The following is a 144,179-nucleotide window of genomic DNA, read 5'->3' as shown; positions in this document are numbered from 1 at the left end:
ATCAATATCAATATTTTTACTATTATTGGGCAGTCATTGCCTATTGTCGCGAATTAGTTTTGCTCTTGTATATTTATATACGTATACTCGTATGCATATATGTACATACAACAAAGCTCTACAATTCTTGTCCATGGAGTACTTAATCTTCTTTAAACAAAGCACTATTACATTCCACTTCGCTTTGCCTTGGCGCACTGGAAGCTTGTGGCCAATTTACTCCGACAATGCGTCAGCAATGCCATTTGATTTATGCGATGACTTCATTGCGGTGATTTTCTCCAAATAATCGGCGAATAAGGGTAATAGCAGCAAGTAAGGAAAGGATAAGTTCGGGTGTAACCGAACATTTTATACTCTTGCAGCTTGCAAGGACCAAAGCCGAGGAAATACATACCTTCAGGTATTGGCAAAACTTCATATGGAAAAATGTTACGAAAGAATTCAACATTCATTATTCGACGAAATCGTGAATGTATTACAATCAAATTTGGTATTTTATTAAGTTATATTATATTATAGCTCATATACTCAATTAGTTGCATAACTATATTTTTCTTCCCGTCAGCAAAAATTATATTAAAATCATCCTCAAACCATTAACTTAATAAAGTTTGTTAAAATAATGGAAATGGTTATATGTAGTATAATATAATTTCACCTTTTTTCGGTTTATTGATGTTTGAAAATCCCGATATTAGTTAACATATATGGGGGGTTTGGGCAAGTTTTCACCCGATTTTATCCATTTTAGGCACAGAAAGGCCCTGTTAGGAGAAAAATATACGCTCACTCAATTTAATTAAGATAACTCACATATGGTTCTATATATAGGGTATAAGGTCAGCCGAAAATCTTTATATTAGGTATATTAGAGCTAGGGGAAATATTGATTCAACCCATTTTTGACATACAGACATACGATTATGAGGAAACGATTCCCTCCTAATTTCCATTATGTATATCACACATTTCCCGATATTTTCTGTAAAAGTCAGCCATAGGCTCTGGGGTCCACATTTCCGGTATCTGAGAGCTTGAACAATACTACAATATTTACACCAGTGATGGCATACCTAAAAGGTACTATTCGTGCAAAGTTTTATCCTGATATATTAATTAATGCATGATTTTTACACTGGAAAGTGAAAAAATCAGATGGAGTATAAAGTTGTGCTATATGGGAAGTAGGCGTGGTTGCTTTTCGATTTTCTTTATTCGCACTGTACATGGAATAGCGAAACAATTCCATGTACCAAATTTGGATGAAATTGGTTAAGTCGGTCCGAAAATATGTGATTTCACCTAAAGGTGGGTGATGCCACGCCCATCGTCCAATTTTGAAACCTGCTCCAATAAAGCTCTCTTGTGCTATGCTGTGTGTAAAATATATTGTCTTCTACGTATTTAGTTCTTGATGTATCGCACTTTTAGTAGTTTTTAGCATAACCGTTATATAGGGAGTGTAGCAAGAAGTGTTGCAACTAACTGTGCAAATTTAGGTGATATGGCGAACTCGTCCTCCCGATTTGACCAAGGAACACGTGTGCCAAGTTTAATGAAGATATCTCAATTTTTACTCAAATTATAGCTTACACAGACAGACATACGGACGGAAAGACAGCCATTCGGATTTCAACTCGTCTCGTCATCCTGATCATTAATATATATATTAATAACCCAATATTAATCTCGATTAGTTTAACCAACGATAAATGTCCAAATATACAAAAAAAATTTATACTTATTATATAGTATTCGCACTACATAAACACATGGTTGGGTATTTATACTTATTATATTGTATAGTCGTAAGAATATGGTTATATACATACATATGTATACATATGTGATTCAGTTTTCCGTTAATTTTCAGCTTATTTATGTTATAATTAAAAAAAAAACAGCATTTAATTATAGGAAACGTACATACATATATACAAACTGAAATATAAAAATAGAAAAGTCTGGTCATGACAGACCCCTAAATTTTATTAAATTTTTACGAAAAACAAGCTGTGTGTGTCCTCCGTTGCAGGCGTATTCGTCGTGAGTTACCATTAAGATGAAAAGTGGATATTAAGCTGTGAAGCAACGCTTCAGCTTCTTCTTGATGCTTACTTTATGAGCACTTTGATCCCCCGGAGAGGTGACTCTTGGAGTGCTTCAGGAATATTGCACAGCCTTTGCCGACCTTCAGGATACATCACACAAGACTTGGGCGATCGACTTGTGCAAACCCTTCAAGTACCTAGAGCCGAATGACATCATGCCAGCCCAGCTGCAACATGCTGTGAAGGTGTTGCAACTGGCTGACACTTATCTATGCGAACTGCATCAGACTAGGGGTATGATTCGCAGCGCAGCACTTTCATAATATCGTGGTATGGCCAGAAAAAGCCATAAAGCGGTAGGGAATTTTACAACAACATAATTTTCGGAATGATAAAAATAATTTGAAATTATTGAATTACCAATAAAGAAATAACAAAAAGGGCAAACCAAATGTGTTTGATACGACTAAATCAGGGCGAACCAATTGTCAGGCAGCAGTGAATGTATGATGACAGCTTTTTGTCCCATTAGTTTCGAGGGATGCACCTCGAGGCAGACAGTAGAAGTCAGGTTACTTGCTACGATCATTTTTCGAATTGTTCTTAAAAATGCAGTATTTGTTGTATATGGTGTTTAAGCCAAATGGAGCCAAGTGAACTGCGGCGTGATCCCTAATTTGAAGAATTTGTAGACCTTCTTAGATATTTCTGTTTTTCCTGAAACCCATAACAGCCTTGGATAATGTTTTGGTTGAATCCAACGTCATAATCAATATCAAACATCATAATCAGTATTTTTTGCGACTGAATTATCATGACTTAGTAGAGTAGCGCACGAACGAAATAGCGTGAATTGGTGCACTCTAAAAGTTGGAGCTCTTTCTCCCTTCTATGGATCATGGTCCTCAACTGCTGGAAGTATGAGCTAACGCAAGGGTACCTCGGCGTCTTAACAATTGGGTGGCTAGAAGGGACCTCGGAGTTAACCCAAGTAAAACAGAGCTGGTTTTATTCACTAAGCCATACAAAATCTCGGAGGCAATATGAAATATTTAGCGCTTATCCTAGATAGGAAACTTTTATGTAGCCTTATATGGAGGAGAAACAGGGCAATATCATCTTGTACTGCTGCAGAAGAGCCCTTGGTAAAAGTTGGAATCTCTCACTACATCTACTCCTTTGGCTCTACGACACCATATTTAAACACATTATTTTCAACTTCCTGACATGGAAGGCGCTCTAGCGACGCCTATCAGTATGTGGGGTTCACTAAGTACACACTAACCATAGCACTTAACTCAATTCTTTATAGAGCACCCAAAGACATTATTAGCTGCAAGAGTTGTTATCACACTCAAAGAAGCTGGGTTTCTAATTTGTCATATGTCTGAACACTCAGGCATTCTTACACGCTTTGACCTTATACCACATCTTCTGGATCATACATTCGCCAAACCAAGCGCTGGCGGTGTTGTCTCTGATTATATTATACTTGCGATAAATATAAAGGTGGAAAGAAGCCGCCGGAGCAAAGGTTGGTTGCGGTGACTAATATCGGAACTCTCCATCAACATTAGTTTCAGTCTTCATGACTACTATACTACTATCCTACTATCTATTTTGACACAAACGATCCCACGCTTTTCTCTTAATAATACAAGTATTTTTCGATCAATATTTAAACGGACATGGCTCAAAAGCAAGTTTTTTAGTTTTTTTTTTAACTAGCCACACGTGGTGTTTTCACTTTCTTTAAGGATGCGTTTGAACAAATTTATTTTTCAAATGAGAGCATAGATGGTTGATACTTTTAGCTGAAAACTTTTGGGGACCTTTTTTTTTTGCAGGAGCTGCATAGTTTAATAGTCGTTGTACGATTTCACCCAGTATCACAGTGTGTGATAAAAATGACTGGGTAACCCCACATACCAAATTTGGTTGAAATTAGTTCGATAGTTCCTGAGGTATAGGATTTCACCTAAAGGTTGGTGGTGCCACGCCCATTTTCCAATTTTTATGCCTCTTCCTATAAAGCTCTTCCCTACCATCTTGTTTATGGCGCATTAATTTAGTGAGTTATCACACTTTTAGTAGTTTTCAACAGCTTTAAAAAACATTAAAAAGGGTGTGGCTCTGCCTCCTAATGTACATAATTTGCAAACTATTCAAGCTATATCACCCAAATTTGCACAAGACTATCATTCCACACCTCTTGTGACAGCTTGAAAATAGGTGAAATCGGAAGATAACAACGTCCACTCCACTTATTACAGATGTAGGATTTGATGTAATCCATTCACCATTATAACAATTTGGTTAAAACTATTAAAACTGCGGTAAATCAATAACGAAATACGTCAGAGACATTAAATTTTACATCCGAGATGTGATGTCTTTATGGGAGCTGGTTTCAAAATTGGACGATAGGCGTGACACCGCCCACATTACATTTCAACCAAATTTGGTACATAATGTTATTTTGACATTCACTGGTACATTACGAAAATGGACGAAAGCGGACGGTAACCACGCCTACTTCCCATAAAACCAACTTTAAATGCCATCTGGTTTTTTCACATTCCCGTATACAAATCATGCACTAATTAATATATCGTGATACAAATTTGCACGACTATTTCCTTTTAAGTATGCCATTTCAGGTCTAAAAATTTTCTAAATCGGACCATAACTATTCAAACCCCCAGATACCGGAAGTGTGGACCACAGAGCCTACGGCTGACTTTTTACCGAAAATATCGGACAGTCTGTCAGATATTGAATTGAAATTCGGGAAAAATGTTTTTTTGATAATAATCTTTTGTCAAGAATGGGTTGAATCGGATCAATACTTTCAATATAAAAATTTTCGAACATCCAGTTGATTTTATGCCATATATATTTGCTAATATGGGAGTTATTTTAATGAACTTGAAAGAGCGTGTTTTTCTAATTATAGAGTATATATGTGCCTAAAATGGATAAAATCGATAGGAAACTTTTCTTAGCCCCCATGTAACTGAAATTTGATACCAAATTTAATGTAATCCATTCACCATTTCGTCAAACAATGAACTAAAAATTTTTCGGTACATTTCCTAATATAAAGTTTTACCATCACCTGAAGGTATTTCCCCGGCTTTAATCCTTGTAAGTTGCAAATGTATTTCCCCACTTTTATTATTGCAAATTGTGAGAGTATAAAATCTTCGGTTACACCCAAACTTAACCCTTATGGCTCATTCATATATAACTTTTCTCGTTTTGCGTGACTATTCACACTAAACCAATAAATCGAAGAAAACAAAGGGTATGCCACAATAAACGCTTTGCTTTCAGTGTTACTCTCTAATAAAAATGGCGACTGTTGCTTGGCGAGAGCAGTGTTGTCACTTGAGAAAATCTTTGGCTACCAAAATTCCTACCAAATTGTGAAACTACCAAATTTTCTTATCATCAAACCATTGGGTTTTATTACACTTCGCATTTGAAAAAATATGTACATTCAAATAAACCTTAGAGGTAAATTAAATTTAAAAACATGCACACCCTTCCATTCCCGTGGATATTGCCAGCAGGTGTCTTGTTGCGAAGTGCGCTCTTAGGCTACGCAAAGTATATATGAAGTAGTTCGAACAAGGACCTGCTCACATACCGGCTAGGTATATGTGGATGGGGAGGAGTTACTGGAGACGTGGCGCAGTGTACTTTTTCACAGATGGGTCGAAGCTAGGAGGGAAGGTTGTAAAGGGAGTTCTCTGTAAGGAGCTCTCCGCCCATCTTAGCTTTAGGCTACCGGACTACTGTGGTGTTTTTCAGGCAGAAACGGCTTTGTAGCCGACTTAGTTTATAGTGGCGATAGACCTGCTGTTACGAAGTGCAGCCTCTTTCAGGGAGGTGAGCAATCACTTCGACAGCAGAGCAGCAATACTAGCGCTGAGCTCGCTAACTATGCGCTCAAGCTTGTCATCACCAGACTCGTTTGGGTGCCTGGCTATAACAGAATCGCTGTCAACTACAAAACAGATAAGCTAGCCAGAGGGGCACCCTCGACCCGCTCACATCGGAATAAGATCGAGTTGAATCTTGTTCTAGCACTTGACCAGTGGACGACTGCGAGATCCTTTTGACCTAGAGTATAACACAGGAGATCTACTGAACTATTTGACCTTAGCAAAGTTCATTATAGCGTAATCATAGGGTTCTTACTGGACACTGTCCAGTAGGAATTCATACGGTAAAACTAAAAATCTTGTTGGACCGTAGTTTTCAAAGTTGTATGAACGAGGGATCTAGGTAGGCCAGGCTGAAGTATCTCGACAGTCTTACCTTCGGGGAACCTGAAGACATAGCCGAAACTGACATTAGGCGTCTCAACAAATTTATGATAGGCTCAAAGGCTTTCCCTGTTAGGTTACCCTTCCTTTTCTTTAAGCCAATCGACTGTTTTTAACCAGTTCCTACGAAAATTTCGCTTTGAAGGTCAGGCGAGCATATATCTCAACAAAGTCAAGTTATTTATTCACATTCATTTTGTTCGCTTATTGAAGAGGTTTTAGGTGATTTATTGTTATACATAAAAAACCAGTTGAAAAGTATAGGCACATGTGGGAGTAGCCCCTTTTTCTTTAACTTTATGCATGAATGAATATTTCACTTGATACTTTCCATATTTATTTTACAGTTTCAAAGTATAGAACTAATGAAATTATAGTATTTTGTACACATTGAGTAGATGGTTCCCATTCATACCTATTTTTTAATTAGTGTGAATACCAAACAAGATAGTACGCAATTTTGAGCCAACAAATCTAAAGACTAACTTTCATTCTAAATACATCTGACAAAAAATACCATAGGAAAGTGAAACTACCAATTTTAGTCCATTCGGACCAAAACGACAAAGCTGGTTGAGAGCTGCATGAAAACATTTTATGGAAACGTACTCATACAAAAGGGTACATCGAACTTTTCTGCTAAAACAAATGTCAATACGGACAGCTAGAGCTGCAAAACAATCTATTCGACTATCGATAGTATCGATAGTTTTATTTTCGTCTTACAATCGATAGTTAGTTTTGACTTTTTAACTTTTTTCTGTACGACCCTTAGTCTTACCGTTAATCGATATAAACCATTATTAACCCTTCCACGCCCCTCCCCTTCGTTTCCTCGAACTCAGATCTGCAGTAAATTTTTTTTCCCTTAATGTTTGTTATTTTATCTTTTGTTTCCGATGGGTCTCAACCTAGTATGATTCTTTTTTGTTTTTAAAGTTATCTACCCTGGTCTAATTAGTAAAATATATGTATGTATATTATTGGTGGTGTTAACTTACACACCGTGCAACTCATAAGACTAATGCGTAAGAAAGGTATGAACGATTACACGTGCACAAGAGTTTCAGTAAGAATTGTCAATTGGGCAATAAGAAACGCATAGAAACTTTATCAGGGATCTCTGATAGCGCTGCTGGGTAATTAACTATTATTGGCTTGGTTGCGCGCATGTGGTTTCAAATTCGTAAGTACAGACAATTTTTAAAATAATACACAAATTATTAAGTTTAACTATTTTACACTTAAACTAGGTATTGGATGCGTAAGAAGGAATGTTGCGGAAATATTTACAATTTGTAAGTATTTCTAAAGTTCTGAAATGCCGGCTGGACGTAACCTCACTTATTCATACATGCAGCCGCAATTCAGAATTTTTGAGGCCACAGTTTTCCAGTATTTTAATGAAAATTAAGAACTGTGGATATATAACAATTGTAAAGGAAATTAGATTTTATTTAGTACCCCTGATTTTAGAAAATAAAATTATGAAATTGAAATATATTATGTGAACATACTGTTATACTATGTATATATAATACATACATACTCTTACATGCACCCAGAAACATTAGTCTCCCTTCAGTGCATATAAACGAATATCACATTAATTAATCATAATTTTACAGAGTCGGAGAGAATGTTTAGCCATGCTGGATTGCTAATATCTGATAGGAGAACAGCACTAAAAGCTAAAAACGTCAACAAATTATTGTACTATTTTTAAACAAAAGAAAGTGGATTAAAGTTGAATAAAGTAGTATACTGTAACATATTTTAAGTATAAAATTCTAAATCTCATATTACATTCGTAAATGTATAAAAAATTTACCTTTTTTAACTATAGTAACATGAAAAATTTTATATTTATTCATGTTTTGTTTTATTAATAAATCCAAAGATGTGGGAGTTAAGCAGTGGATGAGTAGTTAATTAATTTAATTAGAAATGTAATTTGGGTATACGACAACAGTTAATTGTACGTGTGATATACATTGGTTACTTGTGAACGACTACTATTGATTTCATATTTTGTCTTTTCCCTGTTTGCTGTTTCGGTAGATTGACGCCGTCGGGTTTGCAGCAGCGCTGCTCGCGATAGTGTACGTGAATACGTTGCGTATATGCATGTGTGCGTATCACTATATTCCACACTCTCCCTTGTTACGTACACGTACAAATTCGTATTCTCTGATGTGGATCATTATTGCGGAATCTTACTCATGCCCAGCGCTCGAGTGAGTTCTTCATGCCTGTCTCGTGGCAAAGTTTTGGTAAATATGTCTGCTATCATTTCTTTAGTTTGCAGATGCACGACATGGACTTGTTTACCTTCTACTGATTCTCTGACGAAATGAAAGTACATTCGAGCGTGTTTGGTGCGCTCGTGGTGTCCCATCGATGTTGTAAATTGCACCGCGCCTAAATTATCACAGTAAATTAGACCGTTTGACAGATGAGATAATCTCGCCGAGTAGTTCTCTCAGGTACATGGACTCTTTTGTTGCTTCAGTCAGTGCTCTGAATTCAGATTCTTTTGTTGACAGTCCAACTGATGGTTGCTTTTTTGCTTTCCAACTGATCGCTTCTCCATCCTGCGTCTGAGTAGCCAATTAATTTGTCGATTTTTTCATTGAATACCAGTCCCTTGTCAGGTAATCCATCCAGGTATCTGAACACTCTCTTTGCTGCGCCCCAGTGTTCCTCAGTGAGTTTTTCATTGAATTGGCTCAGCAAGCTCACTGTGTGTGCAATGTCAGGTCTTGTTGCCACAGCCAAGTACAATAAGGAGCCTACGAGTTCTCTGTACTGTGAGTTCTTTGTGGGCTTGTTTGGATCTGTTGACGCTCTTAATTTCGATGTCGGGCTTGCCGTTGCCCTTCATACCGAATTTTTCTACTATTTCTCTAACATATTGCCGTTGATTTAGACTTATCCGTCCAACTTGTTGCTTGAACTTAATTCCCAAGCAATATCGAGCTTCTCCCATGTCTTTTATTTTTAACTCTCGGTTAAATGCTATCTTGAAGTCTTCGATTATTTTTGGGTCGTTCGCTGTTGCCAGTGCATCGTCCACGTGAATACCGACAATTAATATCTTGCTACCTTCTTGTCGTGTAAATAAGCATGGATCTGATATTGTTGGCTTTAAACCAAGTTTAGCGAATATTGCACATAGTTTCTTGTACCATTTCCTTTCTGATTGTTTCATCCCGTATAGTGAATTTTGAAGTTTACATACTTGATCTCCTTTTGTCAAGTCCTTCAGCATTTCATTTGACGGAGTTTCCATGTATAATTCTTCGTCAAGTTCAGCGTTCAAGTATGCTGTAACTACGTCCCATTGGTATATTTTTGATTTCATACCTGCTGCTAATGATGCTAGTAGTCGAATTGAATCCTGATCGCTACGTGAACCCTCTAGCCACTATTCTTGCCTTCCTGCGCTCTATATTTCCATCAGCAGTCAGCTTGTTTTTCAATATTACCTTGGAATCTATGACATGTTTGTCTCCTGGTCTCTTCACTTGTTTCCAGATGCCATGTTCCAGGTAGGAACGAATTTCATCGGTTAATGCACGCTTCCATTCGCGTGATTCGGCTCCATGGATTGCATCTTCTAGTTCAATGTCTGCTGTCATAGCCATTTCTACGGCATATTCGGTTTCCATGAACTCCTGTTCATGCTTTCCATCGGCCTCTTGATACTCTGGTGACTCTTCGCGGTCGCTGTGTGTATCTTGTCTTGCTCTTTTATCTTCTGGGAACAAAGATGTATCCAATGGTCTCTTTTTACCGTGATTTTCGTCGTCAGTTGCTCGCTCAAATACATCATCTCTCTTGATCTCAGGTACCTCGTTCTCAGATAAGTTCTCCTGACTCGATTCTTGGCTGATTGCTACGCTTGATAAACTGACATATCGGAAGATTTTTGCTGGTCTTCCTCGCATTCCGGTCTTTCCTTTTGCAGGTCTTCCTAGTTTGCGTCGTAAACCAATTGTTGGAGGTCTCATTAGATGCTCGTCGCATTTTTCTTTATTTTGAGTTACTCTCCCTGGCTCTCGAGTTTCTTCGTGTGGTTGATTGTATTTGAACGTCTCTGGTCTCAATAATTTTTCCTGTGTCGTTTCTTCTTATTCTATAGGCTTTTGCCGTGCGTGAATATCCGACTAGTGTGCCTTCAATACCTTTTTCATCTAGTTTTCGTCGTCCTGATCCTTCATCAAGTACAAATGCCTTTGATCCGAATACTCTAAGATGACGTAGGAGTGGTCTGGTACCAATCCACAGCTCATACGGTGTCATCCCTTGGTGACTTCTGCTTGGGCTTCTGTTCCTCAAGTAGTTCGCGGTCAGGATAGCTTCACCCCAATACATCGTGGGCAATTTTGATTGGATTAACAAGCATCTGGCCATTTCGACGATCGTTCTGTTCATACGTTCAGCTACTCCATTTTGCTGAGGTGTGTATGGCGTTGTCAGGCGTCTTTGTATGCCTTCCTGCTTCAAGTAGTCGTCGAATGGTTTGTTGCAGTATTCTCGACCATTGTCTGATTGCAATTTCTTGATCTTCTTTCCTGTTTGACGTTCTGCGAAGTTTTTGTATTCTTTGAATGCTTGGAATACTAGATCTTTGCTTTTTAGTAAGTACAGCTCGCACCAGCCGCTGTAGTCGTCAATGAATTTACGAAGTATCTGTTTCCACCTTCTGATTTAGTATTAGATGGTTGGCACAAGTCTGAGTGAACTATCTCGACTAATTTTGTGCTCCTCTTAGTTCTTGGTTCGAAAGGTTTTCTTGTCATCTTTCCTCGATGACATATGTCGCACGGTATCCTTCCAGAAGTTAATCTCTTGATTCCTGTTGCCTGTCCTCTTGGCAGTTCAACAACTGCGTCCATGTGTAGATGCCCCAGTCGCGCATGCCACAGTTGAGCATCTGTAGTACTCGTTTCTTGTGGTGTCACAGCTCCAGCTCGTTCATCAGGCTCTCGTAGGTAATACAGGTCTCCAACTCGATCTGCTATCATTACTGTTTCTCCTTCTAGGTCCATAATAATAGCATCATCTTCCCTGAATAGTACCTCTCGATTATTTCGAGTGAGTTTTGGCACAGAAATTAAATTAGTACGGAGATCTGTTGTTGATGCTGAATTTGCCATATTTAATGTCGCTGTACATTCTTGCAAATCGGTCATCAACTGTTCACTGGAACACATGTGCGATGTGCAGCCGCTGTCTAAGCACCATCTGGTCGTCGTTGTCACGTTCCTTACCTCTTCAGGTTTTAATATCTCCATGTAGTTGCTTTCTACCTACTCAACCTTCTTAACTGAGTTTTTACCTCGTTCTGGACATTTTGCTGCCCAATGTCTGTTTGGATTTTGCTTTATTTTTACCTGGGTGACGGTATTAATGTCGTCGATCACCTGCATACAAAGCATTATCTTCGTTGTCAGCTTCCGATGTGTTTCTGCTTCTTTTTTCATCCAGCTTTCTACCTACTCAACCTTCTTAACTGAGTTTTTACCTCGTTCTGGACATTTTGCTGCCCAATGTCCTGTTTTACCGCATATGTAACATGGCTGTTTGGATTTTGCTTTATTTTTACCTGGGTGACGGTATTAATGTCGTCGAACACCTGCATACAAAGCATTATCTTCGTTGTCAGCTTCCGATGTGTTTCTGCTTCTTTTTTCATCCAGCTTTCTACCTACTCAACCTTCTTAACTGAGTTTTTATCTCGTCCTGGACATTTTGCTGTCCAATGTCCTGTTTTACCGCATATGTAACATGACTGTTTGGATTTTGCTTTATTTTTACCTGGGTGTCGGTATTAATGTCGTCGATCACCTGCATATAAAGCATTATCTTCGTTGTCAGCTTCCGTTGTGTTTCTGCTTCTTTTTTCATCCAGAATTTTACCAATTAATGTTTCTGTATTGAATAATTCATCTTTGGATCTTATTGCGCATCGAAAGTTCTCAAAGCTTGGAGGTAGTCCTTTGAGAATTAGTACAACTAACATATCATTTGGTATTTCTACTTTCATATCTTCTAAGTGTTCGACGGCACTCATGAAGCTGTCCAGGCGTTCCTTGAAGTCGTCGTCCTCGTCGATTTTGAATGATGTGACGTCGGTCAGCAGATCTATCTTCCTAACTGGACCTTTTGACGCATGTACTGACTGTAATTTGTCCCAGACTTCTTTAGATGTTTCACATTTGGACACTGTCTTAATTTCAGTGTTTCCTATCGATAGTAGGATGTCTGCCTTTGCTTTTTCATCTTCTTTTCTCCACGATGAAATATCACGCTCTGTCGCAGCACTTCCTACAGGTCTTGTAATTTCACCGTTTACATATCCCCATCGATCATGCTTTCCTAGAATCGATCTAATACGTATTTGCCAAAAGTCGTAATTTTGCTTGTCTAGCATTTAAATTCTCGATGATCCGTTGTGTGCCATTTTTAGGTTATGTTTTTCCACGCGGTCAATTACACGCCGACTTTTTTCTTTTTCTTATTATTTAAATTCGCACTTTACTCGCTGCGTTAATCTACGATCACTGGGCCCATAACCTGTGGGAGTTAAGCAGTGGATGAGTAGTTAATTAATTTAATTAGAAATGTAATTTGGGTATACGACAACAGTTTGTTGTTCGTGTGATATACATTGGTTACTTGTGAACGACTACTATTGATTTCATATTTTGTCTTTTCCCTGTTTGTCTTTTCCCACAAAAGACAAAAATTAAGTGTATAAAGCCAAGGGCTATTAATTTGAACCAGCGAAAAGTAATTAATTTTCAAGGAGAAAACCTTTCGATAGTATTAATAGTAGTTTTTAAACTATTGAAACTATCGAGTGGTCCGGACACTCGGACACGGACACTATTTTGGTAATATTCTGTTCAAACTATCTCTGATAACCGGATAAAATTTCATAAAATTTATAAAGAAATTTGTGTACAATTTGTAATTCTCTTTTTTTTATACACTTGCAACATGTTGTTACAGAGTATAATAGTTTTGTTCACATAACGGTTTTTTGTATCACCCAAAAATAATCGAATAAGATATAGGGTATCTATTGTAACGGACTTCTCGAAAAATTGTCTACCTTGATCACTGGATTGTTGAATAAAAGTCCCAATTTAATGGCTATACACTTATCTTTATTTCTAATTCCAACAACTTAGCACTTATTGCTCGTTATTCGAGCTTATAACTTCTTGCTATGTCTCAATTGCTCTTAACACGACAAAACTCTATCTAGAACTGTGTTTGCTGCACAATTCGTCAGCCCTTATATAGTAAATCTTTAACAAAAGTTCGCTACTAGAACATTCTGGCAACTAAGAATTCGCTGTCTAGTTGCTTCTGGCAATTTATCGTCGGTTCGATTTTGTTCTATCATCCGTGTTCGTCTCAAATATAAATGATCAGGATGATGAGACGAGTTGAATTCCCAGTGACTGCCTGTCAGTACCATTGTATAAGCCTACAAGTAACCAAGGAATCAGCTGTTTGCCTAGATTTATACAATCGTCTGTACGTGCGTTCGTCTGTGCAAGCGATAATTAGAGTAAAAAGTAAAACGAGTTCGTAGATGGGCGTAAACGCACTACAGGCACGCCCACAAAACATCACTAATCGAAAACGTATAAAATGACATAACTAAAAACTAAATTAATATATAAACCTGTTATTTGGTACAGGTGATTGCAGTATTGACTTGTATTGACAACGGAACGGAACGCCCACTCCCTATATCTCACAGTTTTAAATTACATATAATTCTTCCACTTTCCAGTACACAAATCAAGCAATAATAAATATATTCGGATGAAACTTGAGTTTAACAGGTTCGATTACACCCGATCTTAGCCTTTATCACTTTTTTTAAATTCTCTTTGTTTTAAGAACAACAAAACTGTCAAAATGACTTTTAATTGGAATTTATCGTACATATATTTCCGTTCAGGAATAAAATAATGCTTCTCTGTTTTCAATTTTTAATAAATTGAAGTACTGTTTTTATTTTGCTGTATAAATGTTGAAAATAAATTTATAAGAACATTTAGCAGCATTCATTAAACATGTTGACGGTTTTGCTCCCCAGTTTATACATTAGGGTGGGCCGAAAATCCGTTGTTTTAGAATTTTCATTATTAATACCGAAAATATTTTTCTTTGTTAAAAAAAAAATATTAAAAAAAGAAAATTTCGGTCGACATCTTAGGCTTGCCAAATCCAGTTAAAGTTAAAAGTTTTTGGAAATTTTTTTTCTTACCTTATATCGATCGGAAATTTAATTCTCTACAAAAAAGGTTCTGTAGTAAAGTTACGTAAGGTTTTTCTAGAGTTGATTGTTACTGAAATAACGAGCATTAAATTTCCGACCGAAAAATTTTTTTTTCTTGAAAATATTTTTTTTTTAACAAAGAAAAATATTTTCGGTATTAATAATGAAAATTCTAAAAAAAAACGGATTTTCGGCCCTCCCTATTACACATAGGTCGTTCCTAAATACAAATATTAGGTGCACAACTAAGTTTCCGCTGTTTTGCAATATAATTCCAGCAGTTAGAGCTAATCGATTTGAAAAAGAAACTGTGTTTCCACATTAGTGACTTTGTTTATGTGTCATATAGATTTGGTTGTGCGAATGAGTGCGAAGTTTTGCCAAATAATCGCCATTTGCGGGAAGTGTTGAATTTCTTCTTTCAGTCAAAGAAATTGGTAGCTGTATTCGAACTTCGCCAGAAAGATGGGAAGAAGTTGTGACTAGCGATGGGCAATGTAAATGAGACATTTCTAACAATAAAATGCAAAATATGTACGAAATTATCACAATTTTCTTGTTTTTCGTAGTGAACTTTTTACAGCTAATAGAAAAGTAGAACTGAAAGTAATTATCGCTCAACAAAGCAATATTTCAATGAACAAAGTATATTCAGCAGTTTTGTTTTAGAGTTTCTAAGCCGCAGTTCTTTTTCTTAGCTGATTTAATAATTATTATTATACCATAATTTAAATAAAATTTTTAAAAAGTAATCTCCGACTTTACCCCAAATGGGACTCGAACCCACAATCTTCGGCTTAGGAGGCCGACGCCTTATCCATTAGGCCACTGGGGCGAACAAACCAAATTGTCGATATTCTTAATTTTAAACACGTAAGCGTTAATTATTTTTCTGTTTATGATTCTTAACAGATTAATTACGATGTAAACTTACGTTCTTTGTTACCTACTACCAGAGAATGTTGAAGAATAGAGAAGGAGCAAATGTTAACTGAAAACTTTTTGAGTACTAATTTGTAATTCCACATGAAGGAACATCGAAAAATATAACTTCGAAAAAGAAATATACACCACACAATGTGCGAAATGCTATAAATAGACACAACGAATATTCCTATATGAAAAATCGTTGCGCATACCTATTTAGATTTATGTTTTCAATTTCTATGATATGACAAATTTATAATTATGAAAAGCCTTTTGAATTAAAAAGGAGGATTACTGGCAAAAACCCCAGAATTCATAATAAAATAACCTTTGATATGCAATTTTTCCAACTTTTGTATATGCGTTGCGTAAGCAATATACTTATCAAACAAAAGATAACAATAAAACAGTGGCTAAGCGGCCGCGTTTCCATTTATATAGTGGCTTAGGTCGTAGGCGTGAAGGAGTTAAGCTCAATCCGAATACGAGCATATACGTTCGAATCGTAAAATACATAAAACTCAAAATTTTATTTAATTTTTTTATTTTATTAATAGGAGTCTAAGCATATCATAATTCAATTACTTTAATAGCATATTTTACTTCCTAATATAATTAAAATATATCAGGAAAATATGTTCATATGATTAGGTTTATTGAATATTTTCTTATTATGCGTATTTACACAAATGTGATAATCACACATACATTCTTAAATACACGTACGCAGATGCTTGCCTCCTCTTGCCCCGCACAAGCAATGACTTTTGTCTACGCTTTTTGCTTTTTGCGGGTTGAACGATCGCAGGCAAGGAGGGATTGGGGCGCACTGCCACATAATTATTTCAGATATATATTTTATTTATCGAATTCGTTTAAAAACGATTATAGGTATGAGTTTATGTGTATTTATATATATATATATAATATATATTATAGTACGAAAATAATTCATAAATGCATCAGTATTTTTCAATACAAATTAAGCAACATAATAATATACTAAGAGTCCTCAGTTAGAACGCCTCTGTGTATAGTGGCAAGCCAACGAAATAACGGCGAGTTCGCGCAGACATTGTGTTGTTGAAAGTAACCAAATGACAATTTTGTCGACAAACATACATGTATACATATGAGCTCGGATACAATAGCTCGGCGGAGTTGACAAAATTTGTTTCAATCGACAATTTTACGACAATGTCGATCGGCTATGTTGTCTCGTTTGTCCTTTTTGCAGGGCTTTGCTGTTGAAAATTGACTTATGCTCTTTTGGAATATTGCGATTATTAGCAAAATCTCACTCTATAAGCAAAATGTATATACATACATATGCACAGATGTTCTTTGATATGCGCATAAACAAAACTTAAAATAATAAAAAGGAAAATAATTGGCTTATGAAAAGAAAATATAAGTAATGAGGGAAATAATATGAAAATAAAATTCAAAATATCATTTAATAAAAAAGGGTTTATAAAAATAAATTTAAATAATTTATATCTGTGATAGGATTTGAACTTAGGCAAAATATTTGATGTTGCAATAAAGAATTGTGCTATACAAGCAACTCCACAGATAATTTCTTATTCAAATAGTCGAATGTGTGAATTCAAACATCAATAATTTTTTTACTTGTTTCAAATTACTAATTTGTATGTATGTGAATATTCTATTGATATGAATAATCAATCGTATGATAGAATCTGACGAAAGAGAGTATGCACCTGATTGGTCATATTTTAACGGCCAAAATAGAAATACAGCTAATATTTGGTGTGAAATTGCGCCAAAATAAAGGAAGAGAAAATCCAATAAATGCAAATCAGAAAATAGTTGTGAATTGGTTTAATTGCCATTTATATGAAATTGCATCCAAATAGAAAAGGAGAAAAAATGAAATTTCAATGTTGGAATCAAATATACATATGTACATATGTAGGATATATGTTTTAATAAATAAATATAAATTGTAGTAAAGTAATTAAAATATAGTTTAAATAGATTTTATTATTATTTTAATTAAATAATAAATTAATTAATAAAATATAAATAAATATAAATTAATTTATTTCCATTTAATTCGTTAAATATTTGAGGTTTCGATAATACATAGGTAAGTATACAATTTTTTGATTTGACCACCAGTTAGTGTTCACTTCGTTTGCACAAAGCAGCTAAAAATAGAAATTCATACATAAATACGTGAATTGCCACGGTCTGTTTGTATGCACTATGACTTGTATACATACAAACAATTCAATATGCCATATACTTGTATTCATAATTACAAGAAGAAAAAATTCATTCATGCATATGCAAATCTACATACATGAAAACGTGAATTTGTCACGGTCTGTTTGTATGTACACACGTCATATGCTCTTCAATATGCCATATATTCATACAAAAAGAACAAATTCATTCATACATATATCTACACATTCAAATAACACCAACAACAAATTCATTCATATACATATGTATATATCTACGCATTCAAATAACACCTACAACAAATTCATTCATAAGAACGCGCATATTCTACAAGTTGCCCAAAAGCTGCTTCTTCATGGTGATACTAAAAATCTGAAGTTGAAGAATTTTCTGATGTTCACTCCAGAAGAGAAAAATGGCAACTTGGGTCATTGCCAATTTATTATTTTTGTTTTTTAATTTTCATATATTATACTACATATGGTTTTAAATTATAAAATTTATGTAAAATTGCCATTTATATTAAATCCTTCATTACTTCTATATATTCTAGGCAAACTACATATAGTGCTTGTATATGTTTACTTATTATCATTCTTTTATATTAGTTTGTCGATTTAGTCCATTTTATCTAAAAACGACGCTATGAATATGCAGACCAATCGTTAATCGTAGCATTTCAAAAGAGCATAAGTCAATTTTCAATAGCAAAGCCCTGAAAAAGGACAAACGAGACGACATAGCCGATCGACATTGTCGCAAAATTGTCGATTGAAACAAATTTTGCCAACTCCGCGACAATTCACACAATTCGGTGTCAATACGTATGCGAGCTCGTATGTATGTATGTAAATATGTATGTTTGTCGACAATTTTATTTAAATAAAATTAAATTTTATTTCATTTTTTTATTTTATTAATTGGAGTCTAAGCATATCATAATTCAATTTCTTTAATAGCATATTTTACTTCCTGATTACGCGTATTTACACAAATGTGATAATCACATTCTTAAAAACACGCTTGCTTCTTCTTGCCCCGCACAAGCAATGACTTTTGTCCACACTTTTTGCTTTTTGCGAGAAGCAAGTTGAACGATCGCAAGCAAGAAGGGGCTAGGGGCGCACTGCCACATAATTATTTCAGATAGTTTTTATTAATCGAATTTATTTTAAAAACGATTATAAGTATGAATTTATGTGTATTTATATTTGTACGTATATTATTAATATATTACGAAAATAAGTCATTAATGAATTAGTATTTTTCAATACAAATTAAGCAACATATTAATATATTATGAGTCCTCACTTGACACGCCTCTGTGCATGGTGGCAAGCCAAGGAAATAACGGCGAGTTCGCGCGGACATTATGTTGTTGAAAAAAACCAAATGACGACTTTGTCCACAAACATACATATATACATATGAGCTCGCATACATATTGACGCCGAATTTTGCGCATCTGGCGGAGTTGACAAAATTTGTTTCAGTCGACAATTTTACGACAATGTCGGTCGGCTATGTTGTCTCGTTTGTCCTTTTTGCAGTGGTTTATTAATTTAATTTGCATGAGTTTCAGGATTCAAACCAGGGATAATGGGATGCCCAACTCTTTCCAGTGTGAGAGCGCCTCAAAATTAGCGTTTTTTATAACATTTTCCATTGTAGCCAGATGGTACAAAATAATAATTTTTGGGAATTTAAATTAAAATACCCATCATTTATTAAGATTAAATATTATTATACATGTATCCGTTAAACATATGCAGAAACTTTTTATACTCTTTTTTTGTGATTTTGTGATTTATTAAACAATTGATTTTTGAACTTTCAATACGTAATCAAAAGAATAAATGTATTAGCTCTCAATTAATAAATGTTTTTAAAAATGTTCAATTGAAAATCAATACCACTTAGCATGACATCACATACATTTCAATTTCGCGTTTTCTTTCATTTTCATTGTTTTCCAATTTTTGTTAGTGATCTTCAACAGCAGCACAAATCTCTCTGTTTACATATTTTTCTGTAGGATTTTAATCTGGCCGTCCCTCTTTTTCCAATTGCTAAACGTCAGACCTACTGAACTTTGACAGTTGCTTGAGTTCAGTAGGTTTTGACGTTTATCAATTGCGCTCTCATTTCCAGTGAGAGACGAGTTGGGCATCCCATTATCCCTGATTCAAACGTATAGGCTTGTATTCGGATTGTGCGTAACCCCTTCCCGCTTACGACCTCAGCCACCTCAAAAGTGGAAACGCGGCCACCGTTTTATTGTTATCCTTTGCTCAATAAGCAATTGCTCAAGCAACGCACATACATATGTAAGTTGGAAAAATTGCCTATTAAATGTTTATTTTATTATGAATTCTGGGGTTTTTATCGGTAATACAGATTTTTAATTCAGAGGGCTTTTCATAATTATAAATTTGTCATATCATAGATATTGAAAACATAAATCTAAATAGGTATGCGCAACGATTTTTCATTTAGGAATATTCGTTGCGTCTATTATTATAGCATTTCGCACATTGCGTGGTGTATTTTTCTTTTTCGAAGTTATATTTTTCGATGTTCCCTCATCTGGAACTACAAATTAGTACTGTAGTGCAATTTTATATAAATTTTATAATTTAATGCCATAAAAAGTGCATAATATGAAAAAAATTTAAAATATTATTTTAACTCGCTAATAGGTCATGTTGCCAATTCACCTCTCTGAAGGGAACATCAGACAAATTCTTCTATTTCTGATTTTTAGCAAATGTTGCGAGGAAGCTGCTTGTGGGCAACATACAAATGCGAGGGAGATGGTAGGATCAGTTGTAAAATTGAAACTTCTTACTGAAGACATTCAAAATTCAATTTCATTCATTTTTATTTTTGCGCATTTGCGGTAGGAATTCTATATGAAAACCAAATGTGGTTTACTAGGCGCACAGAAAAAATAGCGCGGCGCAGAGTTATGAACGAACGCACTTTGCTTTGAAGCAGACGCACGTTCCTTATGAATGAATTTGCTGTCGTTGTAATATGAAATACTTAGAAAATAAGCCGCGAGTTCGATTGAATATTATTGGCCGATGATGGTGCGTCTACGTTTTTTTTGTCACTTGCGCCAATGTTTGATTTTTTGCGAAAGCATATTGAGGGACATATATATGCACATATGTACATATATGCAAATATATTTGGACATGCGAATGAAGGAAGGAAATTTCAAGAATATTCACATATAGACATATGCACTTTTGAAGCAAGTAAACAACAATAGCTGTTTGAGTTCACAGATTAGATAAAGTGAATTGAATATTTTCTGTGGTGCTGCTTGTATAGCATACTTAATTATTGCAACGTGAAATATTTTGCCTAAGTTCAAATCCTATCAAATATTTTTTATACTCTTTTTATATTTTTATAACCCTTTTTTATTAAATGATATTTTAATTTTATTTGCATATTATTTCCCTCATTATTTATATTTTCTTGTCAGAAGTCAATTTCTTTCGTTTTTATTATTTAAATTTTTGTTTATGCGCATACCAAAGAACATATGTGCATATGTATGTATATACATTTTGCTTATAGAGTGGTGTTGTTCGTTGCGTACCCTGATAGGTGTGGTGACATTTTATTTTCGAACTTGCTCGTTTTCGATGTTCCCTCATCGTAATTAACATTTTAGAACAGTTAACATTTGCTCCTTCTCTATTCATTTACGTTCCCTGCTGTTACCAGAGAATGTAAATGAATAGAGAAGGAGCAAATGTTAACTGTTCTAAAATGTTAATTACGATGAGGGAACATCGAAAACGAGCAAGTTCGAAAATAAAATGTCACCACACCTATCAGGGTACGCAACGAACAACACCACTCTATAAGCAAAATGTATATACATACATATGCACATATGTTCTTTGGTATGCGCATAAACAAAAATTTAAATAATAAAAACGAAAGAAATTGACTTCTGACAAGAAAATATAAATAATGAGGGAAATAATATGCAAATAAAATTAAAATATCATTTAATAAAAAAGGGTTATAAAAATATAAAAAGAGTATAAAAAATATTTGATAGGATTTGAACTTAGGCAAAATATTTCACGTTGCAATAATTAAGTATGCTATACAAGCAGCACCACAGAAAATATTCAATTCACTTTATCTAATCTGTGAACTCAAACAGCTATTGTTGTTTACTTGCTTCAAAAGTGCATATGTCTATATGTGAATATTCTTGAAATTTCCTTCCTTCATTCGCATGTCCAAATATATTTGCATATATGTACACATATGTGCATATATATGTCCCTCAATATGCTTTCGCAAAAAATCAAACATTGGCGCAAGTGACAAAAAAAACGTAGACGCACCATCATCGGCCAATAATATTCAATCGAACTCGCGGCTTATATTCTAAGTATTTCATATTACAACGACAGCAAATTCATTCATAAGGAACGTGCGTCTGCTTCAAAACAAAGTGCGTTCGTTCATAACTCTGCGCCGCGCTATTTTTTCTGTGCGCCTAGTAAACCACATTTGGTTTTCATATAGAATTCCTACCGCAAATGCGCAAAAATAAAAATGAATGAAATTGAATTTTGAATGTCTTCAGTAAGAAGTTTCAATTTTACAACTGATCCTACCATCTCCCTCGCATTTGTATGTTGCCCACAAGCAGCTTCCTCGCAACATTTGCTAAAAATCAGAAATAGAAGAATTTGTCTGATGTTCCCTTCAGAGAGGTGAATTGGCAACATGACCTATTAGCGAGTTAAAATAATATTTTAAATTTTTTTCATATTATGCACTTTTTATGGCATTAAATTATAAAATTTATATAAAATTGCACTACAGTACTAATTTGTAGTTCCAGATGAGGGAACATCGAAAAATATAACTTCGAAAAAGAAAAATACACCACGCAATGTGCGAAATGCTATAATAATAGACGCAACGAATATTCCTAAATGAAAAATCGTTGCGCATACCTATTTAGATTTATGTTTTCAATATCTATGATATGACAAATTTATAATTATGAAAAGCCCTCTGAATTAAAAATCTGTATTACCGATAAAAACCCCAGAATTCATAATAAAATAAACATTTAATAGGCAATTTTTCCAACTTACATATGTATGTGCGTTGCTTGAGCAATTGCTTATTGAGCAAAGGATAACAATAAAACGGTGGCCGCGTTTCCACTTTTGAGGTGGCTGAGGTCGTAAGCGGGAAGGGGTTACGCACAATCCGAATACAAGCCTATACGTTTGAATCAGGGATAATGGGATGCCCAACTCGTCTCTCACTGGAAATGAGAGCGCAATTGATAAACGTCAAAACCTACTGAACTCAAGCAACTGTCAAAGTTCAGTAGGTCTGACGTTTAGCAATTGGAAAAAGAGGGACGGCCAGATTAAAATCCTACAGAAAAATATGTAAACAGAGAGATTTGTGCTGCTGTTGAAGATCACTAACAAAAATTGGAAAACAATGAAAATGAAAGAAAACGCGAAATTGAAATGTATGTGATGTCATGCTAAGTGGTATTGATTTTCAATTGAACATTTTTAAAAACATTTATTAATTGAGAGCTAATACATTTATTCTTTTGATTACGTATTGAAAGTTCAAAAATCAATTGTTTAATAAATCACAAAATCACAAAAAAAGAGTATAAAAAGTTTCTGCATATGTTTAACGGATACATGTATAATAATATTTAATCTTAATAAATGATGGGTATTTTAATTTAAATTCCCAAAAATTATTATTTTGTACCATCTGGCTACAATGGAAAATGTTATAAAAAACGCTAATTTTGAGGCGCTCTCACACTGGAAAGAGTTGGGCATCCCATTATCCCTGGTTTGAATCCTGAAACTCATGCAAATTAAATTAATAAACCACTGCAAAAAGGACAAACGAGACAACATAGCCGACCGACATTGTCGTAAAATTGTCGACTGAAACAAATTTTGTCAACTCCGCCAGATGCGCAAAATTCGGCGTCAATATGTATGCGAGCTCATATGTATATATGTATGTTTGTGGACAAAGTCGTCATTTGGTTTTTTTCAACAACATAATGTCCGCGCGAACTCGCCGTTATTTCCTTGGCTTGCCACCATGCACAGAGGCGTGTCAAGTGAGGACTCATAATATATTAATATGTTGCTTAATTTGTATTGAAAAATACTAATTCATTAATGACTTATTTTCGTAATATATTAATAATATACGTACAAATATAAATACACATAAATTCATACTTATAATCGTTTTTAAAATAAATTCGATTAATAAAAACTATCTGAAATAATTATGTGGCAGTGCGCCCCTAGCCCCTTCTTGCTTGCGATCGTTCAACTTGCTTCTCGCAAAAAGCAAAAAGTGTGGACAAAAGTCATTGCTTGTGCGGGGCAAGAAGAAGCAAGCGTGTTTTTAAGAATGTGATTATCACATTTGTGTAAATACGCGTAATCAGGAAGTAAAATATGCTATTAAAGAAATTGAATTATGATATGCTTAGACTCCAATTAATAAAATAAAAAAATGAAATAAAATTTAATTTTATTTAAATAAAATTGTCGACAAACATACATATTTACATACATACATACGAGCTCGCATACGTATTGACACCGAATTGTGTGAATTGTCGCGGAGTTGGCAAAATTTGTTTCAATCGACAATTTTGCGACAATGTCGATCGGCTATGTCGTCTCGTTTGTCCTTTTTCAGGGCTTTGCTATTGAAAATTGACTTATGCTCTTTTGAAATGCTACGATTAACGATTGGTCTGCATTTTCATAGCGTCGTTTTTAGATAAAATGGACTAAATCGACAAACTAATATAAAAGAATGATAATAAGTAAACATATACAAGCACTATATGTAGTTTGCCTAGAATATATAGAAGTAATGAAGGATTTATTATAAATGGCAATTTTACATAAATTTTATAATTTAAAACCATATGTAGTATAATATATGAAAATTAAAAAACAAAAATAATAAATTGGCAATGACCCAAGTTGCCATTTTTCTCTTCTGGAGTGAACATCAGAAAATTCTTCAACTTCAGATTTTTAGTATCACCATGAAGAAGCAGCTTTTGGGCAACTTGTAGAATATGCGCGTTCTTATGAATGAATTTGTTGTAGGTGTTATTTGAATGCGTAGATATATACATATGTATATGAATGAATTTGTTGTTGGTGTTATTTGAATGTGTAGATATATGTATGAATGAATTTGTTCTTTTTGTATGAATATATGGCATATTGAAGAGCATATGACGTGTGTACATACAAACAGACCGTGACAAATTCACGTTTTCATGTATGTAGATATGCATATGCATGAATGAATTTTTTCTTCTTGTAATTATGAATACAAGTATATGGCATATTGAATTGTTTGTATGTATACAAGTCATAGTGCATACAAACAGACCGTGGCAATTCACGTATTTATGTATGAATTTCTATTTTTAGCTGCTTTGTGCAAACGAAGTGAACACTAACTGGTGGTCAAATCAAAAAATTGTATACTTACCTATGTATTATCGAAACCTCAAATATTTAACGAATTAAATGGAAATAAATTAATTTATATTTATTTATATTTTATTAATTAATTTATTATTTAATTAAAATAATAATAAAATCTATTTAAACTATATTTTAATTACTTTACTACAATTTATATTTATTTATTAAAACATATATCCTACATATGTACATATGTATATTTGATTCCAACATTGAAATTTCATTTTTTCTCCTTTTCTATTTGGATGCAATTTCATATAAATGGCAATTAAACCAATTCACAACTATTTTCTGATTTGCATTTATTGGATTTTCTCTTCCTTTATTTTGGCGCAATTTCACACCAAATATTAGCTGTATTTCTATTTTGGCCGTTAAAATATGACCAATCAGGTGCATACTCTCTTTCGTCAGATTCTATCATACGATTGATTATTCATATCAATAGAATATTCACATACATACAAATTAGTAATTTGAAACAAGTAAAAAAATTATTGATGTTTGAATTCACACATTCGACTATTTGAATAAGAAATTATCTGTGGAGTTGCTTGTATAGCACAATTCTTTATTGCAACATCAAATATTTTGCCTAAGTTCAAATCCTATCACAGATATAAATTATTTAAATTTATTTTTATAAACCCTTTTTTATTAAATGATATTTTGAATTTTATTTTCATATTATTTCCCTCATTACTTATATTTTCTTTTCATAAGCCAATTATTTTCCTTTTTATTATTTTAAGTTTTGTTTATGCGCATATCAAAGAACATCTGTGCATATGTATGTATATACATTTTGCTTATAGAGTGAGATTTTGCTAATAATCGCAATATTCCAAAAGAGCATAAGTCAATTTTCAACAGCAAAGCCCTGCAAAAAGGACAAACGAGACAACATAGCCGATCGACATTGTCGTAAAATTGTCGATTGAAACAAATTTTGTCAACTCCGCCGAGCTATTGTATCCGAGCTCATATGTATACATGTATGTTTGTCGACAAAATTGTCATTTGGTTACTTTCAACAACACAATGTCTGCGCGAACTCGCCGTTATTTCGTTGGCTTGCCACTATACACAGAGGCGTTCTAACTGAGGACTCTTAGTATATTATTATGTTGCTTAATTTGTATTGAAAAATACTGATGCATTTATGAATTATTTTCGTACTATAATATATATTATATATATATATATAAATACACATAAACTCATACCTATAATCGTTTTTAAACGAATTCGATAAATAAAATATATATCTGAAATAATTATGTGGCAGTGCGCCCCAATCCCTCCTTGCCTGCGATCGTTCAACCCGCAAAAAGCAAAAAGCGTAGACAAAAGTCATTGCTTGTGCGGGGCAAGAGGAGGCAAGCATCTGCGTACGTGTATTTAAGAATGTATGTGTGATTATCACATTTGTGTAAATACGCATAATAAGAAAATATTCAATAAACCTAATCATATGAACATATTTTCCTGATATATTTTAATTATATTAGGAAGTAAAATATGCTATTAAAGTAATTGAATTATGATATGCTTAGACTCCTATTAATAAAATAAAAAAATTAAATAAAATTTTGAGTTTTATGTATTTTACGATTCGAACGTATATGCTCGTATTCGGATTGAGCTTAACTCCTTCACGCCTACGACCTAAGCCACTATATAAATGGAAACGCGGCCGCTTAGCCACTGTTTTATTGTTATCTTTTGTTTGATAAGTATATTGCTTACGCAACGCATATACAAAAGTTGGAAAAATTGCATATCAAAGGTTATTTTATTATGAATTCTGGGGTTTTTGCCAGTAATCCTCCTTTTTAATTCAAAAGGCTTTTCATAATTATAAATTTGTCATATCATAGAAATTGAAAACATAAATCTAAATAGGTATACGCAACGATTTTTCATATAGGAATATTCGTTGTGTCTATTTATAGCATTTCGCACCTTGTGTGGTGTATATTTCTTTTTCGAAGTTATATTTTTCGATGTTCCTTCATGTGGAATTACAAATTAGTACTCAAAAAGTTTTCAGTTAACATTTGCTCCTTCTCTATTCTTCAACATTCTCTGCTGTTACCATAGCCAACCTTTCTAACTTTTGCGGTAGATGTCGCCAATTTAAGTACGTTGGGTGCGTGTCCGTATTATGATAAATTATTAAAACTAATTCAAATTGGATATCAAAACTTAAAATAAAACATATTATTAAAAATTTAGAAACAATAATTTAATAATACCAATAAATAAATTTTAATCTACAATGTACATAGGAGCCCTCGGGATTGGTAGTCATTTTAACCATACATTAGCTTAAAACAATACGGCAACTACCAATGGTATGTTTCATTTGACACATTTACCAAGTGTTGTCTCTTTTAAAAAAATTTAAACCAATCGAAGTTTATGAAGAGTTTTTTACTGTAAATTTATGTGTATTTTAGTTTAAGCACATTGTTATTGGTAGCTAGTTTTAAAATTACTTACTTTTCCCAAAACATCTTACTTTAGAATAACAGCGACTGTTAAAATACTAGAGGTGGCAAAATGTAATGGGTTAGAAAATATTGTATTTTTATAGCATTACTTATTGATGCGTCATAAAACACTAGACAATGTTGTGTGTAACGTGCGGTGCGACTACTAAGAAATACAAATGTCCAAAATGCTTGGAAGCATAGTAAGTTTAATTATTGTACTCATTGTTATGTACATATATCGACGTAATATATATATTTTTTTCCGTTTATATAAATAAAAGTTGCTCGCTTCGCTGTTACAAGAAACATCAAGAAGTACTATGTCTACCAAATCATAACGTAGACAAAATCGTAGAGCACGATCGCAAACTGGAACCCACTCTGCATGAACCTTTTAGTACTGAAGACACGGTATCACGTAACAATCTGGAACTTTTAAGTAATATAGTCCAAGTAATTCTTGTGATTGTTATATTAATACGAATTTATTTTATTATAATAGAAGACTGTAAAGCATTACATGATTTGCTTTATAATATACATCTACGAAATTTACTTTCTGAAATTGATGTGGCCCCTGATGCTTGGAAGGCTATGAAAGCAGCAATGCAAGAACCGCTTTTTTTAGAATTTGCTGATGAATGCTTAAAACTTGTCGAACCACAGAATGCCCTTGAATAATAGTATATTACCTATTACTTATATTAAAAATGGATTTAATTTGACTATTTTCCAGGTTTATTTGTTATAAGTCTTCATAATCCCGAATGAATTGTGGTCTTTCTTGCCAGTGTATAACGTAATCGAATACTTCGGGAGGCGCCTCGCATTGGTCTAATTCAATTGCCAAACCAAAGTATCGTTGATGACGTAAATATGCAGCCGATTTTGGCTGGCGTTGACGTGTAAATACTCCTTTCTTATTACCTCCAACGCGCGTGTATGCTGAAAATAGAAATCCATTTCGACAAAAAACTTATATAAATTGAATATTTTTGATATACTTTGTGCAGTTTTGAAATCAGCAAAATTCCATACGAATTCTCCAATAAACCACTTTTGCGATCTTAGGTTGTCGAACGCTTTGAAGTGCTTGCCGAGTAGTGACCACTGATAATCCTCCGACCAAATATATGCTGGAAGCTGATTGCATTTAAGTTTGAAAATTGTCAATTATATTTTTCTTACTAAACTTAATTTAATTTGAGTAATCTTATTTTTTACTTACAAAATGTAATCCTTCATAAGTATCTGCACCGTACTCTGTCATTATAATGGTTTTATTGTGCATTACATGCCACAATGTTGCTTCGTCCACTACATGTTTGGTAATCATATCCAATTGTCCGGCGTTTTGGTACCATGCGTTATATCTATTAAAACATATTATATCCAAATATTGTCCCTATTTTTTAATAATCTTGTATTATTGTACTGTGGAATCAAGTGCTTAATGCATATTTTACCAATTTATCTTTTTTCGCCTCAACGTTTAAAGCGGCCGTGATAGGTCTCGTGGGATCCAACGACTTGGTATAATTTGATAAAATTCTTCAAAAAAAAAATATGGGAAACAAATGATGTACAACAGTAATTCAAGAACGTAATTACTTAAAATATTTTTCCGCCTGGGCATTACCGGAACGAGGTTCATTTGCAATAGACCACATAATAACACTGGCATGATTACGGTCACGATGTATTAGTTGTTCAATCGAGGATTTATGATTCCGTAATAACAATGGTTCAAAAATACTACATTATTAAATACGTATGTATATTATATGATGGGGACAAAACATAATTATTAGTGTCTTAGAGTCAGATTAAAATAATTACTCTGCATTAACGCCTGCACATTCATCTATGACCATGATGCCAAACTCATCAGCGAATTGCATTGATTCCTCTGAATAAGGATAATGTGAGGTACGATAAGCATTTGCTCCAATCCATTTTATCAAATTAAAATCCCTTGTCAGCAAGGCATAGTCAAATCCTTTTCCTCGTATCTAAAATCATTTATATAAGAAAGTAAATATTTCGATTTTTAATCTTACGTCAGAGTCCTCGTGTCGCCCGAATCCTCGTAAATAAATCGGGGCATCATTTAAAAGAAAAGTTGAATTATTCCATTTTAATGTGCGAATGCCGACTTTCATACGATATACATCTAGGAGAGATTTATCAACAGCATGCAAATATAATTCCATAGTATATAAATAACCGGGTTCGGGGCTCATCAAATATGGCCACCAGGGCATAACGTCTTTTACTACAATAGTGCCATTCAACGTTGTTTTAGAAATACTATGAGCTACTATTTCACCTTCTTTGTTGCGTATTTGCACATGTACATAAAGAGGTTCTATTGGTGGATCAAAAACAACCACTTTACTTTTATTGCCCTTTACAATAACTTCATAATGAACAAGTCCTATACAGCATAATTGTATTTATTAATTAAAGGAGTAGATATGTTTGTTCATTATGTAACGCTTACCTATATGGTTCTCAGTCAAATCGGTTAAAACCTTAATATCTTCAATGTAAATAGCAGGGGTGGTATAAAGATGAACAGTACGGTGTATACCAGCATAATTGAAGAAATCAAAAGTATACCGTTGGATCATAACCATACCATTATCACTGAAATATTCAAAATGAAACGCTCTAAAAGCTTTAAGATAAATTCCCGCCTTATTTTACCCTTCCTCCTCAACTATCGTTCCTTGTGGAATTGTTGAATTTACAAGCGTGTTGTCGCAGATTAAAGTTAACCTGTTTTCACCTCCAAAGTTCACGTGGTTTGTTATTTCCGACTCGAACGGTAAGTGCCCAATAAAATGTGACATTACTTTTTCTCCATTAATCCACTAAATACAAATATACGAAAAAACATAATAACAAATACTGAAGCTTTCAGTCTTAGGCGGTTATTATTTAAAGTATCTGATAACATAAAATGCTCCGATAACAAATAAAGCTTAAGTACCCTCCTCTTTTATGGTAGGGATTATAAAGGGATTTACTCATAAAGAGTAAAAAAACTTTAACAGGGTATATTTAAAATAAATTTTATAACTTACAACAATAGCTGCATAGTGAACGCTTCCAAAACGTAGCCAAATGCGCTGATCCATGTTCCAGGAATGTGGTATAAAAAATTTTGTTTCGTACCACACTGTTCCAATATGATCACGCAATTTAACATCGGCACTAATATCATTATAACTTGAAGGCACTGGCATGGGACGTGTGGGTCTCACCTTGATTCATACATGTTAAATAATATGTTAAGCTTGTGAATTGAAGTTTACCTTGTCCAAATCAGCTTTAAACCAACCATCGCGCACACCCTTCATGGGATCATTAACGTCTGACTGCAAAAATCGCCAAATGCCATCCAGCGTTCGTACTTCACGTGACTCAGATTCCCGTGGATAAAGAAGACCACGAGTTGAAGACGTATCTTGCAACCCCATATAATCGAATGGTTTACCTGTGGTGTCTATTTTATTGCTTTTGTTTGCTGGTAAATCCTGTATTTTCAGTTCTATTATTCCTAAGGAACGATCGATACTCCCCAAAATTGCAAGTAAAAGGTTCAGAAACCTAATGTACGTTCTCACAACAATCATGCTTATAATAGCGTTTTACTACTAATTAATTTTCCACTACTTTTAACTTAGGAGACAATAAATTTGCTTGAATCTTCCTTTGTTCTTGCAGAATACTTCCCATGTAAACAAATATCAGCTGATAAGCACAACCTACATGCACACACCTGCGTTTAGTAAATAAAGGGTACATATACCCTACAAGAATAATGACAGTCATCGCTGAAAAATTTTTGTCAGCGCGCAGAACAAAGTTTCTATCATTTTCTTAAGAGCCTTGTGCAGAAACTGATGAAAAGAAACGCATGTGTGTTATTGCATTGTGTGCACCTATATTTAACATATGGATATTCGGAATTGATTTACTATACTTATATGTATATTGCTCACTTTCATGCCTTTTTCTGAGTCATTGCTGATCATAAAACCGTCAAAGCTGAAAACTGACTGTAAATCTATAGCGGCCTTTACACGGTCATTCATGTTTGCAAGGTGCCGTTTCAGACAGGGACGCAAAAGAGTCTCATACCAGTTTATTGTGGGCGAGGGGACGACGAGGAAAGACGAAGGGACCGTGCCACTCGTGTTCGGGTGGCACGCTTTGTGTTCTTGTTCGTAACAGCTCGCTGCTACCCTTTTCAGCATTCCTTTTCACTTTCAAATCCTTTGAATGGTTGCAAGAGCGCTCGGTTTCAAATGAATTCGATCGCAAATTTGAGTTCTGTTATCTATTTTTGTATGTAATATGCAAATACGTATGCATAGAATAATAGAAATATTATGACAAATTGTAAATAAGGAGAAAATTAAGATATAGATTATGGAGTAAAGAAATTATGAATTTTTAATATGGAGTAAAGAAATTATGAGTTTTTAATACTTAAAGATTAGGAAATTCCTATTATAAATTTGGCCTTGAAAATATTAATAGCGGATATTCAATACATTCTTGTGGATTAGGGAATTCCCGTTTTTAGTATTTTTTTGAAACTATTTAGCGGGTAGGTACTTGTATTATGCATATTGTTCTACCATATTCATGGTAATTCATTGCAAGCAAAATGTGTGACCATCATCTCAACATACAAATGAAATACGCAGCACGCAGTGTTGCGCAGTTGAACCGCACAAATATTTACGAACATTTTGTGAAAAGGAATGCAGAAAAACTAGACTCGAGTTGCTGGACTCTTTTTGGCCGTGTGAATGCCCAGAGCGACACCAAAAGAAAATTTGAAAAAAATGCGACTCTTTTGAGTCCCTGTCTGAAACGGCACAAGCATGTGCGGCGTGATGAGAAGAATGAGCGTGTAAACATAATAAATTCGTGTTCGTCATACATGTGCGATGGTTTTTAAAAATTTTTAAAAACATGATGTTGTTATGAACATGTTTTATGGTGTAAACGCTTGCATCATGCACGCAGTATATTTTTTCAGTCGTAAGCAAACATTGAAGTGTAATGACGTCACGGATAAACGAAGAACTGTGGAAGGACTTCTTTGAAATTTATCTAAGCGTTCTGGATGGCTGGATTATAAATTTAAAAAAAAATCATATAGCATAAAAAAAACATATAAATAAAAAAAAATTATAACAAAGAAACAATACAAGTCATAATAAAATATCATGGTTTTATGATGAACGTTTTAAATTAAATTAGCAAATAAAATTTAGTTGCACGTTGTTCAAAAATATTCGTGTCGTTCCCTGAAATTTCGTTTCGCACTGCTTTTGTTAGCTATTTTTAGCGGGTTTATTTCTGGCATCCCGCCTTTTTTGACATCAGCTGTTCGAAATTCCCTGATTTTAATAATCAGGGAAAGAGAATAACAGAAAAATCAGCGAAAATGAGATAGTCTCGCTTCATGTCATCCTTGTCATTTCATCCTTGATGTTGCTTCGTTCACAAATAACAGAGAAATAAAGTATGATTGCATGTTCGACCGTTTAAACGAAAACCAGTTTTTTTTGCATCACACCATGTTTGCATACAAAAATTACCGTGTAAAGGCCGCTTATCACAAAAGACAAATTCTTTTGCACAGTATATAAAATAATTTTTATTTTTCAATAAATTTTAAACTTTAAATCAAAATTAGTTATAATAATCAATATAAGGAGGAATGCAACAAAATATATAATGAAATAATAAATTATGAAAAGAAATTTTCACTTGATTCCATATCTTCCTCTCAATAGCTCTGCGTACGTCTTTCCCCAATCAGTGTATGTTATATTTGAAAACTCCCCTCTCTCATTAAAATGTACTTATGTTTAGGATTATTTACATTAGTTTAAGATTATTTTCTTATAATGTCAAGTCTGATCTGGCAATACTGTCTTATCTAAGCTTTATATTTGTCATATCTCTTTTATCATTCATTTCTCTTTATAATTATGTTTGTTTACGCATATTTAAAGTTACGGTATTTTAAAATTCTGTTGAACTTTTATAAATGTCGGAGGACATGTCAAGCAAACCGTTCACAATTGTACAAATCCTAATAAAGCATTGAGAACTCTATCCGCTGGTAACTTAATTATTTAACAATGTATATTTTTAACACAAAACCCAAAAGAGTTTTAAACAGAAGCGTGCTACACGCGGAGAACGTATATCATAGAGAAGGTTCACAGTGCGGCCAATATCAAAATATTTCACGTTTCGCAGGGGAACTGAAAACGATGAGCGTGTTTCACCACAGTGTACATTTAACCAGAGAACTTAAAACAATGAGAAGGTGCAGGTTCGACAGCGAAGAATTTGTAGGAATTTATCAAGGAGTTCACCACAGATGCTCGAGAAACAAATAATTAAAATTGTTTTAAGTTCTCTGATTTAACAGCAAGAGCGCATATAAAGCTGGATTGAGGGGTAAATGAGAAATAATATGTTAATATATAAATCGAAGAGTATCAATGTGCACAAAGCTAATATATATATACATAAGTACATGTGTATTTATATGCAGGTGTTTTTTGGATTTGAAAACTTCTTCTGTACTATATGCAAGTAGTTAGATTTTTTCTAAGTCTAATACACATATGTATGTTTTACTGGGGAAATTTAGATTTTTTCTAAGTCTAATGCACATATATGTATATGTTTTATTGCGCCAAATTGGAAGTTATAAGGGGATTCTGCTTTTGAATTTGAAAACTTCTTGTATACTATATGTTAGTAGTTAGATTTTTTCTAAGTCTAATACACATACGTATGTTTTACTGGGGAAAGTAAGATTTTTTCTAAGTCTAATGCACATATGTATGTTTTATTGCGCCAAATTGGAAGTTATATGGGGATTCTGCTTTTGGATTTGAAAACTTCTTGTATACTTTATGCTAGTAGTTAGATTTATGTATGTTTTCCTGGGGAAAGTAAGATTTTTTCTAAGTCTAATGCACATACATATGTATGCTTTATTGCGCCAAATTCAATTGGGACAAAGCTAATATATACATATACATATATATATTTATATGCAGGTGTTTTATGGTTGGTTGGAAAAGTTCATGTATACTATATGTAAGTAGTTAGATTTTTTCTACTAATACACATATGTATATTTTACTTGAGAAATTGCGCCAAATTGAAAGTTAAAGAGGGAATTCTGCTTTTGATTTAAAAAGTTCTTCTGTACTATATGCAAGTAGTTACATTTTTTTCTAAGTCTAATATGTCGTTTACTGGGGAAATTGCGCCAAAAATTAAAGTTGAAGAAGAAATCGTCAACGGAATTTTAGTTCTTAAAGAATTTCGTCGCGAAAGGTTAAATTCGTTCTCCAATTCGATTTTGCGCTTTTTAGTTTTATTTAAAATAAAATGGCGAGTAAAAATGTTAGAAAGTGTCGCGAGCGGGAGTGCACGACAGAATCTTCCAGAAGATTATTTTTTTTCCCCAGGAACGAGGAGGACTTCCAGAAGTGGGTGAAAAAATTTGCAGATCCCATCAACACAGGATTTACCCACCCACAATGCATTCGTTTGTATTAAGCACTTCGAACGAAATGCAGTGTATGAAGAAGTTGAAGGCATATGCTGTGCCCACCCTCCACCTTGGTGAGTGCTCTTTATTTTAATTTAAACGTTGTATGAGGTATTTTTAAACTCTCGCAACATGTTGCTACATAGTATAATAGTTTTGTTCACCTAACGGTTGTTTGTATCACCTAAAACTAATCGAGTTAGATATAGGGTTATGTATATATAAATGATCAGGATGAAGAGACGAGTTGAAATCCGGGTGACTGTCCGTATGTCCGTCCGTCCATCTGTGCAAGTTGTAACTTGAGTAAACATGAAATAATTTCCCGGGCTTTTATCCTTGCTAGTTGCGAGAGTATAAAATGTTCGGTTACACCCGAACTTAGTCCTCCCTTACTTGTTTAAATATCGCAGTGTATAATTTTATATTTATGTATGTATAAGCTCTATATGTTGTATAAGCAGAGAATGTAAAAGAAAAGAAAGTTGTTCTAAGTTCTCTGATATAAGTTAGTTTATGGTTTGAGGTGTCATCATGTGTGGTGATATATGTGCACGGTGTGGTTATGAGTGGTACTCCCGGGTGTGGTAGGTAGTATACGGGTGTGTCCGATTTTTTTCCGAGTGATGTTGTGTGATATGTACATATTACGGGGGTAGAGTAAACCTATATAGAATATGCAATATTATTATTATTTATATATATTTTTTCTATATATAAATAATATATAGTATATTATTTATATAAATAAGATAACATTTTTGTATTTTAATTGAATTATATACATACATATGGGGAATTAATTAAAAAAAAAAGATGCTGTATTAGCAGCTGCGTGAAGAGAGCGACAACGCTTTTTACATTTCCGCGAGAGGAAGATGTTCGACAGAGTTGGGTAAAGGCTCGCAACTTAGTCGTGTCGCCTTCCGATACCCTTTTTATTTGCCGAAATCATTTTGATTCACAGTACGTCACTAAGTACAAACTTTTGTCTGGGGCTTTTACCTTGTTTGAGATTAGAGCCAGCACTAAGTCGTAGCTCATCTAGTGCTGACTCTAGTTGGGTGTGCCCGCCCGTCACTGTCACTTATGGTCGTCCTAAAGTAGCTTTAGGAAGTAGAGAATAAGAGGACGACATAACTTTGAGGGAATTCGAAAGATTTTCCATTTTAGAGGATAATAGATTAGGATTAGAACCACAAAGTAACGACGAGGGCTGTGCATTAGATAGCCGCGAACGATTTGCTCGATCAGCACGTTACTATCAAAGTAATGCGGTTAAATTGAATAGAAAGATCGAAGAGTTAGAGGGGGTGATTAGAGATTTAGAAATTAAATATCAAGATCTTAGAAAAAGTGCAATAATTGCGGATGAATCTTCAAGCTCTGATGCTAAAACATTCGCTAGGATGATCGTCACGAAGCGCACTGTTTTTAGTGATGAGGAAAGGGCATTGGCACAAAATATTAATTACATGTCCAACAAATCTTATAGTTTTATGCGTGACGATTTAGGTCTCGCTTTACCAAGTACGAGATCCCTTTTGCGATGGCGCCCCATTAGGTATGTTGTCCCTGGCTTCGATGCCAATGTCATGGGAAATTTAGAAAAAATTTCCAAAAAAATGTCCGTTTTAGAACGAAATTGCGTTCTGTTATTTGACGAAATAACAATAAAGTCCGACCTAACTTATAATAGTTTTAGAGATGTTATTGATGGGTTTGTGGATTTTGGGGAAGGCCATCGTGAAATGACTTTCAGTAATAAGTGTTGTTTTTTTATGATAAAAGGGTTAAGTTCACATTGGAAATATGTGTTTTCATACTATATTTCCAAAATGGACTTTCCACAAAAAAATTGGAAGAAATTCTGAATAAAAATATTGCAGCACTAAAGTCAATTGATCTAAATGTAAAGGCTTTAGTCTGCGATCAAGGGTCTGCAAATTCTTCACTTTTCAATTAGCTAAAAATTTCTGAAGAGACCCTTTTATATGCACGAAAATTCTAAGATATATTGCTTATGTGACTATTGCCATCTCTTGAAGTCGTTAAAATATCCGCTATTAAAGAACGACTCCGGGAAGGTCCAACGCCTCTATGATTATATAAAGTATCTTAAGTCAATGAAACTTCCGACCAATGCTCAAGTGAAATGTATTAATGTGTTCTGTTCCACAATTATTGGAATGATACAGTTGAGCGAAGAGCTATTTAGGGGTAAAAATGAATTAAGTTATATATTCCTTGGGAAAATGAATCAAGATGCGTTGGAAAACTCTTTTTATAGAGTCCGGGCAAGTCAGGGTATCAATAGCCACCCCTCTGCCTATGAAATCCAACATATTGTAGGTCGTTTAATTTCAATGAAAATTTTTAGACAAAATTTTCAGGACAAGGGGGCTGATTGCGGGGATGATGACGATATAAATTTAGATTGGAACCTAGGCCCCGAAGATCGTCATCTAGATATACTGGGAAACGAACCGGAATATGAGTAACTCGACTTGGAAACATTTACAATTCCAGACGAGAATTTTGTTAAAGAGGACGACAAAGCTGACGTCCAAATCAAGCGGTATTATACAGGCTATGGTATATACCAGAAAATTCTGTGTAAGATTCATTGTGAAAAATGCACTAAGACAATGACGAAGACACAGAGCGATTTAACGCTGTATTCGGAGGCCCTAATCAGAGCAAGAAATTATAAGGATGACAGCGATTTAAGGCTAGTCAATCCTAGTGATAGGGTCTTCGAAGTGTGTCGACTGCAGATGATGTGGTACGTCAAGCTCTTAAACAAATACGCTCATTATCCAAATGTTCAAGAGAAGAACAGTTATAGCCCAAACAGTCACCGACATTCCTCCCTTCCGTACTTACCGCCCGTATCAAACCAAATTTGTCAAAAGTTATCATTCCACTGTCGAAAGAAAATATATTGGGAATTTTAAAAATAACTTTTGGGTATTTTGCATTTTGATATTATTTTTAGGTGCTCGGTCCCCGAGTAGGCCTATATAACGATACACGTGTTTTCATATTATAAAATTTTTAAAACATCATATAACATAAAAATTTAATATACAATACAGTTGTTCTCTTTGGCTTTCACTTCTCCAACGTTGCCATTGTTCTATTTGTATACTCTATTTCTTACACATTTAGTTTTTTAGTTATAATTTTTAATAATGTTAAAGCTAAGAACTAAAATCCAACTATTAACAAGTAAGGAAGGGCTAAGTTCGGATGTAACCGAACATTTTATACTCTCGCAAAGTCAAATAGTATACTCGTTTGAGATTTCTTTGTGGATTGGCTGATATTTTCGGTAGAAGGTCAACTAGAGGCACTGGGGTCCACATATTTAGTACTTAGGGGCTTAAACAGTTTTGGTTCGATTTAGACAATTTTTGGCCACAAGGTGGCATACTTTAATCGCATTATTCACGCAAAGTTTTATCCCGATACAGTCATTGTTGCCTGATTTGCATAGTGGAAAGTGAAATAATCAGATGGAATTTAAAATGGTGTTATATGGAAAGTAGGCGTGGTTGTAGTCCGATTTCGCCCATTTTCGCACTGTGACATAGAAACATGAAAAGAACGTTATGCACCGAATTTGGTTGAAATCGGTTAAGCAGATCTCAAGATATGGGTTTTCCCCTAAAAGTGGGCTGTGCCACGCCCACTGTCTAATTTTGAACACGGTTCCTATAAAGTCATCTTATACCATCTCAGAGATAAAATTTAATGTCTCTGGCGTGTTTAGTGCTTGATTTATCGCGCTTTTAGTAGTTTTTAACAGTACCGTTATATGGGGAGTGGGCGGAGTTGCCACCCGATTTCAACTATTTTCACACCGTCAATAGAAGTGCTAAAAACATTTGCTTCCAGTGAATTTTGTTATTATAGCATTAGCGGTTTAGGAGATATGCACATTAAACCTATTAGAGGCGGGACCACGCCCACTTTTTAAAAAAAAATTTTAACTGCAGATGCCCCTCCCTAATGTGATCCTGTGTACCAAATAACAGTCTTGTATCTTATTGCGTAGCTTAGTTATGGCAAGTTATTTGTTTTAATTAATTAATGGCGTTTTGTGGGCGTGGCAGTGGTCCGATTACGCCCATCTGCAATACCAACCGTCTCACGGTACCATGAAACATGTCTACCAAGTTTCATAAAGATATCTCAATTTTTACTCAAGTTAGAGCTTGCACGGACGGACGGACAGACGGACAGACGGACGGACAGACGGACGGACGGACAGACAGTCACCCGGATTTCAACTCGTCTCTTCATCCTGATCATTTATATATATATAACCCTATATCTAACTCGATTAGTTTTAGGTGATACAAACAACCGTTAGGTGAACAAAACTATTATACTCTGTAGCAACAGGTTGCGAGAGTATAAAAATAGTGTACCTATTTATAAATAAGTGTATTCGAGTGTGATTTTGAGTCATTTTAATAAAATTTTAAATATATTAAAGTTCATTTTTTAATTACTACAAAATATTGAGATTGGGAAACCTGCGTTGCAATAGATTGCTCTCTCACTCTCAGCTCACTCGTTTCTATGGAAAAAATCCAAACGGTAGAAGCGGTGGACATTGTTCATTTACATTGCGCTCTCATAAGATAGGTCGTATCAGCTGATTCGGTTCACGATTTTGCGTCGGTGACTGTTTGTGCCATAAAAATTGTTGTGCGCAGTTGTTGAGAAACTTATATGGAATTTTATGGGTCCCGTTTAGCTTCTACGCGAAGAGATAAGTGTTGACATGTGATGAATAGGGTTGATAAACGTTTTATGTTAACAACCATCACATTGACAGTAATTTTAATATTCATTTGACGTGTCAATGATGACAGTACTAAAGAATTCAGCTATTTCATTTTTATTCATGTTAGCAATATAATTCGACGATGTCTCTGTTTAACAATAACAGTGTAGGTCAGTAGACAAGTAAACTGTTCGTCACGACTGACATAAAAATTTCTTGTAAGGATTGTTACTAAACTCTAAAAGGACAGTGACAGTCATATATCTATACTGCTCAGTCTCATGTCTTTTTCTGAGTCATTGCTGACCATTATCATCAGAGCTGCAATTTGTCAGTTTTGATTGTAAATCTATCACAAGTGAAAAATTCTTTTCCGCAGTAGATAATATAATTTTTTCTTTATTAAATTCAAAACTTTTAATTAAAATATAATAATATACATAAATATAAAAAAGAGTGTAACAAAAATATAAATAAGTAATAAATTATAAAAAGAAATTTTCGCTTGTTTCCATGCTTGCTTCTTTCAAAAGCTCTGCTGTACGTGTTATTCCAGTTCATGAATATTTCGGTATTTAAAATTGCCTAAATAAAAATGAAAATTAACTAAAAATATAATTTTATTTTAAACTTAATAATAACTTACGTATATTATATTTGAAACTCCTTCGTTATTTATTAATTTTTTAATTTTTTTTTTAACACAAAAATAGTTATTGCAGAGAAGCACGCAACACTTTTAGTTTACCGCACGGAATAATAACTACATAAGTAGGTATTTCACAACTTCTCGAAACTTCTATGGAAATGTATTCTGTCTCTTTTCGACGCATACAGAATTTGCTTTTGGAAAAATTGTAAACATTGACAGTCATTTTACTGTTCATTTGACTGTCAGTGCTGACATAATAAATGTGAGTGGATTGGTGAATCCATCAGCAGCATGGTATAAGGGATAGAGTCCCATTCACATTAGTTTCGCTACCTCTGAGGCGTACGTTCATAATAATACCAACATGGTGGCCATGGTGAGTTAGGGTGGCGAGGGGTTAAAACGGGTTGCGCATAGCAGAAAACGCCTAAATAATTATTTAAAAATATTTTAAATTTTGGTTATTAATTGATGTTTAATGCTAACAATATATGATATTATAATATGTTGATATAGGTAAATATGCGGTATATTTTTAAGCATTTTAAATAACTTAATAATGGACAAACTGAAAATTCAATTTAACTATGAGCGGACGGGAAGAAATTACTATTGTAACAGAATTTGATATTATAAGTAATAAGAATTTATATACCCAAAAAAGCAAAACTTATCACTGTCATACAAGTGATAATAAGTCATTTAAACAATAAAGCAAAATTTATCATTGTACTTATATCAAGAAATAATTACTGTGCCGATATTTTCTCTAATTTAAGTATAGATTTATTTAATCACAAATTTTATTTACGTTTTATATATCAGCAATTAACGGGGATATATGTACAATAGTTTATTACAACTTTTGACATACAAAATTATCATATTATTATATAGTTCTTGGTTTAGTTTTTAAATATATAGACTTCTATAATAAATTATTTTTTGAAGTTGCAATATCTTTATAGTATAAAACACGGTAGGCATATCATATAGCTGTCTCTGTATTTCAGCATGTAGCGATTATAATACGTACAATATTAAACATATAACTCTTAACATAAATAAATTACGATATTGTTATATAGTTCTAAGTTTAGTTTTTAAATATAGACTCCGAAAATAAATTATTTGTTGAAGTTGCAATATCTTTATAGTATAAAACATGGTATAAGGGTATAAAATACGGTGGATATATTATATTTTTTTTTTAAAAAGTAATTTAAAATTAGCTTGCGCAACACTGTTACGCAATGCTCAATAGCAATACTGGCATTTGAACTTATTAACAACTTTTACTCAAACACACTAATACACACCTGCTTATTGATAAAAGTTCTTGTGTGACCAGTTTTATCAGGAGAAATATAAATATTCATTATTTTACGAAGATTGTGTTGGAAATTTATAAACATTGCCCTCAGTTTCGTTGAATAAGCATTTTCTGCACCCCGTTATTTGACATGGTTGCTTAATTGCACCTTACATTTTTCTGTGGTGAATATTTATTAAGTTACCACAGTTAAAAAAAGGCATAAATATATATCGTAATTACTCTAAAATTTGCCAATAATAGCCACTCCTTTAAGAACATATATTAATATAAGCTTATTTTAATTTGAAAACATATTAAAGTTTTACATATAACCAATATTTTTTGGACAACTTTTTCATAAATTAAAAGAAAATAGCAAGATGCAACCATTTTCTGTTAATAGAAACTCGACCCCTAGGCGGACTTGACGTTTCTCCATGGACTCCTCTCAGCTGTAGCTTTGTTTACATCGATCAGCTCATTCTTTCTCTACTCCCCCTTTACCCATATAACACCACTTTAAATTTCATCTGATTCTTTGACTTTCCACTATTCAAATCAAGCAACAATAATTGTATCGAGGGAAAACTTTGCATGAATAATGCGTTTGAAGTATGCCACCTTGTGACAAAAAATTGTCTAAATCGCACCAAAACTGTTTAAGCCCCTAGGTACTGAATATGTGGACCCCAGTGCCTATAGTTGACTTTTTACCGAAAATATCGGTCAATGTGTAAGATATAATACAATATATAATGGACATTCTTAAGATAAAATTAATAAATGAAACTCTCGATAATAGTATGTTTTTGTGTCAAAAATGGGTTGAATCGGAACAATACTTCATATATACCTCATATACCTAATATAAAGATTTTTGAACTTCCGGATGACTTTATACCGCATATATCGGCCAATATGTGAGTTAACTCAATGCAAATGAGAGCGCGGGTTTTACTTATAACAGCGTAGGTATCTTTGTGTCTAAAATGGATAAAATTGGGAGAAAACTACCTAGCCCTCATATAACAAATATCAGGATTTTTGAACATTCGGCTGACTTAACTACATATGATTGGTGATGGTATGTGAGGTACCTCAATGAAATCCTGGAAGCATTGAGGGTGTATGTGGCATATTTGTAGTAGTTGGTATGGCAAAAATTGATAAAATCGCGTTAATACTACCCTCAACTTCCATATAAGTACTACTTACAATGTTTTTCGTTATTCTAACCAGTTTTATGCCGAATATGTCGGTCAGTTAGTATTAATATTTTTTTTTCTCAAACTATTGTAGTATACCATTTGACTTTGCAAAAGTATAAAATGTTCAGTTACATCCGAACGTAGCCCTACTTTACTTGTTTTTATATTAATTTTTACAACTGTACCTAGTATATAAAAAAACAAACTATTAATTTCTAAATAAAATAAAAAATAAAATACTTAAAAACTAAATGTTAATGAAATACATTTGCTGCTACTGTTCCTTAATAGGTCGGAAGGCTTCTTAAGTTTCAACCGGATTTCTCGCCCAGCAGTTTCGATGAATCAGGAAACCCCCTCATTAACATGCTGTCAAGGCCTCAGTTCGTTTGCAATTTTGATTATTCTCTTTACCACTGAATTCACGCCTAGAGACACGGTGTCAGTCAGCAGATCTAACGTACCAAGGAGCATTATCTAAAGTGATACCTAACCCTGTTATGATGTGGTATAGGAGGAATATTTATATAATAGCTTAAACACAATACGGGCGACGACGAATATTCGTCGTACTCGGTGGCGCTGTCGGACGGATTTTCGCCGAGTGTTGCCGCCGTGTAAAACACAAAACGGACGATTTTCGTCGCAGCTAGTGTATATTCAGCGCTCAAAAATATCACAATAAATGACGAAACCAAACATAAACAATCTTAATATTGCTAACGCAGACATTTTCTTACATTATTTTTGAAAATCCTTAATATTTCTACTGAAAATAATCTTTCTTTGATATAGTGATGCCGTTTTTGCCGCCGCGGTCGGCTATAAAATTAGCCGTCGTCGCGTATTGTCTTAATCTTCATATACAATCGTGTGTTCGAATCAGGACGATATGCCAATTTTTTCAATGTAAAGTCGACATGAATTGATGCGTCACTTAGATGCCCACTTCGTAATTGCATTGATTGCTGCTAACAATGCTGTGTCATCCGCAAATATCGCTGTTACAATACATAACTTGGGTCAGTTCGGATGTCACTGGTTGAAAGAAAATTAAGCATTGGCCCCAACACGCTTACCTGGGGAATACCCGCTTCTATCGGTTGCAAGTTAGAGTAAACATGCTCTTGTTTATTGTGGATTGTATCTATATTTTAAGTAGGAAGCAATTATTTCGCAATATTGTTTGGGTAACATGCATTTTAACGAACATTCCGCCGAACAAACATTCCTTTTATCCATTGTATTTTCAACGAAATTAACAGTTCGGTGCACCTGATCAATTATTGAATGGTGGTCACGAAAGCCAAATTGATGTGCTGGTATGAGATGATTACGTTCTTTGGTAAGTTGCGTAATATTTCCCCGGTTATTAAATCGACCCCATGAGCTTTTTTGAACCTTATGTTCCCGATAAGATTTTTAGCTTCTGTACTAGTAACTGGAGAAATGCTGATGTGTGGATCCAACCAACTATTTTCACAGTTTATCTCATATCCATCGTTGGGCGCAAATGTGGTTCTCAAAAGATTTGCAAATACTTATGAACAATCATAAGAGCCTGGGAGCTTTGCCCATCTTCTGTTCGCTTTACTCGATGTAAGCATCCAAACACCTTTTAACTTTATACCGATCTACTGTGCCCAATATGCATTTGCGACTGGGCTTTACAAGTATATATATATTCTTTTGTTGCAAGTTTGTTCAGCTCCACTTCATGCATTACATGTTTCAAATCTGGATTTTTCTGCAAAGACTCATTTAAATAAGCGCCAATTTTATCCTCCTTTTCCGAAATCTGTCCTTTTATTCGCGGCCTCTTGTTCTTCAGACTTGAAATACAATATTTGCGTTGACAACTACTAAAATGCCGTCAAACTTGTAAAGAAAATTTTCGTTTTTCCTAAATGTGTTTCCGATTTAAAGACGTATTCGTCTACATTAATGTTTTCTGCTTCCATGGCCTGTCGCAACCGTGATCGTAATTCGGATTTTATTCTATATTTCATTAAACCACGTTTTCCATCTCTCTTTTAGATGTTGAATCTTCGGTTCATTAATCTTAGTCGTTTTGAAACAATTATCTCTTATGGGATTTTTATTGACAATTCCACTTCAGACACCAATTGTAACGGATTTACTCGATAAATCGTCTACCTTGAAACTCTACTTTCAGTTCGATCACTAGATCGACAAGTCACAAGGGCAAACGTTAAGCAAAGCTAGAATAGATTTAACTAAGGCTTGCTTTAACCATGGAAACGTAGGATGTTCACGTAAGAAGAATGCCAATAGAGTTGCTTTTCAAATAATATAATAAATTGTTGCGTTTTCGTTAAATGTAATATCTTAAAAATATTCTCTGAAAATTTCAAGCATATCCGATAAACTTTAAATGCGTTTTTCTCAAAACTATGTTTTTTGAACTGGTGACAACTGCTACTCGATAGATTTTACGAAATTTATACAGCTTTTAGAATACATAATAAACACGGGCCTGATCGAAAGATTTTTTTTTCAAAAATTTCGATTTTTTTAATCACGATTTTTTTTCCAAAAATCTAGAAAACAATTTCCTGAGGCCGCCATTTTGATAATGTTTGAAAAAAAAGATTTGATCAGGTCCAGGATTATCTATTTATAAAACTAATTTTTTTATCCGATTGATTTTAAATAAATTTCCAAGGACTTATGATTGTCACCGCAAGGATATTTTCTTGGAACTGGGTCAACAAAGACAGTTATAACTTTGGAAATTAAAAATTTTTTTTTTGAAATTTTGCGTTAAGATAGTTTTCCTAAAAGAAAAAAATCGGTTAATTGGAGAGATTTGAAAAGCCAATTATTATTCACAAAATAAAAGAATTTCTTTAAAATTAGAATAGGTATTTTTATACGCAAACTATAGAATATATAAATTATCGTAAACTCTGCAAACTTTTTGTTAAATTCCACGGGGACGAAAAGCTAATCATCAAATAGAAAAAATGTTATTAAATTTTTATTGGAAACATATGTATATGAAGATTTTATTCAAAATAAATTGAGCGATAAAGGAATAAGTGAGATTATAGCTAACATCTTAATTAATATATATGTACTTGTACCTATAATAAGTATTACTTTTTGGAAAAAAGTTCGGAAATACAACCATTGATTCAAAAATTTAGTGGAAAGCCTTCCCGATAAGATAATATCTCAATAAACTCTGAGGTTGAGTGATAATTATTTCTAAAGAGATATGGATATCAATACATTTTGGAATACATTTATTACCATTGTCAATAACTAGTACAAAGGAAACGCGTTATGAGTGGTCAGCAAAACTAGTTATTTGTAAACGTTTTCAATGCATTATGAATAACCTTTCCAAGGTTGGATTACTTCCAGGTAAGAGTACTCTCTAGACGTGATTGGAGAAGAGGTTTAGTATGTTACTATCTCAATCTATATCGACGGGTCCAAAATGGACTGCTAACAAGAAGGTGCAGGTTCGACAGCGAACATTTGTGAAATTTTATCAAGGAGTTCACCTTACACGCAGGAGAAACAAATAATATTTCTCGCTTTTATAACCGCGGTGAATCTGTACACATACACTCTCTTAACATAACCAACCGGCGAATATTGAAGAGAATATAATATGTATGCCAAACTGGGAATATTGATATGCCATTTGAAATATATTTCCTTTTATTGAACCATTATTTATTATTTTTTAAATTATTTTATGTTAATTCATTTTTACTTTATTATGAGAAATATATCAAAATACTTTTAAATTATTACTAATAAAGTATTTTGATATATTTCTTAAATAATTCATGTACTTGAACCATAATCGAGTCACAAAAGTATAGAATTGTGTATTGCCGTCGGCATTTTCATATCATGTGTGCATGTAAAGAAATATGAAAGAAAAATATTTGTAACCATTGCTTCATTTGAAATCTCCGTTGACACGGACAACCAATGCTCGAAGCTCACGTTTTTTGCTTTTATGTCAAAGAGTCAATCTGTCGAAGGGCTGACGCGACGACAAAGCGTCACAACATTGTGTTGTTGGTAGAAAATCCGAGCTGTGCCGAAAAATAAACTAACGCACATATTTGTACATACATACTTACTTAGTGCAGTGCGCGCACATGTATTTATTGACAAGTGATAATATATTATTATATTATATAATATAACATATTGATGTACATATGTACATAAATAAATTATTAATTCTGTAACAATTGAAATTATGAAAATAGTAAAATATCATTTTTTGCATAATCTTTCACATATTATCATTGTAGCATTTGTACAAAATAATTATATTTTATCAATTTTTCATCATAAAAATCGTTAATATGGCAAAAAATAATCATGCATATGTGAAGTGGCATTTGCATTTTTTGTTTTCTCATTCGTTTCATTTCATTTTTCTTTTTATGTTGGGAGATACGTATTTTGTCAGAGAACGTTGTTATAAATTATATTGTTAGCCGTCCAATCGAGCATCATACAAAATTCAATTTGCACCTTCTCGTCCATTTACGTTCTCTGGTAGTACTGCTCATTTTAGTACTAACAAACTGACCAGTACTAGTGCTTATTGAGACCATTTTAGTGCACACAAACCGTTTAAAGAATTATGAATTTTAAAGAATAAAAATGGGAAAATTGGAGCAGTTACCTATGTACATATATGTTTTTTGTATGAAACTTTTGAACAATTGCAAAAGGGATACCTGCTCACACGTATACGTGCGTGTAAGAAGAAAGTGGTGAAGATTGTCACGCCGCCTATAGTTTTTAACCACTTTTGGTTGGCAGGGATAATGTATGTAAATTTGCCTACATGCAACATATATACATATGTACATATATTTATATGTACACTCATTGCTTCATCCTTCTCCCTTGATCCGGACAACCAATGTTTTTCATGTCAAAGAGTCAATGTGTCAAAGGACTGACACGACGACAAAGTGTCACAACATTGTGTTGTTGGTGGAAAATCCGAGATGGGCCGAAAAAAATAAACGAACGCTCGCCGATTGTCACCGCTTCCTTTGCCGCTCTAACGGCTTTGCCAGCAAACTATCGTAAATATATTTCACAAAGTTGTTCAATATATGATTTTTATGGCACAAACAATCAGCGATGCAAAACCGTCGACCGAATCAGCAGATACGCTCAAGAGATCTACGTGGAAAAAAGTGTTATAATACAACATGCTATATCCGCCGATATCATGGAAACAAATACTTTTCCCCCTTAGATAATTTGGAAAGTATTGAGCAACAGAAAGCCCAATCCAAAAAATACGGAAATCATTAATTTCAACGGATCTACCAGAACAAGAAACTACACGGTTGAACTGCATAACAAATATCAGAGAGGAGTATCAAAATTACGAAAATATGGGCTCAAGAAGTGGATTATAATATCTTGGGACTGCATATACCAGGATCCAGTAATGGAGAGGTATTTATTAATTCATCACAACCAAGCAACTGACTAAGGATAATAAATCCAAGAGGGTGAATTGAATGCCTAACAGAAGGATTCTACGGACCTACATACATACATGTATGTGTCGAGTGTGCTGGAGCATTACTCTTAAAGGCTCGATCAATTGGAAGAACTATACTTCACAGATTTTGTAAGGTTCAGATTTTCTAAAACAAGCAGAAATGTATCTATTAATAATAAAGACTACAATGAAGTAGAAAACGAGGATGTCACAACGCTGCACTTCTAATGGTCTTCAAAGATGGATGAGGACTTTTAAAGAGAAAGAAGCCACTTATTCACAGAAACTATCATGAAAAATTTGAAGAACGACATCGTAAATAATCAGGGCTTAAGCTATTCCAGAGCAAACGGCAGATAAAAAAGTCTAACAGAAAGATCATTCTCAAGGGATGACACCACTTCAACAAACGTATTCCAACCTAAACAATTCAACAGTTTGTTTATCTAATGTATACCGTTATGATATGAGCCTTCCGGAAGTTGAGTTATATTATATTTAGTCCATTTATTAATATAACAATCAATTAACATATTAATCTCTAAAAAATATATTGCCTCCATGGCTCTTGATTGCAGATTGTTTTAGGCCATAATATTCTGCAGATGATTCGTAGGCATTGTTGGTGCAATTCAAGACCATCCATGATTCGCTTCCATACAACAGCGTCGATTTCACCTATGTGCTTCTGAATATTTTCGAGCTTGCCCACAACGATTTCAGTCTTTCATATGCCGCTTTTACATTGCTCATCCTATAGTTGGTACCCTCTTTAGCTCTTCCGACAGTTATTATAATGCTTCCGAGGTAGCAGAAGCTGTCGACGAACTCAACTGTAAATGTTTAATTGACTCCTGCTGGAGTGATTAATTCTCACGGCTCTTGTTTTTGTTATGTTTATATCTTGTCAGACAGTACATGCCAGGTCGACTGGATTATTGACTATCTCTAGGAGTTGCGACGTTATCTTCCTTACGATACCTATTTTCTTGTGTAGAGTAAGCATGACGTCACCTAGGACTATTGCATAGAGAAAAGAAAAGAGAGGTCAACTCCGGTGTTTGATGGTATTATTCGAACCGCTCGACGCATGTCACTAACTATTATTTGAATGAACTGTCTCCTTTCGTTTCTTACCAATTTTTCCCAAGATGGTCATACAGAATCATTATTTATAAGCTGCCTTTTAATTTCGTTTCTTTGCTGTATGATGCTCTAAGTGAAATCAGATATCCAAAGTTTCTGCTGGGTGAACTTTACTACGCCGATCGTCTCTTATGCGGTCTGCCTGATCATGTCGTTCTTGCCTTTCCAGCTGCAAGTTACTTCTTTTAGGAGCAATTTTCGCATTTATGTCGTCCCTCATGAAAGTTATGTCATCTCTGTTGCTGTTAGCTGTACGTAGAGTTCCTAGTAATGCACGGTGAATTATGCGGTCCGTAAATTTCTTCCCAGAGCACGGTTGCCATTTGCCTTTTTTTGTGGACCAAATTGTGAAGTGGGGATGCTGTTTGGTGTATAAAGTGAGAAAATAATAAAATATACTTTTCCACCAACAAAAGATATATACGTTTACGTGAATAATTAAATTTTAATTTTTTTATGTTTTTTTATATATGTATATATTTTTTACTTCACTTCAGACCATTCACATTTGAATTCAGTACATCTTTCAGATACACGAATATATGTTAGGGACACATATTACATTAGTTTCACTTTATTAACAGTCGTATGTATTTATATATAACAAAACAAATGTTAAATATTCTTCAGGCTTATGTGCTAAAATAGTTTACCACTTAATATATTAAAGTATAATATTGTATGAATATAATGTAAATATGCATAAAAAACATAAATGGGAAAAGTATTTTAAATTAAGAGATGTTAAGAGAATTAAAAAAAAATCTTTTACTGACTAAACGTAATCAGGGTGCCCCTTTTCTTCATTAAACGTTCTCACGTCATGCTATTCCCGGTAGGCACAAAATGTCGTAATTTTATGTGTGTTTGTGTTTCGAGGCCTTTTTCTTGTGTTCGTTGCATTAAACTGTTGATTCTTTATCGGATGTGTAATACTTTAATGAAATTAAATGGACAAGTTTTTTTTTTTTAAATTATGTGCTTTGAAGACGATTATGAATGAAATAGGCTTAGACCTAGGACCACTGATTTTTATCATCTAGTTGATGTACCCAATTACTAATTTTGGCAACTTTGGTTCAGTTCTTCCTTGTTATTATAATATCACATATACATACTTCATTTGAGTTAATTGGGTTAATTTTAATATAAATTTCTCGGACACGAAGCCAAATGTAGTAATGAAGCTAAGTGATGGTCTGTCCGTTCGTCTATCTGTATATACAAGTATATACGCGAATTAGCTCCTGAGTTTTTGAAATTTCGATATGAAATTTTGTACACATTTTTTTCTTCGGTATTATTACCTCCAATGGAAGCGTGTGTATAGAATATTGTGAAATAAATTTGAACGAACCGTATTATTCTGTTAATTTGTATAATTTTGCATATTTCGCATGGCATGCGAGTCTGTTGATTTACTGCATGCCCAACAGAGTTTGCTTCTTTTATATTCCCACGTTCGTATGCATGCATGCATGACAATATGTATATAGCTTATATTTGCATGTGCAGATGAGGTATGTTGGAAATTTCAGAAAATTTTCCTATAAATGCTACGTCAAATTCTACAAAAATTATTTTCAAATACATTGCTTTCTTAAAACAAGCATACTTAAATGGCTCTAAGTGTCGAAATTTTAGATTAGTGCAGAGGCCTTTGAAAATAATAAATAAAAGAAAGAAGTTCATAGTTGGTTGAAACATTGGACAAACATTAATAAATAATAAAATAAAAATGATAAATAAAATATCCTAAATAAAAAGTTATATAGCAATATTGTAGATAATGAAAGGATCTTCTTTCAGATATCCTCAAAATTTATGTGAAAAATTCAAATAACCATGTTTTTGGGTTTTTTATTTTTATCTTGTAAAAAAAATTTTTTCATTCAAAGTCACCTTTTGGTGTGCTGGGTAAAGGGAATCATTGGTCCATATTTCTTTATTTTCTGTGGCGTTGCGATTTAACACCGCTGAACTATTTTTGGTGGGGTTATATAAAACTGCTTATCTACGCATATCAGCCCGAAATCATTTTTTAAACATAATGGCAAACTCTTATTAAATGCGTTGTATTTCTTCTTAAAAACAACAAGTCTAAAAAAGCACACTTTTTAAATTTCTGTTAATCAGCTTGACTTCGATATTAAGAAATATACCTTAATGAACTGATATACACGTATTTGAGCAAGTGTCCTTAAGCATAATTTTATTTCATACCAAAAACTAGCGCGATCGCTTTCAACGAATGTTGATTTCACCTTCATAATAAAGCTTCGCAGACACCTCGAAATATTTCACAGACAGTTAGTTCTCACAAACTGCCGAACTTAGCGAATAGAAATGGAAATCGTTTGGAGAACTGGAGCACCAAAGAACTTTTGTTAAAGTTTGTAAAACATATTGGTCGTATCAGCAATCATACTTTCATAATTTAAATATGAAGAGAAATTGCTGGTTTAGATTTCATGAATCGACTTTTTCAAATAATAAGTACCACTGTCATTTTAAATAAATGTAACTGACTTAAATATCATTACCACATACTTATAAATATATTTTTTAAATCTAAATGTTTTTATAATTCTTCTGCTATGACAGCTAGTTATATTTGGGATTATTGTTCTAGAACCGACCATGGTAATAAAATTAAGTAGAAATACTTTACCTAGGATTAATTATATGCAATAAATACATAAAATGAATGCTCCTTTAAACTACATCACGAAAAAATGAAAAATAATTCTGTGATTCAACCTAAAAAAGTAATTTGTGATATCTACGTAAATCGGTGATTTCATACAAAATATATCAGAAATTATTTTTACATTATTTCTCTCTGTCGCTGCTTTTTTTGTTGTAAAAAATTTTAGTTGTTTTTACTTTTAGGCTTTACTTCTTTTGCTGGTATTAATTTAACTTATAATTTATTTGTCTGAGGGCTGGAAACACAACGAGTAACAACAGCTCATCTTGGAGTGATTGCTATTGAAATCATTCCTTTTTAACTCCAGAAAGAGCTGTATTAAATCATGACAATGATATATGAAATATGTTCATATCTGGATCAAGCTGTCAACTACAGTTATTTTTAATCACATACTGATGAAGCAGGTTTGGATGATACAGTTTGGAAATCAATCAAAACCTCATTTATGGAATGTACCGTGGAAGTTTATATTATATTTATTATAGCAACTTCTGTATTTTGCGAAAGATTATTTTCTCATTCTGATCTGACTGCAAACAAATTAAGTAGCCGTTTATCGCCTCAGCACTTCAATAAAATTGTATTTCAACGCTCAGTTGGTGCGGATATGAGGTTTTAAAATTAAACATTTTTTATATTTTTTTGCCTCATGGATACTTAAATTAAATTCTTAACTGCTGTGTAAATATTTGCTATTAAAAATTATATAATAGTTATTGTACTGTGTACTTATATACATATGTACATATATATATGTTTTTTGTATGAAACTGTTGAACAATTGCAAAAGGGATACCTGCTCACACGTATACGTGCGTGTAAGAAGAAAGTGGTGAAGATTGTCACGCCGCCTATAGTTTTTAACCACTTTTGGTTGGCAGGGATAATGTATGTAAATTTGCCTACATGCAACATACATACATACGTACGTATATTTATATGTACACTCATTGCTTCATTATTCTCCCTTGACCCGGGCAACCAATGTTTTTCATGTCAAAGAGTCAATGTGTCAAAGGACTGACCCGACGACAAAAAAACAAACATTGTGTTGTTGGTGGAAAATCCGAGATGGGCCGAAAAAAATAAACGAACGCCGCTTCCTTTGCCGCTCTAACGGCTTTGCCAGCAAACTATCGTAAATATATTTCACAAAGTTGTTCAATATATGATTTTTATGGCACAAACAATCAGCGATGCAAAACCGTGGACCGAATCAGCAGATACGACCTATCTTATGAGAGCGCAATGTAAATGAACAGTCATCTATCTTGTTTTTTTTTATTGTATTCAGTAATGTTTACAATTTCGTCATGGAAAGAACAACGTTTACAAATTATTAAGTACTCGAAAATTGGGTTCATGGAATTCATTCCTGTCAAAGAAGTCGTGGATGCCATTTGAATGATGTTATATTTAGAACTTAATTTTATCGATTGTATTATAAAACCCTTTATAAGTTTTATACAATTAAAGGTACGATTTATATAAATTACTATTGTAATATATTATGTTTATTAGTATATTATGATAGTATGTCATGCGCCGCATATATGGCATATAGCATATACATATAATATATGATACTCATATATGGTACATATGCGTTTACATTTATTTGAAAGTATATTATATTATCAAACATTTTTTTTTTTTTTCGCGGGAGGTTGAGAAAAATGCCTTCCGCATCGTCATTGTGTCGTCACAGCAATGGTATGTGCCACTTGCAGGTCACTAAAAAACTCTCCTCTAGCGAACCGTCGCCCACCCCGGAACCGCTTTCGCATTACTTCAGGGTGGCGTTCCATATTTCTCGTCTTAAGACTTACATGTCATTACCTGCGTCCAGGTCCCGTTTTTTAATTCGTAGTACGTTGTCTATATAATTTTTCACGTTCTTCCAATTTTCCTCGTTTTGGAGCATGACAGTTATAATGTTATCCGCATTCAGGGTGCCGACCAAAGTGTATAGCCTATTTCGCTGCGTTTGCCAGCGTGTGCATTTGAAAAATGTGTGTTCAGCGTCGTCCTCGATCGCGTCGTTGTATATACAGGACGGCTCTTCGACTTTCCCCATTTTATATAGATACTTCCTAAAATATCCATGCCCGGACAGCATCTGAGTAGTGTAGAAATCCACCTCACCATGTTCCCTGTTAAACCATCCTTTTATGTTTCGGATTAGCCTGGCCGTCCATCTACCGTGGCGTCCTTGCTCCCAGCGAGCTTGCCATTGTTCCAAGGTGTCGCTCTTTATTTCCTCTTTTGTAGCGGTAGCGTCTGTTCCTTGTTTCTTCAACGTCCACATTTTCTTTCGTTCAAATGCTAATAAGTCGATGGGTGTGTTCCCGCTTATTACATATACAGCTTCGTCCGAGACTGTACGGTATGCCGACGCTACTCTTAGAGCAGCTGTGCGGGATTTGCGTCGATTACTTTTTGTTAATGTGTCTGCCCATAACTCTGCTCCGTAAAGCAAGACATTTAGTGTTGTCGACATCAAAAGCTTCCCTTTTTCCTGTTTAGGTCCTCCGATATTAGACATCAGCCTGCTCAGTTGGCTAGTAATTATGGACGCTTTTTTCGCAGCGTGTTGAATTTGTGCCCAGTAGGTAAGCCTGGAGTCTATTCTTACCCCCAGGTAGTTGACAACCTTTTGTGTCCTTAATGTTTCTGTTGTTGTCCTCATGTCTACTATAGTCGGAATATGCTTCTTTGTTAGCAGTACCAGCTCGGTTTTTTCAGTGGCAAGTTTGAGACCTTTCGCATCAAGCCACATTTGTGCTCTGATCATCACCTGGTTTAACTTCCTGCGCGCATCTTCGGTGTCTCTCGCAGTGATTATCGCGGCGATGTCATCTGCGTAGCCAACAAGATAAGTATCGTCGGGCATATCGAGGCTTAATATGCCGTCGTAACTGACGTTCCAGAGGTCTGGGCCGAGGATTGAACCCTGCGCAGCTCCGGACGTGACCTTCAAATGTCGTGGTCCTTCGGAGGTTTTATACAGCAAAACCCTGTCTTCCAAATAGCTTCTCACCATTATGCTGAGATATGCGGGTATTTTAAATTTTTCTTCTAATGCTTCAATCATGTTTTCCCATCGAGCGCTGTTGAAGGCGTTCCGAACGTCAAGGGTGGCAAGTAAAACAACTCGTCTGAGTTTATTGCATCCTCTGTGCGCTTCTTCTACGCTCCTCACGACATTCTCAATAGCCCCCAGTGTTGATTTACCGGGTCTGAAACCGTATTGTTTCGGTGATAAGCCGCCTGCCGTCGTGATTGCTTCTTCTATCCTCGGTTTCAGCATTCTCTCGAGAAGCTTACCGGCTGTGTCAAGCATGCAAAGAGGCCGGTATGCTGATGGGCTATCTGGATCACCTTTTCCTTTACTAATTAACTCGAGCTGTTGTTTTTTCCAAATTTCTGGGAATACGCCGGCTTTAAGACAGGTATTAAACAATCCGAGTAGCACGTTTGGGCGTCTTTCGGCGATTATTTTTAGTACCTCTGCTGGTATTCCCTCTGGTCCGGGTGCTTTGTTGGATTTAAGTTTTTTTGCCGCCGTTTGCAACTCTTCGATGGTGAAGAGGAGTGCGTCGTTGGGTGGTTCCGTCGGTCTTATTTTCTCGGCCCTTGTTTCATGTATGGGAAATAAGGCATTGACGATTTTGTCCATTTTATATGCGTTCAGTTGGGGGGGTGGGGCCCGACCACCTAATTTTTTCATAACGACTTTATACCCTAAACCCCACAGGTTTATGTTTAGGTCATTCCGAAGCTCTTCCCATTTTGCTTTTTTGCTAATTTCGATAGACCGCTTTAGTTCCTTCTTCGCGGCGTGGAGATTATACATTTCTGTTGTTGCGTTTCCTCTTCGTCTGTTTCTTGTGTAGACCCGTCTTAGGTGAAGGCACGCTCTTCTTAACTGAGCAATGTTCTCTGTCCACCAGTATGCAGCGCGTTTTTGTCTCCTGCTTTGGCTCCGAGGCATTCCTTTCCTACATGCTTGGGTGATTAGCCTCATTGTATTCTGTACGTTTTCTCTTACGTCGCCTATGTCGTATTTTGGGAGGTCTTGCTTATCAATTTCTGAGATGAGTGCCTCGCTATTAAGTTTAGATACATTCCAGTTTCTTGTGGTGCCGTGTAAATTGTTCTGGGGACTGTGTTTTGGGGGTCTATTTCGAAGGTTATGTACTGGTGGTCACTGCCAGTGTAATCCTCCATAACCTCCCAGCGCTTTACTATGCTTGCTATGCGCTCTGATGCTAGTGTGATATCTGGTGTAGTTTCTTCGCAGCCTGGTCTCCTAAATGTCGTTGCTGCTCCAGTGTTGAGTACCATAGCGCCGAGCCAGGCGGCCATGTCAAGTACGCGTTTACCTCTGGAGTCAGTATTTCGCATTCCCCATTCAATAGCTTTTGAGTTAAAATCTCCTGCTATTATAAAGTCTCCTCCGATGTCTCGGGCTGTGTCTTCTATGCTGTCTAATTTGGTTTGGAAGTCCTGGATATTGTCGCTAGGGGTTAAGTAGCAGCTTATTATGGTACAGAGGTCGCATTTGGTCCAGACGAAACCGTTCCCGATTCCTCTGCCTGGAGTGGCTATTTTGCTACTGGGGGGAAGCCAAGTCGCGGCAGTGCCGCTTTTGTCTTCTATCCATATTCCACTCTGTTTCCTTTTGTACTGCTCGCTTATAATGACAACGTCGTAATGGCGCTCCGTTGTCATTTGAGTCAGGAGTGCGTCCGCAGTTTTACTTCTGTGCATGTTGGCTTGGAGAACTTTCATTTGTCTATGAAGTCTTTAAATACCGTGCATTTACTTGAGCCCAGTAGGTGATCCGTTCGGCTAAGTTTGGCCTCTGTGCATATGCAGCAGGTTGGAAGCTTGTTGCACTCTTTAAGCCTGTGTCCCGGTTGGCCGCATTTTATACATATACCTACCCTCTTCTGTCTGGTCCCTTGCAATCCCAGGAAAGGTGTCCTGGTCCGAAGCAACGGAAACATCTTTTGATAGTCTCCTTTAGTCGTAGTCTGCAGCTGATCCATCCAATTTTGACTCTCCTCTGTCTTAGCAGTGTATCTGCTTTAGCACTTGGCAATGTAATGAATGCTCTGACCTGCTCTCTACTGTTGGGTGGAGAGATGTTTACTTTTGGGTCAGGAACTGGTTCTCCAAGAGCGCTCTCTATTGCTTCGATCACTTCTTCCTTTGTCGTTAGGGAATCGAGGTCTCTAATCTCCACTGTGGTCTTTGGTTTAAGGTCGGCTACTGATGCGCTCTCTTTTAATGTACTCTTTAGAGATTCGAAGAAGTTCGGGCTTGCCACCTGGCCTTTTTCTAGCTCCAGTAAAAGTGATCCTGCTCTAGTTTTTCGTATTCCCTTTGTTTTGACTTCTGTTTCGTCGGGCTTTAAGTTTGTTTTGATATCCCTAAGGACATCTGCGTAGCTGTTTCCTTTTGTTGGCTTAATAATAACAGCTTCCGAGAGTCTTTTTGGCCTGATTTTGGCGTTGGCCTTTTCTATTGGCTTTCCTGAACCACCAGTTTTTGTGGAGCCCTTTGTTGATTTTTGACGCTCGTCAAGTTTCCTTGGCTTCTTCGGCATCACTGTTTTCCACTGCTCAGCCTCTCCCTTTCGGGGACGCGTTGCGGTGCGTGTTTCTGCCGGGCTGGTGGCCCGTCGTTTGGATGTGGTAGCCTGGGGCGTTGTCATCGGTTGATTATTAGTTTCGGCTATAGGCTGCGGTTTCTTCTCTGACATCATCCAGTTCCGTCGGTAGCTTTTAATGATGTCGAAAAGCTCTTCCAGCTGAGCTGCTCCATTTTTTTCGTCGAGACTGACGTTCTTCTGTTTAGCCATTGCCTGCTTCATTTTTTGAACGACGGCTCTGCACTTTTCGAGGGACTCTTCTTCTGCCAATCGCATTTTGTGCACGAACTCCTGTCTCGGGGACTTTTGTGGGGTATGGGTTATTTTTGCCGATGTTGGAGTGTTGTGTTCCGTCATTGGTCTTTCCAGGATTGCAGCTGAAATCGTCGTTGTAGACTCGGTCGGTACCAAGTTTCCTTGGCGGGTATTCGCGCTCTTTTGGGTCACTGGTGTTAGTTGTGACGCTGGCGATCGCAGAACCCTGCTGCTTCTATGAAAAGCGTTGTTGTATTCGTCGTTTCTGTTGTTCTGTTCTTCTTGTTGTGATTTCCTTTCGCTGTTGTCGTTTTCATAGTTTCGATTTTGGTTTTGAGTGTTCATGTTCAATTGGGTCTCCGTTTCAAGCCGCTATCGCCGCACGTTGTACAGTCGCCCTGACAAAGGGCCCGTGGTTGTCTACACTTACGGTAGGTCACGCGAGGGTTGACACAAGTCCTCATGAGAGATTGTGTTCAGAGCCAGCCGGACGCTAATCAGGAGTTCTCTCAACTGAACCTGTACGACCAATTTAATGGTGACGTGCTTTGAACGTACTTGAAGACCTGCCAGGGTTTTAACGAGACGGAGGCGATTGTGATATTAGCCTACCAGCCATTTCAGCAAGGTGTCACCCTTGCTTACTGAAGTGGTAGAATATCACTCTCACCAGCCCGAAAAACAATTTTGTCCTATCAGTTTTTTCCAGTATGCCTTAATCAGGATCTTACTGGTCTCGATCCTGATGGGCGCTAGCCCGGAGTGGTTTTTCCATGCAGTTGTGCACGTGTATACATTGGGGATTTTTTTTTTTGATGTGGCGTCCCGCGTCGCTCTGTCGCCTCCCTCTCATGGGTAGGTATTCCCTCGAGGCGGCCCCTTAGGGGCTGTGGATGCTTATACCGAGGCGGCATCTATTCGCCTCGTCACCGGAGATTCGTAGGATGTTTCTGGTCTTTTAAGCCGAACCCTCCTCTCCTGTCGCTCTTGGTCAGGGGCTGTTTATTTTATATTCACAGCTAACCTAAGATCGTAGGCCGTCTACAGTTCGCCAAGCTGTAGCCCTTGGTCGCCTGAGCTCAGCCAATTATCAAACATTAGAAATATTTAAAAAGTAGGTGTTATTTGCACAATGATTATAAATATTACTTTGAAAATTGCATATTTTAATTAGAATGTTATCATAAAAATTCGCAAAATTATATTCGTATCAATAAATATGGTGGCATGTAAATAAATTTATAAAAATATAACTCAAAAGACTAACCTGCGGCTGTAATATTAAAGCAAGTCTCTGAGCATAATTTTCATTCAATGTAAAGCTCTGTTCACGCGAGACTGTTAAAATTTCTTAAGTCGAGCTAGCTGTGGTGAAATCCACTGATCGTGTTTTGATAGATTTTGACAATTCACACGCTGCTCCGCCATTGAACCTTCTCTATATATCTACATTCTCTGCATATATTCCTTGGCGCTATAAGAAGTAATGTATGTATTGAAGATGGGATCGATTACTTATTAATTGCCATAACTAAGCCGCAAATTAAGATTTAATACTCTAATCGCATTAGAGAGGGGCATTTGTGGTTTCAAAATCTTAAAAAAGTGGGCGTGGCCCCTCCAGCTAATAGGTTTAATACATATATCCCCCAAACTATTCAAGCTGTATCACCCAATTTGCACAGAACAAATCATTTGACACCTCTTACGACAATGTAATAATGGGTGAAATCGGATGATAGCCTCGCCCACTTCCCAAATAACGGTTTTGTTAAAAATTACTTAATTTCTACAATAAATCAAAAAATAAATGCGCTAGAGATATGAAAGTTTTCACCCGAGATGGTACGAGAGGGCTTTATAGGCACCGTTGCCAAGATTTAGCGAGTGGCCGCGCACCGCCCACATTTAGGTCAAGTCACATGTATCAGGACTAATTTCAATTTCAACCACATTTGGTACATATCACCAGCAGAGAATGTTAATGATTTTGTCATTCGTCGCTTAGCACGGGGACAAAATGCGCCTATTTTTCTTTTTTTTATACTCTCGCAACATGTTGCTACAGAGTATAATAGTTTTGTTCACCTAATGGTTGTTTGTATCACCTAAAACTAATCGAGTTAGATATAGGGTTATGTATATATAAATGATCAGGATGAAGAGACGAGTTGAAATCCGGGTGACTGTCTGTCCGTCCGTGCAAGCTGTAACTTGAGTAAAAATTGAGATATCTTTATGAAACTTGGTACACATGTTTCTTGGTACAGTAAGACGGTTGGTATTGCAGATGGGCGTACTCTGACCACTGCCACGCCCACAAAACGCCATTAATCAAAAACAAATTAATTGTCATAACTAAGCTCTGCAATAAGGTTTAGGAGATATGCACATTAAACCTATTAGGGGTATCTGCAGTTAAAACCCTAATAGGTTTAATGTGCATATCTCCTAAACCTAAAATACTAAAAGCGCGATAAATCAAGGACTAAACACGCCAGAGACATTAAATTTTATCTCATGGATGGTATGAGATGAGTTTATAGGAACCGCGTTCAAAATTAGACAGTGGGCGTGACACCGCCCACTTTTAGGTGAAAACCCATATCTTGGGATCTTTTTAACCGATTTCAACCAAATTTGGTACATAACATTCTTTTTATATTTCTATGTTATGGTGCGAAAATGGGCGAAATCGGATTACAACCACGCCTATTTTCCATATGACACTATTTTAAATTCCACTTGATTCTTTCACTTTCCACTATGCAAATCAAGCAACAATGATTGTATCGGCGTAAAACTGTGCGTGAATAATACGTTTAAAGTACGCCACCTTGTGACCAAAAATTCTCTAAATCGAACCAAAACTGTTAAGCCCCTAGGTACTGAATATGTGGACCGCAGTACCTATAGTTGACTTTTTACCGTAAATATCGGCCATTGTGTAAGATATATAATTGAAATTCATATAATAGAATAAATAAATGAAACTATCGATAATAGTATGTCTTTGTTTCAAAAATGGGTTGTATCGGATCAATAGTTCTTGTAGCCCTCATATATCTAATATAAATATTTTTGAACTTCCGCGTGACTTTATACCGCATATGTGAGTTATCTCAATGGAAATGAGAGAGCGTGTTTTACTCATAACAATACCAAATCGGGTGAAAATTTTCCTAAGCCCCCATGTAACTAATATCAGGATTTTCGAACATTCGTCTGACTTTACTCCATATGATTAGTGATGGTATGTGAAGTATCTTAATGAAACAGTGGGAGCATTTTATTAGTATGTGGCATGTTAGTAGTATGTGGTATTGGAAAAAATTAATAAAATCGGGATAATACTGCCCTCAAGTTCCATATACTACTTATAATGCTTTTCGTTATTCAAACCAGTTTTATGCCGAACATGTCGGTCAGTGAGTATTATTATTTTTTTTTATATATAAAATTGCTTCAAAATATGTTCTCGAGTATAGCTGAGCAATGTCAAAATTAATATATTTCTCTATCCCCAATACATATATGATTTCCGTCTTTCCACCTGACTTTACACCGTTCCGGTTGATCAACGTGACGTAACGAAATTAAGTGGAAAAGATTTCTTAAAAATTATGTGGTTTGACGCTGAATTAGAATGAAATTAGTATATACTAAGTCAACCTCACACCTTCATATAATGAATTCCGATTCTCTGGTTGACGTTTGCCACCTAAGCTTATAATATAATATAAAATTTAGCCACTTTGGTGGAGTTAATATCACATTCATACTTATGTATATCTCACTTCAAGCAATAAAACTGAGACTAAGTTTATGGCCTTTAATATAAGTCAAGAAGATACCAAATTTGATTGTAATTTAATCACGATATCATTTAATAATGGATGTTTAATTCAACATTTTTTAATATACGGTTTGGAGGAATTTTCTGGTCTTTGATGTTCCCAGCTCACATGTACTACTTATGGTATAATTATTTTCGTCAATTTGATAATTTAATGAAATTAAATGGACAGTTTTTCTTAAAAATAATGTATATCGCTGCATATGAATGAAATTGGTCTAGACTTTGTTTAAACCTTATAACCCTAATATACTGATTTCCGCTCCTCTGGTACAGCAGCAACCTCATATACCCCACATATTAAATCTAACCCCTTTAGTTCAGTTTATATCACATATACCATGTTTGAGTTAAATAGCTTCTTTTTATAAAAGTTAACATTTCGGAGAAAAAAATAGTATTGACACAAAATAAATCTATCATCAATAACATAAGTTAATAAGATACCAAATAATAATCGAGTAATGAATGTTGAATTCTTTCGCAACATTTTTATACTTTCGCAACATGTTGCAACAGAGTATAGTTTTGTTCACCAAAGAGTTGTTTGCATCACCTAAAGTGATAGATATAGATTTCTATACACATATATTTCTTATAATATTTGGTGATAATCAGTGGTAAGTATATTTTCTCAGCCATCATGTTGAACTCATTATAAAATATACCAGTCAACAATGCTAAAAAAGTTTCTTAGAGTACTGGACTTTGTATAGAGCAAAAAAATCTTTCTAGAAAAAATTGCATAAAATAAATATTAGTAATGTAGTATCAAAAGGGCTAAAGACCCTTTTTATGTGGTTATAGATAAACTGCGACCATCGGTTTACATGCTACTGTCTATTATTTCAGTTTTGCGACACATTTTAATATGAAGGTCATGAGGTGAACTGTAAACTCAAGAAAATTACATTTTTACCTAGCGCTGTTGGCAGCTTATGAAAGGTTTAGACATTAAGACAGAAAGAAGAAAATCTACATACCTGCTTTACATATGTGTTTACCATACTTAATTATATGTAAGTTATTGTTAATTTAGCCTTCATGGGTAGACCCTTCAAAATAGGTACCATAGATCCCCCTGTTTTAGAACGCGTTTAACAAAAGTAATTTACGGAGGGATTTTCCGAGAACTTAATTTCAATACAATGAAATAAACTACTAATTTCTAAAATATAAATATAACTAATATTATGTATTATTATGTTAGTGAATAGCTAAGTAATATATAGGTATACAAAAGTACGTAAGCTGTACCAACATGTTGCAAGAGTATAATAAATATCATTACACTGTATTTGTAGTTTCAGTTTCACTAGATGTCTTTACAAGCAAAGTGCTTTATTCAAACTAATTTTAGTGTATTACACAGTACAGTGTATAGTGACGAGCAATAGCATAGCAAGGACTTACAAGGAATTACAGTGAAAGAGAGCAGCACCTAGGATCCAACTTTTAACACCCGGACGGACTGAATTATATAAGTATTATCTAGAAGTATTTTATATATTAATCCATTTATTATTAATTAATTATGCCTAGATTAAGTAGAAAATCTATATTACTAAGTCGTCTTCAGAATAGAAGACGTATGAGAGTTCTTCGTGCAAACTCTTTATATAGAGATAGTGAGCAGTCAAAAAATACTGTAAGTCACGCTAATCGTAGATTAGATTCCGATGTACGTCTGTCCGAACAAATTATCAATACAAATCAACATAGAACCAGGCGGGAAAATCCGCAAATTCGCTCTGAAGAGCAAATAAGAGATACTCGAGGTCATAGGTCTCGGTGTGAAGACCCCGAGTTTCGATCTGTTGAGCAAGTTGCAAATACTGTTCAACATAGAACAAGGCGGCAAGGTCCACAAATTCGCTCTGAAGAGCAAATAAGAAATACTCGAAGTCATAGATCTCGTCGAGAAAATCCTGAGGTACGTTATGATGAACAAAGTAGGAACACTAGGGATCATAGAGAACTTCGCGCAAGAAATCCTGGGTATAGGCATTTAGAGCGCATTCGTGATCAAATGCAAAAGGAACATGCAAGAAGAAACCCTGAAATAAGGAGAGAGGAGCGTGATAGAGAAACACAACGTCGACAGCTTATTAAGAGGGTTGTGAGGGAAGAAATTTTGAATCAGAGACGTCTTAGACAAGGTCAAGATCGCCCTCGTAGAGATAACCCACTCAATAGACAAATTGAAAACCAAAGGCAGTCCCAACGAATCCGATTAACGAGAAAAAATAATGTTATAGAAACTGATAATAGTGGCAATTTATCAGATTTCAAAAACATTTATTTCCAAAATATAAATAAGGGCCCTACTGAAATATGAATTTGCTGAGGCGGCTTATGGTTTTTAACCAAGTTCGCAAATTAAATTTCGAAACTATTGCGCAAGGTCACCCGAATGCTGCATCCGCCTTCTTTTTAATGCAAAAATTTCCTTCAGAAGATGGAAATTACAATTTTTGTGCTACTTGCAAAAATGCGAATGTTAAAAAGAACGTTCCAAAAATATGTTTAGTTAACGGTCTAGACTTTCCTGAAATACCTGATTGTTTGAAAGGTTTAACCCCAATTGAAGAACGTCTCATAATGCATAGATTGCCTTTTATGACAATCCATCCGTTAGGATATCAAGGTCAGAGTTTGCTCAAAGGTGCTGTTGTTAATATACCAATTTCTGTTAACAATATTGTGACATCTCTACCAAGGTCCTTTGATGAGGCTCATGTTATACAAATTCACTTAAGAAGGCGTTTGGAATACAATCATGATTACATGATCGATACCATATGCCCCGCAAAGATTATGGAAGCTTTTGCAGTTCTTAGTGAATACCCCTCTGTATCGTAAGCACATTATAAGTACATATTAATGAAAACTGGATTTCAGAATTTAATAACCAAGAAGAAGTTCCGTTTGTTGCATCTGCAGAGGATTCCCGATTGGTTCAATCTTTTCATGCGGCACAAACTTCTCATGATAATTCCTCAGGTAATAATATTCCCACGGGTCTTTTACCTTCAGAGCTAACATTCCCTGATGTCATTAGTTTTATTGACAATTATATTTCTACCGATGGTTCGATCAGCCACTTAGAAAATTACTTGGGTTATCAAAAGCATAACCACAGTCGGTCTTGTACTAGGGAAATAAGAGGACAACAGTTTTGTCGTTTTGGTATACCATATCCACCAATGCCTTCAACGCAAATACTGTTACCTCTTACAGAAACAAGTTAAAATTCAGAAAGACACAAGGAAAACTTTTTCAAAATTCAAAACGTTTTAAATTCAAATATGACTATAGAAGACATTTCTAATTTAAACGATTTTGAACACTTCCTGTCTGATAGTAGAATAAATATGTCTTTTGATGACTATTTGTTAGCCCTTAGGTCAAGTTTAACAAAACCCAAAATTTTTCTAAAAAGAAAATTACAGGATCGTTTTATAAACGCTTATAATCCTCTGATTTTGGAACTCCATAGAGCAAATATAGATATCCAATATATACTGGATGCATATGCTTGCTGTTCATATATAATTAATTATATTAACAAGTCTAACAGGGGAATTTCTAGGCTCTTAAATGAAGCTATATCAGAGGTAAATGCTGGAAATTATACTATTAAGCAAAAACTTAAACATATAGGTCACAAATTTATATCAGGCACAGAAATATCTGCACAAGAAGCAGTATATTGCTGCATTGGGCTCCATCTTTCGGAAGCAAGTAATGCAGAAATATTTATAAATACCTCTCGACCTGAGGAACGTGTTCGAATGGTAAAACCTAGAGCGGAACTTCAGAATCTTCCTTCAGGTTCGACTGAAATATTCGTAGCCGGTATTTTAGACCGTTATGTTCAAAGATCCGATCAGTTAGAAACTCTTTGTTTAGCTGATTTTGCATCTAGGTATAAATATTTTAAATCTAGTAGAAGAGCACAAGATAGTGATCATGAAGAAGAAGAGATGGAAGACGATAATTTACCAGAAAGCGGGGTTGTCATGCCTCTTAAAGACGGTAGCGGTTTTGTGAAAAAACGTACCAAACCTTGTATTATTCGGTATAGAAGGTTTAACCCAGATTTGGCCAGAGTTGAGTATTTCCGCGAAATGTTAATGCTTTACTATCCTTGGCGGAATGAACAGCAAGATCTCATTGAAAACGATAATGAGCAGACTTGTATAACACATCGTATTATAATTGAGAAAAATCAAAGAAAATATGATGTTTTTGAGCAAAGAGAACTTGAAAATGTTCTAGAAAGTCTTTATAATGAAATAGACTTGGACGAAGGTGCTTAAAATGAACTACCTATCGTGGAAAATGAGTTCAGAGTGTTGGCACTTCCAGAAATAAACCCAAATATAAATTTGCTGGACTTGCATGGTGAAGATTCAACAGATAATGGCACTGAATCTGATTACAATGTTAGACTTATTAAACTACCCCCTTTAATTGAGGAATTGTTGAGGAATTATTTTCTTTAGTTCAAAATCTAAATACTAAGCAAAGAATTTGACACATTTAATGCACCACCTAAAAACAAATCTCCCATTTTATGAGTTCATTGGCGGCGGTGCAGGTGTAGGAAAGAGTCGTTTGATATCTGCAATATATCAAGCTCTTAACCATCGTTACAATTCTACACCTGAATCCAATCCAAGTCCCTTAAAAGTTCTTGTTTGCGCACCTACGGGTAAAGCAGCATTCGGAATAGGTGGAATGACCCTTCATTCAATATTCTCTTTACCTGTTAATCAGTTGAATAGAGAGTTGAGGCCACTTAGCAGTGACACAGTGAATTCATTGTATTCCAGACTTTTCGATTTAAAATTAATCATAATGGATGAAATATCGATGGTAGGTGCTCGTATGTTTAGCTCTGTTGATGCGAGATTAAAACAAATTTTCAAAACAGACAGCCCCTTCGGTGGTATACCGATTATAGTGTTTGGTGATTTGAAGCAACTCTCACCTGTTGGAGATAGGTGGATATTCTCTCCTAATCCCAATGATGCATAAAGCACTTTAGTTGGTTCCCCTTTGTGGGAGTTATTTAAATACTTTGAATTAACAGAGATATTGACAACGGGAGGATCAGGCCTTTGCAATTGCATTAAATCATATGGCATCTGGTACTATGACAAATGAGGACATATCACTCATTGAAACTCGAGTAGTTAATTTCGAGTTCTTTATGATGCCAAACATTTATTTTGGTCCAATGAATAAACAAATAATTTTAATGCCCCTAAGCTCAGTCGAATTCAAACTGAAGCTATCCTTTTAACTGCAAAAGACTCAGTTAAAGGAATTGGTATAAATGAAAATGAGAATATTTTGGAAAGAGTTAAACTTTTCAAAACTTCTGAAACGCAGGGACTGCCCTATGAATTGACACTAAAAACCTCCGCCAAATATATGATTACAGAACATAAACACGTGTGATGGCTTGGTTAATGGGGCAGCTGGACAACTTATGCAAATTGATTTCCATTGTTCTTTTCCAACAATTCTGTGGATTAAATTTTTGGAACCTTCTGTTGGTTCGATAGCACGATCAAAAAAGCCTCATCCTCTAGAAAGTTCTTGGACACCAATTGAAAAAGTTCTAAAATCTTTTCAATATAAAAGAAATGAAGTTCCGGCTGAGGGAATAACTATTCATAAAAGTCAGGGTTCCACATATAATAAAGTTGTAGTTCATACTCGACCCAGAATGCCTAGAGCTTCAATATATGTCGCTTGTAGTCGAGCTACTTCTGCAGAAGGTCTATTCATCATAGGAAATTTTATTCCTCCTAACAAATTTTCTGAATCGGATCCCGTATTTAGGGAACTGAGGGAATTGAACACAAATAAAGCTTTGACAACAAGTTTCAATTTTATGATTTCCCGAACATCAGGACATCAAATTTTATTCCATAATGTTCAGAGTCTTCGCGCTCACATTAATGATATAAAAAGCGACTGTTTGATGCTATCTTCAGAAATTTTATGTTTTGTAGAAACTTGGAGTTATCCTTGCGAAAGTTTTGATATAACAGGATTTACTACAATTAACGAGCTGAGGATAGATAGCACGGAAACAACCAACAGAAATAAACGGGGCATTATAATATATGCAAAGCATAGTATTGCTTGCTCTATAGAATCAAAGGCTGTAAAGAAAATTTATTCAGGCCGCAAAGTTTTAGAAGCGGTTTTGTTTAAATGTTTCAATATTAATACTCTGGTTCTATATAGAAATTCAGCTTTCTCTGTCAGACAATTAATTGTAGAACTTCAGGAAGTCCTTACTTCTGAGTTAGGCAATCAAAATGTGCTAATTGTTGGAGATTTTAACATTTGTTTAATGTCTACAGGGACTGCAATAAGAAATGTGCTCCAAGAAAAAACTTCAGTTCCCTGCTTGGTGCAGAATATTCAACTACACCTGCCGGTACACAAATTGATTGGGCATTTTCAAACATGGATCCTTCCCGTGTAAATGCAATTACTTTTGAGACAGTACACAGCTATCATGACAGTATTTGTGTCTCTATTTCGAACTAAAGTTTTTAGACTTAGTGCAATAGTTCTTCATTTTTTTTTTCCAAATATAATCGAATTGGAATGGTATAGGAATTTTGAGAGAAGTTTTTAAGACAATTTTAAGAAAAATATGTAAATAATCTATTTAAGAAAATTTAAATCATATATATAATTTGTTATTATATATGACATTATTGTATAAATATATGATAGAAATTAAATAGTATAAGGAAAAAAGAAATATAATTTGGATATATGCATAAGAATCTCTACAAAAATTTATGTTTAATATTGTAAATATTATATACAAATTAATATAATAATATTATATCACTTTTAAAGTTGTTAATATTTATTATTTTTAAGCTAAACATGTATAATAATATCGATATAATAAATAAAAAATGTTATTCATTGTCCAAAAACGATTTCTTTTCATACTTCTCAATACTGTTGTAATGCATTCTAAATATAATATATAACATCAATTATAAACGTATACAAAAAGCACAAGAACGATTTCTCATAATTTGAGTAAATTTAGTTTACAAATTGCTCTAATTATTTTCACTGTGAGTTAAAAGTAAATAACTAAGGCAGCAGTTCCTACTTCTAATTATTAAAATATATAAAGAAGTCTCAAACGAATATACTATTTAACTTTGCGAGAGTATAAAATGTTCGGTTACATCCGAACTTAGACCTTCCTTACTTGTTTATGTATATACATTTGTTGTGAAAAATAAAAAATTTATTTCAAATTAAAAATTCTTGAAGTCTTAAAATAAATTCTGTAATACATACATATGTAACGTCCCTATTGCACTCAATTAGAAAATGTTAAGTGAATACCATTTTTCTCTAGAACAGATAGCATTGAGATATTTGGAGTTCTCAGCGAATAATTCTAATAATAAGCAAAAACTTTGAGTTCACGTCAAGGTAATAATTTTTAATATATGTACATATTTAGTATGTTTTACCGGTTTTTCTATTTTTCAAATGGAGAATAAAAATAATAATGGGACGCGCGAAAACGAATATTATTAGAAAAATTATATAAAGCGGCAAAACCTTCAAAAAAAAGTTAAAAATTGGTTGGGTATTCAACCAGAGAACTTAAAACAACGAGAAGGTGCAAATTGAATTTTGTATGATGCTCGATTGGTTGGCTGAAAAATTGAGATCAAGGAGTTCACCATTTTCTGTAATATTTGCTCTTATTTAACAGAAATGAGATTTTATAACAACGTTCTCTGACAAATTACGTATCTCCCAACATAAAGAGAAAAATGAAGCGAAATGAATGAGAAAACAAAAAATACAAATGCCACTACACATATGCGTGATTATTTTTTACCATATAAACGATTTTTATGATGAAAAATTGATAAAATATGATTTTTTCGCACAAATGCTACATTGATAAAATCTGAAAGATTATGCAAGAAATGTATTTTACTATTTTCATAATTTTGTAATTTCAGTTGTTACAGAATTAATAATTTATGTATGTACATATGTATGTACATCAATATGTTATATTATATAATATACTTGTAATAATATATTACCAATTATCAATGAAAACATGTGAGCGCACTGCTCTATATGTTAGTATGTATGTACAAATATGCGTACGACCGCGCAAAATAAGTAATGCATACACAAATCTACATACCTTTAAGCGTACGTCAGCCAATAGGCAAAATCAGAGAACGTAAATGAATAGAGAAGGAGCAAATGTTAACTGAAAACTTTTTGAGTACTAATTTGTAGTTCCAGATGAGGGAACATCGAAAAATATAACTTCGAAAAAGAAAAATACACCACACAATATGCGAAATGCTGTAAATAGACACAACGAATATTCCTATATGAAAAAACGTTGCGCATACCTATTTAGATTTATGTTTTCAATTTCTATGATATGACAAATTTATAATTATGAAAAGCCTTCTGAATTAAAAATCTGTATTACCGGTAAAAACCCCAGATTTCATAATAAAATAAACATTTAGTAGGCTATTTTTCCAACTTATGTATGTGCGTTATGTGAGCAATTGCTTATTAAACAAAAGATAACAATAAAACGGTGGCTAAGCGGCCACATTTCCACTTTTGTGGTGGCTGAGGTCGTAAGCGGGAAGGGGTTAAGCACAATCCGAATACGAACCTATACGTTCGAATCCTAAAACTCATGAAACTGAAATTTTATTTAATTTTTATTTTATTAATTGGAATCTAAGCATATCATAATTCAATTACTTTAATAGCATATTTAACTTCCTGAGATAATTAAAATATTTCAGGAAAATATGTTCATATGTTTGGGTTTATTGCATATTCCTTTATTTATGCGTATTTACACAAATGTGATAATAACACATACATTCATGAGTACACGTACGCTGATGCTTGCTTCTTCTTGCCCCGCACAAGCAATGACTTTTGTCCACAATTTTTGCTTTTTGCGAGTTGAACGATCGCAGGCAAGGAGGGATTGGGGCGCACTGCCACATAATTATTTCAGATATATATTTTATTTATCGAATTTAGTTTAAAAACGCTTATAGGTATGAATATATGTGTATTTATATATATATATATAATATATATTATATTACGAAAATAATTCATAAATGCATCAGTATTTTTCAATACAAAATAAGCAACATAATAATATACTAAGAGTCTTCAGTTAGAACGCCTCTGTGTATAGTGGCAAGCCAACGAAATAACGGCGAGTTCGCGCAGACATTGTGTTGTTGAAAGTAACCAAATGACGATTTTGTCGACAAACATACATATATACATATGAGCTCGCATACATATTGACGCCGAATTTTGCGCATCGTGGCGGAGTTGACAAAATTTGTTTCAATCAACAATTTTACGACAATGTCGATCGGCTATGTTGTCTCGTTTGACCTTTTTGCAGTGGTTTGCTTTTGAAAGTTGACTTATGCTCTTTTGAAATATTGCGATTACCGATTGGGCTGCATTTTCATAGCGTCGTATTTAGATAAAATGAGCTAAATCGACAAACTATGAAATAATGATAATAAGTAAACATATAAAAGTACTATATGGACTGTGCTTAGAATATATAGAAGTAGTTAATGATTTCATATGAATGGCAATTTAATATAAATTTTGTAATTTAATGCCATATGTATACTTATAGTGCATAATATGCAAAAATAAAAATATTATTTAAACTCGCTAAGAGGTCATGTTGCCAATTCTCCTTTTTGAAGTGAACATCAGACAAATTCTTCAATTTCTGATTTTTAGCAAATGTTGTGAGGAAGCAGCTTGTGGGCAACATACAAACGCGAGGGGGATGGTAGAATTTTCAGTGATACAAATAGTAAAATTGAAATTTTGCTGATTCTTCAATTTTACTGAAGACATTCAAATTCGATTTCATTCATATCGCGCATTTGCGATAGGAATTCTATATGAAAACCAAATGTGGTTTTTTTTTGCGCACTTTGCTTTGAAGCAGACGCACGTTCCTTATGAATGAATTTGTTGTCGTTGTAATATAAAATACTTAGAAAATATGCCGCGAGTTCGCTTGAATATTATTGGCCGATGATGGTGCGTCTACGTTTTTTTTGTCACTTGCGCGAGTGTTAGATTTTTTGCGAAAGACATATTGATGGACATACATATGTACATATGTGTACATATATGCAAATATATTTGGACATGCGAATGAAGGAAGGCAATTTCAAGAATATTCACATATAGACATATAAACATTAAAGCAAGTAAACAACAATAGCTGTTTGAGTTCACAGATTAGACAAATATGCTCTAATATCATCTGTGGTGCTGCTTGTATAGCACACTTCCTTATTGCAATGAAATGTTTTGCCTAAGTTCAAATCCTATCATATTTTTATATATTATACTATTTTTTATTTTTATAACTCTTTTTTATTAAATGATATTTGAATTCTATTTTAGTATTATTTCCCTCACTATTTATATTTTCTTGTCGGAGGTCAATTACTTTCGTTTTTATTATTTCAATTTTTGTTTATGCGCATACCAATGAACATCTGTGCATATGTATGTATATACATTTTGCTTATAGAGTGGTGTAGTTCGTTTCGTACCCTGATAGTTGTGGTGAAATTTTATTTTCCAATTTGCGCGTTTTCGATGTTCCTCCATCGTAATTAACATTTTAGTACTGCTAACATTTGCTCCTTCTCTATTCATTTACGTTCTCTGGCAAAATACAAACATTGTTGTACAAAAACAACAATTGTCTCAAATAGCATCAGCACCAGAAATCAATATGGCAGCCAAATTGACAAATCCTAAATTTGTAGTAAATCACACACCAACAACATTTTCATTCATGAACGCTGGCGCACAAGCAATAAGCTAAGTCGTTTCATTCATAAAAGCATACGCCTTACACATCTCCCCGAGCATGCGTTTGTCTACAAGCGTCTTTTCGCGACGATGGCAAAAGCTAGAAATCATAAATTGAACCAGAGAACTTAAAACAATGAGAAGGTGCAGGTTCGACAGCGAACAATTTGTAGGAATTTATCAAGGAGTTCACCACAGATGCACGAGAAACAAATAACATTTTTCGCTTTTATAACAGCGGTGAATCTGTACACATACGCTCTCTTAACATAACCAACCGACGAATATTGAAGAGAATATAATATGTGAGCAAAACTGGGCATATTGATATGCCATTTGAAATATATTCCCTTTTATTGAACTATTATTTATTATTTTTTAAATTATTTTATGTTAATTCATTTTTACTTTATTATGAGAAATATATCAAAATACTTTTAAATTATTACTAATAAAGTATTTTGATATATTTCTTAAAATAATTCATTAATTGTACTTGACACCATTATGGAGTCATAAAAGTACAGAATTGTGTTTATATAAACATGTATTCTTTCTATATTACTTTTAATAAAATTTTAAAAAATATATTGTTGCTCAAAAGTCTATTTTATTTCAATACTAATTTCAGTTGATTTTCCTATAGAAATTTGACTGGCGTAGAAGCAAATGTGCAACAGGACATACATACATATATTATGTCGTTTACACATTTGTATGTATTTTTATGTAGATATGTACACTCATTACTTCGTGTGAAATCTCCGTTGACACATTTTTTGCTTTTATGTCAAAGAGTCAATCTGTCGAAGAACTGACACGACGACAAAGCGTCACAACATTGTGTTGTTGGTAGAAAATCCGAGATGTGCCATACACACTCTTACAAACATACATCGCATATGGGCAAGTGCAAAGTCAATGTGTGTACAAAAAATTCGAACGTACCTACGTAAATTCTTTGACAAATACAGTCAATCCCGGTTAAGTGCCAAAACCAAAGATGCAGATTTTTTGTGCTTTGAAGTACATAAGCGATTGTGGTACTTAAGCGAGTGGTACCAAAAAAAATTATTTCTATGTATTTAAAAAAAAATTACCGTTTTCTTTAAAAAATTAAGAAAAAAAGTGAGATGCAGCAAGACACAGGCAGATAAGAGGGATTGGAAGAGTGATACTTAACCGGGGTTTACTGTATACATAAATCAGAGGAATATTGAATATTTTCTGTAAAAAGTTTCTTGAATTGTAAATCGACAAATTTACTATGTTGTCACTTTTATTCTAAAATATTTTAATACTCATATTTGAGGGGTTGTCACTTTTCCCTTCTAGAGGGAATATCAGAAATTTGTTCAATTTATGATTTTTAGCTTTTACCATCGTCGCGAAAAGACGCTTGTTGGCAAACGCATGCTCGGGGAGATGTTTAAGGCGTTTGCTTTTATGAATGAAACGACTTAGCTTATTGCTTGTGCGCCAGCGTTCATGAATGAAAATGTTGTTGGTGTGTGATTTACTACAAATTTAGGATTTGTCAATTTGGCAGCCATATTGATTTCTGGTGCTGATGCTATTTGAAACAATTGTTGTTTTTGTACAACAGTGTTTGTATTTTTCCTATTGGCTGACGTACTTACATTTGTACGCTTAAATGTATGTAGATTTGTGTATGCATTACTTATTTTGCGCGGTCATATGCATATTTGTACATACATACTTACATATAGAGCAGTGCGCTCACATGTATTTATTGATAATTGATAATATTTTATTATATTATATAATATAACATATTGATGTACATACATAAATTATTAATTCTGTAAAAATTGAAATTAGAAAGTTATGAAAATAGTAAAATATCATTTTTGCATAATAAGAGCAAATATTACAGAAAATGGTGAACTCTGGTGATACCAGAGAACTTAAAACAACGAGAAGGTGCAAATTGAATTTTGTATGATGCTCGATTGGTTGGCTGAAAAATTGAGATCAAGGAGTTCACCACTTTCTGTATAGTTTTGCTGTTATTTAACAGAAATGAGAATTTTTAACAACGTTCTCTGACAAAATACGTAGCTACCAATATAAAGAGAAAAATGAAATGAAATGAATGAGAAAACAAGAAATACAAATGCCACTTCACATATGCGTGATTATTTTTTGCCATATAAACGATTTTTATGATGAAAAATTGATAAAATATGATTTTTTTGCACAAATGCTACATTGATAAAATGTGAAAGATTATGCAAGAAATGATTTTTTACTATTTTCATAATTTTCTAATTTTAGTTGTTACAGAATTAATAATTTATGTATGTACATATGTACATCAATATGTTATATTATATAATATACTTGTAATAATATATTATCAATTATCAATAAACATCACATAAATAAATCACACACCAACAACATTTTCATTCATGAACGCTGGCGCACAAGCAATAAGCTAAGTCGTTTCATTCATAAAAGCATACGCCTTACACATCTCCCCGAGCATGCGTTTGTCTACAAGCGTCTTTTCGCGACGATGGCAAAAGCTAGAAATTTTAAATTGAACATCTTTCTGATGTTCCCTCTATAAGAGAAAAGTGACAACCCTGCAAACACAGAAATCAATGACAAAAGTGGCAACAAAGCTTTTGTCGATTTAAAATATTTCACAATTCTAAAATATTTTTCCGGGGCTCGCAAAATTCTTCGTCAATATGTATGCATGTGTACATAAATACATACATACCTACAATGATTTGTAGGCAAAGCTGTTAGAGCGGCAAGGGAAATGATGACAATCGGCGAGCGTTCGTTTATCTACAATTCTACCAATAACACAATGTTGTGACGCTTTGTCGTCGCGTCAGTCCTTCGACAGATAGACTCTTTGACATAAAAGCAAAAAATGTGTCAACGGAGATTTCACATGAAGAATTGAGTGTACATATATACATACAAATACATACAAATGTGCAAACGACATAATACGTCCATATTACGTACATAATTACTTTAACACATGCATTTGAAAAGAAAAATTGAAGCATGAATGTGAAATGCCGATGGCAAAACACAATTCTATTTAATTTCTAATATTTTTAAATTATTATTAATAACTAACAATAAAGTAAAAATGAATGAACATAAAATAACTTAAAAATAATAATAAATAATAGTTCAATAAAAGGGAATATGTTTCAAATACCATATTAATATTCCCAGTTTGGCATACACATTACATTCTCTTCAATATTCGCCGTTTGGTTATGTTAAGAGAGCGTATGTTTACAGATTCACCGCTGTTATAAAAGCGAGAAATGTTATTTGTTTCTCGTGCATGTGTGGTGAACTCCTTGATAAATTCCTACAAATTGTTCGCTGTCGAACCTGCACCTTCTCGTTTATTTAAGTTCTCTGGTATCACAGTATGTAATGTATGACCAATATATGGAATGACTCATCGTTATGAACTCGATTGTATTTCATATTTTCTCGGCTCTTTTTACCCAAATTCTATCATCTTATAATTGTCTCTTGCTAAAAATATGAATGAAATTTTTCAATTAATCATTTTAGACACAGTTGTATGAACTTGTGCTTGATGATTTGTGAATTATTAAATTCCATATTTTGGTCTGCCGTTAAAAATTTTTATCTAAAATATTGTGCCGAACACGGATGATAGAACAAAATCGAATCGACGATAAATTGCCAGAAGCAACTAGACAGCGAATTCGTAATTGCCAGAATGTTCTAGTAGTAAAGTAGTTAGCGAATTCGTAGTGGCCAGAATGTTCTAGAAGCAATGTTTTGTTACAGATTTACTATATAAGGGCTGCCGGATTGTGCAGCAAACACAGTTCTAGTTAGAGTGTTGTCGTGATAAGAGCAATCAAGCTATAAGCAAGAAGTTGTAAGCTCGAATAACGAGCAATAAGTGTTAAGTTGTTTTAATTAGAAATAAAGATAAGTGTGTAGCCATTAAATTGGGACTTTTATTTAACAATCCAGTGATCGAACTCAAGAGTGAGTTACAGGTAGACGATTTATCGAGAAATCCGTTACAATATTATTATTTTTGTTCTGTCCGTTCAGTTGATTTGTTCCCTTTGAGAGCCAAAATATGCCTAAAAGTATGCAAATATTTTGCGCATACTTTGTAGTCGTGTTGGGTTTAGTTTGATTACAAACAGACAGACACACATAGAAATGAAGCTAATAAAAGAGTGTTAAAAAGTATGCAAACATTTTGCGCATACTTTGTAATCGTGTTGAGTTTAGTTTTTTAGTTACAAACAGACATACAAGTGAAACTAATATAAGCGTGTTAAAAATAAAGGTCATGCTACCAAGTACTAAGTAGGTATAGGCACAACTCTAAAAATATCATTTAAGATTACTTTTTTTATGCACTACTATAATATTGTTCCTCTTAACTTCCATGTAAAATAACGTTTATGTAATAAAACGTATACTGCCTGTGTGAACTAAATGCTTTTTTTTTATAAACATAGTAAGGAGAAAAAGTTTACATATGCAATGCAACCAGAGCCAAAACCATTTAACATTGATAACAATTGAAAAAGATTTAGAGTGTTGATACCCACTACTATTTCATTGCTTGTGGCTGTATATATATAATTATACAACTTTCATAGAATACAGGGTTACGACAAATTTTAAATATATTTGATATTATCATATACTTTTTAATATGTTTATATCTTTGAAACCGCTTAGAACATTATCATAAAAAGCTATAAACTGATAGTATAGCTATATACTAGATATAATAATGACTTGAACAACAAACGTAAAAATAAAACACATATAATATAACTAGTATTTTTTTTTTTATCAAAATCGTCCCACTGTAGTTGGTTCAATCAGAGATCGTAGAAGAACTCTTCTAAGTTCTCTGGTTATAATACAGAATAATTTTTGGCTTTTTAGTATCTTCATCAACTACTTTTTCATGATGCATTGAAGATACAAGGACATCTTTTTGTTTTTTTGAGGCTCAAATTCGCTGGGTATTGGTAACTGCCAACTTATCATAGTTTTGCCTTTCAGCGCGATCGTCTGGATTATCAAAACGCAAACACAGTAACAAAATTTTCTGACATGAAGAATCTAAATTATATCTGTTTCACACCCTGTGCCATCCCTAGCCAATTAGTAACTTGTGCGTTCTTGGTTAAATTTCAAAACAGCTGAATATAGCAAAAAATCCACAAAAGCTTTCAGCTCAGTTATGTCTATGTCTTTTAGTTCAGGTTTATTTTGACGAGCAAACTTTATTCTGTAACTGAAGAGCTTATTGTTTGTCCAAGTCAATATTTGTTGGAGCATTTTGTCGTCATGCTGATAGGGTCTTTAGCATCCGCGTCTGTCAATTTCGAGGCTTAAGCATGAGTTATGATATTATGTTGAAGTGTGCAAACCCTAGCATTAGGATGAGTCTTTGGAAAGAGGCCAGGCAGCATCAGGACTAATGATGCTATCTTCATCAGATCTATCAGCGCTCCTCTCATTGCTGCTATCCACTTTTGGAATATTCTCCTCTAAATCTTAATCTTGGTCACGAAACTGTAATAGATCACGATGGGAAACCAACAACTCGTCTATATCATCTTCACTGGCAGATTGGCTGAAGCCAGCAAAAGGGCATTGAATTCCTCTTCTAATGATGGACTGTCTAGTTGTAATATTTTTCTCTTTAATGAACTCGTGGGCTAGAGTTGACGTTTCTTAGCGTTTTCAACCATTTTGCACTGAAATGAAAAAAATATATTGTGACGCGGGGTCGTGGCAAATGGGGGGGAAGTGGTCAATTCTAAGAAATTGCAAAACACGCGACACCTGTGAGACTACAATTCACTAGTTAAAGGTTAAATATGTTTATGTTATTTTATTCTTGAAATAGCTTAAAATATTATATAGCTATTAAATGGTCTTGTTCTAATTGACAATTGGTAAGAATTTGTACCAAAGAAATGGTTTTGCAAACTTCAAGAATTTTCCAAAAAAAAAAATTACATGCATAGCAACTATAATGGCTGATGCCATTTCTAACGAATGACATATGTAAATAAATAAAATCCGTAAAAATAAAGTGGTATATTCACAGCAGGCGCGCAAAAAAAACGTATATCAAAAACGGGTTTTACACATTTTTTAAATAGCATTAAATGTGTTAAAAGTATAAATTCTGCAAAAATCGCGTTCAAAAATTAGAAACGACGATGAAGTGTGCAGTGGGTAATTGTGCACAAAAATGTGTACAAAAATCACTCACATGAATGTGACCTGAATTACCTGAATTAGTATTTATTATAAAAAAAAAAAATATTTAAAAATATCGCTTAATTATTTTATATTCACATTCACATACTGCACATTTTGCATGATGTAAGATCATGAAAGATCAGAAGAATACATGGGTTAATCACGTAAGCGAGAACGTGTTGGAGAAACCAACTGAAACAAGTAAGGATAAGCTAAGTTCGGGTGTAACCGAATATTTTATACCATCCCACGCTTTACTTATAATAATACAAGTATTTTTCGGTCAGTTTACATAAAAACTTATTTTTCACTTTTAAGTTTGAAGTGCTTTAAACCGTGTTTTTTAGTTTATATATATATTTATTTTTCACTTTTCAGTTTAATGTGCTTTGAAAGCATGTTTTTTAGTATTTTAAAATTTGTTATTCAAATGATAGCATAAATAGTTGATGATTTTAGCTCCATATTTTTAGGGGCATTTTTTTGCAGGATGGATAGTTCATGCTTTAAGCTGCATTGTTTTATAGTCGTGGTACGATTTCGCCCGATTTCGTAGTGTTTGATGGAATGGGTGGTTCTTGGAATATAGGATTTCACCTATACGCCACGCCCATTTACCAATTTTTGCACCTTCTCTTATAAAGCTCTTCCATCTTGTTTGTGAAATTTAATGCTTGTGGCGCATTTATTTAGTGAGTTACCGCACTTTAAGTAGTTTTCAACATAACCGTTATATGAGAGTGGGTGTAGTTATTATCTGATTTTACCCATTTTCCCTGCGTATGGAGAAGTAATCAAACTTTCTCTCAGCGAATTTGGTTATGTTAGCTTCAGCGGCAGATATATACATTAAACGATTTAGGGGGCGGGGCTACGACCACTTTAAAAAAATTTCAGCCCGTAGGTTTCCATTGGTACTCTCTTGAGTGCCAAGGAACATATGTAGCAAGTTTCATTACGATATCCTAATTTATACTGAAGTTATCGCTTGGAAAAAGATACAAACAAAAAAATATACAAATATATAGGTGCAGCTAATAAAAGAGTTATAAAAAAGTATATGCAAAAACATTTGGAAGAAGCTAATTACGTAGTATGCAGTGACAAAATTATACTTTTGATTTTAGACCTCGAATGTATTTTCTAATTAAATCGAAAAATATGTCAACAAGTAAGGAAGGGCTAAGTTCGGGTGTTGGCAAAACTTTATATTAAGAAATGTAGCGAAAAGGTTCAACTTCATTGTACGACGAAATGGTGAAGGGATTTGAAACACATTTGGTATTATATAATATAATATTAACTTATTTTGAAGGTCATAACCACCTTTAGTTTTATTACAATATTTTACGTCAACGAAAATTATAATAAAATCATGGGGGGCATTGAAATGGAAGGGCTAATTGCATTAATTTTTGATATTGCTCAGGTATATTTGAGAATTTATTTTCAAGCAATTTTATAAATATAAACATATATACATACGAAGTAAAGTTAGCCCGACGTTCAAAATCTTGAATATCAGTTATATGTGGGCTAAGGCAAGTTTCCGCCCGATTTAATTTTTTTGGCACATAGATACACTATTATTAGAAAATCACGCTCTTCGATATATGTGGTATAAAGTCAATTGGAAGTTCAAAAATCTTTATATTAGGTATATGGAGGCTAAGGGATTCAACCCATTTTTGTCAAAAGGGTATATTATAATCAAAACACGTTTTCCCCGAATTTCAATTACATATTTCACAGATTGACCGATATTTTCGGCAAAAAGTCAGCCATAGGTTGTGGGCTCCACATTTCCGGTATCTGGGGCATGAATAGTTATGGTGAAAAAATCAGATAGAATTTAAAGTTGTGTTATATGGAAAGTATATAACTCCTGATAAGAACATTTAAAATATGTGTTTTAGTTAAGACAATAAACTCGTACTTGAACGAAGGAAAAAAATAAAAAGTTAAAATTGGAATTTTGGCAGACCTTTTTCCAAAAAAATGAAAATTTCGGTAAAATTTGCTGGACATTTCTTTTTTTAAAATAATTTTAATTGAAAAAAATAAACATCCTTCGTCCATTTACGAGTAAATTTTATCTCAAACTCCTGTATAAAATTTCATCAAGATCGGTTGAGTAGTTCGCGAGAAATCTTGACAACCGGCTTTGAAAACACAGTTTCGAGAAAAACGCGTTTAAAGTTTTAAGTGGCCATATAGCTGACCTTGAGCACGCAACTTTTCAAAACTATATCTCCAAAACTACTGATATCAACTTGAATTTGGGACAATATTCTAGAGATGTTATAGAATTAAATAGGACAATAAAAAAATTTTATTTTTGAAGACCATGTAACCCCTTAACCTACAAGTATATTGATGCTGTCGCAAGTGGTGTCGAAAAGGTATGACTTGTGAAAATAATACCTTTTAGGGTGCGGGGCCACTCCCACTTTAAAAAAATATTTAATCCTCAGATGCCACACATTAGTGTAATTCGTTGTACCAAATTGCGGTTTTATATCTTAATTTGCAGCTTAGTTATGGCACTTTATACGTTGGCAGTGGTCCGATTACGCCCATCTACGAACTCGTCCTTACTTTTTTGCCAAGGAACATGTGTACTAAATTTCATTAAGATATCGTAATTTCAAGTTATCACTTGCACTGGCGGACGGACGGACAGACGTCACTCGGTCGTCTCATCATAAAAATCGAAATTAATTGATTATACGTTCATTGCATTTTGCATATAATATAGTTTAATGCCGAAAACATGTAAAATTAATCCATGAATGACTCAAACTCCCATAAAATTATATTCTTTATGTCGGTCATTGTATGAATTTATAAAATTGAATATATGTTCTCTTAAGTAATGTCAAAGGTTAACGTAACAAGCCTCTAATATACCCTGTATAGTGATTATCCACTTTCCAGCATTTATTGTTGGTCAAAATACTTTAAAGCGTTTATGTTGGTCAAAATATAATATGTGATGTTTTAATGGAATTAAGTGGACAAGCTTTCTTAAGAATTATGTGGTTCAGCGTTGAATATATATGGAATTGATTTCGAACTTGGTCCAAATCTGGTATCCTTAATATAATCAGTTCCGATCACCTCTTTCACGTTAAATATATTAAATTTAGAGTTTTCGGGTGAATTTGTGTCAGATATACTATATATCTTATTTGAAGCTGATTTTAATATAATTTTTGCTGAGGAGAAGTAAAATATAGTTATAAAACAAATTGAATTTAAGACCATTAATATAATATTAGTTAATAAGGTACAAATTTAATTGTCAACCATTCAGTTTCGTCGAACAATGATTGCGGAAATATTTCGTAACATTTCTCAAGGTTTTTACCCGGATTTGATCCTTGCAAGTTGCAAGAAAATTAAATGTTCCGTTACACCCGAATTTAGCCCTTCCTTACTTGTTATGCATTTTTTTATAAATCACGAATGAAATAAAACAAATAATATTTAGTGTGTAAAATATATATTTCTTTGATCCCTTAAAACATACACTTTTACTTCTATTTATTTGAAGAAAGTGAACAGAATATGGTATATTAATTATAATTTAAGGCATTTGTGAATAATTTAAGTAAATATATGTACATGAGTGAATATATTTTGAATTGAGGTGCTATTTAGGCATATAGAATTATAATTTGACTCCTTTGTAGAAATGCCTTTTAAGTCTTACTGCACTGTTAAAAGCCTATCATATGAATGAAATCTAGGTCACTAATTCATTATAAATATACATTTGAACCTTCGTTTTTCTAAATATGGGTAATTATATAGTACAATACAAATACGTTTTTAATATTTTATTAACCGTTAACATTAAGTATATCAAAGCTTAATAAATGCGTATAAAAATATTTTTTAATACAAAATCATTCATCTATATATTGTAGTATATGAATATTTAGCCAGTCAAAAGACAAAACTTTAAATGCTTAATTGAACTTGGATTTGGAGCTGTTTTTACTACATTTACTAGCTTTTGCATTCCTTCATATGGAATCGATTCTATAAATCTGCTGTTTCTCGTTTGCCATGCGACCCTGTAGATGTTGCATCAGTGATATAAAGAAATAGATCTTCGGGAATTTCGCAACGGTCCAACTCGCGTCCAAGAGCAAAATAGCGTTTTCGAAGTAGATGTGCTGTTGCTTTTGGTTGACGATTGCGTGTGAAAACGCCCTTTTTATTACCGCCTACGCGTGTTATTGCTGAAATAAGAATTACAATTGAGAAAAGACCCTGCAAAAAATAAGGGATTATACTATACATTGTGCAGTTTTGAAGTCTGCAAAATTCCAAACAAATTCGCCGATAAACCAATCATTTTTTCTGAGCTTATCGAAGGCCTTAAAATGTTTCGAAAACAACTCGTTTTGGTATTCCTCCGACCAAATGTAAGCTGGAAGCAAATGTAAACCCTCGATTGTGTCGGCCCCATATTCTCCGATCATGACTGGTTTGTTATGTTTTTTATTCCATGTAATCGCTTCTTCGACAACATGCGTTGTAATCATGTCCAATTTTCCAGGATTACTGTACCATCCATTGTAACGATTAAAACATATTATATCTAAATGCTTTGCCTGAAAAGAACAATTTTACATAAAGGACTTCTATTAAGGAAGATAATACTTACAGCTCTGTCACTGGCCGAGGGAACGGCAATTGCAGCAGTTACCGGTCGAGTACTATCAAGGGATCGTGTAAAATTAGCAACGAACCTGTGCGGATACATACATACATGAGTATATCAAAAGTTTAAGGGGTAAAATTCTTACTGAAAATGTGAGTCAGCTTGGAATGGGCTTGTGCGGGGTTCATTGGCTATAGACCACATTATTACACTCGGATGGTTTCGATCGCGGTGTATTAATTGCTCCATAGAAGATTTATGTTTGTCCAATAGCGCTTGGTTATAGTTGCTGTAAAATAGTATGTGAATAAATAAAGTTGGAACAACGAAAATAGTCTGCTAGCTACGAGACATTTTAGAATACGTACTCTGTATCAACGCTGGGGCATTCATCAATTATCATAAGACCATTTTCATCTGCAAATTGCATGGATTCTTCTGAGTATGGATAGTGAGACGTTCTATAAGCATTTGCTCCAATCCATTTCAACAAGTTCATGTCACGGGTGAGTAAAGCAAAATCTAATCCTTTGCCACGTATCTGGTGATGAAAAATTTTTTTATTTAAATTGTATACAAAGTACATAAACGTTGATAGTCTCCAACTACATTTAAACCAATAGCATAGAACAATTTAAAAAAAGCAACGAAGAGCAAGGTTCGGGAGCATCTAAACATGAAACACTGCTAATATCGTAGTAACGTAAGCTTTCCCAAAACCTGTTATGCTCACCTAACTTTTTTCCTACATACATATGTATATTAATTCATCTGAAAGTACGAAATTCGTTGTATTGTATTAGGGATATGAGAGATCCTAATGCTAAGTATATATTTAATATTCTCTTATGCAAATGAGATATTTTTCTCGACATATATCTCTAGCGCCACAATGTTCACTTTAAAAAATGTCAAGCCACACAGTCAATTTAAAGTAGATCGCTAAACTAGAAAGTTTTTTGTGTTCATAAGCATATGCAGAAAATGTAACAATCTGATAAACTTAACCATTGCATTTTGCTCAAATTATCACCGACACTTCCGATTTAGTTACTTACATCTGAATCTTCATGTTTGCCAAAGCCTCGGAAGTATACTGAGCGTCCATTTATGAGGAAAGAAGTATTGTTCCAAGTAAGTGTACGAATGCCTACTTTAAGTCGGTAAACATCAAGTAGTGTGTTATCGGCAGTATACAAAAGCAATTCCATATGGTAGAGGTAACCGGGTTCGGGGTGCATTAAATATGGCCACCAGGGCTTCACTTGCTTCACTTCAAGTGCACCATTTAAATCACTATTTGATGTACCATTGGCTACAACGACTCTTTCTTTATTACGTAATTGCACCCGAATTTGTAGGGCACTGTCTGCTTCATTCGAGGCCGTTCCGCTAACTTTGACTTTGTAATATACATGACCAACTTCAGATATAAACAAAATAAACATATGTATATACTTAGTCTTATGAAGTAATTTAAAAAATATACAGAGTATAAAAAATCAACCTGAATTTTCAGCTAAGTTAGAAGTCACTTCAACCTCTTCAATAAATGTTTTAGGTGTGGTGTACAGATGGACGGAGCGATGAATTCCTGCGTAGTTGAAGAAGTCAAAGCTATAAGACTGAACTATGGCAACTCCTCCATCCCTTGAAAAATATACTCAATTATATCTAGAACCGATTTCGTCTGTACACTTACTTTTTTACTTCACTGATTTTTCCCTGAGGCACTGTAGTTTGTATTAGTGCATTATCACACATAACAGTAATCCGATTTTCTTCCCCGTATTTTACGAAGCTTGTTACCTCTGCTTCGAATGGTAAGTGACCCATCTCGTGTTTAACAACCATTTCTCCATTAACCCACTAAAACAATTAGCTATTACTGTCCATAATTTCATATATTAAATATATTTAATATATGTATATTTCAGACATATGAGATAATTACTTACCACAAAGGCTTCATAATGTACACTACCGAAACGAAGCCATACCCTTTGGTCCTTTGCCCATGATCGAGGAACAAAAAATTTTCGGTCGTACCACACTGTGCCCACATGATCGCGAATAGCGTTATCTGTGGTTATATCATTGTAGCTAGCTGGCACGGGCATGGGTATGACATTCTTAACTTTACTTAAATCATCACTAAACCATTTATCTCTCACACCTTGCGTCGGATTCGCTTCGTCCGATGTGACAAAGTTCCATAGCCCATCTAAGGAACGTACATCACGAGTTTCAGACTCTCGTGGATAAAGCATGCCACGTGTAGGGGTAACTTCTTTATTAACAATAACTAGCGCTATTGCGAAGTGAATAAGATAACCAACGACACCCATGACCAGTAAAGAAAATGCTACAAATATAAAAAAAAATTTCATGTGTTCATGGTTAGAGTTTTTTATTTAATTTTAATGGAGTCAATTTAGGAGATACATATAATTAATGATTTCAATAAATGACGCAAATACTCTTGCTAAATGAGTTAGAACCATAATAAGCTAAGTAAAATATTTAGACTTAGGAATTTTCGAAAAGTCGATTTTTTTGACTTAAAGTAAGTATATTGAATTCAACTGGGCAAGTTTGTAACAAAACAAATAACATCATTTATACGACTATATAACTATTGCATTCGACCAACTTACATCATAAATACGATTGTTATATCATAAACATGCCACGAATATTTACGTAACGTGTATGAGACGGCTTTTAGGTTGGTTTAAGGTTAGGTTTAAACAAGAACACAGACATATGCCATTTGCTATATCAACGATTTAGACCGAACCAAAGCATCATGTAATTGATTGTTATTTTTGTTTGACTTAAATGGAATGCTAGCAGATTATTGTTGGAGACTTAAAAAAGACCTTCCAGAGCCAAATATTCATGAAAATCATAAATATTATTTCTATATTACGCAATAATTTCTCGAATGTTTGTACTTTTTAAAAAAAATATATGTTTTGATGTCAAAAGAAAACCTGTTTTTTCATTCACATATTATTCTTTAGTACATTCAAAATATAAATAATGAGTATTCATGTGACAAAAGAAGTACATTTTGTTAACCAGTGTAACAATTAGTTTAATATTTACGAATAATATATTATTGAGACATCTTTATATAAAATGAATTGAAGGAGTATCTAGTGTTCGGTTTTCAATAACAAAAAGTGTAACAAACAATTTTTTTAAGCATTACATTAGCATTTTTATAATTACTTTAAAAAGTAGTATTCGTAATTATTTTTATCTTATCGATTATTTGACGCGATAAAAGAGCGAAATTGAATTGATAGTATTAATATATAATATATTTGCTATGGGAATATTTTCTTTCGAAGAAATTTTTTTAACATTTATTTATTTTTATTGTCATTCGTATCTTGTGTATGTCAATGCAGATTAAATCAGTATGTGCGCTTTCGCTATAAAATTCATAATTTTATATTTAATGGAATTGTAATGATTCGAATTAGTCTATTTATAACCAAATAAATATTTGCACTAATAAGTATTGTAAATTTGGGAATATCAGTATTTATTTCCAAATATAGGCTATCTATTATATTTTTATCTCTTAAGTTAATAGTATTGATTACTTACTCCATATTTAATTGAAAATATATGATGCCGGAAAAAATGGTAATCATCGCGGCACAGCAGTTAAGGAAATCGAAAATAATAAATTAAAAACAATGAAACATAAACGGAACCGTCGAGCACGAAACATAACCACAATAAAAACAACATACATATGCGACATTGCATATAATGTCGAAGAAAATGCAAATTCTCAAGTAAATAAGCAAACGAAAGAATTTCCACCGAATTAAAACAGAATTGAATTTGTTTACAATGCTCTCAATTTTCTAAATATATGATGTAGAATATAAATTTAATTTGTACCGGATTTCCACACATATTAGATTTGTTTCCGAACGGTTAACTCATGGATAAATTGATCCGAAACTCTTTGATTTGAGAGAGCGATGTCATAGTCCACATTTTTTATAACATTTGACAATGGTGCCACTAGTGAAAGAAATACGTTTTGGGATTTTCTAATGTACTTCTTGGGTATTTTTCGGTTTTCATTTTACAGAAAAATATACATAATTAAAATTTGTTTAACAAGCTAGATATCCTATATGACTTCTAAATATATGTACGTGTATATTTTAATCACAAAAGATTTTCTAAATTAACTTATTAAACTAATATTAACAAAATATTTTAATATTTCAAAACACTTACAAGTTTTAAATAAGCTGAACATGAACATTACTTGGTTTTTATATACTAAATAAACAAATATCTTTCGATAATTTATTCGGAAGTCAAAGTTTACATAATTGGTAATGCTAAGCAAAACAATACTCTGCGACAAAATACCACCTCTTTCTTAAAATCAAAACTATATTAAATCTCTTTAAATAAAATTAGAAACACACGTCACAGTCACTAGAAAAGCTGATCTCACAAATAACCCACTGATTTCGCAATTTATTTCTGCGGGATTCTTAGTGGTAGTTCGTTGTTTTGCTTCTCATTTGTTCAGTAGCTCATGAACTCGTGGTTTTTTTTTGGCAGCACTGAAAGTTCATGAGCTCTCTCAGAAAGCAAAGGAGTTTCGGATCATTTTATCTATGCTGCATGTATGAGCACTGTCACAGAACCTGCCTAATAGGTTTTGCATGTATTTGATTACGCCGCATCTCTGCTTTCTATGCACTGTGTGAACAAACATTGTCATGCAACTAGCAGAAGAGAGCATAAGGTGAGAGCGTGAAATTTGCATTGGATTTGTTTATTTTAATACTTTTGAATTTTGAAAGTAAAAACAGCACTCGTGTTTCCTTGCTAATTCTTGCTTTACAAGAGTAACATGTCAATTTTAGCATTCTTCTTCTTCCTGATAGTTAACAGCTACTAGCTGTTTAGAAACAAACTTATTTACACCCGTTAGCTTATATTTATTTATATTTTGTAGCAACGGAGAATACTCATATCAGCTGTTTCTATATCGAAAGAGAAGGACGACTGATGACGCCATTCAACGGAGCACACCTTAACCATACTAGATAAAAACTAAAACTATGCATCATTTATGATATCTGTAGCGCCTGCGATGAGCAATGTCTTTTTAAAATAAAGAAATTACTTATTAAAAATGGACTCGACACACTAAGCATTTCATTGGTCGCGGTCTTTATTATATATAATATTTAGTATAACTGAATATGTATGTTGTTATTATTGTTGCTTTCAAAAAACAGCAAAATAATTTTAGAACAAACATGTTAATAGACGACGCACTCCCCAGCCCATAATAGGTATACTGGCTTTATTAAAAATAGTCTTGCTTGCTATAAGCAATATTTTATGATATAAAGTTTTCAACTATATTCATAGTACATGAAAATTGTTACGAACACTTCTCTTCACTACTTTCCGACTTGACGTAGAAAACATTGTATAAATCTACAAGTAGCCAATCCTAAGATTGTCACTAAACACACGCAAAAATATCCCACTTGGTACGGGATGCCTCGAAAATTCTACTACTAAAATCACACTTGGTACGGGTTGCCAACCAATATTCTGCTACTAAAATCACACTTTGTACGGGTTGCCAACCAATATTCTACAACTAAAACGTTCAAATGACAGAAATCTGCTCTAGTGTGTTGCCGTGTTATGTTTTAAAATTAATAACTTTAAGAATGTTTTTATTCCATATTCAAATATTTTTCGGTTGTTTTAATTCCTAAAGATTAAATTTACATAGTATTATTTAAATTATTATTTATTGTATTGAAATATTATTAAATGTTTCCAATTTTATCTTTTTTAACTTACATGCTTATGTTATTGTGAGTAAAAATTCTTTGTCTGTTGAATATTTAAATTCTTAGTTTACCGGTTTAGTCCTGGGGAAACAAACACCCAAAAAAGGTCTGTAACGCGCCTATATTGCAACCTCAGAGATGGTGAGGAAAAGCAATGGGAAAACTTTAGTTTAGCATCCCACGATTTCAGGGTTAAGAGGGGTATGGTTGGATAGAGGAGATTCTCCAGATCACGTATGTATATAACTATTGGCGCCGGAAACGTATAGTTTTCCAGATATTTTCATTTTAAGTGCAAATTGTTACACTACAACCTTTTATTTAAAACTCTGTGTCAAAAAAAGGCATATTCGATCAGGTGATCACGGCTGTTTCACACACATAGGAAAACAGCTGATTCTTTGGCTACTTGTAGGCTTATACAATGGCAGAAAAATGAACTAATCACATGTGAAGTCGTTTGTTACGTTCTCTGATATTACCATTATATATTTACCAGGGAAGGTGAGGTCGAGGGATAGTAAGGCAAAAGCAAAAGCTCCATAAAAAAGCTTCCGAAATAAGTTTCATTGCAATACCAGAGAATGTTAATAAACAGAGAAGGCGCAAATGTTTAAAAGTACTAATTTGAGCTTTTCACAAGGGGGGACATCGAAAAATACAACTTCAACCCTCGTGAAATACACCACGCAATGATGAGAAAAGGCTATATACACAAAGAATGTTCTTAAATGAATTATGCGCTTGCTGATATAAGTACATTTGCATATTACCAAAAAATCATAATTTTTGTAATCTTTCAAATTATGTATAGGATTTTTGGTTAAAGACCCAGAATTTACAACAAAATAAGTAATGAATAAATTCTTCAACACATTTTTGTGCGTTACATGAATAATATCGAATAGAAAAAATTTAACAATAAAACAATGGCTAAGCGGCAGTGATTTTACATTTGTTCCGAATACAAACGCTTACCATCGAATCCTGTAAATCATAAATCCTAATTTTTAGTTATCATTTATTTTATTATTTTACATTTTAGTTGATCTCAATTCTATTACTTAAGTAGCATATTTTACTCATTGAAAAAATTGGAATATTTCAGGAAAATATATTCATGTGTAATATTGAATATTACCTTATTGATACGTATATCGTAGTGTATTGATAAGTGATAAAATCATGATTTGAATTTCTGAATGCGTAAATTCAAATACATACGTACATACATATGACTATATAAGATTAATATGATAAAAGATGTATATACATACATATATTGTAATAAATTTAATCTCTATTATTATAATATAAACTATTTAGTATGAATGTATATTAGGTAAAAACTAAATAAAATTATTAAATGCCCAAATTGACTATAAATATTATTTCGAAATTCCATAATTTCATAGATCTTATCAGTTTTGCATGAATTCATAAAAATTCGCAAAATGATATATACGTATAAGAATATATGCCAAAAGGCTAACATGCAGCTGTAATATCAAACCAAGTCTCTGAGAATAATTTTCATTGAATTCTCAGCTCTGTTCATTCTCCACTGTTAAAATTTCTCCTTCCGAGCCAGATTTGGTGAAATTCACTAATAAAATCTTGTTAGGTTTTGACAATTCACACGCTGGTCCGCAATTGAACCTTCTCTATGATATACGTTCTCTGGCATAAGGCTCATTTCCGTTACGGAATTCGGTCCCCGAGCTGCCTGCGATAGAAGCTGTGCAATAGCTTAATAATGATAATAAGTAAATATATAAAAGTACTATATGCAGTGTACTTAGAATATATAGAAGTAATAAAGGATTCCATATAAATGGCAATTATATATAAATTTTAATGTCATATAGAAGCTGCTTGCTGGCAATATACAAATGCGAGGGGAATGGTAGGATCAATTGTAAAATTGAAATTTCTTAAATATTACTGAAGACACTCAAATTCAATTTCATTCATTTTTATTCAAACTTCATTTTCGTGCATTTGTGGTGGGAATTCCATATGAAAACCAAATTTGGTTAACTAGGCGTTAAATTAAGCATTCGCACAAGCGACAGAAAAATGGCAGACGCACTATCATCGAGCAATAATATTCAAGCGAACTCGCGTTATATTTTCTAAGTATTTCATATTACATCGACAACAAATTCATTCATAAGGAATGTGCATCAGCTTTAAAGCAATTGAATTTGAATGGTTTCAGTAGAACGAGAAAAATTTCAATTTTACAATTTGTATCAATGAAAATCCTACCATTCCCCTAGTTTGTATGTTGCCCACAAGCTGCTGCCTCACTACGATGCTAAAAATCAGAAATTGAAGAATTTGTCTGATGTTCCCTTTATAAAGGAGAATTGGCAACATGAGTAATTAGCGAGTTAAAATAATATTTTAATTTATTTCATATTATGCACTATAAGCAGAGAACGTAAATGAATAGAGAAGGAGCAAATGTTAACTGAAAACTTTTTGAGTACTAATTTGTAGTTCCAGATGAGGGAACATCGAAAAATATAACTTCGAAAAAGAAAAATACACCACACAATATGCGAAATGCTGTAAATAGACACAACGAATATTCCTATATGAAAAAACGTTGCGCATACCTATTTAGATTTATGTTTTCAATTTCTATGATATGACAAATTTATAATTATGAAAAGCCTTCTGAATTAAAAATCTGTATTACCGGTAAAAACCCCAGATTTCATAATAAAATAAACATTTAGTAGGCTATTTTTCCAACTTATGTATGTGCGTTATGTGAGCAATTGCTTATTAAACAAAAGATAACAATAAAACGGTGGCTAAGCGGCCACATTTCCACTTTTGTGGTGGCTGAGATCGTAAGCGGGAAGGGGTTAAGCACAATCCGAATACGAACCTATACGTTCGAATCCTAAAACTCATGAAACTGAAATTTTATTTAATTTTTATTTTATTAATTGGAATCTAAACATATCATAATTCAATTACTTTAATAGCATATTTAACTTCCTGAGATAATTAAAATATTTCAGGAAAATATGTTCATATGTTTGGGTTTATTGCATATTCCTTTATTTATGCGTATTTACACAAATGTGATAATCACACATACATTCATGAGTACACGTACGCTGATGCTTGCTTCTTCTTGCCCCGCACAAGCAATGACTTTTGTCCACACTTTTTGCTTTTTGCGAGTTGAACGATCGCAGGCAAGGAGGGATTGGGGCGCACTGCCACATAATTATTTCAGATATATATTTTATTTATCGAATTTAGTTTAAAAACGCTTATAGGTATGAATATATGTGTATTTATATATATATATATAATATATATTATATTACGAAAATAATTCATAAATGCATCAGTATTTTTCAATACAAAATAAGCAACATAATAATATACTAAGAGTCTTCAGTTAGAACGCCTCTGTGTATAGTGGCAAGCCAACGAAATAACGGCGAGTTCGCGCAGACATTGTGTTGTTGAAAGTAACCAAATGACGATTTTGTCGACAAACATACATATATACATATGAGCTCGCATACATATTGACGCCGAATTTTGCGCATCGTGGCGGAGTTGACAAAATTTGTTTCAATCAACAATTTTACGACAATGTCGATCGGCTATGTTGTCTCGTTTGACCTTTTTGCAGTGGTTTGCTTTTGAAAGTTGACTTATGCTCTTTTGAAATATTGCGATTACCGATTGGGCTGCATTTTCATAGCGTCGTATTTAGATAAAATGAGCTAAATCGACAAACTATGAAATAATGATAATAAGTAAACATATAAAAGTACTATATGGACTGTGCTTAGAATATATAGAAGTAGTTAATGATTTCATATGAATGGCAATTTAATATAAATTTTGTAATTTAATGCCATATGTATACTTATAGTGCATAATATGCAAAAATAAAAATATTATTTAAACTCGCTAAGAGGTCATGTTGCCAATTCTCCTTTTTGAAGTGAACATCAGACAAATTCTTCAATTTCTGATTTTTAGCAAATGTTGTGAGGAAGCAGCTTGTGGGCAACATACAAACGCGAGGGGGATGGTAGGATTTTCAGTGATACAAATAGTAAAATTGAAATTTTGCTGATTCTTCAATTTTACTGAAGACATTCAAATTCAATTTCATTCATATCGCGCATTTGCGATAGGAATTCTATATGAAAACCAAATGTGGTTTTTTTTGCGCACTTTGCTTTGAAGCAGACGCACGTTCCTTATGAATGAATTTGTTGTCGTTGTAATATAAAATACTTAGAAAATATGCCGCGAGTTCGCTTGAATATTATTGGCCGATGATGGTGCGTCTACGTTTTTTTTGTCACTTGCGCGAGTGTTAGATTTTTTGCGAAAGACATATTGATGGACATACATATGTACATATGTGTACATATATGCAAATATATTTGGACATGCGAATGAAGGAAGGCAATTTCAAGAATATTCACATATAGACATATAAACATTAAAGCAAGTAAACAACAATAGCTGTTTGAGTTCACAGATTAGACAAATATGCTCTAATATCATCTGTGGTGCTGCTTGTATAGCACACTTCCTTATTGCAATGAAATGTTTTGCCTAAGTTCAAATCCTATCATATTTTTATATATTATACTATTTTTTATTTTTATAACTCTTTTTTATTAAATGATATTTGAATTCTATTTTAGTATTATTTCCCTCACTATTTATATTTTCTTGTCGGAGGTCAATTACTTTCGTTTTTATTATTTCAATTTTTGTTTATGCGCATACCAATGAACATCTGTGCATATGTATGTATATACATTTTGCTTATAGAGTGGTGTAGTTCGTTTCGTACCCTGATAGTTGTGGTGAAATTTTATTTTCCAATTTGCGCGTTTTCGATGTTCCTCCATCGTAATTAACATTTTAGTACTGCTAACATTTGCTCCTTCTCTATTCATTTACGTTCTCTGGTTATGTTAAGAGAGCGTATGTGTACAGCACCGCTGTTATAAAAGCGAGAAATGTTATTTGTTTCTCGTGCATGTGAGGTGAACTCCTTGATAAAATCCTACAAATTGTTCGCTGTCGAACCTGCACCTTCTCGTTCTTTTAAGTTCTCTGGTTGAACCAGAAAATCATATTTTATCAATTTTTCATCATAAAAATCGTTTATATGGCAAAAAATAATCATGCATATGTGAAGAGGCATTTGTATTTTTGTTTTCTCATTCATTTCATTTCATTTTTCTCTTTATGTTGAGAGATACGTAATTTGTCAGAGAACGCTGTTATAAATTCTCATTTCTTTTAAATAACAGAAAATATTACAGAAAATGGTGAACTCCTTGATCTCAAATTTTCAGACAACCAATCGAGCATCATACAAAATTGAATTTGCACCTTCTCGTTGTTTTAAGTTCTCTGTTTCAACAATACAAGATATCTAATTGAAAACTTTAAACAAGAGATAAGATTTGTAAACAACTAATACTTGTATGCCAGGCCACAACTATATATACTAAGGTTTACGTTAATTTATATTCTATAAATTATTCAATACCGTGAAATAATTATTACCAAATGATGACGAAAACGTTGAACCTGATATAAAAATTCACGTGCATTAGACTTGAGGTCAATTTGAATATGATTGATTGAAAAAAATTCTTGCAGAGTAGATATTTAGATTTTGAATTTTATATTACATTAATCTAATTTCAAATTGTAAATTACAAAGTTGTAATCAATATTCCTGCTTAATCTGTTTGATAACACAAATAGGTCAGATAGGTCTCAGTAATCCTTGAGATAAGTTATAATGTACAAATAATTATAATTATTATCAAAATTAACTGTCCTATCTGACCTTTCAGAACTTTTTCAATGTTGCTTTTTTATAAAAATTTATCTGAAATTAAGTTACTGACTTCACCTTTTTAGAAAATGCCAACATTTTACAATAGTTAAACATATATATATTGAAGATGTACATAGGTTCAAACTATCAGAAAATCTTGATATTATTCAATCCCTTTCAACAATTAAATCAAATACATCGTTGCTTTTTTTGACCATTCGAAATGAGATTATGGTAAACCAAATTACGGTACTGGAAGAAAAGAATTTTATAGCTTTGATTTACAACGGACATTGAAGTGGTTTTTCGTTATGTTTCGTTATATTGCTGAGAAGTTTTGACGTCATAAGCCCAAGTTTCGTAATCAGTACTAATTTCGATAACGAAGGGGGATTTCATTGGAAAGAACATACTTAAATTTAAATGAACTAGAATATTTGGTTTCAAGACTTGCACAGAGTATAATATAAGTAGTATTGTAACCGTAAGATGTTTGTAACACCTAAAGCGAATCGGTAGTATACGGATTTCTTGGCACTCTAAGGATGTTGGTATTACAGAAATTCAAAATGTCATTCAGTGAAAAATTATAATGCTTTAACTTAGGCACCAATTAAGTTACAAAACTGATATTTGGTGCAAAGGTTCATAGTGGGAGAAGCCCCGCCACCTAATAGGTTTTATCCACACATTTTACAAAGTACTAAAGCTACATTAACGAAATATATTGGAAACATTTCTTTTTGCGTCTTTCTACCTCTAGCACAATTTGGTAGGAGGTTTAGTTTATTAAATTATAGAAAAAGTTCATATTTTAAACTATAACACATTATAATGAATCATTTTATGTCTGTCAGTAGTGTACAACACGTACGTAAATCTCTATTAGAATTGGAGATGGCGTCGATCTATGAAACCACATGTACACAGTTTTGTATAATATTTGCACATAATATATTTGTTTTGTATTACATATTTTGATAACATATTGTTTTGGATTTTCATTTCAACTTACTTATACGTATAAGGCACTTAAAGAGTAATATATTTTAAATAATTTTAATAAGTAACCGTAAGATTTAAGGCAGACTTAGAGCACAAATTTTAAAACTGCGTTATCGCTCTGTCACCGCGAAGCTACTGATTGTTCGACCACGTTCTGCATGGAATTTTATTGATGGAGTTGAGCCAACAACTTCACCTACAAATACACAGTTACCCGTTCATGTTCATAAGTTGATAATCGTTAGCATAATTTGGAAAGCGACAAACTGAATGTGAAAATGCAAGTCTGGATCACATTTGAATTTAGTGGGCGCCTTGGCACAGCGCGTAATTTTCATTTTCACCTTTTTTATCAATAGAATATATTATACTTAATTTTTACAATGCAATTGAAATGCCAACTGTGTCCACCCTAAGCTCACAGTAGGAAATTCTTAGCCACATCTGACCTAATTAGGAATACAAGCATTAGGCTTGGGATTTTATTCAACTCAAGCAGGTAACTATGGCGCTAACGTGCAGAGATATGCCGGCGTGCACTATTGCCATACTGAGATATCTTATTGACTACCCGCACCGCTTACCGTAAATTTCAAAGCGATGGCACTGCAGTCCAATTTTCAAACGCATATCGATTGGAGTTTATTTCTTTATTACAAATATTTGATAAAATGAATTTCCACACTATATTAATTTTATATTTAATGGAATTGTAATGATTCGAATTAGTCTATTTATAACCAAATAAATATTTGCACTAATAAGTATTGTAAATTTGGGAATATCAGTATTTATTTCCAAATATAGGCTATCTATTATATTTTTATCTCTTAAGTTAATAGTATTGATTACTTACTCCATATTTAATTGAAAATATATGATGCCGGAAAAAATGGTAATCATCGCGGCACAGCAGTTAAGGAAATCGAAAATAATAAATTAAAAACAATGAAACATAAACGGAACCGTCGAGCACGAAACATAACCACAATAAAAACAACATACATATGCGACATTGCATATAATGTCGAAGAAAATGCAAATTCTCAAGTAAATAAGCAAACGAAAGAATTTCCACCGAATTAAAACAGAATTGAATTTGTTTACAATGCTCTCAATTTTCTAAATATATGATGTAGAATATAAATTTAATTTGTACCGGATTTCCACACATATTAGATTTGTTTCCGAACGGTTAACTCATGGATAAATTGATCCGAAACTCTTTGATTTGAGAGAGCGATGTCATAGTCCACATTTTTTATAACATTTGACAATGGTGCCACTAGTGAAAGAAATACGTTTTGGGATTTTCTAATGTACTTCTTGGGTATTTTTCGGTTTTCATTTTACAGAAAAATATACATAATTAAAATTTGTTTAACAAGCTAGATATCCTATATGACTTCTAAATATATGTACGTGTATATTTTAATCACAAAAGATTTTCTAAATTAACTTATTAAACTAATATTAACAAAATATTTTAATATTTCAAAACACTTACAAGTTTTAAATAAGCTGAACATGAACATTACTTGGTTTTTATATACTAAATAAACAAATATCTTTCGATAATTTATTCGGAAGTCAAAGTTTACATAATTGGTAATGCTAAGCAAAACAATACTCTGCGACAAAATACCACCTCTTTCTTAAAATCAAAACTATATTAAATCTCTTTAAATAAAATTAGAAACACACGTCACAGTCACTAGAAAAGCTGATCTCACAAATAACCCACTGATTTCGCAATTTATTTCTGCGGGATTCTTAGTGGTAGTTCGTTGTTTTGCTTCTCATTTGTTCAGTAGCTCATGAACTCGTGGTTTTTTTTTGGCAGCACTGAAAGTTCATGAGCTCTCTCAGAAAGCAAAGGAGTTTCGGATCATTTTATCTATGCTGCATGTATGAGCACTGTCACAGAACCTGCCTAATAGGTTTTGCATGTATTTGATTACGCCGCATCTCTGCTTTCTATGCACTGTGTGAACAAACATTGTCATGCAACTAGCAGAAGAGAGCATAAGGTGAGAGCGTGAAATTTGCATTGGATTTGTTTATTTTAATACTTTTGAATTTTGAAAGTAAAAACAGCACTCGTGTTTCCTTGCTAATTCTTGCTTTACAAGAGTAACATGTCAATTTTAGCATTCTTCTTCTTCCTGATAGTTAACAGCTACTAGCTGTTTAGAAACAAACTTATTTACACCCGTTAGCTTATATTTATTTATATTTTGTAGCAACGGAGAATACTCATATCAGCTGTTTCTATATCGAAAGAGAAGGACGACTGATGACGCCATTCAACGGAGCACACCTTAACCATACTAGATAAAAACTAAAACTATGCATCATTTATGATATCTGTAGCGCCTGCGATGAGCAATGTCTTTTTAAAATAAAGAAATTACTTATTAAAAATGGACTCGACACACTAAGCATTTCATTGGTCGCGGTCTTTATTATATATAATATTTAGTATAACTGAATATGTATGTTGTTATTATTGTTGCTTTCAAAAAACAGCAAAATAATTTTAGAACAAACATGTTAATAGACGACGCACTCCCCAGCCCATAATAGGTATACTGGCTTTATTAAAAATAGTCTTGCTTGCTATAAGCAATATTTTATGATATAAAGTTTTCAACTATATTCATAGTACATGAAAATTGTTACGAACACTTCTCTTCACTACTTTCCGACTTGACGTAGAAAACATTGTATAAATCTACAAGTAGCCAATCCTAAGATTGTCACTAAACACACGCAAAAATATCCCACTTGGTACGGGATGCCTCGAAAATTCTACTACTAAAATCACACTTGGTACGGGTTGCCAACCAATATTCTGCTACTAAAATCACACTTTGTACGGGTTGCCAACCAATATTCTACAACTAAAACGTTCAAATGACAGAAATCTGCTCTAGTGTGTTGCCGTGTTATGTTTTAAAATTAATAACTTTAAGAATGTTTTTATTCCATATTCAAATATTTTTCGGTTGTTTTAATTCCTAAAGATTAAATTTACATAGTATTATTTAAATTATTATTTATTGTATTGAAATATTATTAAATGTTTCCAATTTTATCTTTTTTAACTTACATGCTTATGTTATTGTGAGTAAAAATTCTTTGTCTGTTGAATATTTAAATTCTTAGTTTACCGGTTTAGTCCTGGGGAAACAAACACCCAAAAAAGGTCTGTAACGCGCCTATATTGCAACCTCAGAGATGGTGAGGAAAAGCAATGGGAAAACTTTAGTTTAGCATCCCACGATTTCAGGGTTAAGAGGGGTATGGTTGGATAGAGGAGATTCTCCAGATCACGAATGTATATAACTATTGGCGCCGGAAACGTATAGTTTTCCAGATATTTTCATTTTAAGTGCAAATTGTTACACTACAACCTTTTATTTAAAACTCTGTGTCAAAAAAAGGCATATTCGATCAGGTGATCACGGCTGTTTCACACACATAGGAAAACAGCTGATTCTTTGGCTACTTGTAGGCTTATACAATGGCAGAAAAATGAACTAATCACATGTGAAGTCGTTTGTTACGTTCTCTGATATTACCATTATATATTTACCAGGGAAGGTGAGGTCGAGGGATAGTAAGGCAAAAGCAAAAGCTCCATAAAAAAGCTTCCGAAATAAGTTTCATTGCAATACCAGAGAATGTTAATAAACAGAGAAGGCGCAAATGTTTAAAAGTACTAATTTGAGCTTTTCACAAGGGGGGACATCGAAAAATACAACTTCAACCCTCGTGAAATACACCACGCAATGATGAGAAAAGGCTATATACACAAAGAATGTTCTTAAATGAATTATGCGCTTGCTGATATAAGTACATTTGCATATTACCAAAAAATCATAATTTTTGTAATCTTTCAAATTATGTATAGGATTTTTGGTTAAAGACCCAGAATTTACAACAAAATAAGTAATGAATAAATTCTTCAACACATTTTTGTGCGTTACATGAATAATATCGAATAGAAAAAATTTAACAATAAAACAATGGCTAAGCGGCAGTGATTTTACATTTGTTCCGAATACAAACGCTTACCATCGAATCCTGTAAATCATAAATCCTAATTTTTAGTTATCATTTATTTTATTATTTTACATTTTAGTTGATCTCAATTCTATTACTTAAGTAGCATATTTTACTCATTGAAAAAATTGGAATATTTCAGGAAAATATATTCATGTGTAATATTGAATATTACCTTATTGATACGTATATCGTAGTGTATTGATAAGTGATAAAATCATGATTTGAATTTCTGAATGCGTAAATTCAAATACATACGTACATACATATGACTATATAAGATTAATATGATAAAAGATGTATATACATACATATATTGTAATAAATTTAATCTCTATTATTATAATATAAACTATTTAGTATGAATGTATATTAGGTAAAAACTAAATAAAATTATTAAATGCCCAAATTGACTATAAATATTATTTCGAAATTCCATAATTTCATAGATCTTATCAGTTTTGCATGAATTCATAAAAATTCGCAAAATGATATATACGTATAAGAATATATGCCAAAAGGCTAACATGCAGCTGTAATATCAAACCAAGTCTCTGAGAATAATTTTCATTGAATTCTCAGCTCTGTTCATTCTCCACTGTTAAAATTTCTCCTTCCGAGCCAGATTTGGTGAAATTCACTAATAAAATCTTGTTAGGTTTTGACAATTCACACGCTGGTCCGCAATTGAACCTTCTCTATGATATACGTTCTCTGGCATAAGGCTCATTTCCGTTACGGAATTCGGTCCCCGAGCTGCCTGCGATAGAAGCTGTGCAATAGCTTAATAATGATAATAAGTAAATATATAAAAGTACTATATGCAGTGTACTTAGAATATATAGAAGTAATAAAGGATTCCATATAAATGGCAATTATATATAAATTTTATAATAAAATGTCATATAGAAGCTGCTTGCTGGCAATATACAAATGCGAGGGGAATGGTAGGATCAATTGTAAAATTGAAATTTCTTAAATATTACTGAAGACACTCAAATTCAATTTCATTCATTTTTATTCAAACTTCATTTTCGTGCATTTGTGGTGGGAATTCCATATGAAAACCAAATTTGGTTAACTAGGCGTTAAATTAAGCATTCGCACAAGCGACAGAAAAATGGCAGACGCACTATCATCGAGCAATAATATTCAAGCGAACTCGCGTTATATTTTCTAAGTATTTCATATTACATCGACAACAAATTCATTCATAAGGAATGTGCATCAGCTTTAAAGCAATTGAATTTGAATGGTTTCAGTAGAACGAGAAAAATTTCAATTTTACAATTTGTATCAATGAAAATCCTACCATTCCCCTAGTTTGTATGTTGCCCACAAGCTGCTGCCTCACTACGATGCTAAAAATCAGAAATTGAAGAATTTGTCTGATGTTCCCTTTATAAAGGAGAATTGGCAACATGAGTAATTAGCGAGTTAAAATAATATTTTAATTTATTTCATATTATGCACTATAAGCAGAGAACGTAAATGAATAGAGAAGGAGCAAATGTTAACTGAAAACTTTTTGAGTACTAATTTGTAGTTCCAGATGAGGGAACATCGAAAAATATAACTTCGAAAAAGAAAAATACACCACACAATATGCAAAATGCTGTAAATAGACACAACGAATATTCCTATATGAAAAAACGTTGCGCATACCTATTTAGATTTATGTTTTCAATTTCTATGATATGACAAATTTATAATTATGAAAAGCCTTCTGAATTAAAAATCTGTATTACCGGTAAAAACCCCAGATTTCATAATAAAATAAACATTTAGTAGGCTATTTTTCCAACTTATGTATGTGCGTTATGTGAGCAATTGCTTATTAAACAAAAGATAACAATAAAACGGTGGCTAAGCAGCCACATTTCCACTTTTGTGGTGGCTGAGATCGTAAGCGGGAAGGGGTTAAGCACAATCCGAATACGAACCTATACGTTCGAATCCTAAAACTCATGAAACTGAAATTTTATTTAATTTTTATTTTATTAATTGGAATCTAAACATATCATAATTCAATTACTTTAATAGCATATTTAACTTCCTGAGATAATTAAAATATTTCAGGAAAATATGTTCATATGTTTGGGTTTATTGCATATTCCTTTATTTATGCGTATTTACACAAATGTGATAATCACACATACATTCATGAGTACACGTACGCTGATGCTTGCTTCTTCTTGCCCCGCACAAGCAATGACTTTTGTCCACACTTTTTGCTTTTTGCGAGTTGAACGATCGCAGGCAAGGAGGGATTGGGGCGCACTGCCACATAATTATTTCAGATATATATTTTATTTATCGAATTTAGTTTAAAAACGCTTATAGGTATGAATATATGTGTATTTATATATATATATATAATATATATTATATTACGAAAATAATTCATAAATGCATCAGTATTTTTCAATACAAAATAAGCAACATAATAATATACTAAGAGTCTTCAGTTAGAACGCCTCTGTGTATAGTGGCAAGCCAACGAAATAACGGCGAGTTCGCGCAGACATTGTGTTGTTGAAAGTAACCAAATGACGATTTTGTCGACAAACATACATATATACATATGAGCTCGCATACATATTGACGCCGAATTTTGCGCATCGTGGCGGAGTTGACAAAATTTGTTTCAATCAACAATTTTACGACAATGTCGATCGGCTATGTTGTCTCGTTTGACCTTTTTGCAGTGGTTTGCTTTTGAAAGTTGACTTATGCTCTTTTGAAATATTGCGATTACCGATTGGGCTGCATTTTCATAGCGTCGTATTTAGATAAAATGAGCTAAATCGACAAACTATGAAATAATGATAATAAGTAAACATATAAAAGTACTATATGGACTGTGCTTAGAATATATAGAAGTAGTTAATGATTTCATATGAATGGCAATTTAATATAAATTTTGTAATTTAATGCCATATGTATACTTATAGTGCATAATATGCAAAAATAAAAATATTATTTAAACTCGCTAAGAGGTCATGTTGCCAATTCTCCTTTTTGAAGTGAACATCAGACAAATTCTTCAATTTCTGATTTTTAGCAAATGTTGTGAGGAAGCAGCTTGTGGGCAACATACAAACGCGAGGGGGATGGTAGGATTTTCAGTGATACAAATAGTAAAATTGAAATTTTGCTGATTCTTCAATTTTACTGAAGACATTCAAATTCAATTTCATTCATATCGCGCATTTGCGATAGGAATTCTATATGAAAACCAAATGTGGTTTTTTTTGCGCACTTTGCTTTGAAGCAGACGCACGTTCCTTATGAATGAATTTGTTGTCGTTGTAATATAAAATACTTAGAAAATATGCCGCGAGTTCGCTTGAATATTATTGGCCGATGATGGTGCGTCTACGTTTTTTTTGTCACTTGCGCGAGTGTTAGATTTTTTGCGAAAGACATATTGATGGACATACATATGTACATATGTGTACATATATGCAAATATATTTGGACATGCGAATGAAGGAAGGCAATTTCAAGAATATTCACATATAGACATATAAACATTAAAGCAAGTAAACAACAATAGCTGTTTGAGTTCACAGATTAGACAAATATGCTCTAATATCATCTGTGGTGCTGCTTGTATAGCACACTTCCTTATTGCAATGAAATGTTTTGCCTAAGTTCAAATCCTATCATATTTTTATATATTATACTATTTTTTATTTTTATAACTCTTTTTTATTAAATGATATTTGAATTCTATTTTAGTATTATTTCCCTCACTATTTATATTTTCTTGTCGGAGGTCAATTACTTTCGTTTTTATTATTTCAATTTTTGTTTATGCGCATACCAATGAACATCTGTGCATATGTATGTATATACATTTTGCTTATAGAGTGGTGTAGTTCGTTTCGTACCCTGATAGTTGTGGTGAAATTTTATTTTCCAATTTGCGCGTTTTCGATGTTCCTCCATCGTAATTAACATTTTAGTACTGCTAACATTTGCTCCTTCTCTATTCATTTACGTTCTCTGGTTATGTTAAGAGAGCGTATGTGTACAGCACCGCTGTTATAAAAGCGAGAAATGTTATTTGTTTCTCGTGCATGTGAGGTGAACTCCTTGATAAAATCCTACAAATTGTTCGCTGTCGAACCTGCACCTTCTCGTTCTTTTAAGTTCTCTGGTTGAACCAGAAAATCATATTTTATCAATTTTTCATCATAAAAATCGTTTATATGGCAAAAAATAATCATGCATATGTGAAGAGGCATTTGTATTTTTGTTTTCTCATTCATTTCATTTCATTTTTCTCTTTATGTTGAGAGATACGTAATTTGTCAGAGAACGCTGTTATAAATTCTCATTTCTTTTAAATAACAGAAAATATTACAGAAAATGGTGAACTCCTTGATCTCAAATTTTCAGACAACCAATCGAGCATCATACAAAATTGAATTTGCACCTTCTCGTTGTTTTAAGTTCTCTGTTTCAACAATACAAGATATCTAATTGAAAACTTTAAACAAGAGATAAGATTTGTAAACAACTAATACTTGTATGCCAGGCCACAACTATATATACTAAGGTTTACGTTAATTTATATTCTATAAATTATTCAATACCGTGAAATAATTATTACCAAATGATGACGAAAACGTTGAACCTGATATAAAAATTCACGTGCATTAGACTTGAGGTCAATTTGAATATGATTGATTGAAAAAAATTCTTGCAGAGTAGATATTTAGATTTTGAATTTTATATTACATTAATCTAATTTCAAATTGTAAATTACAAAGTTGTAATCAATATTCCTGCTTAATCTGTTTGATAACACAAATAGGTCAGATAGGTCTCAGTAATCCTTGAGATAAGTTATAATGTACAAATAATTATAATTATTATCAAAATTAACTGTCCTATCTGACCTTTCAGAACTTTTTCAATGTTGCTTTTTTATAAAAATTTATCTGAAATTAAGTTACTGACTTCACCTTTTTAGAAAATGCCAACATTTTACAATAGTTAAACATATATATATTGAAGATGTACATAGGTTCAAACTATCAGAAAATCTTGATATTATTCAATCCCTTTCAACAATTAAATCAAATACATCGTTGCTTTTTTTGACCATTCGAAATGAGATTATGGTAAACCAAATTACGGTACTGGAAGAAAAGAATTTTATAGCTTTGATTTACAACGGACATTGAAGTGGTTTTTCGTTATGTTTCGTTATATTGCTGAGAAGTTTTGACGTCATAAGCCCAAGTTTCGTAATCAGTACTAATTTCGATAACGAAGGGGGATTTCATTGGAAAGAACATACTTAAATTTAAATGAACTAGAATATTTGGTTTCAAGACTTGCACAGAGTATAATATAAGTAGTATTGTAACCGTAAGATGTTTGTAACACCTAAAGCGAATCGGTAGTATACGGATTTCTTGGCACTCTAAGGATGTTGGTATTACAGAAATTCAAAATGTCATTCAGTGAAAAATTATAATGCTTTAACTTAGGCACCAATTAAGTTACAAAACTGATATTTGGTGCAAAGGTTCATAGTGGGAGAAGCCCCGCCACCTAATAGGTTTTATCCACACATTTTACAAAGTACTAAAGCTACATTAACGAAATATATTGGAAACATTTCTTTTTGCGTCTTTCTACCTCTAGCACAATTTGGTAGGAGGTTTAGTTTATTAAATTATAGAAAAAGTTCATATTTTAAACTATAACACATTATAATGAATCATTTTATGTCTGTCAGTAGTGTACAACACGTACGTAAATCTCTATTAGAATTGGAGATGGCGTCGATCTATGAAACCACATGTACACAGTTTTGTATAATATTTGCACATAATATATTTGTTTTGTATTACATATTTTGATAACATATTGTTTTGGATTTTCATTTCAACTTACTTATACGTATAAGGCACTTAAAGAGTAATATATTTTAAATAATTTTAATAAGTAACCGTAAGATTTAAGGCAGACTTAGAGCACAAATTTTAAAACTGCGTTATCGCTCTGTCACCGCGAAGCTACTGATTGTTCGACCACGTTCTGCATGGAATTTTATTGATGGAGTTGAGCCAACAACTTCACCTACAAATACACAGTTACCCGTTCATGTTCATAAGTTGATAATCGTTAGCATAATTTGGAAAGCGACAAACTGAATGTGAAAATGCAAGTCTGGATCACATTTGAATTTAGTGGGCGCCTTGGCACAGCGCGTAATTTTCATTTTCACCTTTTTTATCAATAGAATATATTATACTTAATTTTTACAATGCAATTGAAATGCCAACTGTGTCCACCCTAAGCTCACAGTAGGAAATTCTTAGCCACATCTGACCTAATTAGGAATACAAGCATTAGGCTTGGGATTTTATTCAACTCAAGCAGGTAACTATGGCGCTAACGTGCAGAGATATGCCGGCGTGCACTATTGCCATACTGAGATATCTTATTGACTACCCGCACCGCTTACCGTAAATTTCAAAGCGATGGCACTGCAGTCCAATTTTCAAACGCATATCGATTGGAGTTTATTTCTTTATTACAAATATTTGATAAAATGAATTTCCACACTATATTGAATCTTTAATGTTATTCTACATTTTTGTAGGAGTGGTTTTACGATTATCGCTGACGAACTATATGCGTGTACCGCACTCAAAGGCAGACTAATCATTCAGTTTAGTTGCGGCTTAATTGCACTTTCTCCCATGGCGTGGCTTTTCATCACAGTGGATGTAGTGCAGAGCCGCAAATTCTAGTATGAACTCAATCCAATCGACACTCACATTTTTATGCTGACCGTAACTTGGAGTACACAACTGCCCTAAAAATGCCTCCTCCATAGACGTATGAATGTGTACGCGTGTATTTGCACTGGGTGCCCACTGCAGCCACATGACAGGCTGAATAAATGATAAGCGATATACAAATTACAAACATAGAGAGTAGTCTACTTTTTTTAATTGAATTAAATAAATTAATCGCATAACTGGACCAGCATCAACTTTGAAACCAGATGCCCCCTACTTTTCTTTCAGTGTATCGGATATTACGTATTTGATTAAATATACTATGCCTACATATATTTTTATACTATTGCAACATGTTGCTACAGAGTATAATAGTTTTGTTCACCTAAAAATAACCGAGTTAGATATAGGGTTATATATATAAATGATCAGGATGATGAGACGTGTGAGAAATCCGACTGATTGTCTGTCTGTCCAACTGTCTGTCTGCGCAAGTGATATCTTGAGTAAACATTGAAATATTTTAATGAAACTTGGTACACGTGTTCCTTTGGAAAAAAAGTGAAGACGAGTTCATAGATGGGTTTATGGGTCGGACCACTGTCACGTCCACAAAACGCCATTAATGGAAAATCTATAAATTGCCATAACTAAGAACTAACTAAGATATAGAAGGCATAACGGATCGCAGTAGCAAGGGGTACCTGTGTACATATCTCCGAAACCATTTAAGCTAAAATAAAAAATTTCACTCAGAACAAATTCCGTAAGCACTTCTTCCAACGCTGTAATAATTGATATAAAGATATAAATGTATTTTTAAAAACTACTTAAAGCGCGATAAATCAATAACTAGATACTCCAGAGATATGAAATTTTACCCCCGAGATGGTATGAGAGGACTTAAGCGCCGCGGTCAAAATTGGATGACGAGCGTGGCTCCCCGAATAATGCCTTTGAAGTAAAACTGTTCAATCCCCTAAGTACCGAGTATGTGTACCCCAGTGCCTGTAGTTGACTTTTTACCGAAAATATCGGTCAATGTGTGAGATACATAATTGAAATTCAGAGAGGATCCTTTCCTGATAATGTCTGTATATCAAAAATGGATTGAATCGGGTCAATTCTTCCCTTAGCCCCCAACTACGTAACGGAAATATCTTCGAATTTCTGGCTGACATTATACATTATCGGCCAATATGTGAGTTATTTTAATGAAATTTAGAAAGTTAATATCATATATGTACATACATATATGCATCTCATTTGAAGGTGTTTAATAATTATAAGTTTAGTGGACGCGAACTAAATGCTATCTTTTAAAAATAATTTAGTCTAAATTAATGATATTTAAATAAGAAAGAAAATTTTTTAGGAAATAAAAAATTCGCAATACTTTTTGAACAAACATCGTATATTCAAATCATTCTCAAATGAGTATATGTATGTGACATAAACTCAACTGGATAGGCTAAATTTTATATATGTATATTTGGTTGATGAGGTAAACGTCAACCAAAGGATTATAATTCAATATTAGATATAAGAGGCTTAGAACAAGGTCTAGACCAATTTCATTCATTTTCAGCGCTAAACCACATTATTTTTTAGAAAAATTGTTCACGTAATTTCATTAAAATATCAGTGAAGATATTACGTCAAACAAAAAAGTTTCCCATACAAGGACTTGCTTCCGATTGTTCAGTTTGTATGGCAGCTATAAGCTATAGTGTCCGATATCGGCCGTTCCGACAAATGAACAGATTCTTAGTGAGAAAAGGGCAGGTACAAAATTTCAGATCGATAGCTTAAAAACTGAGCGACTAGTTTGCATATATACAGACGGACGGACTATGGACACCATAGGGCTGTAAAATGTCTCTAAAGATGCACATGTTACATTCTCATTTAGATAAATTTAAAGATAATACGGGAGCTTATTCAAACAAGGACAAGGAGAACGCTTTCATCAAGATATAATGGAATTTGAGAGGCGTTACCACAGCCAGCATACTGATAGCATGATTGGAGACAATAATGGGGGGTTAATAAGAGAAACTTCTACGTAACAATACAATACAATGAATCCTAAATGGATGATCGGTATCTTTTCTTAAATTATTTACTGTACATACATATATGATGAATTTAAAATTGATTTGAAAAATTTGATTGAATTAAAAACTATTTTATATTCGTATTTTGCGGCATAAAGGCAACCAAAATAAAGTATGAATAACTCGTGCGCAAAAATGATACCACCAGCAGTGTTCACATTTTGGAGTGAGGCGATTATCGCACCAGTAGCGTAGAATTATCGTACATGAAACGAAATTATCGTACTTTCAAAAAGAATGACTATAATTATTTTAATTATTGCTAATTTTTGCAATTTTTCTTGGAGGTGTAATGTCCAAATCAACATCAGTTGGTTTAGTATTATTTATTTCTTCGGAATCTTCACGTAAAGAACTAATTTTTCACTTTACAGCTACAGAGTGAAAATGATATGAATTAAAGTTTTCGATATGCAAAGTCTGTGAAGTATGAACATAATCGAAATCAAACCACAATACCGATATTATTTGTTCGTTGAACGAACCAGTAGATGGCGTTGTGAGCAAAAAGACGGAAGAAATATTTGCTAGCAGTTAGAGCCAAGAGCTCGCGCCTTCTCCTCTTTTTTCCTATAAAAAAAAATCGCCCAATTGTCTGCGAGGGTAGAAATAAGATACATTTTTAATGCATCATAATGAAAATTATCGTACAATCTGCGTACGATAATGATATTATATCGTACATCGTACGTAGGCATGAAATTATCGCATATGTACGATAATTATCGTACGGTTGTGATCATTGACCACCAGTGTTATAGGTCGCTCACTTAGCCTCATTACTATAGTTTGCTTCATATCCGAGATATTGGTGCTAAAATCAACTTAGCTAACTCAAATAAGATATATGTATGACCATATCTGATATAAACTCAACCAAAGAGACTAAATTTAATAAATTGGGTATCTTTATATATGTATATATAAAGACGGATGTGTATATTATGAAATCGATAGACTCAGAAACTATCTGATCGATCATTATGAAAGTTGGTATGCATATGTACTTTTTCGTGGAGAAGGTTTTTATGCTATCCCCATTGACGCAACTTAGACTGTCTTAGTGGACTTATGAACATACGAGAAATGCTTCCTAAGTACAGTAATGATGATATAATGAAATATTTAATAATAAACAGGAGTATTACAATATATTATAAGCCCCGAAACGACTAGACCGATTTCAATGAAATTTTCCGACGATCTTTAAGTGGGCCATCTTGATCGAAATTGGTCGAGCAGGTTCTGGGATATAGGAATTTATCTAAAATTGGGCGGTATCACACCCATTTTCCAATTTTGATACCGGCTCCTATGACGCCCTTTCATATCATCTTTTTGTACAATTTAATGTGTCTGACGTATTTTTTTATACTCTCGCAACAAGTTGCTACAGAGTATAATAGTTTTGTTCACCTAACGGTTGTATCACCTAAAACTAATCGAGTTAGATATGGGGTTATGTATATATTATATAATTGATCAGGATGAAGAGACGAGTTGAAATCCGCTGATTAATTCAAAACAAATATATTGACATAACTAAGCTCCACAATAAGATACAAGACTATTATTTGGTATACAGGATCACATTAGGGAGTTTAAAATTTTTTTTAAAAGTAGGCGTAGTCCCGCCCCCTAATAATTTTAATAGCATATCTCCTAAACCGCTAAAACTATAATAACAAAATACCCTGAGAACAATTTTTTTAACACCATAGTATCGACAGTAATAATAGAAAATGGGTGAAACCGGGTGACAACCCCGCCCACTCCCATTATAACGGTAATGTTAAAAAATACTAAATACGCGATAAATCAAGTACTAAACTCGCCAGAGACATTAAAATGTATCTCTGGGATGGTATGAAATGATTTTATAGGAACTGCGTTCGTAATTCTATATCTTGGGATATGCTTAACTGATTTCAACCAAATTCGGTACATAACACAAATCGGATTACAACCACGCCTATTTCCCATATAACACCATTTTAACTTCCATCTGATTCTTTCCACTATGCAAATCAAGTAACAATGATTGTATCGGGGTAAAATTTTACGTGAATAATGTTTTTAAAGTATTTCACTTTGTGATCAAAAATTGTCTAAATAACTGAGGCAACAGTTATACTTCTAATTATTAAAATATATAAAGAAATCTCAAACGAGATTATAAAATGTTATGTTACATCCGAACTTAGCCATTGTTATTTTTAGTTTTCAACATAACTGTTATATGGAGAGTGGGTGTGGATTTTATCTGATCTCACTCATTTTGACACTGTCGGAGGCTGTGTAAGCCGAAAATATTTTTTCTGAGCTAATTTTGGGTGATATAGCTTTGTATGGGTGTGAGATATGTACATTAGACCAATTGGGTCGCCCTACGCCCACTTTTTTAAAATTTTCAGCCCACAGGTGTCCCTTACTAATGCCATTCCTTGTACCAAATTCCTATATTATGTCTTGATTTGGAGTTTAGCTGTAGCATTTTACAAGTTTTCGCTTAATGTCATTTTGTGGGTGCCAACTGAGTTTATCGCTTGCACTGACAGATGGACGGACAGACGGTCACTCGGAATTCAACTCGTATTATTATCCTGATCAATTATATATATATATGGTATATATAACCCTATATCTATCTTGATTTGTTTTAAATGATAATGATAATAGAATTTAACACTCATTATTATTCGGTCTTAGACGCACTTAGTTTCATTACAATTGTTTTGCTTTATGTCTGAGATATTTATAATATTTATATTAAAGGATGACGACGATTTTCAGTTTCCAGAGTGAAATGATGGAAGCAGTATACATATATTAACACATATTGACGCGAAAAATCAGGCTTATAGCAATTGAGCAGCTTCAAACAATGCTCACAATCAATCCAAACAATGTTGGTCCATTTAAAAATTAGTTGTTGAAGAAAAATGCGGGGTCAAACTAATTGAACCTTTTTTCATTAATGAAATGTTCCATTAGTTATGCATAAGAAAATATATATGAACATGTGCATCGCCTTTAGTATTTCACTAATTAAGTACACGAAATGCGGAGTTGAATTTGAAGAAATTGTAATTGCAGTGAAATCACAAGTAGTGCAGGCTGCATTCCATAAGTACAATAACCCATTAACGAATTGTATATACTCGTACATAGAGCGGGTTGATTTACAGGGTGCCAAAAAAAGGAAAAATTGCGTATAAGGGAAATGTTCTATTGATCATTCTGAACATCTTTGCTTAAGAGAAAATGGGTCTAAAACTGGTCTCAAAATTTCTGCACCAGTTTTTGAGATATCCGAACTAAATTTAATACATAAGTAAATTTTGAGATTCTATTGATCATTTGTCGGAAATGGCCAGATCGGAAGACTATATCATATATCTTCCATATAACCGATTATTCAGTTATTTTACTTTCCGGCTGCCTGCCTTTAATTATAAACCCAAGAGCTCGTAATTTTGGAGAGTAAAAATCATATTACGGATCATTTGGCTGTCACCGCTGAAAATATTTTATCAGCACGTGGAACAAAGTTTATATTAGTTTTCTTCGAATCGCCAAGCGTTAGAGAGTAGCAAATCGAATATGCGCATAGTGTTATGATTCTTTCTTATATTCGGTTTTAGTTTTGTTTCCTATAAGTTACTTAAATTGATTTTAAGGGCTGTTTTCTCAATACTCGATTAATATTGTTCTTAAACTCTGGTAGCTTAACTGGATGATACCTTTAACTGTCAAAACCGTTTTCACCAAGTTATGGTTAGCTTACTTACAGATAGTTTGATTATTGTAAATATGTGTGGAAAACAGTTCACAAAACTTGCATTGTAAACACGCAAAACTGTTTAAACGTCATAAGCCATGTAAAATAATTTAAAAACAAGTAAGGCAGAGCTAAGTTCGGGTATAACCGAACATTTCATACTTTTGCAACTTACCAGGAAAGAATACTACATTCACTATTCGACAAAATCGTGAAAGAATTACAATCTAATTTTTATCTTACTAACTTATATTATAGGTCATAAGCTAAATCAGTTATAAAACTATATTTTACTTCCCGTCAGCGAAAATTATATTAAAATGATCCTCGAATAATAAATATCTGACATGAACTCAATCGAAGAGGCTTAGTTTAATATATTTATATAATGTTCAAAACGTCAACCAGAGGATTAGAATTTATTTCATTAGAGATATGAGGTTTGGACCAAATCACATGATTTTTAAGAAAGCTTGTGCACTTAATTTTACTAAATATCACACATTTTGACCAACCTAAACGCTCTGGGCTGATTGCACAAATTCTTGACATTGCTCAGATATACTCGAGAACATATTTTCAAGCAATTTTATAAATAAATATATAACTCACATACTCACCGACATATCCGGCAAAAGATTTGTTAAAATAACTAAAATCATTACCTTTAGTATATAGGAGTTTGGGTAATTCGTGGACCAATTTCAAATATTTTGAATTAATTTTGCTAAATTATCTTACATATCGACCGATATAAACGGTAAAAAGCCAATTATTAGGTATATGGGAGATAGGGGAGTAATGACCCGATTTTATCTATTTTTGGCATTACTACATATTGTTAACAGAAAAAGATGCTCTCGGAGTTTTATTTATTTAATTTTATTTTTAATTTTATAATATACCAACACCAATATATAAGTACTTGTATAAGGAGTAAAGTCGACCGTATGTGAGAAAACTATGATATTAATTATATGGGGTCTAAGGCAAGTTTTCACCCTATTTTATCCATTTTAGGCACAAAGAAACAGCGTTATTAGAAAACCACTCTCTCTCAATTTTATTAAGATAACTTACATATTTGCCGATTATGAGGCATAAAATCAGCTGTAAGTTCGAAAATCTTTTTACTAGGCATAGTAGGGAATTATTGATCCGATTCAACCTACTTTGGACGATTTGAACAATTTTTGGTCATAAGATTGCGCACAACAAACGCACTATTCGTGTAAAGTTTTATCCAAATACATTGATTCGTTCTTGATTTGTACACGGGAAAGTGAAAGAATCCTATGGAATTTAAAGTTTTGTTAGATGGGAAGTAGGCGTGATTTGTGTTTGATTTCTCCCATTTTCGCAGTGAGTTGTAGAAATATTAGGATAATGTTACCTATCGAATCGGTCGAGAAGAACCCGAGATATGGGTTTTCACCTAAAATTGGGCGGTGCCGCGCTCATCATCCAAATTTAACACTGGCTTCTGATAGCCCTTTCGTACCATCTTGGGTGTAAAATTTATAATATAATATGTAAAATGTAAAAACATATAAATTTATAGATTTATCGCCCAGAGCGATGTTGGTTATTATAGCATGAATTGTTTGGGAGATATGCACATTAAACTTATTAGAAGGTGTTGGGTTTTACGGAACATGTGTACCGAGTTTCATCAAGATATCTCAATTTTCACCTAAATTATCGTTTATACGGATGGAAGGATGGACAGACAGATAATCACTGGGAATTCAACTAGTCTAGTCATCCTGGTCATTTACATTACACCATATCTTTCTCGATCAGTTTTATATGAAACAAAAGTAAGTAAACAAAACTACATATTATATTCTGTAGCAACATGCTGTATAAGCAACAATATAAGAAATCGTATTTCCAACTTTACTTCTACGGTATGCGAAATCTAATCCTACTTTTCCAAAAAATGTACATAGCGTAGAAAAATGCACAAGATAAGATGTGTGAAAAAAATAAATTTGTATTTTCATTTGTCCTTTGAACCATTAACAGTAGGAAAAGAGACCTAAACTATGCAAAACAAAACTTGGTAGCATTGAAGATAGCAGTTGCACCACTTTAATGAGGTATCTTGTACGAATGTTTTTGCTTTCACATGTAATAGAAAAATAGCGATTGGAAGACAGCTCTTTTTTCTAAACCTTTATTCGCACCACCTAAGAAAAATTACGTACACCACACCCTGAGTACCCAGGACTCACATTTGTTCTAAAAAAACATCAAAGTTATTATTTTTTTTAATTGAAAAGTACATTATATTTAATTGAAAAGTACATTTCAAGTTCTTTTATCATTCAATAATACAAAAAAAAAATGTTTAAACGTCATATAACTTTAATTTTTGTGATACTTTTCTGAGTTCAAATAAAACTGTTAAAAAATAAAGACTTTAAGCTAAACGAAATTAAATTATAAAAATAATGAAAGGTAATCAAAGAATTTTATATATTTTACTTAAACATATCCTATTTATAAAAGTAGGAAAACTCGGGCAACGTGTTGAATTACTCAATCGAAGCTCATAATTTTATATCAGATGAATGACCGATAAGAGTTGGTGTACCTCAAAAGTGTGTTCTAGGTCCAATTCTATATATCTTATATACAGCAGACATTAAAACTGGTAATAACGTAATGACATCGACATTTGAACAAAAGTAAAAGCATGTTACGTTTTCAATATGACCAACGATGTGTCAGCCGATTAAAATGAATAACATCTCAGTACCACAAGCAAATGATGTAACTTATCTTGGCATTCATTTTGACAAAATATGAAAAATGAAAATAACTAGCATGAAAATAAGAGCAGTAAATTTAAACTGGCTGTTAAATAAAAATTCTAAACCTAGCGTTGACAATAAAGTTTTGTTATACAACGCGGTAATAAAGCCGATTTGAATGTATGGTATTATACTACGGGGTGCGACCTGTGCAACTAACATTGATATAATACAGAGGTTACTGTCAAAGAGTTATAACGAGTCCTTAGAGCTATAACGAGTTCACCACGGAAATGAAAACATTCACAAAGATCTTGGTATTCCTATGGTAAAAAATGAATTAGGGGACAGCAAAAAGAACTATGAACTTAAACTCCGTAACCATCCAATTATCTAATCCATTAGATACTGTCTTCCTATTGTCCTGTAATCAAACCCGCTTAGAAAGGAAATATCTACCAGCCTTCTAAAGAGAACCAAACAAGCCCAACTAGAACCTTGAGCTTGGTTATATTTAATCAGATTTAAGATTTTATTACTGTTGTTATTACTATTGTTAGGCTTTGAGCAAGCAAAAAAAAACAAAACAAAAAAAAATTGTTTGCAAGCAAAGCATGGTTAATCTGTTTTGGTTCTTGTTTTATAATTGCAAATATATCAATATGTTGTCTGTTCCTTGGCTTATTTATCAGTTTTTAATGAACTATGTTTTACATTGTGTGTACCTATTCGAACTTTACTTAAATAATTATTATATGTCATTTGCTCTTCTTTACCATTATCCTCGTTATAACTATTCGAATACTCTATAGCAGTATCATGGTCATTTGGAATGAAATCAGCATCCCCATTGTTCGAAAATACTTCGGATATACAATTTCGAGAAGATCCTGCACGATCAAAGCATTCTTCTTTCAAATCGCTTCCATTCTCATTCTCCTCGAGCTATTATGTTATTATTTTTAGCAGATTTATTCATAGGGTTCATACTTTTACATTTTCTACGATTAGCTGACATACTGAAACAATACTGATAAGATAAGAAACGCAAAAAATTAATAAAAAATAAAATTTTGTCACACTAACCACCATCATGAGTCCCCGCGACTTATACTCATCAAAATCTAAGTTTTCCAACACTTGTGCTCTAACATCTTTTCTAGCATGCGTTCTTTACTCAACTGGGGATTCAGGGCGTGCGATTAAGGGTTAAGGGCAGTATGCCAAAACAGATGTAAACAAACGTATGCGTGTAAGTTTGCATCTCTCTTCAATACATCGGTATTATTGGTATTTGGTATAAACTGCCCTACAAGAAATTGCTGATGGATTGTTTTTGTAGTGTAAAAGCAACTAAAGTTTTACGATAGCAGCTAAAATTACAATTTTCACAAGAGAATTCACTCTTTTAAAGCTAGTTGAGAAAATATATGAGGTGTGTTAAAAAATAACAAGATTCGCTTTTGAAAAAAAAAATATTATATGTATTCATTTGTCTACACTAATGTATTCATTTGTCTACATTAACGCCTGCCGTGCTCAATTGAGTACATTACTTTGAAGCATCGATTTTACATGTTTCAAGGTAGATAGTGGAAAATTTACATTATCTACCTGTAATTTGTATTATTTTATATAATAATTTCAAAACAAAGAGAATTTTGCGGTAAAACAATAGGACTAGCTATTTTTTTGTGACGCGGAATATTGCTGATCCTCAGGTAAGTCTTGATATGTCAATATTTTCGTATTTATTCAGTATAAATAAATATTATATTGATATTTAATATCTATAATAAGTAATTTACCAAATAAAGTTTGTTTTTTTGTGCAAATGTAATGTATTTTATGTCGTCAAGCTTTTAGCACTGTACTGAATTGAGGAGGATGGGCACATATGTACATTTTATATACTTTTATTCTGTTAATATATTTTACGATTTGGCTCAGCGACGAGTATTTACGAGTGGTGATAATTACAAGTATTTTGTTTTGCGAAAGGCATTGGCTGACATAATTGATGAAGAAGATAATGAAAATTCTTATGATTTGATGATACTTCCTCCGGAGTCATGCGTTGTAACTGACGAAGAAGATGGCGTGAACGACGATTTAGAAATTTGCTGCTTACCACGGGCTGTGCCAGGTAATGTGGAGTTAGTTACTCATCACGGACGAGACGAGATTAGGAGTCCCTAGCCGCTACTGCTTCTACCTCTCAGCCACCGAAAAAAAGGCCAAAAATTCCCAATCTAATTCTTCTGATTGTGGAGAAAATGTGTTCCTATTTATTCGACGTCCTCCTCTGTAATAAAATCTATAGCTCTACAAGACCAACGAGCTAAGATAAGGGATATACTAAATGATAATAGTTCTGTCAAAATTTTCGAATCGCTTTTCATAACGAATTATTTGTAACAGTATGTTATAAGCTGCATAAAATAACAAAAACGACTTTTCATTGAATCCTGATGACTTGAAACGTTTTCTGGGCAGGCCATCACAAATTGGCAGGAGAAAGGTTTTGTTGCAGTTGTGATGAGGATCTTGGCGTGTCAACTGTTTATAAATGTATGTCAAAAAGTCGTTATTTAGAAATCAAAAGGAATCTTCACTTTGCTGATAATTCTGAGGCATCGTCCACATCTGATAGGTTGTTCAAGATGAGACCACTTTTTGAAATATTTGAAAAGAACTTCTGTCAATGGGGAGTTTTCCAATTAACGTTAGTAAAGTTTGCACAATTGGAACCAATTTTGATACATTTGAAACTCTTGGTAGTGGTGTTCAACACAAAAGCCAAAGGTTGATGTTGATATACCGTACGTCTTCCAAAATTATTATAAAGGGATGGGCGGTGAAGATCAAATGCAACAATGGCCATAATCCCGGAAAAACACAACACCAGTTAAGATGCGTTATCTGTCATAATAGAGTCAGAACAAGATGCGATAAATACTTGAAAACACTTTGCTATATCTTACCAAAATTCCACCACGTATTTAAAGTCCAAACGGCGAGATTTGTACCGGCGCTTCAAGATAACTAACAAAGATTGAACAAGGAAGAAACCCTTTTTTGTAAAAATAAAATACAACTACGAAGCATGACATCACAAAAGATTTCATCACATATGTACATTCATATTTTCTTTGATTTTCATTGTTTTTATACTCTCGCAACCTGTTGCTACAGAGTATAATAGGTTTGTTCACCTAACGGTTGTTTGTATCACCTAAAACTAATCGAGTTAGATATAGGGTTAAGTATATATAAATGATCAGAATGAAGAGACGAGTTGAAATCCGGATGACTGTCTGTCCGTCCGTCCGTCTGTCCGTCCGTGCAAGCTGTAACTTGAGTAAAAATTGAGATATCTTTATGAAACTTGGTAGACATGTCTCTTGGCACCATGAGACGGTCAGTATTGCAGATGGGCGTAATCGGACCACTGCCACGCCCACAAAACGTCGTTAATCAAAAACAAATAAATTGCCATAACTAAGTTCCACAATAAGATACAAGACTGTTATTTGGTACACAGGATCATATTAGGGAGGGGCATCTGCAGTTAAAACCCTAATAGGTTTAATGTGCATATCTCCTAAACCGCTAATGATATAATAACAAAATTCACTGGGAGCAAATGTTTTTAGCACCTCTATTGACGGAGTGAAAATGGGTGAAATCGGGTTACACGCCCGCCCACTCCCCATATAACGGTACTGTTAAAAAATACTAAAAGCGCGAAAAACCAAGCACTAAATACGCCAGAGACATTCAATTTTATCTCTGGGATGGTATGAGATGACTTTATAGGAACCGCGTTCGAAATTGGTCAGTGGGCGTGGCACCGCCCACTTTTAGGTGAAAACCCATATCTTGGGATCTGCTTAACCGATTTCAACCAAATTCGGTGTAAAACGTTCTTTTCATATTTATAGTGCGAATGCTATGTTATAGTGCGAAAATGGGCGAGATCGGACTACAACCACGCCTATTTCCCATATAACACCATTTTCAATTCTATCTGATTCTTTCACTTTCCACTATGCATATCAAGCAACAATGATTGTCACCTTATGACCAAAAATTGTCTAAATCGAACCAAAACTGTTCAAGCCCCTAAGTACTAAATATGTGGACCCCAGTGCCTATAGTTGACCTTCTACCGAAAATATCAGTCAATCCACAAAGAAATCTCAAACGAGTTTACCATTTGACTTTGCGAGAGTATAAAATGTTCGGTTACATCCGAACTTAGCCCTTCCTTACATGTTTAAAAATAATTTTAAAGGGTGATTATATAAAAACAAAGTATTCAATTTTATTGAAGAGGTTTGTACTTAGCATTGATTTAATACAAAGTTTACAATAACTATGCTCACACGAGAACGCTTTTTGTCGTCCCAACCGGTTTCGTAGGCGAGGGGACGACAAGCAAAGAGGAGGGACCGTGCCTTTCGTGATCGGTTCTTGTAATAGTTCACTGGCCCGCAACTTGAAATTCTCATTCATTTTGAAGTGTTTTTCGTGACTACAATAGCGAATTATAACATATTTATGGTCAGAATTTTGAATATTATTATCTATTTTTTGTATGCAATATGCAACTATGTATGTAAATATCCATAATATAATATTATATAATAGACATTTATACGCGTACATGCAGCGCACAAGAATTTGAGAATGCGATTTGAAAGGAAAATTTTCTGACTCAAGATATAAGTGAAAATCATACGAGTATAATAAAATAAATAAAGGAAACTCCCGATAATATTATGTCTGTGTCAAAAATTGGTTGAATCGGATCAATATTTCCATTAACATAAAATTTTGCCAACATCTGAAGTAATTTCCCAGGCTTTGATCCTTGCACGGGGAGAGTATCAAATGTTCGGTTGCATTGTTTTCATTTTATATAAAAGGCTAAATATGAAGACTTTATAAAATAGCTGAGGTACATTAAAGAAGATTGCTGATTAGATAGTCTGATTTCGTTGGTAATTCTTTTTACTTGCTCCACGATACCATCTTTTGTTCAAAATTGGTGGATTCGAGCCCAATTACCTTTTACTTCTCTTAAAAGCATGTTCGAATCTACTGATGGCTTACTACCGTAGAGAGTTTTGCTTGTTTGAATTTGGGCACAGTTTCTTTATATAACTTTCAGTGTGGTATTATCCTGCATGTTTTATCACTTTTCTTTAATGACGTACGGAAGACTTTAGTTGCAGCTGAGTGAAATAAAAATTATAATTTTTTTATATTTACTCGTATGTCCAAGTGATTGAAAGTACATACGCAAAAGTTTAAATAAATTGCACGAGTAATAGCAATAATTTTGGCATTCTAACCACAAGTGGGAACACTAAACTGCTATTATCGTATATAGGTTGGTTGAAAAGTTTCTGCGCACGAAGTGAAAAAACACTGTTTTTGGTACGAAATATAATTTTTTATTCAGTATAATCTCAATTAACTTCAATACACTTATTCCAATGATCCTCCAATAATTTTATGCCATCCCTATATTGATTTACCGGAAGCTCTGCAAAATATCTGTCTACGGTTGTAATAGCTTCTTCAATCGACCAAAAGCGCTTTCCACGAAGGAATTCTTTCAGGTTTTTGAAGAGATAGTAAACGCTAGGAGCCAAATCCGTTGAATACGGGGGATGTTCAAGCAATTCGAACTTTTAATCGTTGAATTTTTTCATTGTTAAAACACCTTTGTGAGCAGGTGCATTGCCTTGATGAAAAATTATTTTTTGTGCTGCAAACCAGGTCTTTTTTCATGAATTTTTCATCCAGGTGATCCAAAAAGCTGCAATAACATTCAGAGTTGATTGTTTTACCTTTCTACAGATAAACAAACAACAAAATTCCTTTTGTATAAAATAAAACTGATGTCATAACTTTATTTGCTGATCGTTGGGACTTCACCTGCTTTGGAACAGAACAACCAGCTTCAGTCCACAAGAAATCGGTTTTATTCGGCTTAAAGCGCTCCACATTATGCTGAGAAATTTGTTTTCGATCCAGTTTTTGTTGAATTGTTAACGTGTGCGGCACTAACTTTCCAAACAGCTTTTTAATATGTATTCTGTAAAATATGAAATACTTATTCGTCTGAGATGCCTTTGGCATTAGCGATTCACGTGAGGACTCCTTATGTACTTCTAACAATTGCTCATAAATTTCCTTTGCTTTTAAACCTTTCAAAACACAGAATCTTATCACTGTGCGATATTCAGTTTTTTCCATATTAAAATAGTGCCAGATTATGCCAACTTTAAATGGCTTGTTAACAATGAATTAATTGACAGAATGACTTGTAACTTTGCATGTGTTCTCACGACAGATGTACCAACTTGGGAAAGAAAATATCTGGAGCTAGTAGTGCTATTTCTTGGTGATTCCAGATAACTTTTTAACCAACCTGTATATGAATGCAAGTATGCATATTATATAATAATAAGAGTCCTCGTCTGAACGCCGCCTATGCAGCTGTCATTTCATGTTCTGGTTAAAAACTAACAAAAGATTTTTTCTTTCGGTAAAGTTTACAAGAACTTAACTGACAGATGGTTGCTAATCAGATATTGAGCAATCCATTTTCAAAATGTTGCTGATAAAGTTCTGTTTAAGCGAATAACTATATATTAAGGAAAAATGGTGTTATTTGGCGTTTTTAAGAAAAAAAAATTATTTTAAAAATTACTTGGCACACTCACAGTTTCAAGAGATTTGTGTTTACATTAAGACAAATATCACATTTTGTGTCGTGAAAAAAATTAGCAAAACCTTTTCTGATTATGATCATTCGAGATACTTATAAAGAAACAATGGTTCAAAGTGAAAGTTTCTTTCATACATATGAATTATATATTATATATTGTTTAAAAAATATAGATAAATAATAGTATAATTAATTACTATTATATTTTTCAGCTTTTTCACGATGTAGACCGTGATTTCATATGTTGGCGATTTAAAGTGCAAAAAGGTGAGTGCGTAATTGAAACAAATATTCACTATGCAAATACATAAGTGATTTCTTGTGATTCTTTTTGATTTTTTTATTGAAATAAATTTAAAATGTTTAAAACATCGCTTTGTCCTCATTTTACGAATGAGAAATCTTTTTTTGAAGAAGTGAGATTAATTTCAACAAGAGAGATAATACGATCCAATGATCTCGAGTGTTTAAAAGTTGGATAAAGAGTGGTCGGAATTTAAAACTTCTTCACCAATATATGGATCTATATTATTATCGACAAAACTTTCTAGAAAAGCATTCTTGGTCTGGGTTCGCGGATAATGCAGGTGCTTATAGATAATCAGAAAATGCATCCTGGCTGTGTGAATGGAGCCGTGAATTTCGAGCATTTCTTCAACTTCATGCATCAACTTATTGCAAAAGGGGCTCATGGGGAAGTAAGTACTTAGTTTTACTATAAATGATTGTTAATATTAGGTAAAGTAAAAAGTTCGTTCGGTTTTTATCTAAGAGATGTCGTTATTGTCCGTAGTATTAGTGTTACTTGTCGCATCATGTCATACTATACTGACATATATATAGACTGAAAAAATTAATTTAGTTTATGGGCCCGATACTGTAAACGAACGTGTAGCACAAAAGTGGTTTGCTAGGTTCCGTTTCAGTAATTTCGATGTCAAAGATGCACCACGCGTCGGGAGGCCTGTCGTCGAAAATTGCGATAAAATCATGAAAATAGTGGAAACAGACCGTCACGTGAGCACTTATTTAATTGCTGAGGAACTAAAAATAAGCCAGAAAACCGTTTGGAACCATTTGCATAACCTTGGATTCAAAAAGAAGCTCGATTTTTGGGTGCCACACGAACTAACGCAAAAAAACATGATGAACCGAATTTCCATCTGCGAATCGCTGCTGAATTGCAACCAAATCGACCCGTTTCTGAAGCAGATTGTGACTGGTAATGAAAAATGGGTCACTTACGACAACATCGAGCGCAAACGGTCGTGGTCAAAGCTCGGGAAAGTAGCCCAGACGGTGGCCAAGACCGGATTGACGGCCAGGAAGGTTTTGCTGTGTGTTTGGTGGGATTGGCAAGGAATCATCTACTACAAGCTGCTCCCCTATGGCCAAACGCTCAATTCGGCCCTCTACTGGTCCATCTGGACCGCTTGAAGGCAGCACTCATCTAGAAAAGGCCATCTTTGATCAACAGAGGCCGAATTGTGTTCCATCAGGACAACGCCAGGTCACACACGTCTTTGGTGACGCGCCAGAAGCTCTGGGAGCTCGGATGGGAGCTCCTAATGCAGCCACCTTATAGTACGGACCTGGCACCAAGTGATTACCATCTTTTCCTGTCCATGGCGAACACGCTTAATGGTGAGAAGTTAGCCTCAAGAGAGGCCTGTGAAAATTAGCTCTCCGAGTTTTTTGCCAATAGGGACGCAGCCTTCTACGAGAGGGGTATAATGAAGTTGGCATCTCGTTGGTAACAAGTTTATGAACAAAACGGCACATATTTGACTTAAATCGGACAAATGCACACAAAGTTATCATCTTTTGAAAAATCAATAAAAAACCGAACGAACTTTTTACTTTACCTAATATTTTACTTATCAAATGGTTTTTTATTTATAACAATAAAGTACCTAAAACCTTCGATCAAATTAATATCGTCGTCAGGTAAATGAAAACTTAAACTTTTGCGACATTTCAATTAATAACTTGCCTGGCCTTTGAAGTAAAAATTTCGTAGGGTGTGGTTAAAAATATTCAATTGGTTTGAAGAAAAGGAAGAGTGAGTATGTAGCTGAGTTTTATTGAGTTCTAAGGTTTATTTGTATATATGTACATATTTTTCCAAATGTGAAGTGAAATTGATGATAAGAAAATTTGGTAGTTTTGTAACAGGTTTGGTAGGCATTTTTACATATGTATGTATGTATGTAATAATCAGTTCAGTGTTTTCTTTCGCTTAATAACAGTGGAGTGGGAAGCTAAAGAAAATCGTATTGCGTTGTTTGCTTTACATATGTACATACATATGTATGTATGTAAGTGTGGAAAAGTGCAAGTGAAATTTATGAGCTTCTCAAAAAACTTAAAATTTTGAGACAGTTTGTTTACTGCACTATTGATAGTTATTCCCAAACGTCTTAAGAAGTGGTCGTCCTCGCAAGAAATCCCCTTAGAAAACAAAAACTTATGTCAAGGGAAATTAATATACATACAAGTACATACTTATGTAAGTTAAATTATCGACTGTAGCTCTACAAATAACAGAATGCCATCACTGTCTATTGCCATATATTCAAAGAACAACAACAATGGCTTGCAGCTCCAATGCGATAAGTGAGATGTGATAAGCTCAGCGAAAATATCACTCTGCACCTACATGTACACCTAAATGATGTTGTCCCTGATGCGGATGACACCAAAGAGTTTATGGAGTGTTATCGAGCAAAAAATTAGAAAACAAAAAAAAAACAAGTAAGGAAGGGCTAAGTTCGGATGTAACCGAACATTTTATACTCTCGCAAAGTCAAATGGTATACTCGTTTGAGATTTCTTTGTGGATTGACTGATATTTTCGGTAGAAGGTCAACTATAGGCACTGGGGTCCACATATTTAGTACTTAGGGGCTTGAACAGTTTTGGTTCGATTTAGACAATTTTTGGTCACAAGGTGGCATACTTTAAACGTATTATTCACGCAAAGTTTTACCCCGATATAATCATTGTTGCTTGATATGCATAGTGGAAAGTGAAGCCCATTTTCGCACTATGACATAGAAACATGAAAAGAACGTTACGCACCGAAATTGGTTGAAATCGGTTAAGCAGATCTCAAGATATGGGTTTTCACCTAAAAGTGGGCTGTGCCACGCCCACTGTCTAATTTTGAACGCGGTTCCTATAAAGTCATCTTATACCATCTCAGTGATAAAATTTAATGTCTCTGGCGTGTTTAGTGCTTGATTTATCGCGCTTTTAGTAGTTTTTAACAGTACCGTTATATGGGGAGTGGGCGGAGTTGCCACCCGATTTCAACTATTTTCACACCGTCAATAGAAGTGCTAAAAACATTTGCTTCCAGTGAATTTTGTTATTATAGCATTAGCGGTTTAGGAGATATGCACATTAAACCTATTAGAGGCGGGACCACGCCCACTTTTTAAAAAAAATTTTTAACTGCAGATGCCTCTCCCTAATGTGATCCTGTGTACCAAATAACAGTCTTGTATCTTATTGCGGAGCTTAGTTATGGCAAGTTATTTGTTTTTGATTAATGGCGTTTTGTGGGCGTGGCAGTGGTCCGATTACGCCCATCTGCAATACCAACCGTCTCACGGTACCATGAAACATGTCTACCAAGTTTCATAAAGATATCTCAATTTTTACTCAAGTTAGAGCTTGCACGGACGGACGGACGGACAGACGGACGGACGGACAGACAGTCACCCGGATTTCAACTCGTCTCTTCATCCTGATCATTTATATATATATAACCCTATATCTAACTCGATTAATTTTAGGTGATACAAACAACCGTTAGGTGAACAAAACTATTATACTCTGTAGCAACAGGTTGCGAGAGTATAAAAAAAAAAAACAGATAAAACCTAAAAACAGCAATACGAATGGAGTGGGATAAAATATGTACCGAATACACTAAAGAACTTGTTGGATCAATGCAATTCCGGCTTGTAGCTTTTTTAAAGTAAAAAGGTTATCCTACAAAATATTAATTTAACACTAGAACTGCCGACGATTGACGTATACCTACTTCTACCGGAGGGGTCAAAATGACTTGTTTCTTAAATTACTAAGAGACATATAAGAAAAACAGCAATTTTTACGTTTTTATATATTTTGTAATTCTTTGAACAAAAATTGAATATAATTTGAATAGTAGTAGTAATATAATAGCTGTAATTTTTTAAATAATTATGCATAAAAGTCAAAAACATTTTTTGCAATTACAGATATTTTAGCAGAACATTTACCACAGACTCGTTTATGGCATATACCATAAATGTTGTCCGTTTTATTATTAGTACACTGTGCTATTTGACACCGTTTACGTTTCATCGAAATATGTGTCTGGTTTCGTGACGATATACTTGTAGATGGTGATATTCCTTCTACTAAATCTGTAGCTCGACCGGTTAGTTCTTTGTAGTCAATTGCAAGGTCTTCGGATGAATAAAAAGTCTTTTCTTGAAATATTTTCTCCTGTTGTTTTTTTATATAATATCCAGGCATTTTATCCAGCAAGATCTAAAATATTGAAAAACACTTGTAAAGGCCATCTTCGGGATCCAGCTTTCACAGTATATTTCCGAGCCATTTGTATCATCATCCGTAACATCTACGCCAAATTTGGTATTGTTATAAAATGTAATCGTTTCAGGTAAACGTTTGTCATCTTTTTCAATTTTCACTGACTTATGTTTTGAACTGAGCACTAAAACTTTTTTATTGGGTTTACTCTTATATATGGTCCGAGTACATTTTTCTGTTTTATAAAGTACTGTCGTGAAACGAGACATGTTATCCTTTTTTGATTTTGCAAGTTTAGTTAGTTCTCTATTATTTTGTCTAATACTTGTCGTGCCAACTAAGGAAGTTCTTTTAGTTATTAGTTTTGTTGCTAATGGCAAACTTGTAAAGAAATTATCTGCTGTAACTGTTCTTCCGCAACCAATATAAGGATCTATAAGTTTTAGGACGATAAATTCACCTAAAGGTACGGATAATCTCGTTTCGTCTTTTCCGAAGTAGGGAAATGCAATTACAACTTATTTACTTTTTACATCCGACGCTCATCAATTGTAATGGCAGCACATTTGACTACTTTCAATGAATTTATTCCATAATTATGAAACTAATGCAAATTTATCGGTCTGCAATCTTTGGCTTCTTTCATTTTTCTTATCGAACCGAATTAGCCGGAGAATTTCGGTGAATTTATTTCTGTTCATTGTCTAAGAGAAAAATTTCGGACCCCATTTTTCGGATCATTACTATGGAAGTTTTAAATTTTTTGCTTCTTATGTACCACGAGCATATAAAATTTCTATAAACGCATTCAACTTTGCTAACGATACGGACTGTATCATGGTTATTTAGAATTCGATGAGCTTCTGCGTCAGTGTCTCATAACACTATTGCAGAGTATCAAAGAAAATGCTGTTCTTACACTACCTATCATAATACGTCGTTTCGCGTATGCCGTTGGGCCTGACATTTCTTTGAAAATGTTGTGTACTGATAATCTTCCTGGTGTTGAGCCCTCTTGCAGTTTTTTTCACATAGTGCCGTCAACAGATATTTCAGTATCTTGATCGATTACAGACATTTCAACATCCTGATCACTTTCACTTTCAGAATTAGAAAAAACTTGGACTCTTTTACTTTTTCTACGCAAACGTCGAAGTATTTCATCTTCACTGTGAGTATCGGATGACTCGCTCGGACTTTCGTTTTTTGATGGAAGGTATTCATTTTCATTTTCAACTAGATCACTTTCATTATACTCTGTATCGGAACATTTTTCTTCCAAATTATTTATTTCTTTCAATAATTTATTGCTTCATGAAATTTTTCCCATTGTTTCGAAGTAAATCTATGGGTTCAAATATTTCTGCAGTTTGCGTAATGATATACTTCTAAAACTTTACAAATACAATGTTTTCCGATATAGTTAGGATGAGGTTACAGCGAATATAGTTGTACTGAGAGTTGTGTTTCAATGTTTCTGATAGACGACTGAGTTGTATATGGCAGTGTTTCTGATCGACTAAGGCTAAGCGCACACTCATCGATAATAAAATTATAAACTTTCGTTTTTCTAGAGGTATTATGACAAAATAATGGTTTCTCTGTGTATCTTTCAGGCTACGTGTCACAAATATTTTCCACGATACAACAGCAACGAAAACCTTGTTCCGTGGGGGGTCAAAATGACTCATCTCGGTATATGTAGGTATACTGCATACAACTTTACAATAAAATTATAAAAACAAATAAGGAAGGGCTAAGTTCGGATGTAACGGAGCCTTTTATACTCTCGCAAAGTCAAATGGTATACTCGTTTGAGATTTCTCTGTGGATTGATTTTCGGTAGAAGGTCAACTATAGGCACTGGGGTCCACATATTTAGTACTTAGGGGCTTGAACAGTTTTGGTTCGATTTAGACAATTTTTAGTCACAAGGTGGCATACTTTAAACGTATTATTCACGCAAAGTTTTACCCCGATATAATCATTGTTGCTTGATATGCATAGTGGAAAGTGAAAGAAGTAGAAGGAATTAAAAATGGTGATATATGGGAAATAGGCGTGGTTGTAGTCCGATTTAGCCCATTTTCGCACTGTGACATAGAAATATAAAAATAACGTTATAGACCGAATTTGGTTGAAATCGGTTAAGCAGATCCCAATATATGGGGTTTCACCTAAAAGTGGGCGGTGCCACGCCCATTCTCTAATTTTGAACGCGGTTCCTTTTAAGTTATCTCATACTATCCCAGAGATAAAATTTAATGTCTCTGGGTTGTTTCGTGCTTGATTTATCGCGCTTTAGTAGTTTTTAACAGTACCGTTATATAGGGAGTGGGCGGAGTTGCCATCCGATTTCAACTATTTTCACGCTGTGGGTAGAAGTTCAAAAACATTTTCTTCCAGTGAATTTTGTTATTATAGCTTTAGCGGTTTAGGAGATATGCACATTATACCTATTAGGGGCGTTACCACGCCTACTTAAAAACAAATTAACTGCAAATGCCCCTCCCTAATGTGTCAAATCTTGTATCTTATTGCGGAGCTTAGTTATGGCAATTTATTTGTTTTTGATTAATGACGTTTTGTGGGCGTGGCAGTGGTCCGATTACGCCCATCTGCAGTACCAACCGTCTCATGGTGCCAAGAAACATGTCTACCAAGTTTCATAAAGATATCTCAATTTTTACTCAAGTTAGAGCTTGCTCGGACGGACGGACGGACAGACAGTCACCCGGATTTCAACTCGTCTCTTCATCCTGATCATTTATATATACATAACCCTATATCTAACTCGATTAGTTTTAGGTGATACAAATAACCGTTAGATGAACAAAACTATTATACTCTGTAGCAACAGGTTGCGAGAGTATAAAAACAATGAAAATATGAATGTACATACGTGATGAAATCTTTTGTGATGTCATGCTTCGCGTTGATTTTGCCAAAAAGGCCTCCGTTAGGACCTTCTGCAGAAATAAATGAATAACTGTGTAAATTTTCACGTCTTTTCGTGCCGTGGTTCGGACTTTCTGCAGGTACATAATGATATAGCGTTTAATTTGTATATATAATATAAGATATATAGTACACATGCACATGTTTTGAACGTGGAAACAGCAGTAGAATTGAAATAAAAATTGCTTGTCAGTAAAGTGGAAATAATCAAATAATTCCATCAAACGCTTTAAGTGTATCGGTATCGTCGGCTTTTATCGGCTACACGTACGCTCTTTGTTGTCGACTCTGCTTGATGAAAATCTAAAATTTTTGATACTTTTATTTTACGATCGCTAATTTGATCGTTTCCACTCATGTTTGACAAGCCAAAGCTCATTTACATAGTGACTGTTCAAAAATGAATATGTGCGTTAGGACCACAAGGGCCCCACTTAGACGGCGTGCAGCAATAAATTTAGTTTTATTATTTTACATATTAAGCTAAGAAACATGTTAGAATATACAGTCCACTAATCCTAAATATGTATGCTCAAATATATTTAACAGGCATACATACATACATAACCAAACGCATAAACAAATACACTCATATGATAACTTGTAGACCTAAGATATATATTTAGGCAACTGATTACAAGTGTACATGAGCACTTGAAAACAATCCCATAACATGTAGCATAAACAATGTGCTACATACATACGGACATACACACACAAGGCTAGCTTATGCTACTGGAGGGGTCAACAGGTGATGGATAGCTGAACGGCCTCCAGATATGAAGGTTAGCTGCGAATATTCAATAAGCAGTCCCCGACCAAAGCAGCAGAGATGGAGGGTATAGCCTAAAAAGCTATATCTGCCCTACGAAGTTTCTGTGATGGGGTGAATCGACACCGCCCATAAATAAGTTTCAAACCAACAAAACCCCGAAAGCGTCTGACTCAGATTGAGCGGATTACTGGGTAGCGTCTGCCTCCAGGTTAGGAGCGGCTGAGCAAACCACCTTCCAGTAGGTATAAAATGGTATGGGTAGGATCCCGGAAAAACAAAACATGTCTGGGAATAGAACAGAAAAATTAAAAGTTACGGTGCAGGGTGTAAAAGCCTAGGCCGGCGGTTTTGGGGGGTGAGCAAGCAGGTTCCCGACAGATAAAACTACAAGTTTGAGCAAACTAGCAGAAACTGATCCATTCAGGCGGGCACCAAAACTAGCCCGATCGCCAGAGAAAACGCCCGTTGAAAAACAAGTACGAGCTCTGTCTTCTCCGCCTGCGCTACAAAAGGAAATCCCGACGCTGCTCCAAAAAAATGATGTCGTGCAAGATCACATGCGCGAATTGGGAGAAAACATAAAGAAATTAACAGGTATGATGAGTCTCCCACAACGCTCCATTAATAATAAGGGAGCTTCTAAACACGATTGTGAAGCTGCATGCAAGTGCACAGAAGGATCTCGCTAAACTGGAGATTTCCAGTACACAAAACCAGTCCATACGGAATGCTGTAGCAGCCACACCGAAAAGGCTACGTGATGAGAGGCAAGCGACGCGAAACACCTCACCATAAAGGACCAAAAGGTCGCAGGGTGAAGACTTGCAAAAGGAAAAAGAGAGCGAAGAGGAAATATGCGAAAAGCCAGCTAGTGTAGGGAAAATAGAAACACCAAGAGACGAAGCTTGGGTTACAGTAAAATACAAAACCCCCAAAAACAAAAAAGCGAAGAAGGAAAATGCCAAGCTACTGCAGCCACCACGGCCGGATGCTCTAGTCATAGCAAAAACTGGAGATATGTCCTACAGTGACATACTGAGGGCGGTCAAAAAGGATGGAAACATGAAACAGCTCGGAGAAAACGTGTCGAGGATAAGAAAGACTGCCAAGGGAGAGATGTTGCTCGAGCTAAAAAGAGCACAAACAGGGAGTATCCATGAATACCGGAAGGAAATAGACAGGATATTAGGAGACCAGGCGCAGACTAGAGCTCTGACTCATGAGTTAACTATTGAAATTCGCGATTTGGACGAAATCACAACGAAGGATGACATAGTCGAGGCCATTCGCTCACAAATTAAAGAACTGAATCTCTTCTGTGTCGAGTCAATAAAACACGTAAAGAAGGCATACGCAGGTACATAGAAGGCGGAGATAAGTCTCCTAGTGCAACAGGCAAGGCACCTACTAGGCGCACAAAAAATCAAGATTGGCTGGGTAGTATGTAGAGTTCGAGAAAAAGTAAACGTAAAAAAGTGTTACCGATGCTTTGAATTCGGGCATGTCGCAAAAATGTGCACGAATCCTGATGACAGGAGTAAATGTTGCATAAAATGCGGAGAAACTGGACACTATGCGAAGGACTGTCGTAAAGAGCCACTCTGTGTCTTGTGTAAAAGCAAAGGAAGAGCGAGTACGAACCATCAAATTGGGAGCTGGAGGTGTCCCATTTTCTTAGAAGCCTGCCAAAAGAAAAGGAAATGAAAATATTACAGATCAACCTACCTGATACATGGGTTTCTGATAGCACCAAAAAAGCAGCAATCTGGACCTGCGGTGATAAAATGATGCAGGACAAACCACTGACACATAAATCCTTCTACACAAGAGTAAAAATCGGCGGAATACACTTTTACAGTTGTTACTTGCCACCAAGCCTTCCACAGTCGGTCTTCGAAAAGGTTCTCGATGAGTTGGTTAGGGATGCCCACGCAACCAAACCAAACATAATAGCAGGAGACTTCAATGCATGGGCCTTAGAATGGGGAAGCAGAAGCACAAACCAGCGAGGATATGCGTTACTGAAAGCCTTCGGGCTACTTGATATTGTCCTGTTAAACACAGGTTTTAGGAACACATTCGAAAAAAATGGTCGTGGTTCCATTATTGACATAACGTTTGCCAGTAAATCTCTGGCACGAACGGCAGAGTGGCAGGTGTGTGACACGTACACACACAGTGACCATTTCGCAATTATAATAGATGTAAGCAACTGCTCCGTAAGACAAAGAAGAGGTGCGCGTGTAAAAAAGGTACAATCTAAAGGGTGGAAGAAAAACACAATCGATGAGGATTTATTCAAACTCGTATTGAATGAAGACATACCCGAATCAGAAGACACCAACAAGCAGGCTAAGTTGCTTGTTCAACATATCTGGAGAGCCTATGACGCTGCCATGATTCGAAGGAAGCAACACCCCAAATGAAAGCCAGCATACTGGTGGAATAATGATATCTAACAATTGCGAGCTGATAAAGCGAGGCGACAGTACCAGAGAAGTACAGTCACGGCAGGCCAAGATAGTTTACCTAAAAACTTCAAGGCCAAACGCAAGCAACTGAAAAAAGCTATTAAACATAGCAAAGCTGTGTGTTTCAAAGAGCTTTGTAACAAACTCGATGAAAATCCCTGAGGCGGTGCGTACAAGCTGGTCATGTCTAAAGTTCGAGGTCCTAAAGGAAAAGCGCCAACCTGCCCAGCCCTTCTGAAAAGTGTTGTGGAAACACTCTTTCCAACACAGCCCACGCGAGAAGAAGAGCGGTTTCTCCCCGAAGAATCAGACCGCATAGCTATACCAGTAGTTACCGATATGGAGGTTATAAATGCTGCTACACGTTTCGGCAATGCTAAGGCACCGGGGCTGGATGGCATTCCAAATGTGCTCTGAAGATTGCACTAAAGCAAAACCTAAAATGCTTCACCCAGCTATATTAAAGTGCTTAACCGATGGTATTTTCCCAAAAATATGGAAAAAACAAAGTTTTGTCTTATTACAGAAGCCAAACAAAACAGTTGGGGATCCTAGTGCATATCGACCACTGTGCATGAGAAACACAATTGGGAAAATTCTGGAGCGGTTGATCTGTGAACGTCATGAAGCACACCTGGAAGAAGTTGAAGATGGAAGAGATAATTATCTAGCAACCAATACGGGTTTCGCAGGAAGCGCTCGACTATCGACGCAATCAAGAAGCTGACCGGAATAGCAGATAAAGCAATTGAAGGTACTAGGTGGATGCACAAAAGAATACTACGCAATCATCACTTTCGACGTGAAAAATGCGTTTAATTCAGCATACTGGCCACACATAATACGAGCCTTAGAGAACCTTAATACTCCGGTATATTTATTGCGGATTATAAGATGATACTCCGACAGGCTGTTGTTATACGACACTGAGGAGGGGGTAAAAAGTTGCGCAGTAACTGGAGGAGTTCCACAAGGCTCTGTTTTGGGCCCAATGTTATGGAATATCTTATACGATGGAATATTGGGCCTCCCTTTACCAAAAGAATCGAAAATAATTGGATATGCGGATGACATTGCTGTGGCAATAGTAGCAAAAGAGCTGCACCAAATCCAAAGCGTTTGTGTAGCTACGTCTCAGAAAATTAAAAACTGGCTCGACGCGTCAAAACTTCAGCTGGCGGGGCAGAAGACAGAAGCAGTCCTGATCTCGAGCAGAAAAAAACTAGAGACCATTACTTTGAACATAGAAGGGCATGAAATTAGAACTCAGCCATCTCTAAAGTACCTGGGTGTCATAATCGATGCGAGACTCAACTACAAGATGCATATTGAAAAAACCTGCGAAAAAGCTGCCCGAGTGATTTCGGCACTAGCGCGAATTATGGCTAACATAGGTGGACCAAATCAAGCGAGAAGGTTACTTTTAGCAAAAGCCAGCCAATCAGTTATGTTGTATGCGGCACCTGTATGGGCACAAGCGCTGACCCATAAAATATATGCCAAAATGGTGATTTCAATGTTCAGACTAAGCGCCATCAGAGTAGCCAGTGCATTCCGCACAGTATCGCAAGAAGCTGTTAGCATTATATCCGGTATAATGCCACCAGATATAATGGCACTTGAGCTCAAACGAATATACGATACCAGCAAAATACTCGGCAGGTCATTGACAATAGAGGAACAAAAAGAGGAAAGACAAAAGAGTCTAAACGAGTGGCAAAACCGTTGGGAGGAAACAACCAAAGGGCGGTGGACGCACCGGCTTATCAAAAATGTGAAAACCTGGGTGGAAAGAAAGCACGGACAAACGGACTTTTATATGACGCAATTATTAACTGGCCATGACTGCTTTAGAGAGTACCTGTACAAGTATGGCCATGATAACTGAATGATGAATTGTTTTCTATTGCTCGCGATATAATGTGGAAAGGACCTTGCTAGAACAACAGATAGGAGAACCCGTATCACCGGATAACTTAGTACCATATATGCTGCGGTCTGAGCAGGTGTGGCTCGCCGTAAATGACCTGGCCGCAAAAGTTCTAATAGAGCTGAGAAGAGCAGAACGGCTGCGAAAGAGAGAAATGAGAGCAATACATAGAGTATAAGTACACTGAGATGGAAGAGCCCATAGGCTAAGCTAACCTTGCGAAGAAATACTTTACGGTAGTCCCGCAAGGTACATACGAAGCTGACGGAGTTAAGGGTTTAGCACGTAGGCGTACCGCTGCGCGAGTTCGGCATATTAAAAAATATGGACCGGGCGTGGTCCCGAAAGAGGTGCACTTAGCGTACGGTATGAATCGTGCATGCTGTCACTAGTGGCAGTATCTTTCAGAAGATTCCCCCTTCGGATACAAAAAAAAAAAAATACGGACATACACACACACACATGTATTGAGTTGTACTTAAAAACAACCCTATGTGGTGTGCATGCCACATGCACTCATACATATGTATGCATTTAATTAGATAGTAAGATTTGTAAATAGTATATAAGCGATGCATTTAACAAAATAAAATTAGAATGAATAAGTTCTTAGCTCAATGAAGTCTTTTTCTGTCCCTCACCAGCGGTAAGGCAATTAGAATCTTTATTGAGTTTAAGGTCTTACAAATCAATTATTCAGTGACAGTTGAAATATGACTGCACGACTTACGAAAAAAAGTATTATTATATTTTAGCTAACAAACTTAAATGTAATTAAAAGGCGAGAAGACCCATAAATCTTAATACTTTATATTGTTTAAATGTTTTTGATTTGTTTTATTAACATGCATATATTAGCTTGGGTTGTATGTATGTAATAGAATCTTAGAGCGCAATTTTCACTGTTTTCATTTTGATAACAGTTTCCTATTATTTTAATAGTGGGTGTAATCCCGCCTCCTAAATGGTTTAATGTATATATCTTCCAAGCTACTAAAGCTAACTCAACCAAATTTGCTGAGAGGAAGTCCTTCTAGCACTTTTTCATACGCTGTGAAAATGGGTAAAATTCAGATAACAACCACGCCCACTTCTTATATAACGGTTATGTTGAAAACTACTTAATGTGCGATAACTCACGAAACAAATGCGCTATGTATTAAATTTCACAAACAAGATGGTGGGGAAGCGTTTTACAGCAGGAGGTGTAAAAATTTTAAAATGGCCGTGGCCCACTAACCTTTAGGTGAAATCCTATAACTCAGAAACTATCGAACTAATTTCAATCAAATTTGGTATGTGAGGTTACCCATTCATTCCTATAACACTCTGTGAAAATGAGCGAAATTATACAACGACTATAAAACTATGCAGCTAAAAGCAAGTATTATCCAAATACAACTATCTACTATCCAAAAATGCCCCTAAAGCTATGCAGCTAAAAGCATCCATGCTGTCATTCGAATAACAAATATTTTCAAATGCTTCCCTAAAGAAAGTGAAAAAACTACATGTGGCTAAATAATAAGTACGTTTTCAAATACTAATAAACATGCATTTAAACTAAAAAGTGAAAAATAAATATAGTTTTAAAAAATTAAAGACCACGCTTTTAAACCACTTCAAACTAAAAAGTGAAAAATAATACCTTATATTATATAAATTTACAGAAATATTGGCCGAAAGTACTTGTATTATTGTGATAAAAGCGTGGGACGGTTTGGGATATATTTTTCGTATATCGAGCACATCGCACTTTTCCACAATAATACAAATATTTTTCGGTCAATATTTATGTAAGCTTATATAATATAAGGAATTATTTTTTACTTTTAAGTTTGAAGTAGTATTTGAAAACGTACTTATTATTTAGCCACATGTAGTTTTTTCACTTTCTTTAAGGAAGCATTTGAGTATATTTGTTTTTAATTTTTTAAAACATAATTTATTTTTAAAATATAAAATCATTCAATTATGAGTTATTGATCCATTAATTGTAATTATAAGATTAAGTTACTTTAGTAAAATATCTGAGCGTTGCTGACAATCGCATATTTGGCGTAATAGCTTCTCGCATTACCCTAATAAAAGTTAATCGTCTTCGGAAGATGACATGAAAACTGAACGCTGTGAGTGCAAAAATGATGATTCGCGCGTTTATTTGAACGTTCGCGGGCAAGACTTCACTCACACACATATACAATGATAATTATTTGACCGTATCCAGAACACTTGAGAAATTTATTCCTCATTCAATTTTAAACGTACACTAGCGTCGGTATATATACTGCTTTTCATTTGGTGCTGGCATGAGAAACTTTTTTCTCTCGCGAGCTCAAGGCGTGGGCATAAGTAGCTGTTTTAAAACCAACCAAAAGTGTTCACATAGTAATAACTTTATAAGTAATACAGTATATGTACATATATTTTCTTAAATTATTTAAATAAAGTTTGTGAGATATTCAAAGTACTTATGTTGTACGAATAATTATGTTATGTACTGTATATCAAGGTTTGAAATAATGTATGTTTCACGTGACATAGTGTTTATTTACAAAAAGTTCTTTTCTTGAAGTACGACAACGTTCATATCATGTTTAACTGAGTGCAATCTGCCTAACACCTAACATATGCATGTGGATACATGTGTGTAAATATGTAAGAAGATATTTGTTGTAAAGTGTGGAAGGGGTTTGGTGGAATATTCTTGCAATTTGCAAATATTGAAGTCGGTGAAAAATTTCAAGTGCCTGAATGATATTAATTTATATGCAAATAAATTTTAAGGGGGACACCATGTGTGAAATATTGATTTAACATACTAAAACGTGATAGACCTTCTTTGAAGAACATTCCTACAAAATCTATGAGACGGAATATTTTTTCAAGTAGTTGGAAGCAATATATTATACGTATGCATTTTTTCTCATAATAAGAATTGAAAACTGTAAGGTGAAGGACCTTCCCGTTACAATTAAGAGCTCATACTTGGAGAGATTTTCGTTGAGGTGTCTATGAACCTCTTTTTTTAGAGTACTAAGCAAAAAAAATGATAGCTTTTTATGACCCACACTAATATATACATATGCAGATGAATTCACACTTTACTGTTATTTATTGCTCATTCTTTGCGTTAAACAAACAATTTTCGTTTTTTTATTTACACTTTGCTTTCATCGGCTCTGCAGCACGAGACTTGACAACTGTTTATGACAAGCGAATGCAAAACAGTAGGCGACTGATTAGAGAAAATGTACGCTATACACGAGACTTTGAGAGACCTACTTTTCACAATGCCATGCGAAGGTAGAGGGACAGGGTTGCTACAAATTTTTCTTTCACGTATACTAAATGGTATAAGTCGCTATTGGTCGCATTTATTAAATAAATAAATTAATTTTAAAATATAGTTTCACTAATGATTTCCATACGAGAATTTTTTTTCAACTAACCATACGTATCGTAGTTGATTTTAAGTTCATTCACTTTCACATATTTACTGCATTTGTGGAATTAAAATTAATTGACTGAAATTGAGTACTAGAGGAAACGATGTCTATTTGCACATGAATTAAAAGTTAAGCACTATTGATTTTAGTGAATATTATTTTATTTTAATATTATTAATTAATAAACCTTCATCGCGACACATCGCGATATGTGCCATAGCACTTCTGTGCTCTTTTCAAATTTCAATAGACTATTTCTACCGTGGCAATAACAGTACACATCACCAATCGACCTCCTCCAAACAAACTACTCGTACTCGTACTCGCCACAAATCAACTGACCACAAGAATGCAATCGAACGTATTGTTGATTCACTGCACAGTTAGTGCACTTTCACACAGGGACTCAAAAGAGTCTCATACCAGTTTATTGTGGGCGAGGGGACGACGAGGAAGGACGAAGGGACCGTGCCACTCCTGTTCGGGTGGCACGCTTTGTGTTCTTGTTCGTAACAACTCGCTGCTACCCTTTTCAGCATTCCTTTTCACTTTCAAATTCTTTGAATGGTTGCAAGAGCGCTCGGTTTCAAATGAATTCGATCGCAAATTTGAGTTTTGTTATCTATTTTTGTATGTAATATGCAAATACGTATGCATAGAATAATAGAAATATTATGACAAATTGTAAATAAGGAGAAAATTAAGATATAGATTATGGAGTAAAGAAATTATGAATTTTTAATACGGAGTAAAGAAATTATGAGTTTTTAATACTTAAAGATTAGGAAATTCCTATTATAAATTTGGCCTTGAAAATATTAGTAGCGGATATTCAATACATTCTTGTGGATTAGGAAATTCCCGTCTTTAGTATTTCTTTGAAACTATTTAGCGGGTAGGTACTTGTATTATGCATATTGTTCTACCATATTCATGGTAATTCGTTGCAAGCAAAATGTGTGACCATCATCTCAACATACAAATGAAATACGCAGCACGCAGTGTTGCGCAGTATTGCGCAGTCGAACCGCACAAATATTTACGAAAATTTTGTGAAAAGGAATGCGGAAAAACTAGACTCGAGTTGCTGGACTCTTTTTGACCGTGTGAATGCCCAGAGCGACACCAAAAGAAAATTTGAAAAACATCAGACTCTTTTGAATCCCTGTGTAAAAGTGCACTTAGTAAAATGAACAATTTATTGAGGGTAATAAAGAGAGAATGCGATGGAAGCAGAGCAGTTTAAGAAATTTTGTTTTCGTTTTAACAAATTTGAAACACGATGTTTTGACTTTATTGTAAACCCAAATATTCCTTTGATATCTTTAGAGTGTCAGTTATCTTAATCAACTTAATTTTAACTTCATTTGAAGAATAATGAATATATGTAGTAAATGGTGAATGTGGTAGTTTGTGAGTAAATTTCACCCATTTTCAACATGTCATTCAACTACACTGTCAATATTATGCGTTCGCTTAAATTTGCTAAGATATCGTAGATATTGACCAATATACGAGCATACATTATTTAAACCAACCGGTTATTACCAGAAAAATATGTATGTTCTCCGGATTTTATTAAGATACTTCACAGATTGACCGTTTGAAAACAAAATGATGATCTGTGGATGACAATACATACATGTATTTCACATATCGACGGTAACTAAAGCTTAACTAAAAAAAAGTTATGATCAGATTTGTGGGATTCCGTGTGGATTTATTCCGATATCGTCTTTGGTGTTTTAGTTATATACTGCAAGGCGGAAAGACCAGATGGAACTTAAAATTGTGTTATTTACGTGATCCGATTTAGTAAATTTTTACACTGTAATATAAGGCCCTGTAGATATTATAACGGGTGATCCAAGTAGAGGTACTCTTTTCAGTAGCCTTTTTTTGATAGATCACGTGAATCGGGTCAAGTTCTCATGCTATTTTTGTTCAGTTTTGTTAGGAATTTTATCTTGGAAAGACTAATGCTAGAACAATGTTTACAAATTGTTCAACTTTATTACGAAAATTAACGTTCTGTAAAGAATGTGTTTCGCGCTCTTCGCTTAACCTATGGACCACATAATCTGTCTACTGAGCATACTATTCGCAACACCATCCCCCATTTCGGACCCAACATTCATTATTCAATAATATTCGATCGAATAGACCATGTCCAGCACGCAGTGGAGAAAATATAGCGGCCGTAGCTGAGGGTGTACACGAAGACCGTGGAGAGTTGATACGGCGCCGTTCGAAGCAAGTCGGATTGACTTATGGAACGACTTGGCGTATTTTACGTCGAGATCTTAAATTGAAAGTGCACGAAATCCACCTTGAGCAAGAACTGAAGTTTCCCGACCTTCCCAAGCGACATTGCTTCGCTCTATTAGCTCTTGAAGAGTTCCAAGAAGTTTCGACGTTTTCGAGCCTAATTTTGTTCAGCGATGAAACCCATTTTTGGGTCAATGGGTATGTAAACAAGCAAAATTGCCGCATTTACCACCAATATCGTGAGATATCACACCGTTAGACTTTTTCCTGTTGGGATATGTAAAATCTAAATTCTATCCCTCTTTGATTCAAGCCTTGGAGCAAAACATCACGAGTGTCATTCGCCAGTTTCCAGTCGAAATGCTCGAACGAGACATCGAAAATTGGACTTAACGGATGCACCATCTGAGACGTAGCCGCGGTCAACATTTGAAAGAAATAATCTTCAAAAAATAAATGCCGAAGAATTTTCTTTCGAATGATAAATAACATTCACCATTAAATTGGAATTTTCTGCGTTTTTTTCTTTAAAAAAGTAGGGGACCTCGAAATGGATTACAGTATAGGTATAAGTGAACATATTTTACAAAACATAAACGATAGTAATATTTTTTAATTCCGATTAATAAAATAGCGTAATACTAAAAACTTTGTTTTTTGACGTCATCCGCACATATTATACATTTTATATATTCGCGTTACATACATTTAATCCTGTTGCATCCTGCATTATCTTACATATCACATTAACAAATTATTGTCCGCTTCATGTCAAAAATATTTTTGTTTCCTAATTATACCCTGAACGGGGTATATTAAGATTGCCACGAAGTTTGTAACACCCAGAAGAAATCCTCGGAAACCCTTTAAAATATTTGTATAACATATGTATATGTATGAGCTGAGTCGCTTTAGCCATGTCCGTCTGTCTGTCTGTATATACATTAGTCGAAATTTAGCACACGTGATTTTCTCCCCAAGAAACTGCTCATTTGATGGAATCGCCGATTTCGGACACTATAGCATATAGTTATCATACAAATTGAACGATCAGAATCAAGTGTTTGTGGGAAAGCTTATCCTTGTTCAGATATGATAATTATGGAATAAAGCTACCATATTAACTGAACTATCGGAATCTAGTTCTTGTATGGAATCTTTTGTAGTTGTGAAGGGTATTATAGCTTCGATGCAGCCGAAGTTAACATTTTTACATGTTTTTATCCTTATTTATGGTTTTCTAAAACATTACTATTATATTATGCATATTTGCATATTATACTATATACAAAAACAAGTAAGGAGGAGCTAAATTCGAGTGTAACCGAACAATTCATACACTTGCAACTTGTAAGAATCAGAGGCGAGGAAATATCTTCAGGTGTTGGCAATAGTTTATATTAAGAAATGTACCCAAAAGGTTCAACTTCATTGTTCGATGAAATGGTAAATGGATTTAAATCAAATTTGGTATCATATTAACTTATTTTGAAGGTCATAGACTCACTTAGCATTACTATGTATAATAACATCCTGTCAGCGAAAATTATACTAATCTAATACTAATCATTGAGGGCATAGAAATGGAAGGACTGATTGCATTAATTTTTGACATTGCTCAGGTATGAGAACTTATTTGCAAGCAATTTTATAAATATAAACATATACATATAAAGTAAAGTCAGCCGGTCGTTTAAAAATTATGAATATCAGTTATGTGGGAGCGAAGGCAAGTTTTAATTCGATTCAACCTATTTTTTATACAAGAATTATAATATTATTATCAAAAAAACATTTTCTCCGAATTTCAATTATACATATATATATTTGATAGATTGACCGATACTGCACTGGGATCCACATATTCAGTACCTAGGGGTTTGAACAGTTTTAGTTCGATTTAGATAATTTTTGGTCACAAGGTGGCATACTTTAAACGCATTATTCAAGCAAAGTTTTACCCCGATATAATCATTGTTGCTTGATTTGCATAGTGAAAAGTGAAAGAATCAGATGGAATTTAATATGGTGTCATATAGTGGTTGTAATCCGTACGTAGAAATATGAGAAGAATGTTATGTACCGAATTTCGTTGAAATTATTTAAGGAGATCCCAAGATATGGGTATTCACCTCAAAGTGGGCGGTGTTGTCACCCGATTTCATCCATTTTGACAGACAGTCACCCTCCATCATTCATTTATCATATAAAAAATCTTCTTTTATTTATATAACCCTATATCTAACTC

The 144,179-nt window shown here is 34.0% G+C and overlaps 3 protein-coding genes, 2 long non-coding RNA genes, 1 other non-coding gene and 1 pseudogene across 10 annotated transcripts; 4 read left to right on the top strand and 3 right to left on the bottom strand.

The window, feature by feature from the left end:
* Window positions 1-15,458: 15,458 nt before the first annotated feature.
* TRNAR-CCU (transfer RNA arginine (anticodon CCU)) lies at window positions 15,459-15,531 on the bottom strand. The gene has a single exon. It is a non-coding gene; the product is annotated as a tRNA-Arg (tRNA).
* A 12,282-nt stretch (window positions 15,532-27,813) lies between these two features.
* On the top strand, window positions 27,814-29,300 carry LOC106623563 (zinc finger HIT domain-containing protein 3). The gene is made up of 4 exons (XM_014243117.3): window positions 27,814-28,103; window positions 28,185-28,342; window positions 28,406-28,586; window positions 28,640-29,300. The coding sequence occupies exons 1-3, from the start codon at window positions 28,039-28,041 to the stop codon at window positions 28,582-28,584; spliced, it is 402 nt and encodes a 133-aa protein (XP_014098592.1). The 5' UTR covers window positions 27,814-28,038; the 3' UTR covers window positions 28,585-28,586; window positions 28,640-29,300.
* On the bottom strand, window positions 28,361-31,736 carry LOC106623562 (beta-glucuronidase). 2 transcript variants are annotated; one of them, XM_014243116.3, is made up of 11 exons: window positions 31,224-31,736; window positions 30,993-31,172; window positions 30,613-30,779; window positions 30,407-30,552; window positions 29,964-30,340; window positions 29,743-29,915; window positions 29,515-29,580; window positions 29,370-29,454; window positions 29,132-29,308; window positions 28,908-29,046; window positions 28,361-28,848 (listed from the first exon to the last, which is right to left on the bottom strand). In XM_014243116.3, exons 1-11 carry the CDS (start codon window positions 31,542-31,544, stop codon window positions 28,649-28,651), a joined length of 2,031 nt encoding a protein of 676 aa, XP_014098591.2. In that variant the 5' UTR covers window positions 31,545-31,736; the 3' UTR covers window positions 28,361-28,648. The 2 variants fall into 2 exon arrangements, with proteins under 2 accessions (XP_014098591.2, XP_014098590.2); XM_014243115.3 differs by having other exon boundaries at window positions 29,515-29,658; window positions 31,224-31,730.
* Window positions 31,737-83,373: 51,637 nt separating this feature from the next.
* On the bottom strand, window positions 83,374-139,905 carry LOC106624284 (beta-glucuronidase). 4 transcript variants are annotated; one of them, XM_036369144.2, is made up of 10 exons: window positions 139,667-139,905; window positions 86,519-86,925; window positions 86,263-86,429; window positions 86,068-86,210; window positions 85,619-85,983; window positions 84,929-85,101; window positions 84,706-84,849; window positions 84,564-84,648; window positions 84,195-84,510; window positions 83,374-84,135 (listed from the first exon to the last, which is right to left on the bottom strand). In XM_036369144.2, exons 2-10 carry the CDS (start codon window positions 86,906-86,908, stop codon window positions 83,933-83,935), a joined length of 1,986 nt encoding a protein of 661 aa, XP_036225037.2. In that variant the 5' UTR covers window positions 86,909-86,925; window positions 139,667-139,905; the 3' UTR covers window positions 83,374-83,932. The 4 variants fall into 4 exon arrangements, with proteins under 4 accessions (XP_036225037.2, XP_069965424.1, XP_069965423.1 ...); XM_070109323.1 differs by lacking the exon at window positions 139,667-139,905 and adding an exon at window positions 90,012-90,129 and having other exon boundaries at window positions 86,519-86,871; XM_070109322.1 differs by lacking the exon at window positions 139,667-139,905 and adding an exon at window positions 89,876-90,105 and having other exon boundaries at window positions 86,519-86,871.
* On the top strand, window positions 88,824-89,758 carry LOC118682128 (uncharacterized). The gene is made up of 2 exons (XR_004977789.2): window positions 88,824-89,355; window positions 89,569-89,758. It is a non-coding gene; the product is annotated as an uncharacterized lncRNA (long non-coding RNA).
* On the top strand, window positions 98,791-100,403 carry LOC118682129 (uncharacterized). The gene is made up of 2 exons (XR_004977790.2): window positions 98,791-99,322; window positions 99,536-100,403. It is a non-coding gene; the product is annotated as an uncharacterized lncRNA (long non-coding RNA).
* On the top strand, window positions 116,774-133,564 carry LOC138856924 (uncharacterized; annotated as a pseudogene).
* Window positions 139,906-144,179: the final 4,274 nt, after the last annotated feature.

This window comes from Bactrocera oleae, chromosome 4 (genome assembly GCF_042242935.1).
Source record: "Bactrocera oleae isolate idBacOlea1 chromosome 4, idBacOlea1, whole genome shotgun sequence".
Classification (NCBI taxonomy): Eukaryota; Metazoa; Arthropoda; class Insecta; order Diptera; family Tephritidae; genus Bactrocera; species Bactrocera oleae.
Note: the sequence above shows the minus strand (reverse complement) of the source record. Positions and strands in the feature narration are given on the sequence as shown.

Coding starts and splice junctions, on each gene's coding strand:
- LOC106623563 (XM_014243117.3), top strand. CDS start 28,039: ATGTTGTGTGTAACGTGCGGTGCGACTACTAAGAAATACAAATGTCCA. Junction 28,104..28,184: donor CCAAAATGCTTGGAAGCATA/GTAAGTTTAATT, acceptor TATAAATAAAAG/TTGCTCGCTTCGCTGTTACA. Junction 28,343..28,405: donor TAACAATCTGGAACTTTTAA/GTAATATAGTCC, acceptor TTATTATAATAG/AAGACTGTAAAGCATTACAT.
- LOC106624284 (XM_036369144.2), bottom strand. CDS start 86,908: ATGGGTGTCGTTGGTTATCTTATTCACTTCGCAATAGCGCTAGTTATT. Junction 86,430..86,518: donor TACATTATGAAGCCTTTGTG/GTAAGTAATTAT, acceptor TAATTGTTTTAG/TGGGTTAATGGAGAAATGGT. Junction 84,850..84,928: donor TGCCCCAGCGTTGATACAGA/GTACGTATTCTA, acceptor ACTATTTTACAG/CAACTATAACCAAGCGCTAT.
- LOC106623562 (XM_014243115.3), bottom strand. CDS start 31,544: ATGATTGTTGTGAGAACGTACATTAGGTTTCTGAACCTTTTACTTGCA. Junction 29,659..29,742: donor TGTGCAGGCGTTAATGCAGA/GTAATTATTTTA, acceptor TTAATAATGTAG/TATTTTTGAACCATTGTTAT. Junction 29,047..29,131: donor CTTATGAAGGATTACATTTT/GTAAGTAAAAAA, acceptor AAATGCAATCAG/CTTCCAGCATATATTTGGTC.